This window comes from Ischnura elegans, chromosome 1 (genome assembly GCF_921293095.1).
Source record: "Ischnura elegans chromosome 1, ioIscEleg1.1, whole genome shotgun sequence".
NCBI classification, from domain to species: domain Eukaryota; kingdom Metazoa; phylum Arthropoda; class Insecta; order Odonata; family Coenagrionidae; genus Ischnura; species Ischnura elegans.
Genome location: NC_060246.1, coordinates 163,332,445 through 163,476,623, shown reverse-complemented (window position 1 = coordinate 163,476,623; position 144,179 = coordinate 163,332,445). Strand labels below are relative to the sequence as shown.

Here is a 144,179-nt window from a genome sequence, read left to right as displayed (position 1 = left end):
AGAAGAGCAACTGAATTAATTAGGAATTTAGAATTGGAAAACCTGACCAATCGAAAAGAAAAATTTGGATTAAATATTCTGTGGAAATTTCAGAAGGAATACTTTTTGCCTGATGTTCAAGATATTTTGAGAGAACCAAATTATTATGATAGAAATTATAACAAAGGTAAGGATTAGTGAAATAGACTTCGGAACGGATAGATTTATCTCGTTTCTTCCGTGTACAATTAGGGACCATAATACCAGAGATAGTATAAATCAAGGACAGCTTGACTTGGAATGGGTAAAATGGGCCCCGCATGTGTAGTTAATAACTTATTATATTTCAAATACTATCTTCATGAATTTTTGGCGTGTAATAACTCATTCAGGAATCTCTTACTCTGCTAAATGTTCGTTTTCTCTTACTAATAAGTAGTTTTATTTGCATGGTACCATATTCGTGTCCTTAGCACCATCCTATTTTCTGTTCTGAGTTGGGAAAATCACCATAAAATGTAACTGGCCAAAGTTTAATTAAGATGAGATTAAATTAAACTTTGGCCAGTTACATATTATGGTGATTTTCCCAACTCAGAACAGGAAATAGGATGGTGCTAAGGACACGAATATGGTGGAGCACGAAACGCGGCGATAACCCGGAAAATGGAGAAATCCACAAATTCTGTACGCCACGGAAGACTCCGGGACAAAGTCACTTGTTTGTAAAAGTCACTTGTTTGAAAAGTCACTTGTTTGAAAGAGTATAAGTAACCAATACGACCCCCTTCCCCTCGTTATCAGCCACAGTTTTTCGGCGAACCCCCTCCTCGTATTTGACACTCTTGATACATGTATAAAACACGATGCCGCCGAGATTTGTGCCATCGTGGACGTTGTCTCGACGAATATGCGAGAATGCACGAGTGCCCTCTCGTCTGTGAGGGTGCGTTTTGAAATTCTGGCGGCCGATCCACTCAACCCCACTTTTGTTTTAATGTCTGGACCTATTCATTGCACCCTTGATCTACTACCCTGGTACTTTCCATTCTTAGATACCATTTGATTTCCTGATATGTCGGTTGGACAAGCGTCGGGCCCAATTTCGAAGTGATCGATTTATACATTCACCATAATTTAAGGAATAAAACTAGCTGCAGTTATTTTTTTGAGTCAGTTAATAAAAAAATTGAATGAACGAAAGTTAAAATTTAACTTTTAGAATAATTAACAATGATAAATAACTATATATTTAACGATTTATATAAATCGTTAATTTTCTTAACATTTTCCCAAACTATAGTTGGCGTATCGGAAAAAATTTCTGTGGCGAGAGTGAAGGCATGGGCGAAGCTCAAAGTTCTATGTTGGGGTAGGGGGACAGCAATTCTGCCGGGGATTTAGGAGCTATGGATCACCCCCCCCCCCAGTAAACAGGGGGTATTTCATAGCCCCTAAGCTTCCCTGGAAAACTTGTGTAAATTACCCTCAGAAAACAACCGCTTAAGCCTAAAATTTATTTAAACTTTTGATGTTTTTGTTTTCATTGCACGTGAATTTACAGGTTTTGCACTTTTTTTGGACAAATTACTATTTAAGCTTGGCTCCCTTTGTCCCCCCCCCCAAAAACTCCTCTCATGAGTGGAGGCACAATCGCTGAGTATGGGAATATTTCTCTTCTCTTATTAATTTTCAATTGTTCGATGGCGTGCACAGACTTCATCATTCGAAAAAGACTCCCCCTCACCCAATCAAAAAAAAATTCCAATATTCCCAATCCGCATGACACACACAATGGCCGAAATTTCCTAACCCCAATCACTCCCAATAGAATTGCGATGAGGAAAAAAACACCGTGGGAACCACGGCAACCGACGACGGTCACAACCCCTCACCCAAATAAACAAGACTCGTAGGACAACAATCAAAAGGAAATCTCAAAAAATGAATCCAATCACACGGTACAAAATACAATATGGCGTGAATTGCGTGAATTCCCCTTCATCGGAGATGCTAAAAATTATTTTCCAAACGATTTCCAACCGCAAAATACCGCATGTATTTCCACACAGAGATTGACATTTCAAAATTCCTAAACCATCATAAAAACATAACACAACATGGAGAGTATGAACCACGAATATTACAATAACGGAGGATCTAGCACGCACACAGTCCCTTTAATTGGTTTACAAAAGTCGCCACCTGCGTCTCTGACGGTGGGGCGATCCGAATTGCACGGAGAAGTAAGCTATAACAAGGGCTGTAAAATAAAATGTATGTTCTTCATAATATTAATTATTAAATTTAGATATCCAACGCAATTTCTCCGGATTGCAATAATTAAATCGTAGAAATTAAGAATTAACGTATCACTACACACTCGCCGCTGCCTTGCGGACATTTCTGAAAGCTGATCAAATTGAGTCGAAAAAGGAGAAAAAAATCGAGTTTGAACGGGAGGGACCTTTCCTCTATTCGGTGTCCTTGGTGTGAACTTTAATTATACAAAGGCCAGCAAAAAGTACCGGGAAAACTGGAGGATGTTCCCAAACACAAGTCAAGGAATTTGCCTAAGGAACTGACGATGAGAAAAGTCGAATGATGATCAATGGAAATTTCTTCACAACATGCCACCAATTTGGCTCCCGATCGAAAAATCACCTGCGTCGAGAGGAACAGATCAAAAAAGGACATCCTCTAACAAAGATTCAGTACCGTAGTCGGGAAAGTTACCCAAAAAAATAACTGATTACATTTTCAGCGTATCCCAGTAAAAAGTAAAAATTTAAAGCTAGAAGTTCCTTCTCTGAAAAAGTAACCGATTTAAGATGATGTTTAAAAAAATAACTCTTACGTTTAAAGTAACTTTTCAGTTACTTTAAAAACAAATCAAATTAACCGTAGAAATATATTCATTTCTTCAATGTTAAATCTATATTTTTCTGTAAATAAAATTAAACGGCAACTTAAAGAATAACTTAGTTAATTTTGAGTTATGAAAAAACATTCTCATTTGAAAATTGATATGGTACATCCCTCCTCTCCTTACAGAAAAACGAAGTCCCACACCAATAAACATCCTCACACATTGAGCTGATGAAGGAATTCCAGTAAAACGATATAAAGGCATACCTAATAAAATGGCTTTAGAGTTTGTCAACATTGCTACAATCGTGAAAATATCTGAGAGTGACGTCACAGTGCTGCGAATTATAAATTCAAATTCTAAATAAAATCCAGCTGATCAAGCCTTCGCAAAAAGTATTTAAAACATTCGCTTAAGATTGAGACACTTGGTTGAACTTTAATATATTAATTAAATGCATTAAAGTTTTTCCAAATCATCATCATCACTTGATACCAATCCTAGGATTGGTTTGACGCAGCTCTCCACTCAATTCTCCCATCAGCTAATCTTTTCACACCAACGCATTTCTTATCTTTCACATCCTTCTTTACTTGTTCCATATATTTTGTTCGAGGTCTTCCTTTTCCGTTCCTGCCTTCCACTTGTCCCTCGACGATTGTCTTCATCAGGCCATCATGTCTGAGGATGTGGCCTATAAGTATTTTGCAAATCATATTCACTTTAATATGATTTGCAAAAACTGACATGTAGTCACTTGTAGTCATGTAGACAATTGGGAAAATATTATAACGTTCTGCTGCCCTCGGATTATGCAACAACCGTTAGGATGCGGAATAGGTACTCTGTCGAAGGAAATATTGCCGACAAACAATCGATCTCATAACTCTTTTCCCCTTCATCCAACTGTACCACGGCTCCAGAATTCGATATCCGCTCTAACGTATACGTGTTTAGTAAGGGGCTATGAACGCATGTAACATAATAATTAACAATGTGAATGAATTTAAGGTAATCAGTTTTGTTTTTTGTATATATCACTTCACTTTGTAAATTCTGCTTGTTTTTTTTCTTTTCTCAGAGATTTTTTTGCCTGTAATTACTGGTTTATGTTCACATGTTAACATCTGGTGATTACTTTTATGAATTAAGTTTTAAAAAATTATGAGCAACCTTCAATTGGTTTTTTTTCACTAAAAACTCTGCAGAATGTATTTAGCTGAAAATCTGGCCAAGTGACAAAATATCCCAGAATTTAAAAATATAAATGATTGTAAGAACAAATTTGTTCCATTTCTCCCACAAATAAACTGTTGAGCCGTGCTTGCGGGCTCACGGTCGACCTGCCCGGCCGCGGAAGAGTCATACCAGGACGTGACTGGACGACGCCTGCTGTGGATGAGCCGCGCATGATGGCTCGAGGTGGGCCTGGCCGGGCGGGCGGTGTCAAACAAGCTCGTGCCTGGACGAGGACAGTAGAGCCAGCTTCCTCCCCACCCCACCTACTCAACCGGCAATTTGGGGGGCTTATATAAAGCCTTCCCGGGGGACGAGAGACGACTGTTTTCCGGATCTTGGATTGTGCCGGTCGTTGCAGCGCGGCCCTGCTGTCGCCCAGTCATCCCTACCGCCCGGTGTGAACCTATCCTTAACCTTCCCCCCGCTTTCGTACCAACTACATCACCACTACCACGGCCAACTTATCCTTTCGTTGTATTTACGATATTAAATACTCGCCGGAGGGTGGCGAATCTTTTTTTCTGGTTTAACCCTTGTAGTTTCCTTTTTTTAACCTTTTTCCCTGTTATATTTCCGTGAGGTGACAACCCCCTTTACACTGTTAATGCCCTTTTGTGTTACAGTTAAACATTTTCGCACCAAATTCCTCTTCTCTATTAAAACTGTCTTTGGAGTTGGAAAATAATCGACCCATAGTTGACAAATTAAGTATAACCAAATTCAGTCGCATTGGTCCCTATCAAGGTATTACTTGCCCGGTGCGTTTCTCCGTTGGCTGAGTAGCAATTGACGTTCCTCAGCCGTTACAGACGGAATGGAGGAATAGGCGAATCGTATGTGCATATATTAAAGCCCCATTGGGACGGAAAGTCACGTTTGCATAACACAGCCTTCACGGATTTAACGATCACTTCCGTCTCTCGATATCTCACACATACACGGGATTTTATTCGCGAAAGCAAATGTGAACTCGGGAATTATCATTGCTCGGAAATTCAAATGAAATACAAATGGACTGATTGCACCTAGCTTCCTAATGAGAGACACGGTATATATACCTCAAGGTTATGAAGCGTGCCCCAAATATTTGCCGTGAGTAATCATCCAATCATATTGGCTGAGCAGCACGCGCGAAAGGGTGGGGTTAATTTTCCTCACTCGTACCGCAACCACTTCCTACTTAATATTCTACTTAAATCTACTTAAATTTCCACCCTATGACTTAATTTCCTCACCTAAACAACAGAATTTCACTCCTAGTGGTCGCCGAAGGAATTACTCTCGTGTCATCCCTTCGGCAGATTGAGGCAAAGGATTCCGCAAAGGTCTTCTGTTAGACCCGATACCATTTACAATCTTTGTCAACGATGTATCTACATAATACACTGCTAGTACCGCTAGGGTATTTGGCAGGGGGTGATCAATCACCAGCATGCAGCATGCAAGGCAATCCCCTCATGCACACCACTCGGTCGAAAATTTTACCACAAATTATACGTTCGCATTCATGCAAAGCCAAAGCTTGTCAAGAAACATAATAAAAGATACTATGTCGTATGTTCCACAGAATTTAACTCAACCGACCTTTATTACTTTTCAAAGGTATTTCGACATAGTGTACTGTTGAAACCTGGGTAAGTTATGTAAACTTCTGTCGAACATACAACAGTGTATTTTTATTATGTTTTCTGTCACCAAGTTCCACCAAACATCGCCATCCAGCCTTAAGTTAAAAATTGCCAACGCAACGATTAGTAATAGTAATAATAATACGTCCTCATTGGGCGAGATTGGGACTAGAAAGTTCCATCTATCATCTAACCCCTCGTCAAACATTAAATTTATGCAGCCAGATACATTGTCAAGTTGCTCGTGAAATTACATGCAGAGAAAGTACATAAAGAGACATAGAAGTTCCATTTTCAATCAACAAATAAAATTATAAGTTAACAAAGTTACCATTGACCAAGCGTAAAAAGATGTTAGTGATCGTGGGAAAAACCTAAGGATATTGACTGTCGCCCTTATTGGAAAAAACCCGCTGCAGAAAAACGCCCACACAAGAAGGGGGGCGTGAAAAACCTGCGAAAACCTACTGAGAGGATCCACGGAGTAGGGCCATGGAGCATATCAATGCAAGGTTAGAAGAATGAAAAAATATAAACAAGCAATGTTACATCCTAGGAAATGACGCCATCAATTTTATTAATCGAGACCCCATTACCATCCTTAATAGAACGAGGAAAATATGGCATTTTAAGTATTCCCCGTTTTACAGTCCATTTTCCTTCATTTTCTTCTTGTGTAAACGTCGACCATAGAACGACGATAAATGAAGGACATGTTTCACGTCGACTGAGAAAAACTCTTTCCCGAATTTACTGAGTAAATTTAACTTCTACATTGCTTTACGCTCCCGCAAATATTCCTAACAGTACACCTCACTACACGTGCATGCTGACGGCACTGCAACGGAAGCTGCATTACTTAAAGGGAGACACTTGCATAAATAAACTCAGAAAAAACTTAAAACTTACATGGACAAAAAATGGAAGATGCACGCGGCAAAAAGGAAGTACACGTTTTCACTTTTTTCGACGCAATAACACCACAATTGACACCACGCATTAGCAAACAAAAGATACCGAGAACAACTTCCCACAAATTCCTCGGCGTGATTCTCAACAGCAAATTATCGATCGAACCGCATTCAAAATTACGGTCTTTGCGAAACAATGGCCGTCGAACAATCAATCTCACATCTCTCTCTTTATAGCTCTCTCTCGCACCCCACTTTCCCACAGATCCAGAATCAGGTCTTCGATAAGAGCATCGCATCGTTCGCCCGATTGCGAATGTACGCATGCGAAATTCACCCGAACAATCGAAGCATCTGCACACAAAAAACCTGGGATCTTTATAAAAAAAAAAAAAAAAAAAAACATCCGTCTCATCCTCCGTCTCACTTAGCCATTAAGATTATCCGATGTCTGGAAATCTAACAACCTCTAATTCCTGAATGACGTCATATCCAATCTGGTTCAGAATTTTAAGTCCAGGATGAACACTTTTAATACGGACATAAGGGATTACGAACAAATTATCCAAACAGCATACACACTTCGTCACCAAATCACTCTTCCAGCAGTCTGTAACACGTTTCAACCTCCTTTTAATCCAAGGTTTGTTGAACTTAATCACGGCCAAAATGGAAAAAATACAGTGATTGAATACTCCATCATTCTAGAAAGTATGTTTGGTGTAAAACATTGATATTGAAAATAAAAGAATGAAAAACAGGCTAAATGAAAGTGAAATAAAAATGCCATCAAAAACTTTTTTTTACTAATGCTAAGTTAATTGTGGCATAAATTTCAAAATTAAATTTCACAGCACAAAAATACAAATAAATGCGCAAAAACTCAACGCTAAGTAAAGTGGCTGGTAGGAGTGAGATACTGGGTCCACCGGTTCATACATTCCGGTGATTCCCGTGATGCTTCCATTGATATATGAATGGGTTGGAAACAAAGGGGTACAAGTGATTTCTCTTTTCTCTACAGAGTTAGGTACAGAAATTAGGCATAGAAAACAAAAGAGATCGATTAGATACTAAGCAGTGCATTTAATTTTCCACTCGATGTCAGCACAGAACAGAGACTCACTCGTTTCCCTTGGCAACCAGGTTTTTGTGTATTTATTCCAACAATTAACTTTACCTAACTCCGTTGAGAAAAAAATAACTTGTACCACTTTGCTTCAAAACCACTCAAATATAATTCACTTTGGTACAATAGGGTAGTTTCCTTCATCGAAGAAAACGAAAGGAATTGATTGCGATTCGTTACCCACCATTTGTGTATTCATAATATACAAATTATTTGGTTTTAGAAATGCCAGTTTAGAAGAATGGCAATGGTCAATTTTATCCTCATTTGAAAAAGGCCTGATTGGTGCCCATGCGATGCCACTCCACGTGACGCCACAGGGACCTATTTTCTATACGACTAGATAGGAGTTTTACATCGTCTGAGATTACTAATGCATGCATGAGGCACAGAGCTCAGGGAGACATGTCTTAATAATCACCTATTAAAATTGCCTATGACCGGAAAGTTTTCTTCGTTTGATTGGGTATTAATAATCCTTATTTAAGCCAAGCGCTATCCGCTAGCATCCTGCGTCGTATCAGCGCTCAAAGCCTCGCCAAAGGTGACCTCACACGGCGACAGCGAGAACCAGAATGACGTCACGCGGGATTTTCCCAGCAGTTTCCGGGGTTTTCGCGGGTTTTTCCCAGCATTAATACTTAGCCGTCGCGTTTTCGCACGCTTGAAAATTTTCACTTTTCATTTAATCGCGAAAAATAGATATCGTAACTTAAAAATCTAAAAGCGTGAAATAAGTACTCCAGGAGTAATAATCTTTTGATTTAGGCAATAAAAAAATAATAGGAAACCACCTTATTGAAACTATCCGTTTAGCAATGGTGAACTTAGGAGTAGATAAATGCAACCGATTCAGGCGTGATGTAGCCTTGGCGAAGTACAACAGAAGAAGAAAACTAGCTCGCGCGGTTAGCACCAGAGGGCGCGGCGCATCAGAGAAGTGCCGCCTGCTCCTATACATGCCTTTTAATGGACCGGTTATGCAGTACGCCGCACAATCTGTACTCCCGTATCATAAAGCCCTAGTAAAGTACGCCTCATTCGAGAGACGCGTCCTACGTCGAATCCTCCTGTTGCATTGACGCAGCGAGGGGGGATAAACCCCCCTCCCCCATAGCTCAGAGAAATTTTTGAGTTTAATCCATTTTACTTAATTCGGTTGATATTACTAACAGAATAGTGTAAGGATTAATAAAATATTCCTCAGAAAGCCGTAAAACTCACCATTTTGAACCATTTATCTTTACAATTCCGCAATTTATTAATCTCGCACCTACCGCTTATCCTGGTGGGTATTCCATACCCCCCACACACTCCAGTATTAGTTGCACCCAAACCCCCCACCCCAACCTAATTCCTAGCTGCGCCCATGTTCTGTTGCACCCTCGCACTAAAGGAAAGCACGTGCATAACATCACTAATGTGTAGCCTCTCCTTCACAGACTATGCCGGCTTCGGAGTAACGCTGCAGGGGGGATAGCAGAGCACAACCCACGGCTTTTCGAGGACTTCATGCTTTTTGGGAAAGCATGAAGTCCTTCACCATTCCAACATTCAACTACGAACGTCGCCATCAATTAACCAAGTGATCCCCGTCCCCACGATGCTGACCATCACCCCTGCAGGACTCCCTCTAAAATGGAGGAGCAAAAATAGCAAGACCAATGGGAACAATCCTGTGAACCCCCTCCCCAACCCAGCGAAGACGTCCAAAGTGATCTCCCCCCGAAGCCAACATTGATAGCAGTGAAGCGAAGTAGAGGAGAAACTATATATTTATTTATTCACCTATTACTTTATAAATTTATTTATTTACTTCCCTGTTATTGTTTAGCCGTAGTATATCTTTGGAATGTTGATATTTTATGTATTTTATTGTACCGTAGTGACCTGAAGGTGGTTTTGCGAGTTTCCGCCGTCCATACGCTGAATGCCGGGCCAATACCACTCCCGTACCAGTGTTCAACCCCACTAATGCTGAAGAGGAGTTAGCGTTAACAGCTCTACGAGAACTAATCGATTATTGATATTCTGTTATTTAGTTAAAATTGTGGTATATTCCATACATTTTTGTATATTCTCGAGGAAATAAACATTGTTGAACTGAGCTGCGTGATGTAGATGAAGCTCGACATATTTACATTAAAGGTAGTTGCACTATTCCACAATTATTTAATGCACTCGACGCGTTTCGGCTCACAGAGCCATCTTCTGGTATAATAAATTGTAGTACAATTGTAGTACAGCACAGTTACTACGCCGTCGTGCTACCAGTTTGACAAATGGTCTCCAATATGGTCCCAGCAGCTGCAGAGTTTCTTTGTCGTCAAGCCGTTAGCAAAAGTCCACTCCAGTTATTTTGATCGAAACAATGGTTTCATAGGTGGGAAAAAGTACAGACACAAAAAATAGCCAATAAAAATAAATAAAATTAAAAAATTCTGAAACATAAAAGAGGCTGTTGTCCATTTTGTGAATAAATAATAATCTAGACAGATAAAATATTATTCTAAAACTACTTAAAATCCTGCCAAAACACAGTACCACGATAATAAATCAAAATATGATTTTTAAAATGTATTTTATCATGCAATTTTAATTATGCAATAGACCACTATTATTTTCTCACATGCCAGCGATTTGTTAAAGAATCTTTTTTCGTATTAGTTCTTATTTTGATGCCTTTGTCATGATAACACGATGAGAGTGGTTAAACTGGATGTAGATTTATTAATCCTTGTTAAAAATGTGCCGCTGACATCGCCGCTGGAACACACACTAACTCTTTCGGTGGCTTAGAAAAGTAGACAATGCTGTCGCCAGATGTCGGTAATTCTCCCTCGTTACAGTGTCCATGGTATTTGAGTGTACTGTTTAGAGTATAAGTCTTGTAATTTAGTGGCAAGCAGCACCGGCCCCCGTTTCAACCTTCTTCTTACAGTGGAAAGGTAACAATGGTCCCTTCACTTGTCTTCAGCCAATCCCCTTTCCCCTAAACTTCGCCTGCGTAGCGGGAGCATTTGTCGACACAACATCTAGGTGTGAAGCCGCCCGAAGCAATTCTGTTCATTTAAGAGCGGCTCTCCATGAACGAGTAAGTCATCTAGAGCCCTAATGACGTCACCGACTTACGAATAGTGGGACACGACTTTCGCGTCTTCTTATTTTGAGGATAATTGCGATGGAATGACCGTAACACCGTAACTTTATTTACGTCGCAACTTAAATTTACCTTCAACCAACAGATTTCTTAATGAATGGCGTTATCCTATGAATTAAGAACACCCTATTGGATTATAAGTTGTAGGCATAGTAATCTAACTTTAAGAAAGTTTTTTTTAACTCAGCAAGTTTATGCCGCGACTGCTTATAACACGCACGGCCCAGTCAGATAGTAGAATATTCTTTAAAATCTACAATCACCTCTTAGGTGTCCGCGTTAAGAATATTTCCCTCAATCGTTTTAGAGCCTATTCCTTCGCCGTACCTATTCAGCACATATATCCACCACCGTTCCGGTACGATAAGCGACGCAAAACGCCTTTCCGCGAGGAATGCTCAAATTGGAGGCCGTTCTTAGCGGACACCGATGACAGAGACGTCTCCGTAATGAGTCGCGGAGAGAAAACAAAAGACATAAGAAGAAGGCCACCAGTCGGAAGGCGCTAATTCCACAACAAATAGCATTTAGGCCGACCAGAAGAAAGCTACACGTAAGAAGGAACGCAACCGGAAGTGTCTTCAGAAAAATCCCAATTAAGAACAATGTTCGCGCCGCAAAAGTAGGGTGAACGCCTCTTAAAAACCGTGGAACCATTACGAGTCGAAACGGTCCACGAAAATTCGTGTCGAACCTTCGGGAAAAGAATGCACACAATTTCTCCTAGCAACGTTGTGACGACATCTAACTCGGTTACAGGCAAACCCCCGCACAAGAATCGGAAATGCAACTAATAATTCAGTCGTTACCAAAGGAAATTGATTGCTTATCGTCAAGTTTTCCATAATTACAATGACAAAATATGAGAGTAAACTGGATATATAAATCCTCCAAATATCTGAGAGTAAACTGGATTTCATTAAAAGAAAACTAAGAAAGTGCGATGACAAAGTGAGAGAAATTAGCTATTCTCCCTCGTTAGACCACGTTTGGAATGCGTTGCCATTGTTTGGGATCCTCATGAAAAAAGCTTAAAAACAGAGTTAGAACGCGTGCAAAGAAGAGCTGGAAGGTACGCGAAAGGTCGTCATGACAGTCATCTTAGTTTTACTGACCTTTTAGATCAACTCGGATGGGAATCTCTGTCAGACCGTAGATTGAAAAATAGACTAAAACTACTATGTAAATTAAAGAGTTTATTTTCTGATGAAGTTAGCCATATCTTACGAACCCCAACATGCCATGGTATATCAGATCATAAAATCAAATGAGAGAGATAGACTGCAGAACAGATATATGTACTCAAAATGGCGTTTATTCCGCCACCGATAAGAGACTATAACGGCAGGGTTAGGACTTAGAAATAGGTTAGTTGCCGGCAGTGTAGCTTACTAACTTAAGTATTTCCGAATGCATGTCGCTAAATTTTCCTTATATTTCTAACAGCATATCTTGCATATTCTAGCCCTCATGAGTATTTGGTAAGTTTTGCCTTTGCATGAATATGGAAAAATAATTTGGTATTATGCGTAACATTTTTATGACAGTGTGGCGTGCATGTGGGAATTCTCTTGCATGCTGCACCATGGTGATTGATCACCCCCTGCCATACACCCTAGATTTGGCTCCCAGCGTATATTATAGATGTTCATTGTACATTAACAACTTAGGAAGAAAACTTCTGAGAACATAAGCGCTTGAGGTTAAGAAGAAGCAATGGAATTGCATCAATTGCATATGGTAGTCAGGTATGGGCAATAACAAGAGCAGAGAAGTCAAGATTCGAAGCCTTCGAAACGTAAAGTTACCGAGGGATGATGAAGAATGATCGATTAGATGAATATCGTGTGTCATATGGAAGTTTTGAGAAGAGCAGGAGAGGAGAGAAGTCTTCCTGCGAATAAGGCGGAACAACTTCAGCGGCGACCATTTCAAGAGAGACGCGATGGTCTGATGAAAATTATTGTAAAGGAAGAACGTCAGAGGTCAGAGAATTAGATTAGGTGACGTAGCATGTAAAACAGAAGAATTATGAAAGTGCTGAAAGATTAGCTGATGGGAGGGGAGAGCTGCGTCAAATCACTCTGTGGATTACTGATGACTGTTGGCGATGATGTATAAACAAACTATTCAATGATTTTCGTTTAGATGTCACACTATCGCCAAATAATATTTCCAAATCAATCTTTCCCGAAAAGAATCTTTCAGCTTTGCAGGAAAATATCATCACCAACATGCTAAAATTTTAACCAAAAGATTTTTCAATTTAGTTAACGACAATTTTCATTAAATCTCGCCTATGGACATTGGCGGAAGGACATTATTCGAACGTGAATAAATACAGTTAAAAAACCATTCAATCATATTTAACACGTTGACCACGTCATCCTGCAAGGGCTGGTCTACAATGGCAAATTATCTACATCTACATCTACATAATACCCCGCAAGCCGCCTAAAAGGCGTGTGGCAGGGGGTGTTAGGACACCAGCCCTTTACAGCTAAAAAAAAAAAAAAATTTAGTGCTCAAACGAAGTTGGGACTAGCGTTTATTAAAGTCCTTTATGGTTCGGGGGAAAAACGAATTCGCATATCTATCCGTTCGGCAAAACATCTCTCTTAATTTATCACTTCTATCGGACCTGGAAATATAGTGTGGCTCTAATATTATGTTCTCTGTATCGCTCTTAAAGATATCCATTCTCATTTGTTCAAGCAATCTAAGCCTAGCGCGCAGCCTCCGAGTCTCCAACGGCTCCCAGCCTAATTCGCTTAACATCTGGGTAACACTGTCTGTACGCCCGTAGCAGTTTTTGACGAAACGCGCAGCCTTCCTTTGAATTTTATTCAGTTCGCGGATTAAGTCTTTCTGCACCGGATCCCATATGCTCGCTGCATATTCAAGTTGCGGTCGGACGAGAGCGAAATAGCACCTTTCCTTTACTTTCTCATCCGAAAATCTTCCCACAATACGCTTGACGAATCCTAATTTCTTCAGGGCTGTGCCGCAAATATTCTTTATATGTATTCCCCACGTGAGGTTCGAGGTTATCGTAGCTCCCAGGTACTTCACTTCGTCTGTTGCCTTTACATTAATGCCATCCACTGCATAAACGTGGTTAGAGTTGGACGAATTCCGCAAGAAATGTACCGCCATGCATTTGCTCAGATTAAGTTTGAGTCCCCACTCTTGGCTCCACAAATGAACGTTGTTTAAGTCAGATGATAGAATTTCATAGTCAGAGTGATCACTAATTTCGCGATAGATGACAGCGTCGTCAGCTAATAAACGTATTTTACTGCTAATGCGGGAGCAGAGATCATTAATGTATATAATGAACAACAGGGGGCCGATTACGCTTCCTTGTGGAACACCTGATGTAACGTTTACAACATCGGAGCTAATTCCGTCAAGAACAACTTTTTGTTTACGATCTCTGAGAAAGTCGCGTATCCAGTTTAAAACTGTTTCGTTTAATCCGCATGACTGTAATTTGTATAAAAATTTGTTGTGAGGTACAGTGTCGAAAGCTTTCTTAAAATCTAGAAACAGTGCGTCAACTTGTCTTTTCGATTCACCAGATTTTATAACGTCGTGAAGAAAGAGCGCGAGCTGTGTTTCACATGATCTACCTTTTCGGAATCCGTGCTGACAGTCATGGAGGAAGTTACGTCTGTCCAAGAAAGTCATGATATTGCTAACGACGATATGCTCAAGTATCTTGCCTATAATCGATGTTAGAATTATGAGGCATTAGACAAAAGGCAGAAGGCTCAAGAAATTGCCAGTCTCCAAAAAGGAGACGTAAGAAAAAATTCAAAACAAAGCTGCAGAATGACATAGCTGAGTTGCCTGGCACTCGATATTCGTGGTTCTATCGCGTTTTCTCTCTTGATACTGACGTTTATAGAGCTACATTTTGTAAAATGCATCCTTCCACACTCTCAATGCGCTTTTTATACGCTTTTATCCACGCCGAGAGACTTAATACGAATATCGTCGTTGTAAAATTCTCAGAATGTTCATATTTGTCTTTATTGCTACGTGTTAATTAGGCACGAACCACTACATTCATTAATTAAACATGCAATATTACACTCATTGAAGAGAAAAACATATTCACTATTCATTCGGATATTTGTTTATTTTCTCGATTTACGCCATGCCTTTCCCGTAGTTTTCAGTTACTGGACACACGGTAGCGGTCAACTGAATTACCCACCCACCTCCCACTTCCAGTTTGGCGAGAAGCTGCACTCACAGCAGTCGTGCTGAAGACACGATCTGATGGGCTATCCGTAATCCGCAAGACATAACATTGACCATCGTACTTGCGGCTTCTACGTCATTGTAGAACACCACTTAAGCCACGACATAATGACATAATGAATAACAGTGAAATATTCCCCTCATAAAAGCCCAGACCTTGTTTCAATCGTAAAAAAGATTTTAAAGGGCTTTGGATAGTTCATTTGGCTGTAATTAGATATTATTATTATTTTATTGATACTGGATACTTCCGATACGTATTTGATATTTTTCGAACTAACCAATCCAGTTCGTGTTACTTCGCTTTAAGTTGATGAGAACCAGAATCAGCTCTTCTCAATTGCTCTACTTCGAAGTGACGCCTAATCGGTCTAGTTAAGATGTTGTGAAGGGGGCCTTTGGCTTCGCGTTCGCTTGAAAGCACTTCTCCGTCTCCGGAGTCCTTGTACGGAATGTGTTACGACACCCTTACCTGAGTGTTAAGCTGTGAAACTAATTACGGTATCTCCGTGAAAATATGAAAGGGTCTTCGAAATTCCATAGGCCGTCGAGCTAATGACGCGCTCTGGTTGGCTATATGTACGCCGCAAGGCACACTTATGAATACTGACCATTTTTTACGGCTTAATTTCCATTGACGAATAGTATTTTTGCTCCCTGATTGGTACAAGTCCTAAGAATTTGAAATTTACGGAATCGTGGTCTCCGTCCAGCTTATTTTTGTCGATTGGGCCCAGAGCAATCAAAGGTCTAGAGGCGATGGGAGTCAGCATGCAGGGAACAACCACATGCCACAAGCGAAAACTTTCATTAATGCCACTGAGGCAACCTCACCCGTGTTTTTCATTGTAAGTCATATTCCATGTCAGATCGAGCACAACTATTCGAAATTTCTCCAATTTTTACGAAACTTGGTACGTCGAACATGTCATTCTTTGCGTATCGATGTTTGAGCTTTAATAATATAGCTTGAACAGTTGCCTTATCTCGTTAAGAATATTTAGCCAATATATGCACCAGAGTTTGTCATTTTTAGAGAAAAAGATGAATTTTTAATGCGAATGCCATGGACAATGATCTTTGCTGAGAACTGATAAATTATGCTCATGCTTAGATTTTTGTTTGGGCTCATCTCATTTGCGGATGTATCAAGTTTCGTGAAAAATCGGCGAGCTATAAAACATGGAGTTACTCACACGATATATCAACAGAGATTAAATGACAATACTTGGAGCGAACCAGTGTTACTATTTCCCAAAAAATGCTATTTCAAATTGTTTATGGTGCCTTTGATTGAAATGTCTACATAGAAATGTAAGTTGTGTATCATCAGCAACAATCTAATATTGAATCTGATTTTTTCAGATCTCAGATATGAGAGTTGTGCTAGATATTCCAATAGTGTTAGTGCGAAAGTCACTCCTACCTGTTCATCATTTACTGCCCCAAGATTGCAGTAAAATTTTTCTCTTTGAAATTCAGATTCAACATGAATGAGGCTTTTGAGAAGGTATGGAATGACACCGTAATTCGAAAAAATGAATTGGACTAGGCGAAAGGAGAGTGAAATTGTGTTTAGGGCCATTTAGAATCGTAAATCAATGTCATGAATATTTTATATCAGGGATGGATCCAGGATTTCTTTCTGGGGGGGCACATGCAAGGCTGTATCCAGGATTTTATTCTGAGTGTGAGAGTGCACAAGGATACCTCATAATACAAAATGAATGGAATCATAATAATAAAACGTCTTTATTGGGCGAGATTGGGGCTAGAAAGTCCCATCTTGCATCTAACCCCTCGTCAAACGTGAAATTTATGCAGTTAAATACTAAATGAAGTTGCTCATGAAATTTAATGCAGAGAAATTACGTAAAAAGAAATAGAAGTTCCATTTTCAGCATAATGATTTCAATCAACAAATAAGATTATAAGTTAACAAAGTTACCATTGATCAAGTGTAAAAAGATGTTAGTGAAGGTGGGAAAAACCGTAGGATATTGACTGTCGCCCTTATTGGAAAAAAACCCACTGCAGGAAAACGCCCACATAAGAAGGGGGGCGTGAAAAACCTGCGAAAACCTACTGAGAGAGCTAATGTAAACTTGGGTATCTACAAATACAATAAATTACATGGAAATGTCACCCAGTACCTATAAAGAAAAAGAAAATTAGATGATAATGGGACCGTATTAAAAATCTTGCATATTTTTAAGGGTCAGGGGGGGGGGCACGTGCCCCCCCTATATCCGCCTATGTTTTATATCTATTCAGTATGCGAGCCCCAGTAAGCAGCCCTCAATTCGAAAGCCTTGGCAATTGTAGCACCTGGTTACGACGATTATCATTCCATCTCCTGCTTCACAACAACTCTGCAAAAATAAAATCAATCATATTTTTTCCTTCCGTCTGAAAGTGCTTCTGATCAGGGGCGGATACATATGGGGGGCGCCCCCCCCCCCCTTTGCGGGGCTGCCGGCTTTGCCGGACATTACAGAACCACAATTGTAAATTTTGCATATCTTAAGATAGCATTGTCTTGTATATTCATTTCATCAGTTAAAAAAAACTATCTCAAATTTTGCATGTAACTTGATATTTTTATTACGATAAAAATATAGGTAGCTCTAAATATCTTTTGCGCCTCCCCTTGAGTTTTTTCTGTATCCGTTACTACTTCTGATTCACCAATCAAAGGGTAGTTCAACGTATGGCGTCCATAATCACAGCACCTCCTAACGGCGATTTTCTAAGGTCACTTTGCAGCCTTTAAAAGAATTGGCGACGAGGATTTGGAACCGATTAATTTTCTCACCAGTCACAACCGTAAGTATCTACAAAATTGCCTTTTCCATAAACTTATACAACCAGTCATTTTCCTTAGTGGCTGAGAAAAACAACTTCTCATTGAGTGTAATTCCTCTGTCTCGCTGAGGTCATGAATAATTTTGATGCAGTAAAAAAATGAATAATATATTATTTATATGGTTCCGTTCGAGGACTAAAACATTGGGGATATTTCGAATCTAGAATTTTTATGCGAGGTCAACTTCAGCTTCTCACGTCCTCTGTTACCATGAAAGAGTCATATAATGTGAATAGGGACAGTATAGACCTATCAATTCGGAGCGCCATGAATTTCTGAGGGGGGATGCATTCTCACTGTTGTAAAAATGGATAACAGCCGTCAGTTTCCATAGAAGCTAGAATTATTAGCACAGTTTCTCCAACTGCCTAATCATCTCATCGTTTAAAATTGCCATATAAAAAATAACCATGTGCTACAATTGCCAAGGCCTAAATTATAGTGATCGAATACCGGGCCATTAACTTGAATTTACGAGAGAAATGAAGTTATTAACTGAACAACATAGGCTCCCTTCGGCGGTTGATTGACAGCTTTCTCAGCTTTTCATTGTAGCATAGAGGAGAATTTGCTTGTGCGAGGTGTTTCCATAAAATTTATTGCATTGTGTTAAATGTGGTTTCACAAGGTCGCCATGAAAATATCCAGGTCATTTTTGGCATACTTAAGCTTTATTCTACCATTTGATATGCGCTGCATTCGTGTTTTTAACATTGATATGTCCTGCTATTGCCCAGCCATTGGTTCTCCACATCGTGACGTTAACTCGCGCCCTTAACTCCAAGGTTAAATCAAATAGTCTAAATTGATAATTCTTTCGGAATTCGAAAGAGAACTGAGAATCGTTAGTTATCAAAGAACATACTTCTTCTTCTTCCTCTTGATGCTGTACACTATACAGTGCGTTGGCTTCTCAGGCATCGCTCTCTTTCCCGTAATATAAATAGGTCCCCACAATCTCCAATCGCTGTCAAGTCTTTGATGTTTTGTGCCCATGAACAATTTCTTCTTCCTTTCTTGGTCGCTTTCCTTCAACTCTCCCTTCCAAGATCGGAACGAGGATTAGGTACTTTTTCCCTCGCAGAATGTGGCCAAGATTGTGTGTGATTTTCCTCTTCACAATTAACTTCCTTTCAGAGTGAACAAGGCCTGCTCTTCGCGGATTCTCAGTGTTTGAAACTCTCTCCATACATTAAATTTTGAGAAGCTGTCTTATGTACAACAATTCAGTAGCCTCCAGTCTTCTCATTGATGTTTTCTCAATCTTTTAAGTTTCCTCTACATGCAGTAAGACGGATATTACGCAGCACTGCACCACTTTTATTCTGAGAGCCAGGGGAGTGTCTTTATTGATCAATATATAATTTAGCTGCCGGAATGTTGTTTTATCAATGCCGCATCGAATTTTAATTTCTTTTTTGCTATCGAGGTATGAATTTATCTTTTAGCCAACATATTTGAATCCTGAAACTTATTTAATTTCATTCTGATCAACATGAAGTCTTTTATTTGATTCGTTGCCCTGCTTACGCACATCCATTTCGTTTTCGCGATGTCGATCTGGATTCCGAATCCGGATTCCCTCCTCTATGAATATTGTCTAGTATTTTCTGGAGATTGTTTCAATAAAGATAGATTTCAAGATTTATACGATAGATAACGATACGCATTATTCGTCGTGCATCTGTTAGCTCTTACACATCATGCATATCAGGGGCGGATCCAGGATTTCTTTCTGGGGGGGGCACAAGCAAGGCCGTATCCAGGATTTTGTTCTGGGGGGGGGGGGGCACAAGGATACCTCATTATACAAATCGAACGAAATGACAATGAGACCGTATTAAAAATCTTGCATATTTTTTAAGGGTCTGGGGGGGGCACTTGCCCCCGTGCCCCCCTTGATCCGACAATGATGCATATTATGAACGACATTCGCATTCCCATCCCGTTTATCGAAAAATAATAAGAGAAATTAGAAGAAGCATATGACGATGAAATAACTTGTCTGAGGGGCATATAAGAAAAAAATTAACGCGTAGCGGACGACATCTATCATCCTTCCGAAGAGTTAGCAGCAAATTGCAAAAACACGCTCATGAATTGCGTTGAGCTGTTCCTCAGCTGCCCCCTTGGTCTAATGCTAAATACTCACTTTCATGATTAACATGCATGTTAATTATCATCCCGAATGTCTTCATCCATTCTTAATGGCTTGAGTTTCCGAAATACCGGACAATATATGCATCACATTTCAGTCCGGCCGCGCGGTGGTGAAATTCACGCTTTCAATTCCCACAGGAAGAAATGACCGGGAAATTCGCCTTTGCAATCAGGGAATACAGTGCACTGGACAATGGCCCAGAATTCCAAAGGTCTGAGATTCGATACCCCGTGCTAGAGAAATTCACCCCACGGCAATCGAGGAAAAACAACACCGAAACTAATGATTGCGGCACTGACAACGTAAAAAAATCGAGATAGTTAACAATCGACAATCGTTAATTTCTCCGTTAATTCGAAAGCTTTTTTCGCAAAAATGAAGGCCGCCTCAGCTCAATGCAGTGATCCCTTCGCTTTATTTATCGACGATTTATTATCAGCAAACCGGCCTTTCTATTGCAGCGGAATCATTATTATCAATTCGATAAATGTTGGTTGTCTACATGATTTTTTTGGACATGTTTTGGGATTTTTTGGTTACGCATGAGTGACTTACTACGCTGACTTTTCGTTTTTTCATCGCTGACAAGTGGTTATGTTTTCAGTCAGGCATGCTCGTGTCCTTATCACTCTCCCAATCTCTGGTCTAACCAGGAGTCGTTGTTCTGTGTGCTTGGCCTGTGTCCGCCGGACGAACGCGTTTCCGATTAAGGCTAGGATAAGTGCTGCATGTATGAGGTGGAGTCACCGCGCGCCACAATCACACTGGTGGTGGCTTGTACCGAGCCTCGTACATGTAGATGCCGCAATTTCATGCGGAATAACAAGCGTCAATCTCCTCTGTATTCTAATGAGAGCAATTTAGAGTGGGAATTGCCGATATCTCGGAATTTCACCAGTTCCTTTTTTTCTCCAGGAACGGCGCTGTAAATCGGTGGAGACGCGCGTTCACACGCTGCTCTTTTGGAGCCGCGCTCGTTGCGACCTTGGTCGGTGGTGGGGACGTTGCGTATAACGCACCGTGTAGTTGCGTAAACGGGGCGCAACGCCTGGTCTGCTACACACAATGGGACGGCATCAGCCGTAGGGGAGCACAAAATTCCATTCCACAATCACGCATTAATTGATGCGCCGCAGCCGTGTTTCAGCTGTCCCTGTGAATCAGTTCACCCTAACCAGCCAGTTGACAGTGGATTTATATTGTGCGCAGGTGTTTATGTTGAGGGGGTAGTCTTCTGTTTGTGTGAGCAGGAACTTAAACTAATATTTGAGGTGAATTAAGAATACTTTGAATTGATTACGCTGAAGAATAATTTTGAATACATATAATAATAGGTTTGGGTTACATAGAAATATATGTTAGAATAGATAGAAGATATTACGTTATTTTTATTATGGTTTTTTTAATGTTTTCTACTTTTAAAGGTTATTATTATTATTATTATTATTAATTTTTGTCTCTTTTTTATTATTCATTTCTTTGAGTGATTGTTTTTTTATTTTATTATTATTAATTTTTTCAAATATCGTGTATCATTATTATTTTTTTAATTTTTATTGTTGTTTTTTATTTTTTTGTAATTTTGTTTTTATTATATATATATTTTTATTGTTTTTTACATATTATTTGACATTAAACATTTATGATACCTTTCCACAATCGACATAAGTCGTGATAAATACGGTCAACTTCATCCTCATAGCTTACTTGTAGCCAATCAGAGCGCGTCTCGAGAACGACTGCAGTTTCGCCAAACGGGAAGCGAGTGGTAAGTATTTCACAGTGGTATGACCAAGAAATAAAAAGTACGGGAAAGGCATGGCGATTGTGTATCGTAAATAAAAAATATCGTAGTAAATATTATGTTTATGCTTCACTGAGGGATATATTGCATATTCTTCTCAAGAATTCAATAGTTTGATGTTGATAAGCACCTATTAATAAAGAATAAATATCAGCATTCTGAGTAGTTAGCACCGAAAATACTTGTATCAAGTCGCTTAATGTGGTTCTAAAAAAATTGAGTAATTAAGTAAATAGTTATACTGAGATCATCAAACAATCACATTGAGAGCGTAGAGGAATGCATTTTGCAAACAGTAGCATAGTAGTAATAACAGTAGCTAACAACAAAATTCAGTATCAAGCCACGAAATGCCATAAATACACGAATCTGGAGTGCCACGCAACTCAACCATTTCCGTCTGCTGCTTGATTTTGAAATAATTCTTACGTCTCCTTTTGGAGGCTGGCAATTTCTTGAGTCTTCCGCCTTTGCCTTACTCCTTATGTCTGCTTATATCCCATCCTAGACCAGCTCCTACCGGACAACGCAATCAGTATTCAATCAGATATTGTTTGATTGTTTTTTTACGTCTTTATTCATGTAAAAATAATTTCTTTCCTAGGAAATCCTTACGTAAGATTTGAAACGCTGGCAATCAAATCGCTCGATGTGGGTGAAAATATTGAAAAAATTATGAACATGCATTGAAATCTCCGTCCAAAGACAGCTCGGACCTAGGGGCAGAATGCGATTACCCGGCAGAAGGATATGCATTACTATTAGGATCGAACCTCCAGTACACGCATACCTCGTTGGGAAACTCTTCTCTTAAGGTCAGGAACTCCATCGTCATGGATTTTCTGACCCATATCTTAAAAATGGCGATATTTCCCCTTTAAAAATGCATTTACGAATAGTCCGGAGAAAGAGAAGAGCGGAAATTGAGAAAAAAGGACAGCTATTAGCAATTGGGTGATTGAACAACGAAAGGGTGTCCCGGAAGTGCTAAACACAATACTTTTTAGCACCTCGTCCAAACGCGAGTGGCACCCTCACGAGCCAGCGGGTGACAATGATTGGTAAGCAGTAGTGAGCGGATAACTCGCAGAGGGCGGATAAACCAATTAGAGGCTGTTCCCTTCAAGGGACACGGGATAGTAATGACAAATAAACTCCCTGTCCCAGCACTACTTTCAAGAGAAAAAAATCATTTTGAAGTTTCATTGATTGCCTACAATTCTTAAAGTATAAAATACTTGCACGGTCAAACAAATCGTAAAAATGATGTATTCTTTGGGTCAACTCCGACTTACATGTGCTTCGCTACGATGGAGGCTGCTAGCACGTAGCAGAGTACCCTGCTAGCGGGTAGCGCTTGGCTTAAATAAGGATTATTAATACCTTACCAAACGAAGGAAACTTTCCAACCTTAGCCAGTTTTTATAGGTGATTATTAAGGCATGTTTCCCTGGGCTCTGTGCCTCATGCATACATTGGTAATCACAGACGATGTAAAACTCCTATCCACTCGTATAGAAACTAGGTCCCTGTGACGTCACGTGGAGTGGCATCGCATGGGCGCCATTCTGGCCTTTTTCAAATGAGGTTAAAATTGACCATTGCCTTTCGTCTAAACTTGGATTTCTAAAACCAAATAATTTGTATATTATGAATACACTAATGGTGGGTAACGTAACGCAATCAATTCCTTTCGTTTTCTTTGATGAAGGAAACCACCCTATTGCTGATGGAATGGCAACACACAGATTATCATCAGTCCTCCCTCATTCCTCAGACTAGTTGTACGAAAACAAAAGAGCACTTAATGGCCTCATTCCCATTGACAGGAATGGGAAATCCCGACGTCCTATCAGTGTCCCGACCAACTTTACATTTGCAATCCCCCTGACTTGCACCTGATTCCCACTCCAAGTTTTTTTAATTTCCCTGACTTCATATCAATGGCAAAGCAGTCATATTTAAGTATTTAGGGATACAGCAGTCAGGAAATCAGGAAGATAATTGCATCGGCAATGGAGGCGTTCATGAACAGGAAGTAGGTTCTGAGAGGTTCGCTCTGTAAGAGTTTAAAGACAAGGTTAGTGAAGAGTTTGATCTGGAGTGTAGCTCTCTACGGTGCGGAAACGTGGACACTACGGAAGGAGAACGAGAGGAGATTGGAGGCATTCGGGATACGGGTATGGCGAAGAATAGGGAAGGTGACGTGGACGGAGAGGAGGAGGAACGACGAAGTGCTGGACATGGTGGATGAGGAGAGGCAGCTTTTAGATAAGATACGGAGGAGACAGAAGGTATGGATTGAGGGAGTACTTGTGGAGTAGACAGAGATGTACAAATAAGTGCTGGACATGGTGGGTGATGAGAGCCAGCTTTTATATGAGATACGGAGGAGACAGAATGTATGGATGGAGAGAGTACTTAGCGGGGAGGGTATGCTGAAAATGGTGTTAGAGGGAAGAATGTTAGGTAAACGAGGGAGAGGAAGGAAGAAAATAGGATTTTTAGATAGATTGAAAGAGAGTAGGCTTTATAGTGAATTAAAGAAGGCAGTGCTGGAAGGAAAGGGAGGCTCCCAGACAATTTCCTTAGTACTTCATGGAAATCTATCTAAATCGGCAGAAAACTTTAATAATAATCAACACATATTCCCACGTTTTCTTTTACATGTACATATTGAGCTTTTTGCTGAGCCAAGTTCTTCACATATGTAAATTATGTTAATTGCTGCAAGGGTGATGTCCAGAGCATAATAAATACATATTATATTCCACCGATTGGATTATATACGTCATCTGACCGTTATTCCTCCGAAGCATACTTAACGGTGGCTCTTTTATGAGAACTCATCAGGGAAATCACCGCACCCCATCATTATATAATGTCCCTCCATTCACTCTCCGCAGTAATGCCTAATTAATCACCGGCCGGAATCCGCCGAAAGTCATCCAACCAAATGTGAAAGTGCAGTTACGTACATGCAGCATTATGACACCGAAGGCGAAGTCCACCCGATCGACATACTCGTCGTTTCCTCGCATTTAAGTCTGATCACCACTTTTCCCAAAAAAAATCTCCACGTTCTCTTCGATGGAAATCTCGCATTTAACACTTCACTCTCTTTCATAGTTCTAATCCATGTAATTTCAGATTCTCATAATTTCAAGCTCTATTAAGAACATTTTCAGGGAAAATTTCGAAGGCTTTTGGCAGTTTCGTACTAATTAATTCCAGAATAAAATAAAAGAACTTTGTTTTATTCCACACTTTATTTTAATAGCACGACCCGGTAGGCTGTCCCAAAAAAACACTTTTTTGGAAATTCCAAAATCGTCACTCGGATTTCGATGACCCTCGGGTATACAAGGATAGGCAAAAAAAGATTTTCGAAAAAGTTTAAATAATTAGGTAGCGAGGGGCGCCTAAATACCAACACCCTTAGTTCATCATATGATTTCCCAAAAAATGTCAAATTAAGGGTAATCAGGGTAAGTTGTGGCCCTTTGGGCTAAAATTTCGTCGGTTTTTGCGTATCTTTCACCGTTTAGGCTTTGCGGCCCGCGCAGCCTGGCGCCAAGAGTGGCGCTAAGCGATGCGGCTCGCGCGACGCGGCGCAACTGACGGCTGAGGCGGTCCCCCTCCCCTCCCACACCCCTCCTCCTCACCTGCCGTCGCCCGCCATGTTCGCATGCTTCAGTGACTCTGTCTCTCTCTCAAATTCAGATTTTGAACTCCTTTCGTAGACCAAATCATGTCGGCACGTATGGTAATAATCAATCTTATCCTTATTTTGGAAAATCGTTATAAATTTGTTAGCCTACTGAGAAAATTATTCAACAAAACCAGGTTTCAGTTGAACAAGCTCTTTCCTCGTACCCCCATTTAGCATTTACCGAAGTTGGGAAGCAATCTGCAGTAAATATTGCTTTTGTTCTTCGTCGTTTGAGATACTGCTATTTAATTCTATGATTGGGGCCACCCCCTCTCGGCCACATCATTCACCACCTTGAACTGTTTGATGTGATGTCGAGCTGTTTGGTAGCTTTCTGTTGTTTCCCAATTCTTAGGATATTTGTTGAGAAATTCATGCGATAGCTCACGAATAAAACATTCATTGAACTTGATGAAACAAAAAATGATAAATCTTACCTGTGCACGTTTCTAGTCACGGGCAATTTTTTCAGAGATTGAACGAAATCATTTTCACGTTCATGCATTCGTTTCATCATTTTTATTTTGATGTGAAACGGCTTGATTGTCAAACGATTAATGAGAATAGTTCCTGGCTTAGCTTTTTTAGTTTGTTCCAAAGTTCGATCTGCTTCTTACGACCTTGGATCACATTCCACCTTTCTATGGCTGGTATCCGAGCTCTACCGTAAATCACGAGAGCAGTATGTACCCGTTAAATAGCACTGACGCTTATGGTGTGCTTCAACTTTCTCATTTGGAATAATAAAACTGATAGTAGATCACGCAATTTTGGTATGTGCTTGGTGTACGAAATTCAGATTTCTCTTTTATCCCGAGGGCGAAGATATAGCGGGCTCTTCTGATCACCTTCTTGGCTCCATGTCTACAGCTCAAACACAAACCACTATGTTCCTAGTATGCATACGCTTTTACACACTTAGACGCAAATTGGAAATGCAAGCGTTTAGAACGTATTGCAGAGCAAGAGTAAAGCCCACTGAATAACAGCACGATTCAGTAGACACGAAGCTGCCCCACAATGAACTGACTTCGCAATTCACAATGAAGGTCCGAAAGAGAACGGGGCGTAAGAATGTAATACCATGCCAATTACAGCAGTGGTATTAGCTTCTGTCCTTTCGCAGAAAAATGATTTTATAGCTTGGACATCAGAACTTTCAAAACCCTGTCTGGCGGGGCAGGAAGGTTATAAACTATGGAGGGTCAATGAGAGAACCCTTAATAGTTGCTGCTAACCCTAGCGCCTCAGTAAATTCCATGATTCATATCTACCAGAGGTCCGTGTTGTTACATTGAATTCGCAAAAGGTGAGGAAATGCGCCGTGAGGACCAAAAGCATAATCTGTTGCAGTTTGTATCTCAGTCTCGAAAAATGGCAGGACAAATAACGGAGAAAGAGCTTCTGGACATGAGTAGGATTGGATAAGTGAGGAGGATAGGGTGCGGAGGGAGACGGTCTCAGCCGTGGTGGTCCTAATAACAGAATTCAATATCAGTATCTCAAACGACGAAGAACAAAAGCAATATTTACTGCAGATTGCTTCCCAACTTCGGTAAATGCTAAATGGGGGTACGAGGAAAGAGCTTGTTCAACTGAAACCTGGTTTTGTTGAATAATTTTCTCAGTAGGCTAACAAATTTATAACGATTTTCCAAAATAAGGATAAGATTGATTATTACCATACGTGCCGACATGATTTGGTCTACGAAAGGAGTTCAAAATCTGAATTTGAGAGAGAGACAGAGTCACTGAAGCATGCGAACATGGCGGGCGACGGCAGGTGAGGAGGAGGGGTGTGGGAGGGGAGGGGGACCGCCTCAGCCGTCAGTTGCGCCGCGTCGCGCGAGCCGCATCGCTTAGCGCCACTCTTGGCGCCAGGCTGCGCGGGCCGCAAAGCCTAAACGGTGAAAGATACGCAAAAACCGACGAAATTTTAGCCCAAAGGGCCACAACTTACCCTGATTACCCTTAATTTGACATTTTTTGGGAAATCATATGATGAACTAAGGGTGTTGGTATTTAGGCGCCCCTCGCTACCTAATTATTTAAACTTTTTCGAAAATCTTTTTTTGCCTATCCTTGTATACCCGAGGGTCATCGAAATCCGAGTGACGATTTTGGAATTTCCAAAAAAGTGTTTTTTTGGGACAGCCTAACGACCCGGATTTCAGCAGCTCATGCTATCATCAGGTCAACATCACCTGATGATAGCATAAGATGCTGAAACGCGGGTCGTGCTATTAAAATAAAGTATGGAATAAAACAAAGTTCTTTTATTTTATTCTATAATGAAGCAATTCCACAAAGTAACGCCTGAGACCGTGTCTTATATAACTTATTCCGTATAAATAAACCGTCGAAGGAATTATTACAATCAAGAAAACACACTCATAATTTATGAACTACATTTATTGTATGGTATTTGGAGGAGGCGACCGACAGCTGAAGTCATTTGCGCCATTATGGAAGGGTATGGAAGGAAGGGTGGAGAGAAACCCGGCGTCGGCATTAGCCTGCACTTAACGGAAGGCGCCGAGGGGACCATGGCTTAAACGTCCCATCCGACGGACGGAGCACATATCGTCAGCCATGGTTAACAGTATGACAAAGGGTACGAATCCCTTGCTATGACATAAAAATACTTGCATAATATGATCTTTAGGTGAATCAACAAAAAAAGAGTTAACAATCGTGTCTAACATGACTTACAGTTTGACAGAAAGTTCCAATCTGTCCCTCATGCTAAAATACATTTTCAAAATATGAGTTTCAGGTGATATCAAAGACAATCTCCCCTGACATAGTTAACAATATGACATAAAAGTACCAATCCCCCACTACATATTACTTTTGAAAGAAGATTTTTAGGTAAATCCAAAGAGTTAAATACACCAAAGGATGAAGTTCGCCATGAAAAAATAAATATCTTTTCATGGCGAACTTCATCCCTTGGTGCATTTAATTTTGCACCCGTGCGCGTGATTGCGTACAAAGTCACTTGTTCCTGCAGTGCTTTGAAAGCCAAAGAGAATGAACAATCTTTTCAGGCACAGTTAACTCTATGAATTGACTTTACTTTTGTTTTATTTTACCTGGCTCGGGTGAGACCACAATCCGACCCTCTCTTTCCCCGTGCCAGGGCTCTTTTACATAGGTATTTCAGTTCATTCTTACAGTGCAAAATATGATATCAGTATGCATTATTTTCTTCTTTTAGTACATTTGGTTCAGCTTCTTGGACATTCAATGGTCATTGGATGTCGGGCTGGTCAAGAGAGTATGAAAAGAGAGTAACAAACCCTCTATGAAACTAAGCAATAAACACAAAAATGATTTTGCAGTCTGGTATAGTTAAGTGTACAACAAGAGTGTACTGTACTTGAAGTGCCCTCCCCATATTAATCAAAAGTCTCTGCCTCCGCTGGGATTTGAACCAAGGCCAACGGGGTAGGAAACTAACAAACTAGTCTCCTCAACTAACCCGTTTCCGAACCGTATCCACACTTTCAAGTTTGCCGCTTATACAAGTGACAACACGGTTAACTGTCTCTGAAGCAATAAATTGAGCGTCGCCCCATGTTGAGTGAAGCGGTCGTTTAATGAGTCGAAGGAGCGATACATTTTCCCAGGAGAGAGAGAGAGAGAGGAGAGAGACACGGAAGGAAAAGTCCGTCAGAACGCGAGAGGGCCTCTCTCCTACCTCGGGTGGTTTTTCTTTCCTGTAAGCGTCCACAAAGGGATATCGTCTCCGAAGAAAATCCTCACCCAAAGAAAATTCAATTCAGTAAAACGCCGCGGCACGGAAGGGTCAACACTTTATTACAACATATTCGAATGTAATCTTCTCTCTTGATTGACTACACTCACAAACAGAAGATTTCGCAAATGGAAGTAAGCGAATTTATAGGAAGTTATTCATCCTGGCATCGATGATGCAGATTTCATAACGGGTGGACGGCGCTTTTCAGTGTCGATCAAACGTCACACATTCACGCTGACAAATACGAAAAAGGAACGATTCCTTCCTCCAGCCTATGTCAAAATTGGGATGTTAGTGCTGTTGATAATGAGACGCTGATGCCAAACACGCTCTCCTATTAGTAGGAAGAGTTAAAGAACTCCCGAAGGGGTCCAAGGGTTTTTGTTCAGACATTACCACGCCGTAGTCTGCCATCGTCTTCAGCGTGAGTGGAGCGGCTTGAAAATTCTCCAATTAATGCGGGTAGTGATGGAAAAATCGATTTCGATTAGCATATAAAATAAATTTTTAAATACCAATGATCGAGATCGATCCCCGATCTTCGATTTTCGATTAGTACTCGATTCTTCAAACTTCGATCTCGACCATTTCGTTTGATGTCAGCAGCGTCACTACCGGTCTATGATATTAAAGTCATCCGTCCCATGTGATAGACTTTTCTCCAAGGCCGGTAAAACTGGAAAGCACGCCCTCCATCAATAAGAAAGAACTTCAATCAGGTGATATTTTAAAAATCTCAGTGAAGCTGAATGGCTCCAAGCGGTGGTCCCAAAACTTTAATGAGTGTGCATATGTAAACTTTTACTAATTATCATTCAAGCAGGTACTCTATTTAGATTTTTTAAATATTTTTCTACCCCTCATAAGTCTATTTTTAGTGCTTTTCGAATGCATTATGACAGTGTTTTGTACGAACTGTCTTTTTTTATCAGCCGATTTTTCGATTAATCGACCTTTTGGTTCAAATTTCGATTTTTGTTGAAATTCCGAGTTTTTCATTTCGATTAAAAAATCCATTGCTCGGAAAAATATAAATTTCCATCACTGGTCGAGTGGATGGATGGTAAGGTGGGCTGTGATAGGTCCGTTTTCTCTCTTCCGCGAGTTTATTGAGCGTTTCTTTTGCACTAGGCGCTCAACCCAGCGTGTCTCCCGCATCTCGTCATCTTTCACTTCCCGATCCTAATGGTTTTATCACTTTGCATGGAACGAATGCCAGTCTCTAAGCGTCCGAAGTCAAGGCTACTGCCCTCGCCCACCGCAGACCGCATTCTGAATCGAATAACATGGCGTGCCCTTGCAGGCGTTTTTCTCTCGTAAATTAATACGTCCACTCTCTCCCCGAACGCATTCGTTTAGGATTCGGTTTACTCGATATGTTTCCACTATTTTTCAATCCCATTTCGTCCTCTAATGATAAAAAGATGGTATTATTTTTCATCACAGGTTATGTCTCTTTTTAAACCTGCGAATTTCCTAGCTGCTACATCACCAGGAATAAAAAGAGGAATCTATTCCTTCCTCCATCTTATGTCAAAATTGGGATGTTAGTGCAGCTGATAATGAGACGCTGATGCCAAACACGCTCTCCTATTAGTAGGAAGAGTTTTAGGGCTCCGAAACGGGCCCAATGGCTATGAGGTTGAAACTTCACATGAGTTTTCTCAAATAAATTTTGTACAACTTTCCAGATTATTTCTCTCCTATGCCTTCACGTTAATAATATATTTCAGGCCAAAGTTTTAAAAAATTCGCGAAAAACGAACACCCTCGATTTTTTCTGAAAATAGCCAACTTTATCCACATGTTTCATGATTTCATTATTTTACAAACTGTTACCATATGTTTGTAAAACTTCTTTTTCTTCCATTTGGAGGGTTTTCAAAGACTTTGTTTCATCATTAAATTTAAATATGTAACAAAATGGCGAAGCCTGTTTTCAGCCAATTTTTTAAATAAACGTAGAGAAAAAGTAGATACTTCCGCCGACTTCCGCCAAGTGACTTACACCACGTCGTTCTATGAAGCTTCCAAATTGTAAATCTAAGTAAAATCCTGCACCAACTTGCAACCCCAAATTATAAATCGTTTTTTCGAGCGTGCGGTCGACTCCGGTTCTGGCCGGCGGCGGCGGAGAGTACGGCGACGCGGCAAGCGTGTGGATGCGATATGACCACATTCACTTTTATATCTGGACAATAGATATAATAGTGATATAAAATAATCACCAAAAAGTAAAATTGATAAATACTGCCACGAATGACACTTGTTATGCAATCGCTAGGCACTGCAAGAGGTACACTGAAAGGCTTTCTTTGATTGCATTACATATACTATCGTACTACGGAGAATGGACTTAAATCGTGTCCTTAACGTAGGGAAACGGACTCTTTTATTGACAAACAAACTCTCTTTCTAGGCAAGAGCCGTCCATGATCCATAGCCTCCACTTCCCAGCCTGAACTGCCTACGATTCGGCTGAAATCAGTCTTTGGACCCGGTGGGAAACCAGAGAAACCTTCAGACTGTTCTCGATTAACTGAGAGAACCAATGCTATCAATTGAAACGTTAATCTATTATCATGAGCCATGGTCCTTAAGTCCTTTCGATAAATTTTTCATACAGAAATATATTATTTTTGGCCCTTTACGCAGTACATACGCCCCCGATTCTTCGTCAGCCATGCCTATAGCCAACGCTACGAGCTGGAACACGAGCTATCATTGGAAGCATTTTGAGATTAAGCGATGAGCCAACGCAGGTTACAGCCCCTCTAACTATCCAAATGTTTAAACGAACCGCAGTTAACAGAGCGCATTTGAAAGCCTAAATTAATCCCACCATCATTATACACGTTCCTTCCTAGCGATAGCTCCAGCGATCGCAAAAATGAGTCTTTCACGCAACAACTTTCAGCGATGGCTCCAGGGATGGAAATCCGTCCGTCAGAACCTTCGACCGCTAACAGCGATTGTAAATGCTTGGCTATTAATGGAATGACAGTTGTAAATACGGAAAGTGACGGATTAAGCGATGGACGGTGAGAATGACCGTGTGAGTCAGAATACCGGGTGTTTATAAATGAATATCGGAGTTTTAACGCTGTATAATGTTAATTACATTATGCTTACAGTCATAAGTTATGCGTCAAATGAAAGAGAAACTCAAGCAGTTTTGTTTTTTAGCAACAATGCACATGTGCGTAAATGTTTCCGCCGCGATCCGCTAGAGAGCGGTAGTAGCAAAGATGGCGACTAGTGAATAGAAAGCGTTTTGTGTTTTACAGTTTGCAAAGACCGAATCTGTGCAACGTGCGTTCCGCATTAAATTCGGTTTTGATCCTCCAAGTGACAATAACATCCGTAGATAGTATCATCAGTTTGAAGATACAGGCTGCCTTTGTAAAGGGAAGAGCACGGGACGACCAAGAGTTAGCGATGAGACTGTTGAGCGAATCAGAGAGTCGTTCACTCGTAGCCCAAAGAAATAAGTCCGGAAGGCTAGTCGTTAATAAGAAATTCCTGTGCCGACTACTTGGAAAGTTTTAAGGAAGCGCTTACAACTGTGTCCTTACCGGTTACAGTTATTACAGACTAAAGCCTACAGACCACGGATTACCTGCCAAATTCACCATGGAAATGTGGTTTCATGATGGTGATGATTTTCTGGATCATGTTGTCTTCAGTGATGACTCGGCCTTTCACCTCAGTAGACATGTAAACACGCATAATGAGCGTATTTGGAGTTAATATGCAACACACGTTGCACAGTAACTACAGATTCAGTCTTTGCAAACCGTAAAGCACAAAACGCTTTTTGGTCACTAGTCGCCATATTTACTACTACCGCTTTCTAGCGGATCGCGACGGAAACATTTCACGCACATGTGCATTGTTGCTAAAATACAAAACTGCTTGAGTTTCTATTTCATTTGCTATATAATTTATCACTGTAAGTATAATGTAATAACTATTAAAACCCCGATATTCGTTTAAAAACACCCGATATAATGGGTCGAGCGAACACTCTTTCGATCCCTGAAAATCTATCACTGGAGCTGCTCTCACCTAAAAGGGACGAATAAAAGTGATGGTGTTATTCAGCCCTAAGGAATTTTCGTTTGGCGACACTGAGACTACTTGAACTCCTAAATCACCCGCAGCAGCATAAATACCGGAATAATCTTGGCACGAGGTGACGTTCGTGTCGTGTACAGTTACTTCATGCACTGCGATTGACCTTTTCAGAGTGAAGTGAAGGAGAATTTGAAACCAAAGCTGCCAGTGCATGCGTGCAATACACTCCAATCCATAGTTAAGAGTAAATCCAAGCATTGCGTTCACAGTACCTACTATGCAAAGCACGAAACTAAAAATTTTCGCTAAAGCTATTCTCGGCGTTAAACGAATGACATCTCAATGAATACATGGAAATTTAAGAAATTATAATTGAGTTAATTGCATGGTGGGAAAAAATCAAAGAAGATGAAATATTTTACAACAAATACTTAAAATAAGTACTTACTCGTATATCGTATAGATAAATCAGGTGAAACAGATATTGGATTAATGACACCTCTAGCAACGATCAAATAAATAGTTCTTTACGACGAAAAACAATCTTTACCATTCAGCCGTTATTTTTTTTAATTTTCCACAGGAACACGTATAAGTGGTCGCCTGCATTTTATGAGTTGTTGACGTCATAATTGATGTGGCTCATTCAGTCGTTCAGGGGAGCCGTATGATGTGAGCCGCTACTCTCTCCGTCATTCCCTCGTAATTATAAAGTAAGAAACACCAAAAGTTGGCTCAAAACTTTTCATGAGTTGGTGACGCATTAGAGATGTGGATCACTCGGTCGTTCTGAGGAGAAACTTTCATTGAGGGAATGAATCGATCACAAGAGTAAAAACACGACGAACCACGCGATGGCCCCGCACAAGGCCGAGGACGATGCACGAGGAATAGCGGTGATGCGCTGGGTGTGAGTTGGTGACGTCACCAACTATGTGGGTACGTCATATATTCCCCGAAAAGCCCTCCGATATTTCGTCGGGATTACCGCTATAGGTGAGCGACGGGTTCGAAAAACGTAAAAATATGCGTCTCTCTACTATTGAAACTTCATCAGTATCGACAGTAAAGGTAAATTCGTAAGTGATTCAGGCCATCGCCCATCTGAAAACATTGCATTTTGAGGAGGCGACCGACAGCTTAGGTCATTTGCGCCACGAGGAAACGGTGTGGAAGGAAAGGTGGAGAGAAACCCGGCGTCGGCACTAGCCTGCTCTTAGCAAAAGACGACAAGGAGACCACGGCTTAAACGTCCCATCCGACGGACGGAGTGTTGCGCTTGAAATGTCCTCCACACAACATTCATGCAAGGATCGGGAAACCAAAGAAAAAATTCTGACCCCGCCGGAATTTGAACCCGAGGCCACGGGCTGGGGAGACAATACTCTAGCCACCACAAACACACACGCCCTATCTCTCAAAGCAGAAATTGCTCTGGAAGTAAAGATGCGAAGGAATTGGAAGTAAGGTGGAGAGAACACTAAATCATAAGTGCGGTTTGTTCCGATGCATCTAAATTAAGCGGAAGTTAGCGTCAAACCACCAACTTGGTTGATATGAAACGTTATATTCAGCTCAGTGAAATCAAAACATGACTTTCACCCCGATATCCTTTATTTATATTACATGTGCCATGCCTTCCCCGCAGTTTTCATTGCTAGGATTGCTACTACGGCTGTGGTCAATCGAGTTACTTACCGCTCACTTCCGGTTTGGTTAGACGCTGCACTGACTGAAGTCTTGTTCAACACGCTCTGATTGGCTGTGCGACAGCAGAAAGGATGGAATAATTACTATATTTCTTGCTGTTAATGGCCGATTTTTTTAATAACAATGAATTACCCGCTAAGTGCACTTGGCGTAACATTCCAGTACCCAGTGGCGTAACTATAAATATGCTTTGGGGGGGATGTATGGGATTGGTGGGGTGACCCCCCCAGGTAACGGGGAGTCCGGCTTACCCCCGAGAAAATTTGTGAAAAATGGCATGCATGAAAATACATTTTACATCATTTTGGAGCTTAAAATTAGTATATTACTCCAGTTACTAGACAATAATTTTAAACATTTTTTTTATTTCTCTGAGGCTTTAGGGGGGAGATCTATCCCCCTCAACCCCCATAGTTACGCCACTGCCAGTAACCATGCATCAACAGTGGCATTCGCAGAAAAATTTATCACGGAACATGGCAAAATCAACTAAATGAATTTTTTAGAAACAGTTATTCTTTTCTCTCGCATATTTTTCGTGCAATGAGAGATATTACTAGGTGCAAATTGTGACTTGGACTATTTTGCTACAACAATGAAAACTTTTATGGACTTTGTTAAAACAACAGTAGTTAAATATACAATGGTGTAAATTTCATTGTTTTTTCTCAATTTCCTTCACGTGAGTTCGGGTGAATTTGTGTTCACATAATGTCTCCATTTTTAAAATTTGTCATTTTTTTATTGAATTATGATTAGTACTATTATGTTGTAAAGTATATATTGTCTTTTGTTTTCTCACTTATCTATGACCGTATACTCCTATGTAAAAGTGTTCATCTTGTCTTCCTTTTACATTATTGTATTGATTTACTTTTATGTATTTTGATCCCACAATGGGTTTTATTGCCGTTTAATGAACAATTTTATCATCATTATTATTAAGTCGACGGGAAAATTAGTGCGCAAATTAGTTTCGACTCCAATTACTGTAATTTTCTTTAAATACAATATTGGATACTGTACGTAATTTATATTGCGTACTATATTTTAAAATTTCTGCATGGAGGAAAGATTGAATATAATCAGGCCTAAATATTAACAAAAAGAACTGTTCTGTAAATAACAATAGGTATATTTTCGTGTCGAAACTGTTCGGATTAAGCTGGATTCCACTTCATGTCAGCGTCTCAACATCCGAATGCAAAGGAGGGAAGGGGTCTGAGGCAGAGAGAGAGAGAGAGAAAGTGGAATGTGAGTATCGTGGCAACCGCAGCAGCAGCAGCTGTCGTCTTTCGGACACGCCCACCCCGCTTACTGGGACATCGCCTGAAGACGAACGACGGCCAAGGACCACTAACTGTACAAGGAAACTTGATAGGTAGCCCGACAGTACATTGGCCTCTCTCCGAAACTCATACATAACCGATTTCCTTCCGTGATTTTTGCCCAGGTTGGTGAATGAAAAAGTTATATCGATGACCCTCGACAGGCCGTGAGAAGCGATATGTAAGGGGTGGCAGAAATAATCAAATTATGGCGATTTAGTCGAATAACAATGAAAGAGAAGCGGTATACCCACGTACCTATACTCACCAATGCAAGACGAGGCATCAATTCCACTTTCGCCTGTTCTCATACGATTCCTATGAGTAATGTGTAGCCCACCCTTATTCTAGCTGCGCCTAGCTATGATGATGTACCAATAGTGACAGTAAGAATGGAGTGCTTAAGGGGAGCCCTGCTAGGGTACAACGCACCGGGGCCGGGAACCAATTCAGAGACTTATACGCCCGATCACCCGGGAAGGGGCAGGAGAGGAAGGAAAAAGGAAAGAGGCGCCGCCGCGATAGGAGCCCGACGACGCCTCTGGGGTAGGGAAAGGGTTGGAAGGGATGGGACGGGGAAAAACACCTTAACGCTATAGAAGGGAAAAGGGTCAAACTAAGTGGCGAAACCAGGCAAAGCCATTAATGTGCCAGCGATTTTAGAGGATTATCCTATGAGGAAGAATAATCCAACGATCAAATCGCTAGATAAACTAATAGTGACATTAAGTGATGGGCTAATAGTGACATTGAGTACAGCGTAGGGTGGCCAGATTCTAGATGAGATAAAAAGCGAGGCGTATCCAATACTCTAAATATCCAATACGCTAGGTGAGATAGACTGGATATCTTTACGTGGGTATTATGCAAAATTCCTACAAATACGTTATTCGAGTGGCACGTACTTCATATTGTCACTTGGTCACTCAATTGCCAAAAGTTCCAGGGCTTCCTTTTCAGCTTCAACCCGAGAAATTACAATACTGCGAGGTGTTATCTGAACTTCGGAAAAGTACAGAGCGTCTCCCAATTGGATGTGAACACCAAGTCAGGAGAATTTGAGGAGGAACAGCTATTAGATACGGATTACAGCTGTATTATTCATGAGTGACGTTGATTTTGAACGGTTTATTGCCTTGGATAATGATTGTCATAGAATTGAATCACAGAAATCGTTTTGAATGAGTCATAATTGATCAAATGGTTCATGCCGATCATATGGTCCACGAAGAATCGTCGCATGGTGGGAACTGGAATCACACGGAAAAGAAATTGGCCCATTGTAACATTCCACATTAAGGACTATGGGCCTAATGCGTTGTTGGTTAAAAAGTAATAGCGAATAGATTAATGGCATTTTGGAAAATACAAGGATTACACGGCATTAAAGAGAGTAAAAAATAATATTTCAGGCAAATTTTGGCATAAACAATTGAAGTGGATCATTAAAAATTGAATCAATTACATTATATATATTTTTTTAGATCACGAGATGTGGGTCAATTTGACCCACATCTCGTGATCTAAAAAAAATATATATATATATAATAAGGGGTCGTGAAGCATAAAGTTTGAATCAATTACATTATATATATTTTTTTTAGATCACGAGATGTGGGTCAATTTGACCCACATCTCGTGATCTAAAAAATATATATATATATATAATAAGGGGTCGTGAAGCATAAAGTTTGAATCAATTACATTATTAAAAATTATACATCTTCATCTCGGAAATGCACTTATAAATTTAAACTCACAAATCTGCTTACTTCTGAAATTCTGGTGATCGACATTCCCTCTAGCTATGCAAAGCACATCTTCGATGGATTCATCTTATTTTGGCCGAAAGGATGGAATAATGATTCACATAACAATATGCGAATTAGAATGAAAATCTTTACAAGAAGGCAAAACAAAGTAAAGGCTAGTCTTAATAAGTAAATTCAGATATTTTTTCTCGGATCACGTAAAAATTTTTCTCCGATTACGATCACACTATGGTAGACGCAATCCCGAGAAAAAAATAAAGGAAATATGATGCAAAACAGAGTTATTAAAAAATATCTTTCCTTCTTCGTACTATACAGGATAGCAAAGGTAGACGATTGATAACATTAATGGCGTAATTCTTACATGAGCATGTAATGTGTGCGTGGGGATGCATTTGCATGTTGCAAGCTGTTGATTGATCATTCCCTGTCAGAAAACATAGAGGTGGCTCACGGGTTATTATGTGGATGCAGATAGATAATTTAGTAATGCCAGTATGCTTTTGGCATCCATTATACGTCAACAAATATTTGAACTGCCATCAAAGTAAAATATCATCAAATATATTGCATTGAATGCATTACAATTCTACATCTACATAATACCCCACAATATGCCTGGCAGGAGGCGTTAGGACACCGGCCATATACATATAAAAAGGAAGTGCCCTGAGGAAATTACGACTAGCATTTATTGAAATCCTTCATGGTTTGGGGGAAAAACGAATTCCCATCCTCATCGCTTCTGTTGGACCTGGAAATATAGTGCGGGTCTAATATTATTATGCTCTCTGTGTCGCTCTTAACGGTATCCATTCTCAATTTTTCAAGCAATCTAAGCCTGTGTCGAGGTAAATATAATTGTAAATTACAGAATTTTTATTTTCTTCTAATTTATAAATTACAGACAGCGACTATCGTTGGATTAAGCTATTATTGATGAAACAGGTGCGATGTAGAATATCTTAAAATGCATTATTTAATATTTCGAAAATACCTGAAGATGTCCGATCGCTATTTGATGTTGTAATGACTTCATCCACGACTCTTTTATCGAATTCGACTCAAAACCATCCGCTGCAGTGAATCGAGATTCTCGTCTCTTCTACTGATATAAAATGAATAATGGAAGACGGCGTTTTCACCCGTTCGTCTGGTGTGTGGAGCGCGCGTCTTTAAGCACACCTCTTTCTCCGCCGCCGCCGCTCTCATAATAACAGTTAACTCGGCCGCGAAATGTAGCGAGACACGGTGTTTTCAAACTCACCCGGCAGACGGCGAGGGGAAGGGGGAGAAGTAGGTGGAAAATACTCTATTAGCTGACCCCCCCTCCGCTGTTTTCTGAGGTGAGCAGCGGTGAGCGACGTAAGGCATGACGGGACACGCTGCAGAGAGCCACGCGACTCGATTTCAATCACAGACATCGGAATGCTCCACTGAATGACGAATGGGAAACGGCACTACTGAATGGACACTTACAAAACGGACACTAATAAAACGTACACTACATCTTGTATACCTCTAAGTGGGTGCCATGTAATGGGCACTCCTATAGGGGCACTTCTGAATGGATACTATTTACGAGCTATCGCTAATATAGGGCAATTGATGGGAATGGGCAGATAGGGCACTATAAACAGGTACACCATTGATGAGCACTATAAATGGGCACTATCGATGGTAAGTGGTGGTAAATGGGCGCTGCTTCATGGGCCCTAGTGCTCATGGGCACTAGCAGGCACTAGTCAACGGGCACCAGGTAGTTACACACCATAATTGGGTGCGAGACAACGGGAAGCCTTACCCCCGGAGTAAAAGGCGACCAACACGCATGGCGATGTTTTTTTTTTCATTTAATTTATTTTCCGCTGAGGAAGGGGGTAAGGCGGGGGGGGGGGGCAGCCCAAGGACGCCGTGCACTTTCACGACCGACAGACGCGCGCAATCGATAGCAGCGGGTTAAGTGACTATGCATTGAATCACTTCCATCAATCATAGGTTCGCATCTCGTGTTTGATGCATAGACACCCTAGATGGTCAACTGATTTCTGCTCTTGCGGAGTATTTTGGTGTGTCACTCATATTTCATCCCCCGGAAGTTGTTTACATCAGATTATCGGCAGGTCTATTCACGACTACACATTTACCTTGTTCAATGCCTATTTTTCATGTTCATGGCTTCCATTCATTTGCCTCCTTTTCACCAGAGATTTATTTCTTCATGTCTGCATTAATTTACTTACTTTCTCCGGAACACCTATTTGTCACATTTTGTTTATGGCTGTCTTTCCTTTTTTTGAACCGGTACGAATCCACTTTAGCGTGTATCTGCTGCATTCATTGAACTCTATACTATTTTAACCCATTATAACCCAATGCTGCTTCTAAGCAACATCAAAAATGTATAAATTTCAGCTCTTTTTAGGAAATGTCTAAACTACGTATATATTTTTTGGTGTAAAGTTTAATGACGGAATATTTAGCTGCCACGATAATTACGATTGAGTGCAAAATTTTCAAGTTTAACAAATAAGAAATCTTGAAATTTGATTTCTCCCAGAAACAGCTGTGGGTTAGAAAGGGTCAATAAAGAACATAATATTAAGTCAGGAAAATTCATCGATAACACATCTCTAGGGTAGTTACAACTAATTCAAAAAATATTTGTAAAAGTTTCATTATGAGATTTATTCCCATCTAAAGGAACATTGAGACAACCTGCTCGCCAAATAAGAGACTTGCAAGCGATAATCGCACGTGATTATAACTTATTATCCAACTTCGCATAGGTAGCGATTGTCTGCAGACTATACTATTGACTGAAGATATGTACTACAGGAATGAAGTTCAGCTTTGAAAAAATAACAATGTAGTACCTCGCTGATATCATAAACATAATATTTATTTCGATAATCCTATTCTGCGCAGCCTCTGTGTGATACAATGAAAGCCATTGAACGGACAACACACTCAGACGCTTTTATCACATGGGATACGAGTTTCTGAGGACATGAAGTCCACTTCCTCCCATAAATTGTAATTGCCTTCTCAAATACATCTGTTTAAAACCATTCATTCACTCAACCACGCCTTCTTCCATTCGAGATTCTTTCATTTTCGTGAGTAATATTGGCACTGGTATAGAAATTGATCGCGATGTTGAAAAAATAAAGCTTACGCAGCAGACTGTAGACCGAAGAATGACATTTACCTAATTTTCACCTGAAATGTACGCAAAAATAACATGTTTAACAATTTGCAACAAAGCGTTTATCTCAATGGGGCCATGTTTACTTCAACGAATAAAGAACGGGGGTGATAATAGTGTTGTTTAAGTAATATTTGTCTTACTATTTTTTGCCGCGAATTAGGCTGACTTAATAGTGCTGTAATAAGCTCCCCATTTAACATGTAATCCAACTTGGAGTGTACCAAGGCATGGTAAATCAAATGCAAATTTCTTACCCTATATATGCCGATAATCTAAAATTAATCCCGGAGATTTCATTTTTTGCCATTTTAATGACAGAACAATTTGCTAGGATGCGCTGAGCAGTCTAAGGTGTGATACAGTAATTTAATATCGAGATTATAACAGTAACAAACGTCGTAAAACATTCATTATGTTTTTACTTTACTTAATTCTAAGCCATTTTAGAGAAACAAGTGCGTAGGCAGGTAAGTCATGCTTCATGACATTAGCAACTCCATCCCATGTAGAAATTACATAATTTAATGTCACATCATCTGCGAAATTTTTTATCTTGCCATTTTATTAAAACTAAATAAATCATTGATGTAAATTAAGAATACAATAGGGCCTAATACAGAACCCAGAGGTACACCAGTATTGATGCATCTTAAGGCACTGAAGGAGTTCTTTACCTTCACATACCGTGAATGACTAGTTGAGCAGCTCCGAAGCCAGTCAAGAGCTGTGCCTCTCAAGCCAGTCATTTCAAAACTCTGCAGCAGTAGGCATTTAAGGTATTTCATAGTGTCCCTTCAACGATGGAAATATTCAAGGTACCATTACTAATTTCTGCTACAGCACGCAATTCAAGGAATATTGGGTAAAACGAAATGATGAGCGAAATGCACTCGAATGAGCCGGTCTCGTGCGAGCTTTTATCCAAAGTGCATCATTCACTCATTTGCAAAGCTTCGCGGTAGCAGAGTGCCCTATCAACGCTGGTAGCGTCACATCAAAATAACGAATATTATTAGTGTCCTCAAACAGGAAAAGTTTTCGAATTTTTTTTAATGAATGACTACAAATACATTCGTATTTCTCAAGATTTAAGGGTTCTCGGAGGCTCAAATACGTGGATCTAAGTGATGAATACTCGCCTGTCCCTCCTATTTCATTGAAATGCACAACTATGCTCTCAGACGTATATGTGCTGCGATGACTTCACTCTATGATTCTCTTTATGTCTGGTCTGACGCAGCGAGGACGCTCATCTGTCTCTTCCTCCAACGCAGTTGCTGCTCTCACGCACGAATTCAATCAGTTGCAATGTCCCAATTACTTTAGGTACATTGATAGTTTAAAAAAAAAACTTGGATTAAATAAGCTTTCGAAATTTCTGCTCCCAAATTCGTAAATTTCGGAGCAAAGATACGTAAAATTATCCAGTAAATAAAGACTAATATATCTTGTATGATATGTGGTGCATTGTGGCGGAAGTTATCTCATTGTTACAATAATATCTTTAAATTGTTCTTGGAACGACAAAACGCGTCGTGTGAAAATTACTTCAGTATAAATATTGTAATATCTTACTTAGCTAATGAGGACAAGGATATCGTAAGTTGCATTGACCATAAATTCAAAAAATAACCAAATTGTGAATGAGAGGAAATTGTTAACGCAATTTTAGAATTGTGAATAATAGCTCTCATACATTAAAAAGTCTCCTTAAATCGAGTAGAATTTTACAATAATTAAAGGATTACGAATTAAGAAAGAATATCATACTTACAGAATAAAACATATGGATGAATTCTGAGCTTAAAGTTTTTCCCTTGAATTCCAAAAACACTGGTGTTAATTGATGCACGTAGCTTGCTTGACATTAAGACATAAACAGTAGGATACAGTCGATATGATTATGATTTCTTTGATGAGAGAAACAAATGCTAGTGACTATATTCCCGAATTCGAATCCCATCAACGTTCCCCAAGTGTTTCACCCCGAATAAAACCTTCATTTCCCTTTCCTCGCCTTCGGATTCTCCTTCCGATCACTACATGACAGTTTCTCACGGCTTGGCCAATCAAAGGACAACTTCACCTCCAATTCAAGCTCATTTCGGAAATATAATTCATTATGCCGCAGTTCTAATGGGTTACACGGAGCACCTCACAAAGCGATAACAATATTCCTCGAGAGAAACATGGTGAAGTGGGAGCAGAGGAATTTTCTTACGGAATTTCTTGGAGTTTAGAAAGCAAATGAAATACAAGGTTTTTCTCTTTTCAAGCTCTGGTTGGTCATAAAATTAAGACCGCAGTGAACGTTACAAATATTTTATTCATGCAAAATTGAGGTAGGGGATAACTAGTCCTCTACGACACGAAATAAACGACGAATGGGTTGGGAATACTGTTTCATTATTTCAGGAAGACATCGCGATTGGGTTCACAGTTTAACACTCAGGTAAGAGTGTCGTAACACATTCCGTGCAAGGACTCCGGAGACGGAGAAGTGCTTTCAAGTGAACGCGAAGCCAAAGGACCCCTTCGCAACAACTTAACTAGACCGATTAGGCGTCACTATGGAGTTGAACAATTGAGAAGAGATGATTCTGGTTCTCATCAACTTAAAGCGGCGTAGCTCGAATTGGATTGGTTAGTTCAAAAATAGCAAATATGTCTCGGGAGTATCCAGTATCAATAAAATAATTATAATAATAATATCTAATGTCAGACATATGAACTATCCAGAGCCCTTTAAAATCTTTTTCACGATTGAAACAAGGTCTGGGCTTTCAAGAGAGGAATATTTCACCCATAGGTCTGGATAATTTTAACACATCCATTATGAGTGACGCCAATTGGGGTACACCAAATAAACAAAAAAAACTTCGTTCCTCACAATACTAAAACAAATTTGTGCCACATTGGATGTGTTGAGCCTAGATGTTGTGAACAAGGCTTGAGCGCTGTTCTGCAATGACACAAAAGTTGTAAGACATGATCCGTAAGAAAGGCGGTCAATGTTGATCCTTGCGTCTTGCGGATTACGGATAGCCCATCAGAGCGTGTCTTGAGCACGACTTCTGCCAGCGCAGCTCCTAATCAAAGATCAAACTGGAATTGGAAGATAATTCAGTTGACCACCGCTGTGTCCAAGAACTGAAAACTACTGGAAAGGCATGGAGTACATAAACGCGTATAGCGTGCATGACGTATGGCGTATAGCGAAAATAAACACATGTCCGAATGATTAGTTTGCTTACGCTTCAATGAGGGTAATATTGCGTGTTAAATTAATGAATTTAGTTTTATGATGTTAACTAGCACCTAAGACTAAAGCAAAAATATCAACACTATCAGCAGTTAATAAAGACAATATTTGTATCCAATCGCTCTACGTGGGTTAAAAAAATAAAAAATAGGTAAATTGTCATAAAGACCGTACAAAAAGTGCATTGAGAGTTTGGAATCATGCGATTAGAAAACGGAGTATCAAGAGAGAAAATGCGACAAAAAACAGCTATCTCGAGTTCCAGACAATGATATCACAATTCAACTGATTACGTACGCACCTTGATTCTGAATTCTTTTCTTACGGCTTACGTCTTATTCCTTACAGCAAATATCTGCTTTCGTCCCATTTTAGACCACTTTTTATAGTAATTTTGCGGAGTTCCGCTCCGCCTCTATCCTTCGCCAATTGGCAGGGTGTGAGCAGATATCCAAGTTGTACAGAGGCAGCTCAAGTCTAGAGGGAACAGTCGCCATTTTCGGACATTTTCTGAACTACGTCAACTTTGAAACACATTTCAAGATGCTAGGAGTTCGAAACCCAAAGCATTCACATTTTATTCGAAGCTGAAGAAAATTACTCAAGATATTAATGATAGTAAAATTAGAACAATGCGTCGAGAACTTTTTCGTGAGGTCAAAAAATGTTTAAAAACCATAAAGCCTAATATTTTGATGAGCATAAAAAATACAAAGCTTTAGGATAGAAAATGTTATCATATTAATACACAACCTTAAGCATAAATAACGATTAAATGAGAATTGACTTGCTTGGCGCAATGAAAATGAATGGTTGCTAAACATCATAAAATTAAATGAAAAATATATTAGAGGTATTGGATTTTCTTTGATTGCATTAATAAGTGGTAGGGCTACCTTTGTATCATTAAGACGATTTTAGATAATTGACAACCAGTCTTCTTGTAGATCTCCAAGCAGACGAACAATGAAACCATAGTTATTGCTTAAATTACATTCAAAAGTCACCAGGGATCTCACGGCCATGTAATTTCTCAGGGATCATGCGCTTCCCAATTTTCAAATTTTACTCATTTTTCCTTATTTTTCAACGAGTTTCTCTTTATTTTCTTTACCTTTCACGGATATACTTTCACTAGCTCACACCAAGTAAACAAATTGAGAAAATAAGGTGGAAGTCTCTCAGGCTGATATAATGTTGTAGGGTGATTCGCTGCATAATACAGAGATGCCGTGCTTTCAAGAAATTTCTACTCCAGGCAACTTTTTAAAATGAATAAATATCAGCCACCAACAATGAGGAAGGGAGGCTATTTTGGGCAGTACGGAGACCAATTCTGACATTTCACTTTGAAGATGTGTAAAAAATGGGAAATCGGGAAATAGTACGTAAATACAATTTTGGGAACAATGGGATTTTTTAAATGTGACTGCTGTTTAGGATGATCTTTCATGTACTTCTAATGCGCATATACATCGGGGAGGGGATCAGGGAGTATGTAACCACTCGCAGGCTAGCTTTGGCAATATACGATCATCGAAATCCCATCAATATCTTAAAGAAGGAATATATTATTATTTCATGACAAGCGTGTAAGTGATTTATCATTTTTATTTTTGGTGTTGCGAAAACATTCTATTTTTATGTAAGTTCGCCACGATTTCTTTTAACCTAAAAACGTATACTTTTATACCGATAATACTGAATATTTTTTAGAGTTTTTTTTTTTTTAAATCCCATTCTTTTCAGTATTCGTTATGATTTCTTTAAAACCAAAACAATATATTTTTGTATCACTGATATATTGATGATTTCTTTCAAATGTTATTCAATTGTTTCAGAGCAAAAATGTAGGTCCTTTTGTAAATTCTTTTCTTTGTTCTGACAGGTTACCTTAGAGCATTAATTGCTATTCATTCAGCAACCTCCATAGAATAGCAATTACGAAAGAAGTATTAACATAAAAATAATATAAGTCAATATTTTGAGACGTCCGAAGGCTATCCGTAAGACATGGCTCTCGATCGAGAGCCATGTCTTACGAACGCCAGCAAACTGTGGTGGATCAGATCATTAAAATAAGAAAATAATAATATCGATGGCTAAGTTCTAACAGCACGAATCTCAAAAATAGCAACTTTTCAGGAGAGCAAACGACTTTTTTTTGCTTGTAAACTGAAACTAAAAACCAAAAGTTCATAAATCTGAAAAAGAGGCATACATTTGCCAATAAAGAGTTGTTTTTTGATTGTACTTTATTTTTTTTAATGTTATTACACTTTGTTTGAAATACCTACCTCAAACCGGCCAAATTTGAGATACGTGTTGTTAGAACTTAGCCATCGATATGTTACTTTTTTATGTTCGTGTAGTGTGCATGTAGGAATCCTCTTGTGTGCTGCTTGCTGTTGACTGATCACCCCCTGCCAAATGAATACACCAAAGGATGAAGGATACCCTACCAATTACCTTAGAGGTGGTCGAAAATATTTTTTATTTATAAATCAATAATCAGAAGAAAACGAAGAGCATTCAAATTTGAGGTAAACAATTGATTACGAACTTCCTGTTCCCACTCATCCCTTTTCCCGATACAACTTATTAATCCATATCTTATGTGAAAGTAACGCAAAAAATGAAAAAAAGACCGTCTGAGCCGAATTATATGCTTTGCGATAGGAGCCAAAGAGTTAACGTAATTGAGTTAAAAATTTGCGAAAATTTTTGCTCAGTCCAAGATACATGGAATATTCTTGCAAATGCCATGTCTCAGTATTCAATAGTTTGGGTTGTGTGCAGATGGGGGTTTGAATCAATCAGTCACTCACTCATCAGTCACTCTACATAAGGGGTTATCACTCATCAGTCACTCTACATAAGGTGTTGCGAGGATTTCAATTTCGATGAATTTAGCGGTTTAACTGTTAACTGCTATTACCAAGGGTATTAAATGCATTATTTTATTTATGACTGACACTTTCCAGGCGAACATGTTAAAAATCTCTCCGGTTTTGCATCGGGTGAGGTTTCTCGTCCCTCCTTCCTATGTTTCAACGAGCGTGTTTCTAATCAAAACGTTGAAAAGAGAGATGGAAAAGTTCACCCGTTGTGAAACTCGAGATATCTCCAGCAACATTACTTTATTAGTCTAAAATCCTTCCTTTGATGTTTTAACTTTCAAAACAGGCTCTAAAATGTACTTCTAAACGGGTCGTAGACGTTAAATGCAACTTTATCTGTAAATAGTATCATTTGTTCCCTGCAGTTCTGCTGCTGATATTTTCTGAAAATCTGTTATAATACTATAGTGTGTGTCAACCGTGGAACTTCGGCGGCCGTCGCGTCGCTGGCAATTACTTGCAGCGCCATTTATACGAAGGCAGAAGACGAATGTCTGCCATAACTACCACAGTCACATTGTGCGGTTCATATCTGTCAGCCATATCAATTGCTTGGTGTGCAGAAGAATCCCACTACTGGAAGAATCCTAATCGCATTTTATGCTCTCAAAGCGCTCATGAAATTCACTCTGCAACTAGGAGACTTCAACGCTTGATGGATTGCAGTACGCTAAGGTCAAAAACTTGCATTATCGAAAAAGTAGACGATCACAGTAATTTCTCGCTCGATAATTCGGTAATGATACTCAAAACATTGTGAATAAATCGTATCACAAAATACCTTAGTGCTCGCATTATTTGCAAATTTCATATGTCAGTACCCTTATCTCTTTTTTTATCAGAAATGTTCAATCTCCTCATTTTAATTCCAAATTTGCCGCAATAAAGGAAACAGAGTTTGCGCTTCCTTGCGTATTTCCTCATGATTCCGTGAATTTTCGCACATCTTTGACCTTCAGCCAACATTCACTCCTGTTCATAGTTTCAGCATTCACGCACCAAAATATGTTTTTATAAACAGTAACAGGGTTAATGTCACATTTATTTCTATTTGGAGGTACTGACCTATTAACCTTAAATACGTTTTCATACATTTGCAGCGTATGTAAAGGGTCTATTGAAATAGGAACGACCCCCGTAATTTCGAACGAATGTAATTGCTGTTAATGCAAATTTCCGCTTAGAACTTCCCTCGACAGGTAGAGTCTTATGAGAGATAGCTGTGAGCCAATGAGATTAAGTCAGTTCCTATTACGGATTTATTTCCGAATTATGGAGGCAGAGGGTACCTTTCTTTGCAATTTTTCCGTTCAAATATCCGTGGAAAACACTTTGGAATGGTACACTATATTTCGTAATGCATACATCGTTCATCAGTGCTCAATCTATACAAGTCCATTATATAAGTCAAATGCCATTATACTTGGTTCAAACTGCATCACACGAAGGGAGTGGCAGTATTGAAGTAAGGTCGATAAGTCCTGCGAACAAAATCGCTTACAATTTCGCTGCTATCTCGTCTAATCTAATTTTCTCCGCAGCGGTACCTACCTACCTAACCCATTCAGGTGCTGTGTAGTCGCTACTCAGACACGAACATTGTTATTCAGTAAAATAATTCTGAATATAGAAAGGAAGGACAAGAAACTTGATCGGCGAATCATGATGTTTTCAATTTTCAGCACCCCTCCCACACGTTTGAAAGTCATTCTGCGAAGGTCGAGAGTCTGACCAAGGGGTCTCAGAGATTCTCAGCCTTATTCCGATTCGTTCAGGCACCGTGATATTTCAGTGGGTGGAGTGATCTCGAAAAGAATCGATTTCTGATCCTAATGGTCGCGCAAATCAAAATACGAAAGAATCGATCCTCGACACAATCGCCTCCTTCGAAACCCCGTGACTACAGAGTGGGGCCAATATGCGAGTCGACTGTGTCACCGCAGAAACGTTCCCTCAGGTGTCCAAGCACTCTTGGCGAATGGCACTGCTTTGCAGGCGAATGGTTGCTATCCATCTAGCCCCAAACATTAGCATTTTCGTGTACGCAATGCTCAAATAGTAAAAAAATTAGTGCCGTCATTAGCATCTGGAACTGATACCAAAATATATACCACAAAAAATTTCACAGACCATGATCCTTGCAATGAAAACAATGACGGTCTCTTACATAACTTCGTCGATAAGTTTTCCACCTAAGATGCGCGCGTCATGATAGTGAATTTCACACAATGAAGCACCCCGAATGATATCAGCAGTGACCGGAAACTCAAGTCCAGTGTACCAACAGTACAGCTTCCATAGTACAGCTTCCACAGCAATTAGTTTCCAAAAATGAGCTTTGAGTGAACGAATATGAGAGTAATATCAATTACGCAATTCTAACGGCAGAAAATTGTTGAAATGGAAAGTTATTGGAAGAAAATGTCCCAATCGAGTGATTTGGATTTCTGTGATTGTTTAACAAAAAATATAAAAGAATAATACCAATTTTTTGCTCTGCGTCGAGTGCGTCATGGGAATCCCACGCATTGAGCAAGTAGTTTCCGCCGGACGCAGTATTTAAGACAAAAGCCGACAATCTCGCCAGGACAATCGCCGAGTTCCCAAGAGAATTTTTCCAGAAGGCCCAAAAGTCCTAAAGTATTCCCGGATAGTCGCCTCATCAAGGGCCGGTTTCGCCAACGCCGATCAACGCTTGATCTTGGATCACCCGTACAATTAATCTCAAATCACACTGACTGAGTTTCCCCAGCGACAATCAGCGGTAATCGGGGATCAACATCCTTGATCATGGATTTTCTTCGATCAAGCCATGATCAACCAAGATGGCCGACGTATTGCCATCATCTGACGAGGAGTTGGACATAATTATAGATTATTTCAACTTACGTGCACACCACAGGTCCCTGGAAGTAAACGCGTATGATATATACGAAGGATAAGGAGTTTAAAAATGAAATTTAGATTATCCAAACCTGCCGTTGATTTCGTCCAAGAGCGTATTCGTAACAGGATGGACAAAAGAAACAGAAGGAATAATCCATATCAACCCTTGAAACAACTTTTAATAGCTCCGAGATTCTACGCAACGGAGAGCCTTCAGTTAAATTGAGTGGCTTGAACACACGGTATTTAAATTTAGCGGGTTTTCAACATGAGAGTAACGAATATCGTAACACTAAGATTGACGTTGTTTTTGAAGAGAACGAGATGTTGTTGGAAGGTAATCCTACTATTGGTGTTGATTCGTTAATGATTTTGTATTTAATTCATGCGTTTACAGTCGCGGGGTCATCCGGTACTCCGAATATGGTATGGAATTTGGAGGAGGCGACCGACAGCTGAGGTCATTTGCGCCATGAGGAAAGGGTATGGAAGAAAGGGTGGAGAGAAACCCGGCGTCGGCATTAGCCTGATCTTAACGAAAGGCGCCGAGGGGACCACGGCTTAACGTCCCATCCGACGGACGGAGTGTTGCGCTTGAAATGTCCTCCACACAACACTCAAGCAGGGATCGGGCAGTCTCTGAAAATTCTCTGCCACTGCCGGGATTTGAACCCGAGCCCGCCGGGTGGGAAGCCAACACTCTAGCCACCACACCAACCCGATCCTCGTTGCTACGAATTTGAAGAGACAACACGTGTGGCAGCAGCCGAAACATCCCGAACGAAAAACGGTCTCGTGAAAAAAAGAAGACTGTGGTGAGCCGAAAACTCGCGCCAGCAGGGTCACCGTCACCATCTGCCATCGCTCACATTTGACGCTATGGATTCCTTCCGATAAAACGATAGTTAAGTCAAAATATCCTCTTTGATCATACAAACCACGTATTCCTAAATTCTGTTAGGATAAACGTCGCGTACTTACATGAAGCACTCCACAGAAATCGGGACAACACTCACAATTACTAAATAACAAATGCACCAATTGAACTATTATTTTAATTGAGATCATAAAGACTAAACTCCAATCAAATTTACAATTAAATTTCCCTTGCCATACATTTTTTTCGATTCCGGTATTGCCATACGACTTCCAAGTTACACGAATGAATCTGAAAGTGTAATCTTTATTATCAAATTAATTTTTCACTGGAAGTTAAGATGAAAGTCCTTTCTTTCTCCACAACTGCTATAGTAGTAGTATCAAATAATTTATGCATTGATTACACTACCTTAAAAAAATGTTTTGATGAGCAAAAGAGAAAAAAGCATGCTCACGAGTTCCGAAAGGAAGAGCCTTTGTCCTGTACGTAAAGAGCATAGAAATTCCTGTTTGTAAACAGAAAAATTTGGCGTTTTTCATAATCTGGGTCATTTTTATATACCTATTACGAGTACGCCACGTTAGGAATAAGAATTTGCTGAATTTCAGATTTTTTTAAACATGTGTACTATAAATCCAAGTACAAGTGTATAGAAATTTATTACCGTACGAGAGAAAATAAATTACGTAAGTGAAAATATATGTTCAAACGTCCCGTGCGTAGCGAGAGAGTGACCCATAAAAAATAGACAACGTAAGAAATGTGCCTCTGCAGCGGAGATTCCAGGTTTGGCGCGGCAGCCGCGAGAGGGCGAAATTGTAGCGGCGTTTGCCAAAGCCCACGCATAACTGGAATCCATAAACGCCAATCAATCAATTACCAGAGTTGAGGTAATCCAAGAATCAACACGTACAAGAATAGGATCAACTGATGAGCGTCGGCATGCATTAGCACGGCAATGAGTGTAAGAGTCGCGATCTCATTTTCAGCAGACTCGACGTCGCGTTCACATTAGTTTATTGGTGTCCCACACGATATCGGAATTTGTATTATTATCCGTGAAAATTGACTATTGCCACGTGGCACATTAAGATTAGCGGGTAAAAAATGAGAAACGACGTGTAACGTTAGGTATGGGACCCATTATAAACATAAACGTGGATGCATACGTATACATACTCCTCATGTGTTTAAATATATGGTAAACGGAAAAAACGGAAATCAGAGGGTAAAAATGCCACCTAACTGGTCCCACGATCGGAGACCATGCAGGTATTCATCATATCGTCACATTTATTTCTCATAAAATCACTGTATGCTAAACGTAAGGGTCTAAACAACTCTCCGGGGAAGTATTTCAATTGAATTATATCCCCGTTAACGAATGAGAACTTTTTGACGTCAGTATTTTGTGATCTCTGATTCACCCTCCACTCCGATCTCGATATGGAGACGTCATCTCCCTTTCGACCTTACGGCACGACGCGGGCGAATATTTTGGTGCGGCACGCATTCTGCATCCGGATGCGGCACGCATGACCAACACCCTAAACAGTCTATAATATGGTGGGATTCGTCGTCTCTAGCTTACCCTGTCATGAGTCTGATCCGCGGGCTATAGACGGCCACACGGATTGAGGGAACACCAGCAATTAGGTGCTGGTAATCGCAATTTGTTGAAAGAATAGATGAACGGGTAGGAATATCGGATAGATGGGAGGGAAGGATAAGTTAGCTGGAAAAAATTGAAATCTTCCCCCTGCAGCCATTCTCTAACAATAAAAAAAATCTCGAAAATTGCCACCCACAAAACATGAGTTCGTGGCGTCATCAGATATTTAGTTCATGTACTCCTTCTGAGATAACTTTTCCTTGAGCTCACAACAGTATAAAAATCAACGACCCACCGCACGAGTCCAGGGCTGCCGACTAATAAATACTATTGGGGGTGCCCATACTGGGGTCTTGCCCCGGGCAATTTAATAAATAGTGAGTTTTAAAGTTTTTTAAGCATTTTACAAGAGCCATATGATCAACTATAGAACCCTGATAACTCGATATCTGGACACTCCGGGGAAAATCGACAAGCCTGGCACATCTTTTCCTCACGCCCATAACGAATTTTTTGGGGGGGCTCGGGCCCCCTCAGGCACCATGGTGTCGGCGCCACTGCATGAGTCCATTGCGAGAGAGGGAGGTGGAGCTGAGAAAGGGTAGCAGCCCTCTTGGAATGAGTTCGTGACGTTATCAACTTCAAAAAAGGATGTAGGATTCTCTTTGGATGTCCCACATTTAGTATTTTCCGGCCGTTTAATTCGGACGTAGTCTAAGGCCTTCCTTAAACGTTAGGTTATTTCTTTTCCATTCTTTTTCCTATGTTCAGGGATATAATTGCTTCTCTTCTCTCCATGTTTTTGCTGACTACAGATTGGTCTTCGATCAAGAAATGTTCTGCTCTTCGTTCTATTCATGAGTAGATGATTCTCTTCAGTATTATTGCATGTAAGTTATAACGTAAATAATATAACTTCTCCCAACTATTCCTGCATTTATTTAACATTAACAAAGCGAAAGCTGATGCCCGGTTTTCATGAGTGCGTGACGTCAGAAGAGTCGCTAATTTTGGCAAGGTTTGAATACTGTTACATCACCATCGAAGCAACGATCTCTTGAGCGCACGATTCTAGAGTCCACTCGGTGGAATGAATGGCCTTTAGCCTATTACACACACTGCGAAAAAGTTCACGCCGGTTCATAGAAAAGAAATCAACCATACATTATACGTACGGAGCACTAAGCGTGAGATTATGACACCCATACGTCAGTGAGAAAATTGCCCATAAGTCATAAGCCATACCCGGCGTTCATAGAAGAGATTGGAGATAAAGATGGTGAATAAAGGGCGACAATTACCGTTAGGATCGGTCGATTTTGAATCAACGGGGAAATAGGGTGGTTTCCTATTATTGTTTCATTGCCTATATCGAAAGATTATTACTCCTAAAGTACGTATTTCACGCTTTCAGATTTTTAAATGATGATATCTATTTTTCGCGATTAAATCAAAAGTGAACATTTTCAAGCGCGCGAATACGCGACGGATAAGTATGAATGCTAAGAAAACCCCGTGTGACGTCATTCTGGTTCCCGCTGCCGCAAGTGAGGTGACCTTGGGGCGAGGCTTTGAGCGCTGATACGACGCAGGTAGAGCTTGGCTTAAATAAGGATAATTGATACCCTATCAAACGAAGGAAACTTTCCGACCATCGGCAGTTTTATTACGTGATTATTAAGAGATGTTTCCCTGAGCTCTGTGCCTCATGCATGCATTAGTAATCTCAGACGATGTAAAACTCCTATCTACTCGTATAGAAACTAGGTCCCTGTGACGTCACGTGGAGTGGATTCGCATGGGCGCCAATCTGGCCTTTTTCAAATGAGGATAAAATTGACCTTTGCCATTCGTCTAAACCGGTATTTCTAAAACCAAATAATTTGTATATTATGATTACACTAATGCCGGATGGCGAATCGCAATCATGGCTTTCGTTTTCTCTGATGAAGGAAACTGCCCTATTAGCGTTAAACTTTGAAACGCGCAGTGTCGTAGTCATTTGTTTCATGCGCAACCGTGGTTTTTTAGTTCTTTGAATCGTGGAAAAAGATACTTTAGAATGTAATTCAGGTAACGTGGATCACACATGGATTCGGGAAGTAAATTTATCGGGAGAAATAAATCGATGCGGCAAAGAAACAGTGCAGCTCAATGGCAAAACTTCACATGCGGCAGTTATAGTTCCGCAAAAGAATGAAAGATGGAGTGCAATAAACTCAATTTCATTCTACCAAGCTGTGAAATTACTTTTTTCGTTAATTCTAATTCATATTTATCGCTATTTCTATTCTCTATGGTTGACGATTTTTCGCCGCGAATATCTCTCGGTATAAGCGATCAACGGACAAACGGAGAGAACGTCTCTTCATTCAACAAACTATGAAAATGACAGTCGGAAATACATACAACGAAGTCGCCGAGCGATTGGGAATTATTGCGAGGATATGAAGTCAAGTATATACATTTATAGGGAGTCGATGTATTGGCTCGACTATTATTATTTGAGAACTAGCAGGAACATGCGGAGCCAAATACCTTACATTTTCTTTTGAGTCCTGAGAGTGATTTTATCTTTAGTTACGTTCGAAAAACATCTAAAAATACCAAAATTCCAAGTCTTAAAGGACGATGCGGCACGTTTTTCCGGTATCTGATTGAAAAAACATTTCTCACGATTTATTTTACAAATTTCTCACGATTTACTAACCAAACGGAACAAATCTTGGGGAGGGGCGTCCCAAAATAAATTCGAAAACTTTAAAAAATAAAGACCACCCTAACCTGATATGCACCCTGACACGACAGAAACCTTTCGTGGTGGTTGCTCTTAAAGCAGTCCCGTTGTCCTACCAAATAAAGAGCTCTTTCCATCATAAATAATTATATTGTCATTACCACTTTTTCATCAAATATGCTGAAAATGCGCTCTCATTGAGTGGAGTTGTGAAAGAGGTCCATTCGGGGTGATTGGGTACATAAGATTCGGGTGAGGAGGCGGAAGCGAAAGTGAAAGGGAGAGATAGAGAGAGAGAGTGTGTGGCCTTAAGAGGCAAAGTGGGCGTCGGCGGCGGCCTCCAGGGGGGATGGGGGTGGGGGGCGTCTGTGGAATGGGGTGGGGGTCGGAGGGGAGGGTGGGCACCCTCTTTTTCCAGGCACACATTTATTCCCACGGCGGCGGGCACTCTCACTCCAAAGGCGGTCGCAGGAACACACACACGCACCGCGGCAGACCGACAAGGAACAACAGGACAAGTCCCCCGACAAAAACACAGAAGCGGAGGAGTCCAGCCAGCGAGAGAAGGAACTGCAGTCCAGCCAAGAAAGAAAGGAGGCCTTCCAGCGAACTTAGAAGCGACCGAGGTGAGTCTTTGAGTGTGGAATTCGCTCACAGTGTTTTACTGCTCCGTCGCGTGCGCATTCAAATGGGGCAGCGGCGGAGTCCCATTCGAACGCCCTCGCGGTGCCTGGCGTGTGTGTCTTCCTCCGTCTCCGAGACGTGCTGGCCGAAACATCCGCATTTCTATCGTCATCTGTCTGAAAATAGTGGAACTGTGTTCGATTATGTCCTAATGGGAATACTATGAACATTTTCGTATTCTACGTCACTTGGGGTGATAATATTTGGTTGGAGCCGTAAAGTTCTCTATCACAGTTACGAAGCAATCGCAACCGATGGCTCATTAAGAGTTTTATGTGATTTTATCCAAAAAAAATTAACTCGTCCATTAAAAAAAAACTCGTCCATCGGAATGTGTTTTTGTGGACCATTTGCTTCGTTATTTCTGTGTTTAAAAGTACAATAATGCATTGATGTTTTGAAAGAAGGAGAAGTGTCTCAGTATAATTAGCCGTGTGAATGTACACAGTTGTTTATGTTGCTCGAAGTATGCCTAAAGAATACTGTAGGGAAGCAACGAAATAATTCATTGTTTTCCGGTAATGGTTGCTTAAAATTTCGTCTAAAATAACACTTATGATTTCTCGATTGCATAACTATTTGAGATGGAATTAAATTGGCACATAAAATGAGGAGTGCGGGTGGATGTTGGGGTGGAACTTTATCCAATTATGAGAGCTATGAGAAGCGATTGCAAATTCCCCATTCCAAGCGCCTCGACACGCCTTCTCTTCGCGCATATGGTCCCGGCCTTCACATCCCCAGAATTCCCCGCGGCTCCTCCGACTGACGTGCCGCACCCGGCGCCTAAACGCACTCGAAGGGGTGCAGTGGGGTGGGTGGGTGCAGCGTCTTTCGAATGCGCTTTGTCACGGCGAGAAGCGAGCCACGCCCAGGTCGCTCTTTTTGCGTGCGCTTATGTAAACGGGACGCAGTGAAAGGCAACGAGGCAGGACAAGGCCTCCCCACACTCAGAATCAGATCAGCATTCAGCCATTGTATTCATCCGTCCCCCCGAAGTAAGTGATTCTCCCGAATAATTGGACACCGCCTTCACTCCATATAAGATTCCTTCACGTAAAAGTAACATGACGAAAGAATTACGTTTGTATGGTCCACATAATTTCTTTACTTTGACAACTAATGTCATTTTCAAGACTTGTGTAACGTCGCAATCAAAATGACATGAGTTGCCGTAAACTAGGTCAAACAATGATTAAATTGGGTGAGCTAATACAGTTGGAACGAGACTCCTAGGGCGGGCTCGCAAGGATACACTCGTGGGGCAGGGCATATTCGCGCGAGCTTTTCACCTCTGCACCGCAGAAGGGGGAGGACAGGAAGGAAAAAGGAAGGAGGCGCCGCCGCGATAGGAGCCCGACGACGCCTCCTGGGACGGGATAGGGAAGGAAGGGATGGGACGAGGAATCCCGCACCGTCACAAAGGCGGGCGGGTCCTACCACTAGCGAAACCAGGCATCAGCCACTGCTATTCTAACGACTTTGGAGGATTATCCTATGAGGAAGAATAATCCAACGATCAAATCGTTAGATGGGTGAACTTATACAAACGTTTTTCCGCGATTACTTTACCAGTTACGCGATTCCACAAAATATCGCCACCTACTCTTAGGTTGTGCAATATTTCAATCCGGCCACTCGCCGGCGCGTCTTGGAAAGGCAAAAGTCCGTGGTTCCATTGCCAGTCTAAGGTAATTTTTTTCTCATGGCAATTCGCGTGCCCTCTTCCTGAGTTCTTCATGGAGAAGGAGTTCTTGTCCCTTTGGACGTAATGTAATCTGGTTTCAAAAATGTCCGCAGAGCGGCGATAAACGCAGACCGATCCATTAACCCGAAACGAAGTAATTCCACTCGCGAGGAATAGCACCGACGAAGTTATTGATTCCATATATTACGTCATTAAGAATTGAAATTCCGTTTAACAGCCTGAATTATATCTTATTTCCTCATGTAATTCGGATCGCTCCGCTGTCGGGGACACGAGTGGCCACTTCTGTAAACACATTGGAATTCGCTGTGAATGACGACTACACATTCAGTGGTCGATCTTCTTCCCTTATTGCAACGCGCGTGCATTTAAGTGTTTTTCATTCTTAGTGAATCGCTCACTTATCGTCGAATGACGACACGCGTGAGTCGGTGGACAATAGCTTCGTGAACAACGGTCAAAACTCAGAACGCTGGACTCCTCTCAAATCGCACATCAGCCATTCTTCCAGCAATTTACGTAATTATTCGGTTTCACATACTTTACTTTGCATCCATAGCAAATATTTGACATGTTGAACAAACAAGTAAGAGTGAAATCCACGAAAGAATAAGGAGTGGATAAGCACGGCCATCTTCATATTTGCCCGAAGTAAAACACTCAATGATCACACTCGGAGCTACTGTCTGTAAGAAAAAAAGCTATATACCCGAGTTTGAGGAGCTCTAGCCTCTAAACAAAGCCACCAATTTCACTGCAAAAAAAGCATACGAAAGAGAATTTATTTCTACGTTGTATCATGTACCTTAAAAAAATCTTCGGCTGAATAGTATTTCCTGTACTTAATTTTTTTCTCAAAAAAGTACCCGTTTTTTTGCGCATAAATCACGTTGGCCAAATTTGAGCGCTTGGCATTCCCGTAGTTTTCGTTCCCACAACTTGCAATTTTGATATAAAAAATCCACATCTATTATTTTTAGCAGTTTGCCGAAAACAAATTATTTATTCCACAAAAATTAACTGAGTTGTTGTAAACAACGCAAACCTCTGCTAACTTCGAAACCAGTGGGTCAATTGAAAATTGAATGGTACTGTTGTCTTCCGTAGATTGTTAGTAATGCATATACGTAGATGATACACGTTATATGTCAGCAATATATTCAATATATTTTGATATATATTTTTGTTTTGAGCTCTGGTTGTCGCCTTTTCCCTGCCTGGCGAGGCAGGCCAAAACACCACAGAGTGGAGTCGCCAGAATACCGGAAATATCGATTTTTTCGCATAAATACTGCCCATTACAAAAATGATGTGGAAGTGACTGAAAATGAGACCTAAAGCATTTAAAACCTCAACATTTGCCCCTGACCAGACCTCAATGATCATCTATGGACAAGGGGGTTGAAATATCTAAAAATACATCATTTTTTACCCATCCATACCAAGAATATTATGACAAATTATGTTCTTTTCCTTCGATCGGTAATTGTGTTCATTTGGTCGCATCTGCGACCGTTTAGCCTCGAATTGATGGATTGGAGCTCGTGGGTGGGGGGCCCTAAGGAACGTGGACGCACTAGGGGTGGGGGCGTCGAGGCGCTGGTGGGGGGGGGTGGAATGGGGGACAGGCCGCCCACCCCCACATCCCTCACCGGCCCTCCGCTGACGAAGCAAAGTGTCTTCCGGCGAGGATTTAACCAATACTACGCGATATATAAACCATTTCACGAGAAAGACAAGTTTTCTGGGTTTCATTTTGAGAAAGTTCCAAGACTTTTTTTTTAATGGCCCAGGATTCTACAAAAAAATGACCGAGGCCTCTCGCTCTGCTATGGAGATAAATTCGGAAAAAAGCAGATCACAGCATCCCGATTCGCGATCGAAGCCACAAACAGGCTCGTTTTAATCGTTTGCGGTTTCATTCGGTTCGGTAGACCTTCGATTCTTTTCCGGTGGCCGTCGAATTAACGTCTTCACTCGCAAGTGGTTCATATCAGGTTGCCATTAGCCACGATAGGGTTCGATACTTATTTTGTTATTGTATTTGCGGGCTTATTGTAATTTTCCAGTTACAAGACAACAAAATACTTGCAATTCATTGTTATCTACAGCACTGTATCCATTGTGTACCAGTTTATTTGCAAATGAAACCAAGTGATGCGCATCAAGTCCCAGGAAAATGTTTTAATGACTTTTTTACACTGTGCATTTAGAAATCCTCGGAAGAGTTTTCAGTGATGAATCAAACGGAAAACTTTTTGTTTCGACCTTTGGGTACAAATGGGTGTACACCAAAGACAACGGACGAAAGTGAACCTTACCTACACGTGTGATCGCCTTACTGCACTGTGTGCCCTAGACACGAATTCGCGCCTTTTTAGAAATCGTGTGAAACCGATTCGTGTGGTGAGTGTGTTTGGTGATGTCTGTTGGGTTCCAAGTATGCATGCCGTGCACGCCGGTTCACACTCATCGGATGACGTCGGAAAAGACTCGAATGCCGAGCCGAATGGAACCGAATGTGTTCGAATTCACATTACGATTGTCCTAGCGATCGTCCTAACGATAGTTGGCCGAACTAGCCGAGAGAATGCATGTCCTGACAATAGTTACCGTAGTTCCGAACGCTGCCACTTTACGATGGTCAGGCGCTGGGAGACCGGAAAAGGAAGCGACAAGAGAAGGACGAAAAGCTCTTAAAGCTCCCATCGCTCTATTTTTCATGGATTTGTCCAATCAAGGATAAATATGGGCGGAAGAAAAATTATTCGTTAAATATACATTGAACACAGTAATATCTTGACCCACCATACGTCAACAGCTTTGCTAACCGTCACTTTAGATGTCAGCACAGGTTATAACCATCGTCGTGTGAATGCACGATAGTTCCGACGATTGCTGGAGCAATCGCAATCTGAACGAGGCAGAAGTGAGCGTAAGAAATCCTCATCAATTCGCCTCCTTTGGACGGAATCTTCCTCTCCTCCGTAAAGGGCACTTTCAACGCGCCTTCATCGCATTCCTCCCTTCATTTTCTGCCTCTCCCTCTCTCTCACAGTACCACTCTTTTAGATTACAACGGGCCCTCAAAACACATCATTTTCCATTCTATTAAGAACTTGAAAAGTAAAGGGTAAAAGTAACAATTTTCCCCCTGTGGATCCGTCGTCAAATTCTCGAGGTATTCGCGGCGACAGACAATTATCCCTATCGCAGGTAAGTTGATGACGTCACGCATTCATGCAAACCTGGTACCATCCGGTTTTCACCTACTCCTCGGCCTCGTGCATCCGTCATTGGCGTGGTTCATTGTCGTTCACACTTTACCGAGTGATTCATCATTTCGACGGACGGATCTCCATGAACGAGTGAATGAACGAGAACCCTAATGACGTCACCAACTCATGAAAAGTGGGCGGCAACCTTCACGTTTTCTTATTTTAAACCGACGAGAGCTGAATGGGGAAGGCCATCGTTCCTTATCCGTCCCTTCGATCGCTTCGGCCTTATTTCTTCTTCTTAATTGCCATTTGGGTTCTGAGTGAACACGTGCCTTTCCTTCTATGTATCAATATTTTGCTATTTCCAGTGCGTGTGCAAATGTCACAGCCAAGCTCCAGTTATCTCTCTTATCCTCCCATTCTCATTCGTACTTCCTCATCCAATCAGACCTCTTCACTTTTGAGCATCACTTTCCACAACCACGCCTCAATTTCCAACATATTCTTCTCTTATTCCCATTTAACTGTCCTCGTTTCACGGTTGTAATACACATCACACCCCATGCATTTAGCAAACCTTCTCCTCACTTCTGTAAAAATACAATTAGATTTCCTTTCACCTTCTTAAATGCTCTTTACACATACACCCCTCCTGCGTCTCACTTCCGGGGTCTCCAAATTTCGGTCTCTTCGCCGCCCCAAATAATGCAATCATTTCACTTCGTCACCAGTTTTCCCTTCACGGTTATATTACTTCATTCCTTCTGAATCTCTTCGTGAACTGGAATATTCCGGATCATCTTTGTTAAAAAATTTAATCGTAGGGAAAGCAAAATTTCTCAGAATCTCTCATGCAAAGTGACGTGTTCTTAAGGCCGTTTCACACGGGGCACGTACTTGCACAATCTGATGTGTGTACGAAGGCGCAGTCAAAATTGCTTCGTGTAAAGCGGTGAATTGCTAGAACGCATGCGGGATTGCGTATACGTAAGATGGTAATTCACAGTTCTAATTCCGTTCATGCATTCGCGCAATTCGACGCCATTTCCGAAATTAATGCACTTCTAACCTGCGCAATTCCGTGCCCTGTGTAAAACGGCTTTTACATACTGACTGAGTCACCCACTCACAGCCCAAAACACAGAACACATTGCGGACGGGTATAGAGTTTACTCGTGTTTTCCACATTCCGCCTTTGTATGTCACCTTTACGTATTAATACATCGTAACTACTTTGTCCAAGCACTTATATTAGTAGAAAATGCAATAAACTCGATTGCCTTTGTGTTTTCGTTATTTATTGAGTACTTAAATTAATTACGTTTGACTGCAAAAAACGAGCTTTTCGGGAATGTAGGTGGCCACAGATTAAGCTCGATAAAAAGTCCGGAGAGATGTGTGGAGATTATTCCTCGTGGAATTCCTCGTAATCTAATCAGATTCACTTTTGTTTAATGTATAGAATGCATGTTTACACAAGTTTGCTACGTTCTACTTGCACAGCTGACATCGAACCAAAATCGTTATATTTTCATTTATAAATAAATAATCGGCAGAAAACGAAATGCACTGAAAAAAATGGAGGAATTACAGCTAATTACAAAATTCCTTTTCCCACGCAACGATACTTACAAATTATTAACCAGTATCGTAAGTTTAAGTCATGTACAAAAGCAAATGAGAAGTGCCTGAGCCGAATTCGATTAATTTTCCATTGGGGGTCAATAATTATTTTTACGATATTTTATTGAATTATTATTACTGAATGCATTATTTTATTAATGAATGATGCTTTCCGGCGAACGATATTGGTGAAAATCTCTCAGGTTTCACATCGGGTGATGGTTCTCCCCATCCCTCCCTCCGACGCTTCGATGAGCGCGTCTCTAGCCAAAACGTTGAAAGGTAAGCTCACCAACCCCTTTTATAGCCCCAGATGCATCATTCACCGACATAATTTCATTAGTCTAAAATCCTTAAATGGTGTTTTAACGTTAAAAACACGCTTTAAAAAGTACTCAGATACGAGTTTTAATTACGAAGCTTAATGCAACTTTAAATGTTAATATTAGCATGTATCCCCTGTAATGCGTCTGTGAAACATGGAGACTTCGACGCCCGTCGCTTCTTCTTCATCTTCAGTATTTTTGGCTCCGCATTGATGGGTGAGTGATTCACTCAGTCAGCAAGAACACTTTATTTTCATGAAGCTACTGTCCTCTCCTATTCTTTTTAGGACTTCCTCATTACTAACTCTATCGATTTCATTTGATTCCCATCATTCTTCTGTAACACCATATTTCTCTGCTGCTGTCATTGTCCATGCCTCACTTCCGTAGAAAAGCATACTCCAGATGTAATTTCTGATAAACTTTTTTCTTTTATTTTATCTTTTAACATCCCCCCATCAGAATATCAATGCTAATAGGTGCCAACAATTAAAATCCAAGGCCCTGCATAAACCTTGCGGGATACAACGTACATTTTCTATTGCAACGTTTTTGGGCTGCTAATATTTGGTAAGTGCCGTAAATTACTACACAATAATTATCATAGTTATCAAACAATCGCTACTGATAGCTCGTTGAGTTTCTTATGTGATTTTATCCCACATATTAGCACGTCGTTCACAGAAACTGCACGAGCGTAATGTTTTAATAATTTATAGTAATAATAAATTTAAATAATGTGGGCGAAACCCATTTAAAACCGCCCGTGGCCTCGATGCTTCGGCAAGTCTTGAACCCACGACCTTCGCACGCGTGGACCGAGGCCCGCAAATGATGGCACTCGATGGGCCTATATTTAGACACATTTTAGAGCTTCCGCAACGATATGAATTTGAGCTACTAGGCCTCCCATTCCGAAGTGGTCTCAAGGTCCATCGCATCGCATCAGATGGACGCATTTTGATTGGCCGGCGCGGAAAAAGAGTTCCGATCGAGGCGGATGGCCAGACGACCAGAGAAAGTGGTCTTCCCAAGCCCCTATCGCATCGGGAGGAGGGAGAAAGAGAAAACTCAGGCGAAGGTCGTCCGCCGTCGCCAAAGGTCGGGAGTGGTTACAGTTACAGCCGCGCCCCCCACTCGTTCTAACGAGAAGAAGAAGCACCGCTTCTTACGGAGGGAGGATCACTCACTCTCCCCTCTCTCATACGAAGATGTGCACACCGGAACATCCGAATTTCGGCTGTCATCTGTTTTAAATTAGTAGGCCTCTACTTGTGCATATCGTTATGGGAGTACGATGAAAATTTTCTTCTTTGACGTTATTTGGGATGTTAGTTTTTTATTATCTATCGTAAATGTCTTCATAGCAATTAAATATTTATCAAGCAATCGCTACTGACGTACCATAGTGCCGTAAATGGCTTCATAACGATTAAATTTTTATCAAGCAATGCTACTGACGGTTTACGAAGCGTTTTATACCATTTTATCCAAAACATCCAATGTTTTAAACGAGTAAGATAAGTTGCATATGAAATTAGCCATGTGACTGCATCTAATTGTTTGCGTTTCTCGAATTTTGTCATACGAATACTATCGGCGGACCTCTTTCTTGTTTTCCGGAGAAAATTTCCTGAATTTCCTTCTCGATTAAAGTAATGCTTTCCCTAAGCAAAAAAAAATATTTTAAACGACATTGAATTGGCACATGACATGAGGCGTGCGACTAAATATAAATGTAAAACAGAAACGGTTAAAAATAAAAAAAGGAAATGTGACGGGTTTTAAGAGATTGAGAAGAGAGATGCTGAGAGAATATTTTCCAAAATGGGCGGATGGAATACTACTTTGGATGAAATTTGGGATTCTTTTATTTAATTACACAGTGGTTTAAAAGGGAGAGTGTGAAATTGGGTTAATTGGGTGAATGTTCATTTGTTAGTTGTTTTATATTAGGATCAATGTATTTCATGGATTGTTTGAAATTGGTTTATTAGGACAATGTTAAATTCTTAGTAGTATGATGTAAGAATTAATGTATTATTTTTTACCATAAGTGTGTCTTTTCTGCTTCTAAACTTTGTATTAGTTAGGTACATTTGTTGTTCATGTGGTATACACCTAATGCTGCCACCAGGCAATAAGTCTACTTTCAGCAATGTGTAATAATAATAATAAACGTTATTGAACTCTGCCATTAAAGTGAATACCATTTCCCGCGCTTCACCTTCGTAAATGACAAAGTGGGGGATGTGATCGTCACCCTGCCGGTTGCGCACTCCATTGCTCCGTCCTTCATTTTCATTTGCTTACGCCCTGCGTTTGCCCCGCTTTTACCCTCATCTCGTCCTCCTTCCAAAGCGTCCTCTCTTCCGCGAAGCAACACATCCAGATTCATCCAGATCCCACGCCCTTTTCATATTGGGCTCCATCAGCATCTCCATCTTCCAAAAATACAACTTCTTTTATCAACCCACACCAGCTCAATCGGGTTTTTTCACTTCATTCCGCCTGATGAATCTACATAGAGGCGTGGCTATTTTCTCAACGCCCTAAAAGCCAGGACCTCGGCGACTGGTATTCGACTTCTCCCCTGTGGACGATGAAACCGGTCGACGAAAGCGATCTGACCAGGGACTGAGGGTGACATCGCCGAGGCCATCGATTATTTCGGATGTAGAGGTCCTCTGGAAGAACGTCTTCGCCGCCTTTTTCACCATCTACTCCAGGGGTGACAATAATAGGGTAGTTTCCTTCATCAAGGAAAACGAAATGCATTGATTGCAATCCCTTACCCACCATTCGTAATATACAAATTGTTTGGTTTTAGAAATCCCAGTTTAGACGAATGGCAATGGTCAATTTTAACCTCATTTGAAAAAGTCCAGATTGGCGCCCATGCGATGCCACTCCCCATGACGTCACAGGGACCTAGTTTATATACGAGTAAATAGGAGTTTTACATTTTCTGAGATTACCAATGCATGCATGAGGTACAGAGCTCAGGGAAACATGCCTTAATAATAAATGCCTGAATAAAAAAAGAACACCTATTAAAATAACCTAAGTTCGGAAAGTTTCCTTCGTTTGATACGGTAATAATAATCCTTATTGAAGCCGAGCGCTACCTGCTAGCAGGGTACTCTGCTACCTGCTAGCATCCTGCATCGTATCAGCGCTCAAAGCCTCGCACCAAGGTCACATCACACGGCGACAGTGGGAACCAGAAATACGTCACACGGGGTTTTCCCAGCATTCATACTTAGCCGTCTCGTTTTCGCGCGCTTGAAAATTTTCACTTTTCGTTTAATAGCGAAAAATAGATTTCGTCATTTAAAAATATAAAAGCGTGAAATGCGTACTCCGGAGTAATAATCTTTCGATTTAGGCAATAAAAAATAATAGGAAACCACCCTATATTGTAGTGCGTCTGTGATAGCCAGTTTTAGGTAGGTGGTCACCAGCCTCAGGATCCTCTAGTCCAGTTTTATTCTTTGTCCGATAGCCCGGACCACATTGGTTATTTGTAGGTTATCTTGGGTTGCAGGACTTGCCTCACAATCCTCAGCTTCAGATGTCGTGGAATAATAGCAGATCTGAGGATGAGACGGAGTAGCTGGCATCCGTTATTCTCCTCCTACTGATCTATTCAACGCTTGCCTAGAAATAGGGCCCAATGTAGTGCAATTAAGCCGAAATATATTTTGGAATGGAATTTATATAATTAAAAATATCGTGGTAAAACATTCCTTGGGCTCCACTGAGCCAAATACTACTCATCACATTAACGAATGTAGCATCTTCAAGTTCACTACTACCGAATAATAAAGAAAAGTATCAAAATTCCGGGATGGTATTCAGCGACGAGTCACTCGATTTCCTTAAAAACTACGAATAAAATAGGTGAAGAAAGAGAGCTCATAAGAAATGAATTGAGAGGTATTGGAGAATAAATTACGAAAAATAGCCCAACGACTTTATGCATCGCACGAAAACATGCGATAAATAGGGAAGTCTCAAATATGAGACATGATAAATGGAACTGAGCTATTTCCGTCAGCACTTTGAATGTATATATGTATGACTCATGGCCATTAATATGATAATCAAGAGGATACTCCATTCGGACAACACCTGCGTCGTCACCGACCGCGCATTTGAATGTGTTTACTAAAGTCGCCACTCGAGTCGCTGACATGCAGAGCGACCCAAATGTCATGTAAAAATAAGCTATAATTGGGGTTGCGGAATGACATTCACATTCGTGATGAGGTGATCTATCAAATTCATAACTTTTCCGCAATATTCCTCACGATTCAAGTGCCAAGATGTTATTAATGCTGGATAGGAATATAAGTATATGCGGATCACTTTCCATTCAGCGCCACGCTGCGGGCATTTTTGGAAACCGATGACAATGCGCCCGAAGATGTTACGAAAATTAATCTATAGGACGGGACGGACAAGTGGCTCCTCTCTGTATTCCTTCTCCACTAAATCTTAGGTCTCCTCCCAGGGATTAGGGAGAAGATTAGACTTTCTTGACCCAATATCGCCCAATAATGGCGAATAATCATTATTGTTGCGCTATAGCAATTCCTCGCGAGCCATTGTAGAGCAGATATAATAAATAAACAACCCACGCGCAACAATGGCACGTGACTTCACAGTCTCATCCTCTCAATAAGCAGCAGCAGTACGAACTATAAAGCCCTTCGGTTACGACCTCCTGCAGAATGCGGTGGAGTCGAGGTAGGCCTGCACAGCGGGCGATGGGAAAGGCGCCCAGCGGCGCGTGAAAGGCAAAGACAACTATTGCTTCAAATGGGTAAAGGGAAGAGCGGCCTTGAGGCGACGGCCACGCCCCTCGCGGCGGCGGGCGGAAACGCCACTCCCCAAGGGCGTCCCGACGCTCAAGAAGACGCCGTCAAATGTGTAGCGTGCACAAATAGCAGCTAGGGAAATTGATTGGAGGCTTTTTTGCAGAAATTTCTCTCTGACGAAAGGCGTAATGGTCGTTTTATACGGGGCACGGAATTGCGCAGGTTAGAGTTGCATTTAATTCTAAAATGGCGTGGAATTGCGCGAATGCATGAACGAAATTAGAACGGGCCTATTTTGCCATCTCGCATCCACGCATTCTCGCATGTGTTCTAGCAATTCACCGCTTTACACGACGCAATTTTGATTGCGCCTTCGCACGTACGTCAGATTGCGCAATTCCGTGAACCGTGTAAAACGGCCTTAAGAATGATCGCTTATGTTACCTAGAAGCGGACAAAAGATAAACAACAAATGAAGACAAATCTCAGCATAGAATATCCATATAATTAATCATAGCATAATTTAACGGTAGCTATGCAAAACCCGTTTTAACGAAAATACCATGCTGTCCAGAAACTAAATATAAACCAACTTAACGTAATAGATGATATAACGATTGAAAGTAGACGCTATAAGAATAAATATTAACTATTTCTTTTACAAAATTTCCTCTGATGCCTAACGCTTTATCTAAACCCCAACCTATTTAAACGGCCAACAGTATGGTCCAATTTCAAAGGGAGAGTCAATTCCATAAATCTATTTCTACTGAGGGCGTGGTTCGTCTTGATTCCATATATGCATTAGCAAAGTGGAATCATTAGGAATCGATGGATAAGGATACGTTCCAAATGGCGAATGCCAATTCAATTACGAAAGCAAAGAACATAAGTATAGATGGATTTTTTTCGATTTCTTTCTATAGTGGATTATTTTTTATAAGTCAAAATTAATTTTTTTATAAGAAAGGAGGTGAATTTATGTCACCTCTTTCATTAAAAACTTCCTGGGACTGTTATGTATCGATAACAGCGGCGGAATATTGTTTAGGAGCAACTACCTCAACTTGCAAACAAGGCCTAAATGACACATTTTGGAATTGTCGCGATATTAATAGATTCGATTTCCGCTCGTTTCGAGTGTGTCCACCTGAGCGGTGCCACCGATCGCCCCATCGGGTCATGACCCGCACTTAAATTCGCCAAAAAAGACGATGATTCACGTTCTAGCAAAGCGTTGAATTTATCACAAACACACTTCTTTGCATTGTCGAAATGCTCTTTATTTACGGATAAAATGTTTTGCCAATGGCATAGAATAATAAATATACATGCTTATAGGTAAATATGTGGAGCATTCATATCCCAGCGTCTCGGGTGGTAATGATTAATCACAGGTGAAGGCTTCGGCGACTGGATATTTATGCAATATTCACACGCCCTTAGTTTAATCCGTGGTGACCTCTACCTTAACCTATCCCAAGCAACCTATCACGTTGAGCCACTGATTGAGTGAAAGGTGAACATAGCGATTCCAAGGACAGAAGAATCAAAAAGAGAAGGCGATGATGTCGGAGGAGGTAGCCATGGTTCGAGGAGATGCCGCTCCGCAAATGCGGGGAGCCACCGTGTGGCGATTGCACAAATTGTAAAAGGACACGCGCCGAAAAGCAAGAATGTCCGAAGCGCAACTGTTTCCATGACGACACCCGCCTCGGGACGATTTCACTTTCAACGGAGCGAAAACATTCTCAAATGGCGAACGCAATGCGTGCGATTCCCGACGATCCAAAGATAGCTAACTGACCAACACCACTGCCCACTAATTGGAAGCCCCCACCCGAGGAAGCCACGTCTATGTTCCGGTTTGATTGAGGCACATATCAATCTGTTTTTATAATAAATGTCCTTAGCGCACGCTATCATTCCAGAGATATGCATTTACAATCAATACGCAGTGTTATCAGTCTCGAGGATTAGCGCTGAAAAGTTACAAATACGACAGTCTTTTTCATCGCGAGCATTAATGTCCTTCAAGGCGGTTCAACCGAGAAATATAAATTGAATGCAACTTCCTTGAGAATTTCAGAATATGACCTTCGTAACGTATTTTATCGCCCGATGTCATTTTCTAAAAAAACAGGGATTTTCACGCCATTTTAAAAATTGAATATCACCAGAATCCTATGGACACATTATTCTGTTAACTCTTGAAATGGGTAGAACAAAACTCGATTACAATCGAAATAAAAATGCCGTATTGACAAAAAAAATAGTTAAAGAACATCAAAGGTTACGATATTGCGTAAATAACTACTGATCACAAAACTTGTATTTAACATCTTTTTTACAACGAAAATAGGAGAAATGGCGCTTTTTCTAAAAAGTGGCGTTGCAGTGCAATTTCATATTGGCAACCATGTCTCAACAGGGAACGTTGCTTTCCAGCAGACAGCTGTCTGCAAGACTTTCTGCTGAATCGGTTGAGCGTGATATTGTGTATTTCTTCTCGTGCAGACACTTTAAGCCGTGAATGATAGAACGTCAAACATTGTAGTCGTGTAGTGTACCGTATCAACATCCATGGCTGACATAAGTCACGAAATGTAATATAAAAGCCACAAACTTCAATGGCAGCGACAAATACCTTTATTTTTCATGACTTGTGAGAGAGCCATAGTCGAAAATCTATTATCAACAGCAGAATAGAACCAAGTGCGTACCCAGGATCAAAACTTTGGGGTTGGGAGGCAAGCCCTGGTTGTTCAAGTTGTAGGTAAGATTTAAGCATGGAAAAGATGAATGAAACCATTATTTTAAGGAAACTCTAGCAGCTCTTCATTAGTTTTCTAAATTATTTGCTTGAAAAAATATTATTTTCCTTGAAGAAATTTGCGATTTTTGCCTCTAGGGTGGTGGTGGGGGGGGGGGGGCAGTTGCCCCTTCCTGCCCCTCGCTGGGTACGCCCACGAATACAACAAAGTACAAAAATTGCGCGTGAAGCATGAACCAAAACCCGAGTGAACTATCGTTACCAGTGGCGTAACTATGGGGGGAGGGGATGTATCCCCCCCCCCCAAAGACTCAGAGAATTGAAAAAATTCATTTAAATTTCTTGTCTGGATTTGATATATATCTATACTTACTGCGTCTGCTTAAAGTTAAATTTTAAGTGCCAAAATGATATAAAATGCATTTTCAGGTATGTTATTTTTCAAAAATTTTCCTTGAATCCCAGTTTCCTAGGGGGGTTGCCCCCACTAATCCCCCATGTCCCCCCCCCCCCGAAACATATTCCTAATTACGCCACTGATTGTTCCCAAAAGTTTGTGATTGAATTAATGCGAGGAATTTCAGTTAAAGAACCACGGGAGCACCGATCCGAGAGTCACACCTCTCTCTCTCTGGCTCCAACAATGGCTATCTGTGTCTTCCCAATCCACATATATTCCAAATTCAAGGCAACCGTTTTTCGCAGGCAGCTAATTGACGCCGAAGAACAAGCGACTGACGCCACGCACGTGATGAAATTCTTAAGACAAATGAATGTGCGTCTCAGCTTCGAGTCTTAAATGAGCGCGGAATAGTTTTACGCGTTTTTTTTTATTTCTTAGATGTCCGCGTGAGCATTGATGACTTCATTCTCCGTACCTTCACATGCATCCAGATGTTTTTTTTCGCGCTGTACTTTCTCTAATTATGCGTGAGCACTCATGCGATGTATTATTTTCAATCAGCACAATTAAGAGAGGTGTCGAAATTGTAAATTCAAGATGCATTTTATCAACTCACCCACATAAATTATCATTCTACCGTAATTACTTTAATTTAAAAATTGAAGCATTCGAAATATAGTAGCATACAGCAGCGAGATCATTTGGCCGTTAAAGATTCAGCCTGTCGGTGAACACCTTCAATGACGGTTGGATAAAGTGGTGTGTGGTACCGCAGGGACCCCGTTATTAAACAAATATTGCGGTCTTTGTGTACATCGGGTGATTGGGTCAACATCGATAAAATTTCTTTGTTTTAGTGAGAATGATAAAAGATTTCGTCAATCTTTTTTGATGCATTCATTAAACTGCAGAGGAAATCAACTTGGCATACTTTTGCTACCTTTACATGACTGCTTTTAAATTGCAATTAACACTCTCCCGGATCGATGTTGCATCTTCAAATATATAAGTCGTAATCGAACAAAATGGAATCCACAAATCTCAAAATTGGTTTTTATTCTTAATCAGCGTCATTGTGCAACTAGTGGGGCATTTCATTCGAAAGTCATCGAAAGAAAACGGAAATAGTGCTTCGTGGAGGCGATTTACGATAACACAAAATATGAGCTACATGACCTTATAGAAAATTTTGTAATTTACAGTAAATTTCATTTTATAAAGGGTTAGTTAGAATATCTTCTACGGTAAATACCCACTCGTCAGAATCCATAAGTTACGACAGCAGCGTAAGCCTCAGAAGATAACCATTATTTGAAGATTATAACTGCGTACTTCCCGTCTAAGTATTATGCATTATACCGTGTTGACTATTTTATAATGCACATAATTAATTATGTAGGATGTACTTCAGTTTGTAGTTATATTTGCCTCTTACTAACATCGGGGCCGTATGATCGGGGCAGTATATCACAGACCTTGAGCTTATGTTGACCACTGTAATCAATATAATGCTTTAAATTAAATATTTAAATAGGGTCAATTTATTACTGTAATTATACTTATGCATCAATAGGGTGGTTTCCTATTATTTTTTATTGCCTAAATCGAAAGATTATTACTCCTGGAGTACGTATTTCACGCTTTTAGATTTTTAAATGACGATATCTATTTTTCGCGATTAAATCAAAAGTGAAATTTTTCAAGCGCGCGAAAACGCGACGCGTAAGTAGGAATGATGGTAAAAAGTCCGTGCGACGCATTTCTGGTTCCCCCTCCCGCCTTGTGAGGTGACCTTGATCGAGGCTCTGAGCGCTGATAGGACGCAGGATGCTAGCGGGTAGCTGAGTACCTTGCTGGCTGGTAGCGCTTGGCTTAAAAAAGGTTTATTAATACCTTATCAAACGAAGAAAACTTTCCGACCTTAGCCAGTTTTAATAGGTGATTATTAAGACATGTTTCCCTGAGCTCTGTGCCTCATGCATGCATTGGTAACCTCATAGACGATGTATAACTCCTATCCTCTCGTGTAGAAACTAGGTCCCTGTGACGTCACGTGGAGTGGAATCGCATGGGCGCCAATCTGGCCTTTTTCAAATGAGGATCAAATTTGACCCTTGCCATTCGTCTAAACCGGTATTTCAAAAACCAAATAATTTGTGTATTATGAATACACTAATGGTGGGTAACGAATCGCAATCAATGCCTTCGTTTTCTTTGATGAAGGAAACTACCCTATTCTACAGAACAATGACAGTTTTAGTTTTCCGACCCGGGGAAGACGAAAGCGAAGAACGATAAAACCGGGCGGCAGATGAATTTGAGAAATTCTTCGCGAAATTTGCTCTATTTCATTGAGCATATAAATTTTAGAGTACAGCTCAAAAAGCTAGCATAAAAAGGTTCTTCGCATTATTGATTGGAGGCTAAATTTAAACATTCCCACGAACTTTTCCATATATGTTTCCATATATTTTTTAAAACGGCGAAAATAAATATCTTAAAAAAATAGAGCCAACTTCTGTAATAAATCAAGGATGAACAATCCTCTTTTTAAATCTTCTCCATTCTTCATTTATAGTACATTTCTCGCCAATCAATTACCTGAGGAGAGGTTAAAAGTAAAGACTACTTCATTCTTGGAAAACTTGGAAACTACGAGCGTTCCAATTATATTTGAAAAAAAATATGTAACCAGAACACTGTATTTGTCGGAAGAATCCTGTGAATAAACAGCTGAGAACATTTAATAGAAATATTTCGGTGTGATTACTAAAAAAAATTAATAGATAAAGAAATGGATGTTATACATTTGGACACGAATGTCATATGACCGAATTTATTCATACATATAGAGACACGAGGTCATATTTATTGATCGATATAACATCCAATACAATGAGTAGAAATTTTAGTCGACGAAGATTTGAAAATAATTAGGCGCAGGGACACGTATATACAACTACTGCCGCTTCTCTTGCTTATTCCTCTCAGTGAATATGTTTACGTAGATAGAGTCATAATTTTAATACATTTTGTCGTTTTAAAAAATTGAGCATTAACTTGTTCTTGAGACATCTGTATCGACTGCATATAAGTTACGAAAGCACCTTTTGCAAATTGAAAAAAGAGGATTATTGCTTCGGATTCGAACTCAGCGAGAATATCACCGCAATTACCGCGAACGGAGTCTCGTCTTCGTGAAATGGTGTGTCTAAACATGAGTTCAGAGAGAGGAAAAACTTCTCCACAGAGCCCGAAGGAAAACACGCCGACGGCTCAACGTGAGCGTGAACGTGATTTTCCTCGGTGCATTCCGACCGCAATGGCTTTTGCCCCCGCTGCTGGAGTTTGACTCCAATTTCACTGGTCCGGTCGAAATCCGGTCCGTTCTTGATGCCGTGAGGGGAAAGGATGCAGGTCTCTTCATGTACCAACCTTCCAAGTTTTCTCCTACCCATCAGTAAAACGGGACACGTAGGTGTCTACTAGTGATGGGTCGATCATGAACGATTCGATCAAGAAGATCGAATCACTAGGTGAATCAAATGACTCATGATTCATTTCGTTAAACAAGTCGATCATCAATCACTCCGACTTCCGGTTTCATATCAATCATCCCGATTTCCGTTTTATTTCAAAATTTGGAACGATCGATGCTTGATATATGTTCGTCAGGGCAGAAATAGTTGTGAGAAAATTAAATATGTACTAATTTATAAATAACTGATTACTTGTGTAATCTTTTGCTTATATGTTTTCCAGCAGCAATTAGTATTAATAACACCACTACACGTAAAAGGAAAATATTAAGATGACTCTTGTTTGCAGCAGGGTAATATATTTTCACTTGGACACGCCCTTGGTTCTTCTGATTACTATACATAAATGCCTGTCAGAAATCCTCAAAAAATCAACTGTGATGCATCGAAAACTTTCTGCCACAATTTCTCCGGAGAAGCAATGAAGCATTAAAGGCAGAGATAATAACGTCAACATGCGCTGACTATATTTTATAAATTTACCTCTGCATTATTTTCCTTGGTATAAAATTATACATATCAGAGTATGCTGACTATCTGTTATTTGGAAATCACAATCAAAATAGTATATGAAATGATAATACGGATAGCGTTACCAATGATCTCTTCGCAAATGTGGCAGTATTTATTCGATTATTCAAAGTGATTTATTACATCCATTGATTGAGTCGTTCAATCTTGATTCCTTTGAGTCTTTTCGATTATAATGATTGAATCATTAATGTGACTCAAGTCAAAGTGATTGAATCACTAAAATGATCAACTCTGCCCATCACTAGTGTCTACATATTGTTGAAAACGATGGTACACACACAAGCACACGGGAGATAGTCATCCACGGATGGATCCGACACTCCAGGAGAAATCAGCTCTGGGAAGAGCTAAACGAGGGAACTCAATCTTGCGCCGTTCGGATATTTATTTATCCGATTGGGGTTCCGACGACTCTCCCGCCTTCTCTAGATGTTTTAAAATTTAAATCGGGATCTGTAGGAGGAGAAAGAGTCGTTGTCGGAGCCCCAAAGACATAAATCCAATTGGTGCGAGCGTGGACACGAGGTTCCCGAGCCCCGCTTTCCATCCGCTGGACCACCTCCTGTTTCCTTCTGTTTCACTCCACGTTTTCTAGCCTCCGTCACAAACCATTCTTATCGTACATCGGCGACGTGGAGCTCTTCCATCGAGGGCCAAAGTTCTTTTGCAATGCGTGCAAACCCTTCAGTGCTTTTACTGGAATTTTCCCAATTCATTCAACCAGTGAGTTGAGCATTGACTAACACAGAATTTGGGAAACAATAGCATCGCATAAACCACGAATTCAATGTTTAAAAAATGCCTTACGGTAGAAACTTCTGTCACTCAAATTTGTTGGGGAAAAAATGGATTTTTTCCAAGCCAATTGGTTGTCCTGACGTCAGACTTCACCAGTCTATTACATTTCAGTGCGCGGAGAGGGAAAACATAGATAATGGACGTCTGGAGAATCTTCTCCCCATACTATTAACGGATAGATCAATAGGATCTAAGCCTATTGTCACTTACAATTAGTTAATCTAGCGATTTGATCGTTGGATTATTCTTCCTCATAGGATAATCCTCTAAAATCACATGCACAGTAATGGCTTTGCCTGGTTTCGCTAGCTAGTGGGCCCTTTTCGTTTCTATGGTGTTTTTCCCTTCCAACCCTTTCCCTAACCCAGGAGGCGTCGTCGGGCTATCGCGGCGGCGCCTCTTTCCTTTTTCGTTCCCATCCAACCCCCTCCCCGAGTGAACGGGCGTATCAGCAGGATGGCTGGGTCCCTGCCTCGGTGCTTTGTACCCTCGCACGGCTCCCCTGGGCCCTCATTACTTCTTGTCACTTATTGTTAGTTAGCACTGCCCCATCAGCCCTCGTCAGTCCCCTCAGTGATCGCAGGAGCAGTAGTCATGGTTATGCACCAACAGCACCTCAGGGACGTTGTCACGTAATCAACTAGGAAGTGTCTCACTAATATGTCGACTGCGTGGGCAATGGGCGAGCCACGCCCGCTCCATTTGACCGGCGTCACCAATCCCACGACCCCATTCGACCCTCAAGAGGAAGCGAATTCCTTCCTCTCCATTCACATTTCTCACTCATGTAAGACCACTAACGAATGGATACGCATTATAAATATAAAGTATGCACCACGTATCGGTCATATTGCAACGCACACTTTCATAACCGCTCCCGCGGATGCATCCGAGACAAAGTGTGAAAGAGGTCAGTTTTTTTGTAACCGCACCAGCACGTTTCGCACGGAGCGAGGGTATCAAGTGAATTTGCGATCAAAAAGAGCCCGAAAGTAAATGTGTTCCCCCAAAGCAGCCCTTCCTCAGCATGGCAGGCCGCCTTTCACTTTCGCAGGCAGAGCCAAGGACCAGGTCGGACGGACGGTCGCAAAAAAAAGAACGAAAAGAACAGAGTCAAACCGGCCTCGGCTGCTTTTTTGCGTCTCCCCACGCGCGCTCAGACTGAGAGGGAATTGTGTGGGGGAATTAGGGTCAAGTGATCTCACATAACAGCCTTTTGCTCTCCGGAGAGAGCAAGCACATATTTCGATACACGCGGAAGAGGATGCGAGGGCCAGGAGTGAAAAGTCAAAATCCCCAGGCGATTTCTAAATGCCCATTCATTCGCATCAAATTACATAATTCACAAACAGCAGTGGCGCCAATTAATAATGAAGCATCCAAACAGAACATAAAAGCGGTCAGATTGCACTAGCAGTGTAAAAATCGACACTTAAGAACCCTACAAGGTACTATATAATTAGATGGGATGTAGTTTGGGAGGTGAAATTGCGTCAAGCGATGACTAAAATGGGTGAGAATTATGAACGCGCTCTATAGAGTCGCGATATCCCGTGAAATTTTCCCATATCAATTTGCGGTGCGCCGATCCCAGTGCCTCTGGTGGTGAGCGAGGATAACTACAGCAAACCCCATCTATCGTAAGATAATTTTGGCTATTTCAAGTCCAAATTTTGAGCCTTCCCAAAGTTAATTTTTTGCTGGTTATGGTTTAACGATACAACATGGTTTTCTTCTTTTAATTTTGATCACAAATTTTTCAACAACCGCAGGAGGATTAATCGGTGAGGCTACATATTTCACGATATTGAGCCATGTCCCGAAAGTATTTGCTTAAAAATGAAGTTTAAAAAAAATATGTTCATGAAATGTTGATTATTATAGTAAATAATTAACAATTAACACGCTAAATCAAAGCATAATATTGTAGTAGTACACGCCCGTCGCTTGGAGCGTCGATAACCATCTATTTCATAAAAAGGGTAGCACTTGTAGCAAGGGGCGCAGCTAGGAATTAAGGCTGGGGGGGGGGGGGTTAAGTTCAACTAATACCGCGGTGTGTGGGGGTATGGTATACCCACCAGGATAAGCGGTGGGAGCGAGATTAATAAATTGCGGAATTTTAAGATAAATGGTTCAAAACGGTGAGTTTTACGGCTTTCCGAGGGATATTTTATTAATCCTTTCACTATTCTCTTAGTAATATCAATCCAATGAAATAAAATGGATTAAAATTAAAAATTAATTAACTCTAGGGGGGTTTTTATCCCCCAACCTCCACCCCTCGCTGCGCCACTGCTTGTAACGACTGTATGGACGGTGGTGTGAATTTAGATGTGAGTAGAGGCGATATAAAGGTGAGCGCTTGGCGCCTGGAAAAAGAGAAAGATAATAGAATAGGGTAAACAATTCCAGCGGCTGGATAGATCGGTATCGAACAGAGTCCAGGGCAATCAATTGTCCTACTCGAGGTGTAGTGAGGTAGTTTCAAGTCCATTGCATGTCTGAAAAGTTCTGGAGGATAAATGTGGTAAGAGAAGGCAGCACAGCAACTTTTACATGCATAAGAATGTCCATTTTTTGCCATTTGCCGATGTTGCTTAAGCGATAAAATTAGCACTTTCTGTTCAACAATCACGTGGCGAAGCTTCCCAACGCGCAAAAAATTGGGAAAAATACTGTTTTGAAACAAAAATACAATTTGAAAACGCACCACATTTTCTACACTAATTTTCTTCGTGTGGTTTTTAATGCTTTCAAATCAGATAATGTTATACGTCTGAATACGTCAAAGCTAGAATAACAAAAGCAATTCGGCCAATTTTAAGACATTTTCAATGCCCTTTAATTTCAATAAACAATTTCAGATTTATATGAAATTTAAACCTTCAAATCATTATATACGAAGACTACGCTTAGTGGACAAGCTGTAAGCAGTAAAAGTGACTTATGTCCTTCACATAAAAGTGACACTCAAGCAGATTTCGATAGAACTCGACAGCTCAGGAGTGTTAGGTAATAAACGCACGGACGTGAAATTCCCCCGCCGCGATGCCCATTGAGTGAGTGGACATACATGATCTCGCAATATTTCACGCTCCACATTAGCGTTCGATCGTTCATGAGCGCCTTATATAAGTGATCTAGATCTTTTTTGTGATCGATTCGTGAACGGGATCACTATGGCGAACGACACAATCTTTTTGGCCGTTCGCGACCACTTACTCCTTTCACGTGAAACTACAAAGATAGTGTTTTCCCACGAAAAAGCTTCCCAGCTAACATTAATAAAGCCATAAAAAGATCAAAGATTATAAAAAGTTTTTTTATTTTCTTATGAAGCCCTAAGATTCCGCATAATTCGGCACTTTTAATAATAATGATACCGGTATTGAACTATTATACTCTTACATCGGCCGTGATTGACATAGGTAGTGTTCTTCTATGGACTCACTCACGTGAACGGTGATTGACATCACTTAGACGACCAATTAGGCCCGTCACTTCTCACCACACATTCCGAAGGAGACATGCACATCGCACAGATTGATATACACGTAATTACATGTACCGAAACTGCCTTCATTTATAGTTGGCTCCCCTACGAGTTTATTTATAGAGCATTAAATCTATCTTCTATATTATTTTTTCTGTATGGATACCTTTTTCTCAACTTATATGCAACCAAACTCATACTATATATGAACTACATATGAGGTACCAAAATGCACAGAATTCATCAGAGAACATGCGACGGCATATCTTACTTCCTAAATATTCCTATTGTTTCCTAAAATTGGTTTTTAAATAATAAAAAAAAACAAAAAAAAACAAAAACCGTTAAAAATCCCTCACGTTAACGGCGCACAAACTGATACATTTGTTCATTTGCAACAATATCTCGCATTCTTTAAATAACTTTTATCAAAATGCGGCTGATTCCACATTCAAGTCTCCTGTTGATACGTAAGTATGAGTCATCATGTGCGTTTAACAGAGGATAGTGTAATTACTTCCAATGTTGTGTTTAAAGAGGTCCTCTGACCTCAATTTTTACATGAACATTCCAATTAAATTTGTACATAAGACCCTGCCTTTTTTTCTGCATTTTAAAATTAGAATCGCGCCTATCCCTCTGTGGACCTGCATTGATAAGAGCGGGGGAAGCCCGCTGGGAGCGGGCGCAGCACGCTCGTCAATGTTTTAACTTTGGAATATTTCCTTAACGTCTTATCAGCTAATTTGCTCTACTGTGGTCTGAACTCTTGCCAAGCATCTGAAACGAGCCAAAAAGAGAAGGATATCCTATTTTTGACAATTTTTGGGACAGATTATGACGTCATTTGTGTACCATACACAAGACTAGAACACAATGATGCCTATAACTCCCATAAAAACGTATACTATATTTATATTTCGTTAAAAAAACGTCATATCCACATTTTTCCTTTGGCGGCGCAATCAGACATACTTCATATGGTGGAATTTTTATTTAATTCCGCTATGAATTCCTCCTCGTCCTCAATGCTCAACATAACACAAACCGAAAATTGAAGGGTCAAAAACTTTTTCCGGAAATAAGATATTTTTTTAAATATTAAGACCTCCCGAATTCGACAATGATAATTCAAACACCGTGGCGACGCAATTTTCTCTCGAACCTTGAGCACACGGAAATAGCCCATTCGAGGAAGAGCAGGGACTGCCATCTGCACGATGGCTGAGCACGGGATTAGCGACACTCGTAAAGGTTTGTCACCTCATTCCCAGTACGTATCCATTCACTGCGTGCATTTTTCTTTACTTTGATGTTTTGAACCTCTATTAAACTTCGTTATACATCGTATACCAACACTTGCAATATTAATCGGTTATGCCAACATTGGCTTATACATTTTGTATTGCAACTGAACGCGATACGTTTTTTTTCAGCGCTATTTCCGAATTTAGGAGGCAGAAATTCACAGTGATCGCCAAATTTTACGAAATAGTAAATTTTTCATCTTAGCATTCTGATACGATACCATCTATCAGGCGTTGAAGTCTCCGAGTTGCACATACAGTGAAATGCATGAGCGCTTGGGGAGCAAAGAATGCAAGTAGGATGTTCAATCACGCGGAGGAATTGATATGGAAGACAACCCTCAGCCGCATAATGTGACTAAAATAGTTTCGGCGAACATTTCGTCCCGTGCCCTTGTACAAACAAACGGTGCTGAAAGAGAATGACAGCAACGGGCGTCGAAGTCTCCACGTTTAAAATCCTCTATTGCACACATGCCAATACTTAAATTTAACGTTGAAAATAACCTTCGAAAGCCGTGCTATCGCTTTTTTTGTCGTCTTTCGAAATTTAAATGCAAAATCAAAGATTAGCTGCTTCGAAATATTTTCATTCAGTGGGCATGCAGTTGAATTTGACAACTTCATCAATTATGACATTTTATTTTAAATAAATAAATAAATATTCAGTCCAAAATTCACCATAACGCGACACAGGGTCTTCAAAGCCTAGCGATGGCTATCTTTTAGAAACCAAATATGAAGAAAATAGCCCTCTCTTCAATTAATATGTCATCAATACCTCTAGCTCATAGACGAAACATCCAAAATGGCCTAAATGAATTTCGCCTCTTAATACTGATGTGCACTTGCGGAAATAACAGTGTTGCTTGAATTTCGTCCATAATATTTTTGTGCTACATAATTCTGGGACAACTTCGGATCGTACACTATATTGTAATGTAACGCCTGTTAAAAGATGAGTTCCGATCATAGACCGAGACGCTATTTAAAATATATTCAACGTGCAATTTATGAAAAGTCAAGTCGTGTTATAATAACTGGCGTTGCACGTGAGCTACCTACCTGGCGCTGTAAGCTAAGGCTAGTACATGAAATAATTAGTGGACAATTAAATTAAGCACTTAACGAAACAGCATACTAATGGCTCCATTCCAAAATAAATTAACGCGCACTGGATCCCATTCACCTTAAGAAGTAACACCACGCACACACGGTATTGAAATTCAGTTCACTTGTTTCTCGGCTGCCCCAATGTCTTCTACAGAGCTTATTTCTCCCTCCCGTGATTGATGCAATTTTTCATCCCGGGGCGTCTTCGCTCCAAGATTGTGCCAATAATTAATTGCGTCCACCCGATTGACCGAATAAACCAGTGCATGTCAGCCCAAGCCAAAATGAAAGTTGAGATCGCTATAAGTTTTCGGAGGGGAAGCAAAGAGACGAGGACCGAAACTTTCTACAAATTTTTTAACATCTGGTCGGCATTCCCTTCGAATTTGTGTGGGGTTCAATTCGTTAAGTGGGGACGAATGAGCGAAGAGAATGAACGGGGTCGACAAGAGGAGCGGGGCCTCATTCTGGATCTCGAGGACCTATCGACAATACATGCGAAGGCAATCGAATTGCGCCGAAACAGCGAGCAGAGACACAGGATTTTCAAAACGGAACCGGCTTGCAGCCAACAGGAAGTGAACTCATGAGGAAGGATAAGCGGGGAAAGTTAGTATACATATAAGTCCATCAGTGAATCTGAGAGAAGCAAGTATACAAAAAAAAGTTTTAAGTCCTCGTAAATGTCCTGCAAATTCTAAAAAGTACATCACGAGGGGAAAGTTAAACCGTTATGCGGCAGCCAGTTGGGTGAAAAACGTCGCGCTTCTATGTAAACAGGTGGAAGTGATTTGTTTGCGTTGAGGGAGGATCACGCGTGGCATTGGCCACGGAAGTGTGAAGCCATGATGCGTCATAAATATGATCGACATTAAAGTTAAACAGCTACTAATAAATGTCTTCCACCGATCGTATTGTCGGAAGCCTAAGGAGCCTAACAACAGGAGGCGAGACTTAAATGCACAGACTACGAGCCGGAAAGTGGACAAAAACCAAACGAGAACTGACCAATCAAGATCACATCTTCATAATGCTAGCGTCTTTTTTTACTCCGAAACTCAGGAATACCATCTATCGGGAGATCCGTCTCAACGACCATTACCATTGAGCACCACGCCCCACAAGTCTGTTTCGCGAAGTCACTAAAAAGTAGTGGCGCCGACTCCATGGGGCCTGAGGGGGCCCGAGCCCCCTCAAAAATTCGTTATGGGTGTGAGGAAAAAATGTGTCAGGCTTGTCGATTTTTTCCGGAGTGTCCAGATATCGAGATTCGAGTTATCAGGGTTCTACAGTTGATCATATGACTCTTCTAAAATGCTTTTAAAAAACTTAAAACACACTACTTATAACATTTCCCGGGGAAAGATCCCCGGTTTGCCCCCCCCCCAATATTGTTTTGTAAGTCGGCATCCCTGCTAAGAAGTCTGTTTGGGAAGACTGGGAATAGGGTAGGAAGCGAACGGAGTGTTCGAGGTGCTCGTTAAAATACATACTACCTAAAAAGAAAATTAAATTAAAATTTATTTAAAAAGGTAGTAATCGATAGTACTCCTCGTGGCGGGAAGGTCAAACCTCAATATCCGAAGGAACCTCCCCAAGCAAAAATACCAACGGACCTGCGCAGAAAATATAGAAACACTACAATTTTATTTTTGCATTGTGTTTACACTAAATTTTTCACAACCCATTACTCAGTCCGGCGCCGGAGTAAACAATCACGATAGTAAGTTAACTGGAATGAACAGTTGAATACAATATCAGAATTTCACGAAAAAATTTTTTCAAGTTTTTTTCAGCTCGAACGAACAAACGTTTTTTTTTTCAAACGTTTAAAACGTTTCGTTTTTCTCGAGGTTCCCTCTCCATTCAAGCGGAATGCTTTCTCTATTTACTCAGAACTTAGATGCTAAATTCTGTTTTCACATCCGGAGTTAATACTCTCGCTAAAGAAAGGCGCCAACATTTTAACAGTCTAATAAAGTCTCTGTCGTCCAACATTGACCCTTCCGTTGATTTTGTCCTAACTGTTTCTAGCATCGTACCGTGAAACTTCTCCTAACGACCACACTAAATACCAGTAGCGTCTTGGCAAAATTAGCAGTGCCGGAACGCACTTCCCTTAACTTTTTTTAGAAGTGAAATATTACTGTGTTATTTTATTACAAGTTAATATTTAAATTTTATAAAAGTGTTATTTGCTTATCATGTCTTCGTTAACCAGTGCCGGAACGGCGTTCCGGCACCATGACACCGCTGCTAACTACGTGGCCAAACCCTTAAATACCAGTATTTTACGGAATTTTCTTAGGTGCCCATAAGGTTAACAGTTAGATTTTTTCCTCTCATTTTGGACTCATTTAATTAATGATTAAATAATTCTTGGTGTATAGGTCAAATGAAAATAAGGTTAATGCTTCAGAAACCACCCCTCACCTCGAAGGAAATTAATTCCCCCTGCTCAGCCAATGAAAACGCTCAGAAAAACGACTGAATCACAAGTTGTCTTCAGACATTTCCGAGAGTCATCATCCACGGGTGCGAAAATTGTATGCTCTTCAGGACAGTTTCTTTCTTCAAATTTAAAGTATAGGGATAGAAAAATTAAGACATATTAAAGTCTATGATGATCACACGTGCATCGGCTACTTTTTGTATTGCATGTTCGCAAAATGTGTCATCAGCACTTGCCTGTAGTTTTCGAAATTCGTTTTCAGGGCAATCGATATAATTCTGTATCGGAGCGTGAAAATATCGAATGAAATTAAGTACTAAAAATAATAGACATTTTCTGGCGGATAGGTAAACTATTTAAACAAACTTGACTCCTACTACATTTTAAGATTCATGAAGATATTCACCCATTTTCTAGAATTCCCATCCAGTATTTATTTAACTATTTATTTTCAAACGACTGACTGCGTCAAAATGGAAGCTCTATGTCGACACATTTCACCTTCAATCACGCACCCGAATAAATTCCTCCAACTTTTTTCCACACGCGATTCTCTGAGAAACACACAAGTGTAACAAGGCGTTCTCTTATTTTAAAAAATCGCCATTTTTATCACAAATTCTCATAAATTTAACGAATGTCCCTCAGCGAAACGCAGCAGAGAGCGATTTGTTTTGGTTTATGTTTCGTTGACAGCCGCAACAATGTGCCACTGTACTCCTTAGGGCTTCGGTCGTACGCTCCCGTTTTTTAGTTAGCCCAGAATAAGCACTTGAGTAGGTACGCCGTATATCGATGGCTAAGTTCTAACAACACGTATCTCAAAATTAGGCCGATTTGACACTGGTATCTTTAAAAAAGTGTAATAACGTTAAAAAAATAAAATACAATAAAAAAACAACTCTTTTTTGGCAAATGTTTTTTGCTCAGTTTTATAAATGTTTGGTTCTTAATTTTAGCGTACAATTAGAAAAAAATAATCGTTTTTTTTTTGCTCTCCTGAAAAGTTGCTATTTTTAAGATAACATGTTGTTAGAACTTAGTAGGGATGGCCGGATCGGATACCTCGGATCCAAACATCCGCGGATATTGCCCTTCATCGGATACATCGGATCCAAACTCGCGGAAGACATCGGATCTGGATCCGAAATTTTAAATAACAGCTTCAGGGAATGCAACGCCCCATAAGGGTGGAAAGAGTTCCGATTCTCTCTTCGAATGCGCCGTCGCATGCGATTCTTGTCCTACTCATGAACCGTTTTGTTTGAAAGCTCTCGCAGAGGTTACGTAGGAGAATTTCAGCCGTGGAAAATAAAAAAGGCAAAATACGACTGGCACATAGTGTGACTCTTCCCAAGAGATTGAACAATCATCTGGGGAACCTCATCGTCAGGAATTTGAAAATGCATTTGGATCCGAAAATATCCGATCCGAAAGATCCGGCTCCGAAAATCAAGGATCCGATCCGAATCCGAAAAAATCCTGGATCCGTTCATCCCTAGACTTAGCCATCGATATATGTGTACTTGGATGGTATAGTTGGATTGGAATTCGGGCGCATCGATGCGAGGCCATCAACAGACCACTCGCAAGGGACTGACTTGACTCCGCTTTCATCTCGAGTGACCGACATGCGTTTGCCAAGTGTTTCTCTGGGCGCTCCTCTTTGACCTCTAGCACGTATTGGCCGACACATACTAAGAGCTTTCACTTCGAATCATCATTCAGTTGGAAGGGTTTTACGCGGACACACTGCCCTCTCTCTCTCTATCTCTCTGGCAAATCGCGTCAGCGCACCTTGCACTCCGAACCAATGCTGCGGGTCGATTTCTTCCGTGGTGGAAATTTCACGGTGCCATTGACACCAATTCTTGCTTCGCTTCCACTCACCCCTCAGCGGTCAGCCAACTGCTTGCGTTCGCATCGAATGGAACGTCGATTCAACGCTGACTCCAAAGGCCGAATTCCATTCCAAGTACATACATCACCTTATTAGAGAACACCAAGTGCTATCATTTCTCTAATTCTGTGAGCACCTGCACTCCACTCAACGGTTGAATGAAATGGGCGGAATCCTGGAAAATCTCTCGTGGGTTGGCACATAATGCAAAAGAACTGCGGCCCTCACTGGAAGATCTTTACGCCACTGAGGGCGGTCATGAATAGTAAAAATTGAAGGATGAGAGACTCCGCACATCGTCGTAATACCTACGCTGAAGCCGACCACGGCGCCACCAGATAACGTGAAGCTACTAACAGACGAATTCTATTTAAATTATCGGAGTTTCTTAATATTTTCACTTGCAACAGAAGATATATATGGACAACGATGACGAATATTATGACTATGTCACATGGAAAATAATTTTAATAGCATGTGGTATGATAATGCGGAGGACATACTATTTAGATAATCCCTCAAATGCCTTTTGGAATCATTAAGTCGTACAGCAGTGAAAAGAGTACGACAAGCTGTAAGACCCACATTGTCGCTGTCATTTCCTCTGTCTAGGATTATAAATGCAAGGCTAGGATTGTATGATCGTATCGCACTTAAGTTAAAGTGCCGTAAACTTACTTTAACTGGTAAAAATCAATGACTTTGACATGAAATAGACAATTACAGAAAAATTATGCCTCTATATATGATGGATGCGTGAAAATATCACTAACGAAGATAACGTGGAACCATTCGATGAGCGAATGGATAGTTTGAGGCGTGACTTCGTAAAATTGCGTCATGTCGCATCAAAAAACCTTGTCGATTTCACATGAATCATTTTAATGGTCGACCAGTTTGTTCGTTGCGAGAAATTATCAGGGTTGATGCGGCATGCGACGAGCGTCGAATACCACGAGATAAGTACTTAAATTAGCCTTGAACAAACTTTTAGCCTTCACTCCGGAAACTTTGTCTTTTTTCTTTGCAGCTCCATAACCAGTGGAGCATCCAGATAAAAATAACAAGGCCTTTCACCCATTTCCAACAAGATATTACTAAATTCCTCTGACAACTACAAATATCAGCGATAAGCCGCCATACACTAGGACTATCTCCAGTGGCGCCGACTCCATGGGGCCTTAGGGGGCCCGAGCCCCCCCAAAAATTCATTACAGATGTGAGGAAAAAATGTGTCAGTTTTTTCGATTTTCCCCGGAGTGTCCAGATATCGAGATCCGAGTGATCAGGGTTCTAATGTTGATCATATAACTCTTCTAAAATGCTTAACAAACTTAAAATTCACTACTTGTAAAATTTACCGGGGCAAGGTCCCCGGTTTGGGCCCCCCCAATATTTTGTGTAAGTCGGCACCCCTGACTATCCCGTGCGTAGGATGGTATTACGGAGCAATACCATCCTACGTACAGGTTCAAAAACAAGGGAGACTAAAAATAACGAAAGCTCAAGGAGGTCGGAGGGGCTGGTGGTGCCCAAGAGATGTGGAACTGGGGAACCTCGTGCCCACACTCGCAAGGTACGGAGTTTTATCTTTCGGGCTCCCAAACCCAGAGACGGCTATCGATCCCTCTCCATGTCACCTTTACGTTAGATTGATAATACGAAGCCGCGGACGATGTGACAGACGTCTCGGACAGGGTAGAACTCATCGACGATTGGTAATGGAAAGATTTGTTTGCGAGCCCACACGGATGCGATTTTTTTCTTCACATTTTTGCCACTCTTCAATATATTTGTGAGTATTGATGATTTTATTCTCCGCACTTGCACATTTTTCATCCTTAACTTTCTAGAATAATTGGTGAATACCCTGAAGTTACATTCTTGTAATCAGCATCATTTACGCAGGTACGATAAATTTATTGGCCATATAGTTTTAAGTCACTGACCAATATGAAAGTTTATTCAAACGATACCACTACATTATTTTTAACAGATTTCAGACTGAAGCTGATAATCTTTTGCATCTTTTTTTGGCCTTGACAAAAGGACCATCTTTCTTTTGGTGAAATATCGATTTATCGCATATTTCATTTCGTGAGCTATTATCACCTCATACGAACAGGTTTATGTTCATTAGCTATACATAATGAGAAAAGGAGAAAGTAGTCGATGTTGTTACATCCGTCGCTGCCGAGATATGACATAGAGAACAATGGTTTAGTCATCGTAAACCGTAAACTTCACTAAATTTTCCGTTTTTTTACATTAGTTTGCATAACAGGTGAAGCAAAAAACAGATCTACACCTCCAGGTCAGATTTTTTTTATCAAAAATTAATTTTGCTGCAAATTATTTCCGCTCTGAATCTAAAGGCCTGGTTACACGGTAAATTAACACCCACAGGTTAATGTCTAAATGTATGAACGCCAAAATGCACCGTGTAACCACCCAACTTGTGCGAATGCGAATGAGCAGAAAATAGAACCTGTTCTAATTTGGTTCATGCATTCGTACATGTTCCGTTCCGGTCCACCAAAATCATTCACGCACACGTGCATTAGCTTGTACGTGTTAATGCACCGTGTAATCAGGCCTTAACACCAGTAATGATCGATACTGGTACTTCGCCAGTTTTTTTCGTGAAGAGAAGCTGTTGATTGATCATTGAATATTGCATTACAAAATCGTTTCTGTTGAAGGTGTCTCGCATGGGCATGTAAAAAGGTTTTGAATTTTTTATTTATTTAAATGAAATACCTAACTAAACCTGAGTGATTTTCTTTTTATGATTTCGTGTTAATTAAGTGAGCGATTTTCTTCTGTTATTCACAGATGGTTCGGCTGCTAATATTGGTGTCCGCAGTGGCGGTCGCTTCGGCCCTCGTGCCCGCCGCCTTCCCGACGTTCTTCGACCAGCCGGCCCTGCCCTTCGGCCCCCCCTTGCGTGGACCCCTGCAGGGACCCTTGCAGGAGGTCCTCAGCTACAATCAGCTGGATTACGCGCTGCCGCATGGCGCCAGATTCGACGCCGGCGCCTACGACCCCTCGCGCAACGTGTTCACGGGTCTGGAGCTGACGCGCGACCGCATCTTCCTGGCCGTGCCGCGCCTCTACCCGGGCGTGCCCTCCGTGCTGAACGTGGTACCGCGCAACTCGCACACGCCCAACCCACCGCTGGTGCCGTACCCGGGATGGGAATGGCAGTCCCCTGACGGACTAGGTGAGACACATTTCAACGGAACGAGATTTCAGAGTCATTATCCTCAGCCAGGGGTGGCAGGGGCGGATCCAGGATTTCTTTCTGGGAGGGGCACAAGCAAGGCCGTATCCATGATTTTGTTCAGGGGGGGCACAAGGATACCTCGTTATACAAAACGAACGAAATGATAATGGGACCGTATTGAAAATCTAGCATATTTTTAAGGGTCTGGGGGGGGCACGTGCCCCCGTGCCCCCCCCCCCCCCTGGATCCGCCTATGAGGGGTGGCGTGGGGTGATAGGGCCCCCTCCTTCGCGGAGGATTCGGGAAAAGGCAATTGCAAGCAAAGGAAATAGATTGTGAAGCTATTACGGCCTTTTTAAAATGGATAAACTTAATAAAAATATCACTTTCGTGAGAAAAAAATTCTTTGAAAAGCGAGAATTATAAGCGAGGTTTATAAAATTTTAAAAATGCATTGCCCTTCTAATGATAACTTCAAACGATAAATTATACGATGTAATATCTGTTTAGTGAATTTGTTCTTTGAAATTGCACTGAAATCTAGAAAAAAAGAGCTTTAAATAACCACTTCGAATAACCCTCTACAAAAAAACGCATCAGGTTCTCTTTTACCTTAAGACAAGTTTATTTTACTTATTTTTATACTAACTTTTTACACTGACTATTTTGTAAATAAAGCAACTAATGACAACGTAGGAATCTAAATCGAAAGAAAACTTTGGTTCAAGAAATCCGAGTCTTTTTTATAAATTCTTTCATATATGCTTCAGGATAGACGCGAGCGTTGTGGGCTAAGCTCAGGGCGAGTCGAATCAAATGTCGTGAATCAAATGACGTGAACCGAATCCTCACAACGAATCAATACTCCCAGCTCTAACAAGCTGTCACTTGTTGTGTTATGCTGGATGGGATTGCGATCGCGCTTATTCGCAAAGATACCGGGAAAAGTCGTAATATTAAGGATTGTTATGACCTGGTTGCAATTTGGTTTTCTGAACGGAGTAATCACGACTGAAATTCCACCGGAAACCATAAGATTTTCAGCGGCGCAGTCGCAATTTACTATTCTAGACGGCCATTGGGCAATAAATTGCGACAGGCCGGGCCGCATAATCACTTGCCCTATCTCGGAACCGAGTAATCGGTTCTACGACTCGTAATAACGTGCGCATAGCGACGGTCATTTTTCTTTCAAAAAATTAGTATTACCCAAATGACAAACTTGAAGACTGAAATAATGGCTGCTTTGTTTATTTAACTTCAAACTCACACACGTTCTCGCCGTAAAAATTAGTATTTCCAACTTTAAATGAAAAAAACGCTACAATATACGTGATCAGCTGTTCATTTGCTAAGTCGACTAAATATACAAATACATACTGCAAGTATAAATTATTTTCCACACAAAGAATCGCAAAAACCTTCTACAAAACTGAAATTTCATGGATATGATTCACGAGTAATCGACGCACAGTTTGCTTGCCTGAAAACAAAGAATTACTTCGGATAATAATGAATATCCGCTCTCTCATGTTCTGCAGACACACTGTAATGCAATATCTATCATATCATCTATGCAAATTGTTGCCTCTAATCAAAATAGTTTTCCGCACAACTGTAATAAGATTCAATTCATCGCAACAGTTAAAAGTTTATGTATTACAATTTTCAGCGGCCATACTAAACTTATCTTATACGAGTTCATTCATAAGAAGGTAAGACGACAGTACATTCCACACGATTCTCTAGGGTCAGATTCGCATGTCTCAGAAAAGTAGCAATAATATAACTACAATTTTTACCAAGTGCAAGACACAATTTGGACGTAAACATTAGTTGACTTAACGATTCTTTTCCACGCGTTTCAACATACTCAGATGTATGAAATTGCAATTTTAATGAAAACATGTGTGTTCAGCTTAATGAATAACGGAAACATAAACAGAATTACTACGAAAAAACACAGAAAAACTACAAATCTGAAATCATAACTCGCACAAGTCCTTGACTTTGCCAACAGCTATTACAGAAAAGGTAAACAATACTTAACTATTGCTGTTGTGGTACAAGTGGGTCGAGATGATTGGTGATAGAATTATATCCACATTATATGCATATTAACGGTGCTATAAATGTTTTGAAAGATAAATTATACGATGTAACATTGGCGAGAAGGAAAATTACATCGAGGGAAGGAAGCTTCTCTACAAACGTAACGTAAACTAACTTCTCATTGACCGCAAAAACTGTTCGTCAAAGATTCCATGCCGGAAAAGGTGGAGCTTCCAAATAGCACACGCTATAATTAGCCCGATTGTCTTTTTTCCCGCGTTATATATTGCCCGGCTCCGTTCAGAACACAAAACCGCGATATAATGAGGTGTGGAATCATTAGCCACTGACGATAAGATTCGTTCAGGAGAGCAGCCTTGGTCGTTTAACAGCCTGCCTTTGATGCCGTCTGGACGAGGTCCCGTTCGATACAAAGATGGCAACTTTTGTGGAGACACATCCATAGTGATTCGTGATTGTGTCAACACCACCTAATCTCCCTCGCTTTCTCGATATAACAAGATTTTTGTCAAAATATCAATTTGATATCAATATTTGTGTTGACAAGCAAATTCGCATATTTACCCCCACACAGCAGAGGAATATCCTATGAATTTGCTTAGAATATTCTCGAAGGCATACTGGAATATTCATAGAATACTCTCAATGTTCTCAGAATATCGCAAGAATCAACGGAAAAGTAATGCTTATATTGCTCACCTTATTTTCCTAATTTTTTCTTAATCTTAAAACCCATATAATTTATTATCCTACAGGAAAGTATAGTCATTTCGAAATTAAGAAAAGCCATAGTTTTTAGTTTGCAACACACTGACGGACAGCTGAATCATGAGGTTCTAAATCTGCGGAACAAGAGCGTCGGGTATGAATAACTTAGGAGATGTAAAATATCGTACACCTGATATCGATAAATATTCTGTTGGTTTGTGTACGCTGCACTGCCTCATACGATTTTCTGAATGCATATTGTATATAACTAATAACTTCAGGCTTTACTTTGTGAAACCTCTCCACATTGGAAGTAAGGAAATAAAACTTTGTAAGGTTCAATGTTATTTAATTATGGGCACGACCCGGGTTTCGTAACTTGGTTACATCGTCAGGTCATCGTCAACCTGACGATTTAACCAAGTTACGAAACCTGGGTCGTGCCCATAATTAAATAACAGTGAGCCCTACAAAGTTTTATGTCCTTACTTCCAACATATTGTATATGTCGTATCGATTGGAATTTAAACAGTGTTATTTGATAATTAAAGCTTTAATTTATTTTAGTTAGGAAAGGAATGCCAAGAAATTTTTCAGCAAAAATTAGTAATATAAATTAAAATAACTATTTTGAAAAAGATGTTCGGGGATTTATTCAAAAACGTACTTACAGGCAAGTGGAAGTTTGAAATCTCTACGCTCCGCAAACAAATTCAAGTCACTTTCACAAATTCTGCGCACTCAAGAGAACTTAACTTTCCTACACCACAGTCAAAGTAGAACTGAGGGTATGACACACGTTTTAAAAAAGCTAGAAGTTCCGATGAATTGTCTACCTAAACTACCCTATCTTCATCGTATCTGCTTCAACAACTTTCTAGTACTTACTGTAGGTGCCGAACATGAGATTGTCACGCGATCCATAATTTTCGTCCATAAAATTTAGATTGTTTAGTTGCCATCAGATGTTATGCCCTAGCTTCATGATTAGTAGCTATGTTAAGTCACTGAACACTGTATTATCAGCCATATTTATGAACATTATTCTCTTCTTCTCAAGAAGAAAACATTTTATGGATATAAAGTAGAACTGAAGGTAAGATACACATTTTAAAAAAGCTAGAAGTTCCCGTGGAAATACCCCCGTTAAGACGGTCAAAGGCTCCACTCCGCGGTGTCATAAAACGACCGTTTTCGAAGTAGAATCCTGAGGGTCAGGGATCGGAGAGTGAAGAAGGTATAAGGGTCTCAGCTGGTATCTTTCTGCTAGGTCTTTTTGTATGAGTCCCAGGAAAACAACTCACTTTTTCGAGGTTTGAACGCTTTTAATAGAAGTATGGTCTTCGATCGTATCCAAAGAATACGAAATCAACTTCGATGAAACGTGCAATTACATCGCATGAAAAACCTCCACTGTCTACACCATAGACCATTTGAGAATCGGTGTCTTGAAGAAAAACATAAAAACGGTGAATGGTGAGCGTTAAAACCCATACAGCTTCAATGACCTTACCGCGTCGCGGCTAATCCAACTCCCGACGCGCGGAGACGAACCCTGCCGCGCGGTCGAAAAATCAATGTCATTTCCGGCGACGCAAACTTATTTCAAAGAAAACTGCATAGAAACCTTAAGAAATCTTCAACAAATGCTCTCATATAAGTTACTCCGCGCGATCTTGCCGAAAACCTATTTGAAACTCTACCTAAATGTAAAACTTTGTCGAAAAACAGTATCCGCCATTTTGTTACTGTACGGTAAGAATTTCTGGACGGTATTCTTTAAGATTACGGAAAATTAAAGAAAAAACACCATGCCAACAGATTATGTGGTTTTTTATTTCGCAAGAATCCACCCATAACTTCACCATCCACTTACTTAAGAAGATTTTAAGAGAAAATTGAAGACAGGCGTTTTTATGGAAATTTGCTCACGTTTGAGCCTCTGTATCTCAGTAACGGGTAGGATCTATGTCAAATGAAGTACATATCCATAAATTTCAATCCTTTCTGAGTATACCTGCGAAGTTTCAAGTTTATAACTCAAAAAAAGCCATTTTGGAATTTTGTCCGGCTTTTTCCGATTTCCGCCCACTGTGCGGCGCCTCTTTCCTTTTTCCTTCCTCTCCAGCCCCTCCCCGGGTGTCCTGGCGTATAAGCCTCGCGCTTGGTTCCGGGCCCCGGTGCGTTGTACCCTTAGTAGGGTTCGCCTTGAACCCTCAGAATTCTTGCTAACATCAACCTAAGTTAACTCTGATTGAATTATTAATGCACGCTATCGACTGATTGGACTAGAAAGTACATTTATTTTATGCCGGTTTTCCTCCTTTGTAGATATTACGATGATTTGTAAACACTTTAACCTTCACAAATATCGGAGATTTGGACCACAAACGCAGGGACGCAGCTAGGAATTAAGGCTAGGGAGGGGGGGGGGTTTAGGCGCAACTAATACTTACGGGTGAGGGGGTATTGCATACCCGCCAGGGTAAGCAGGAGTTGCGGGGGCCCTCCTCCAGAAAAAAATTAAGAATAATGGTTCAAAATGGCGTGTTTTATGGCTTTCTGAGGGATGTTTGATTGATCCTAAAACTAATCTATAAGTAATACTGACCCAAATAAGTAAAATGGATTAAACTTAAAAATTTCTCTGAGCTCTGGGGGGGGGGGGGGGTTTATCCCCCAAAACAACCCCCTCGCTGCGCCACTGCGCAAACGATAATAATTTGTGCCTTTGTCGAGGACAATTATGAGTCTAAGGTTTTCAATCATACGCGCATAGTTCGAGAAATTACAAGTACTACATACTTCTTAGCAGGCGAACTCCTCGCTTAAAGATTTCTGATTGAAAGTTTTACATTCCAATTCGGGTGACTACAGCCCTGAAGATCAACCCCTTGTCTATTGGTTGGTTGTTGTTTTGTAAAACTTGTTAGACTACCCTTCCGTCATCTTAACTTTCGACTTTGAAGGAAGTGCCTCTTTTCCTTCAGCTCGCCGAGGAGGGACACTTAAGTGTGCCGAAATACGCATTAGAACCGTCCCCTCGTTGCCTTCTGAGCACCGACTGCGCTCTCCTTATAGAGCTATTGCAACTGTAATTTCTCCCCAAGTGTTGGAGCCATTTGCGGTGTGTAACTGTTTTCCGATAGCTTGCGAGGGCGTGAGTGCGTACATCAACAACTAGGCATCCTTGGCAGGGTCACTCCCGCTATTCGAAGGATTCCAGATTGTCGATGAGGAAGCCTTAAGGTCGTTTACGCGGGGCACGGAATTGCGCAGGTTAGAACCGCATTAATTTCTACAATGGCGAGGAATTGCGCGAATGCATGAACGAAATTAGAACAGGGGCTACTTTTGCCTTATCACGTCCACGCATTCTCGCATATGTTCTAGCGAGTCTCGCTTTACACGACGAAATTTTGACTGCGCCTTCGTACACACGTCAGATTGTGCAAGTACGTGCCCCGTGTAAAACGGGCTTTTGGATTGGCTCCCTTCAGTCTCCACAACGGTTCTTGCTTGGTTGCAAGTATGCGTGAGTGTGGTTTTCCCAGTTGAGGCGCTGGGGTTTGGTCCCTGCAGTTAAACTCTCCCCTTCCCGCACACCAACGCAGTGATTTGATTCATTTTTGCGAGGTGGACAAACTTTGAGAGACACTAACCGGCTATTTGAGTTTTTCATTTCATAGTGCCATGAATATCGATCAAACATAGAAGTGTAAATAATTATATAATTTTTTATCAATTATTTTAATTCTTAATTTATGTCATGGCTTAAAGCTGGTTTATTTAAATTATCGGAAATAAATATAAATTAGAATTAACGAAAAATTAGTTTCGGGGCGTTTAAATACAAAAATAGCGTGGACAAGACGCCATCCATCAATTCTTCTTCGGATTTATAGCAGCTAACTGCCGCACATATGGTATCGAAATTGACTTTTAATTGTTTCTTAGCCACATCTTTCCTGGAATTCACTTCTCAAAAACCTTTTGCATCCACGTAATTTTTCATATAGAGGCTTCTCTTCCTACGATTCACGGTTAAAATATAAAAAAATGGTCGCGTGTAAGCGCATAAAAAAATTAATACGATATAGCGCATCCCAAAGTTATATGCCAATGTTCCCGATCATTCAAATTCGATCGAAATTCACAGTAATTTTCCAGTCAATTACACAAGGTCTAATGTTTTCACGAACGCATTAACGTATGACCCATTGGCATATTGGTACTGGGTATATCACGCCAAGTTCTCTATGTGTGTATGATTTATTACTGCTTATATAAAACGGCCTATCTATCTCTTTCCACGCATTCTGTATAGGCTCCAACTGCTCCGGCCTGGTGTCCGTGTACCGCATGCGCGCCGACCGATGCAATCGCCTCTGGGTCCTCGACAGCGGCCTCACCAACTCCCTCGCTGGCTTCGTGCCCGTCTGCACGCCTAAGCTCATCGCCTTCGACTTGGCCACCGACAGACCGGTCCGCACCGTCGTCTTCCCCCGGGCCGCCCTCCGGCCCTCATCGCTGCTCACCAACCTCGCCATCGACGACGCCGGGCCCCACGCCGACCCCAACTGCGACCGCCTCGTCTTCTACATGAGCGACACGGCCGTCGCGGGCATCGTCGTCTACGACTCGGGACGCGACGTCGTCCGCCGCGTCTCCGACCTCGCCATGTACCCCGACCCCGACTTCGGATCGTACACCATCGCCGGCGAGACGTTCGCCCTCATGGACGGGATCATCGGGCTGGCCCTCTCCCCCGACAACAGGCAGCTCTACTTCCAGCCGCTCGCCACCGACAAGCTCTTCTCCGTGGAGACGGCCGCCCTTCGCGACTTCAGCGCGGGCGAGGGTCAGCAGCTGCCGGTCACGCTCGTGGGGCGCAAGTCGTCCGCTGGCGCCGGGCTGGCCGTGGACAGGCGCACGGGCCGCGTGTACTTTGCCCCGGTGGAGCAGAACGCGGTGGCGTTCTACGACCCCGCGAGCGGCGCGCAGGGCGTGGTGGCTAGCGACGAGGCGCGGCTGCAGTTCGCCGCGGAGCTGCGCGTGGACGACGCCGGCGACGGCGCCCTCTGGCTGCTCTCCACGCGCTTCCAGAAGTACTTCCTGAACACGGTGAACTCGCGGGAGGTCAACCTGCGCCTCATCCGCATCCCGCTGCACCCCGAACACGTCATCCACGCCCGATCCACCACCAACGCCACCATCGGACACTGAAATGAACGCACTCGTTCGCGAGGTGCGGTCACCAAGAGAGAGTATATGGGGAAGGAGGGCTACACCTCAGGCCAACACAATCACCATCACGAGACCGAAATGTTGGCCTCTGAAATATTATTGTAAATAGATTTTATCGAAACGCTGATACCTCTTCGTGGGTGCTAAAATTGTTGATGCAAATAAAATTCTTCGATCGAAATAAACAAGATGCAAAAAGGAATGGGACAACAACACAGAAAGACAGGAGAGATTGGGGATTGGGATTTCAGTCCCAGGCGCAGAAGACGGAAATCGTTCCCGCTTATATTTACTCCGAGGATTGTAGGCGATTAAAATGAAAGAAAACCACCACCGCTGATGCCACGGAAGAATGAGTCCATACGGTTACTCTCACATGAAACACTGATTTTGTAAATTATCACCCATGTAAATATACCTCTTTTCATACATATTTCGCTTTTCAATTCTTCTTATCAGTAAGCTCACAAGAAAAATCACAATCATCCAAAAGTCAGGTGAACAATTGTAAATGTTTGTAATAAAGTAATAAATTTATGGTCATCAATTCATAAACTGGACTTTTCTTGCATTTGAAATTTCTCGCTCACTGCAGAAAATGCCAGGGCAAATTTGATATTTCCAGTGAAAATAAAATTCCCTGAGATTTCCCAGTCTTCCTGGTTTTCCAGAGCACTGGAAACGATGAATATCCAATTATAATTCCTAAATACAATCATAAAACAGAACTAGGTACATCTACTTGGGTCATGGGAGACCCCATGGCAGTCGGAAGTGTATCTGGATTTATCTCTGGGGGGCTCAGACCCCTGGTAAAATTGTATTGTGTATATACACGTATCCAAATGACGTGTCTGACATCTGCCAGAAATAAATCAAAGCTTTGTAAAGGTGATCTCAAGAATCATGTCTTGCAAAGATTTGTAAATTCTTGTTGCATCGTAAAGATTTCAATTAATGTAATCAATATTTTATGTGAAGGCTTCCAAGACATATGCTCTGATATATCAGCTATGAGTGAAATAAATATTTATCAACCAAAGATAGATGTAAACAGTGGCAGTGCACTTTCAAGGACCATCCCGGAGAGTCAACATATACTGGAAGCACCTATTCAATGCTCTCAAGTAATGCTTCAAAAGATATGGCAATGAAGCTGACATCCTTCGCAGACGAGATTGGCAATTTAACCTGATTAATGTTTCCTAAAACTAATCGCCTCTCTTCGCCTCTAACAAAGGACCCTCACAAGGTGCACTCCACACATTTCAATGAAATTCCGTAGATGGTAGACTTTTGGTCATAAGAGCCCAAATATTAAATTTTCTGTGTCACAATTCCTATGGGGCACAGGAGATATTAGCATCCTGAGCTGTGCACTCATCATCCATTTTTCTCCATGAGGCACCAGCCTTACGGGCCCTGTAGCAACGTGGCTGGTGGCAAGGCTAGGCAGCCACCCAGGGATGGCTGGCTGGTGTGCAAGTAACCAACACTCGACCAAAATCATTGAAAATGTGCACTTTGGAGAGAACACAGCAGCCATGCAAGGCATCAGCCCCACTAACAGAAAACAAAGCTATTAAATGGTGAATAAACCCATTTTTATCAATGGCAAACATACAAAAACTCAGAAAATTTCTTCCATAAGAAAACTGTGTGCTGGCATCTTTTACCAGAAAGACCAAAAAATATTTAGCAAGCATCTTCAAAGACAATATAAGACTACTTCCAAAACAGTGGATTATGTCAAATTACGTACATTATTTGTAAGAAAAAAATTCAAGCAAACAGGAAAGAAATCTAATAGGAAAGTTAGAATACAAGTTTAAAATCCAATGTTAGCCGCCTACGTATTTGAACTAAATCAATTTAGAACAGAAATCTCCCACACATGGAGAAAGAGTGGACCAGAGAGGCATGGGAGACAATGGACTCTTGCTGTAACTGAAAATGCTGCTAATTTGTGACATTTGAACCGTTCTTCATTACGTGGTTCCAATAATGCCACTGCTTGACAGTATTAAATCTTCTCCTTTCACCCGATTTGCTTACATTCCCAGTGATGTCCCCGATTGCATTATGTACTTGGTGGCAAGATCTTGTCACATAAAGTCATTCATGTGAAATTCATGAAGACAGCTTTCATGAAATCAAGAAGCATTTCCAACAATGTAAATTGGAATTAAGTACTCACTTCAGTATTTTGTATGTACACAAGAATTCCTTTTCTTCTTCCCATCAATGAGAAGTTTCGACCTTTCCTCCTCAGAGGAAATGGTTGCATCATATGTGTGATACACAATTCATTTACATATTTCATGAGTAAATTCATGGCTAATGTTGACCGAACATTGTAACCTAAACAAGAGAGAGAGGTTCACGGCCTCTCTGTGAAGAGCAAGCTTTCCGTTCTTGTGCGGTGCCCAATGCCACGCAAAGCCCTTTGCCCTTCCACTTTGCGTGGATTCTTACAACCATAAGCAGATTTAGGGGAGGGGCACAAGCCCCTCCCCCCCACAGATGCTCAAGGAATAGATAAGATTTTTAATATGGTCATCACTGTGTTCGTTTTGTTTTATGTTTTACTGACCCTCAATAATTTAATTTCATAGAAACATAAAGAGAATATTTAGTAGAGTAATTGCTGTATGTTGTTTTTAATTTCAAATATGAAAAGACCATTTGCCTGTCAAACTCTTGTGACCCCTCCCTCCCTCTTCCCCCCAAAAAATCCTGGATCCACCCTTGGTTACAGCCACAGCTTCAAACAACTCTCCAGTCAAGATAGACCCCCTGACGTTGAAGCCTTGCACTATCCTTGGAGTGCCTCTATTTCATACTCTCTTCCTTATCATCTTGCATGGTTGTTCAGAGTGGCTTCCCAGCAAGTATCATAACTGCAATCAAAATTTATCCATAAATTTACCAAGATTTTGACTCGTAGACCACAAAGACCAATTTCCCACACCTGGCAGTTTCATCCCAAATATGTATTATACCACTAATGTGCAGAAGCAGAATTGTCAACATATTGTTTAAGCTTGAAAAGGTCAAATGTCCACGTTTATTTATAAAAATTCAACAATAACAAAAATGGTACACACTGATAAAAATGGCACACAACAATGGTGCCTGGCCTGCATTGCATTCCTTTGCAATTGATAATACTATTACCTTCCCTAGCAAGACATAGGCTGTCACGTCCTCTTGCTTTTGGCCTCGGGCACTCCCCACGCTCCCTCACGCAGTGGAAAGTGCTCCGAGGAGGGGGACGGGATGAGGCAGCACGCAAGCCCATAGAGGAGAAGCAGGAAGAGAACCATCGCCTCCTGGATGACAAAGTGCGAGAGAGAGGTGCCAATGTCTAGCCAGCTACCCGTGTTGCGCACCCAGTGCAGGAAATGCACGCCACACACGTCGCTGAGCGCCAGCACCATCAGGAACAGCCTCTGCGTCCCCACCTCCTCACCCCTCCTCCTCCTCCACAGCGCCAAATCGCCACCTTGGTGCTTCACCTACAAGTGATGGAAATCCCATTGAGATTGATGATCTCCATTGAAGCTCCGACTTCCTCCATTTTGGAGGAAAATACCATATTTGTCTGAATATAGTCCCCCCTTTTTTCCCAAAAATGCCAATGGTAAAAGTACAGAGGGGACTATATTCAGACGCATTTTTTTAATTTTTCCCAAAACTGAAGCCTCGAAATTAGGGGGGGAGGGGACTATTCAGAGGGAGACTATATTCAGAGGGAGACTATATTCAGAGGGGGACTATATTCGGAGAAATACCATAAGAGGACTTCATAGTTTTCTAACTATACAAAATTTTGCACTGAATGTGTCATCAATACAATAACAGCATGTTGTCAAAATCGTTTTCCTCGAAACTAATGCCACTTTGCACAGAACACTGCATAAGAACCTTGTTAAACCAATGCAGTGAAACGCAAACTCTTTTCTTGGTTTTTGAAAGTTTGTTGTGGGCAGACGTCATGACAACTGACTCACATTCATTTTACAACACTTTCATTGAATTCAGTCGCAATGACAGTATCAAAAAGCAAAATTTTTGTGGTGGCATAGCTTTTGCCACACAACAAGGCATAACATCCAGTCAGCAAGAGCTGAAAAGGGCCTTGCACGAAAATCTAAACTTTTCAAGTTTAAACATTACATTTTATTCAATCAAATCAGGTTTTAGAAAATTACTGCTTCATAATCAAGATAATATTTCTACTGAAATGCTGAAGTTACTGCTTTTTACAAACACAATACCAAATAAAAACCACAAAGGCAAGCCTGGAATGGAGAATGGAATTTATTTCACAAGTCGATACAAGTGGCAAACAATGTAGCATAGAAAAACATCTCCTAAAAACTCAGCATAGCTCATGAATGAAAGTTGTTAGCAATAAGAGTAAATTGAATGCGATGATATGCCAGGGGACAATTGAAGCAGCCAAATAAGGATTTCTTGAATCATTGCAAGGTGATGGTGGGGACTCACTTTGCGTACGAGAGTGACGGCTCTGAGGGCGCAAGCAACCACAAGGAACGGGATGCACGTCTTGCTGAGAATGAGCGCCCCCATGACGTGGGGAGAGAACACAGAGAGGAAGCGACGCACCCAAGCCGGATCAAAGGAGTTGACGCTCGCCACATTGCCAGTGCCGAAGAACGACGTCACGATGAGGAACACCTGCACGTGAGGTTAAGGAATGAAATCAGACAAAAATGGCACAGCCAATACTTTTGGCTTACCAGGTCAGACGCAGAATAAAGGCAACCACGTAAAAGGAAAATGCTCATCGTCTGGAAGAGGCCCACTCACTCAAGAGTTTCAACCCAAATGTTGGTTTCGATAACTGAGGAAGTTGCAAGGTTTTTTGACAGCCACTTCAACCTGCACATTATACACTTAACAAACATCGTTCCATAAATAACGTCAGAATATATTCCCCCCCCCTTATTTTGAGCTGATGTGTATCAAAGAAACAGCATAATTTGAAACACAGCTTCTACATGAGCCATTTTGGAAGATGGGTGCATCTTAACGGCCGTTGGGTTCCGATTTTGTTCTGTTTGCTACGTGTTCTGGGAGGCATTGGAGTTCATTGAGTCATCTGAGTTTTTACTGTGGTTTAGTGCTGTAACTCAACTAATTTTCATTTTTTTATAAGTATTCTTCAGGCGTTTCAACCAAGATATAAATATTAATTACTATTACCACCAACTGATTTGCCAGTATGGATGAGGATAAGTTCCTGATGAGTCAGATAATCTGCCTGCAGTTGACATCATGTGATATGATGGAGTACTTTATGAACTGTGACAATAACATGTCGGCCGAAATTGGAAATTTTTATGCATTACACTAAGTAATTTCTATTATTTCACTTATTAATTTATATTATATCTACACACATGGGTGTGCATATGATTACATTTGATTTATGAAAATTAACAAACCCCCAGAGTTCTACGCAATGTGCCCTCATTCTTCCTCATCCTGGTTTACAGCCACAATAAATGCGACTATATTGTTTGCCAACCAGCCATTCGTTAGCATTTCCCATGAGTCTACAGAAAATTCATGGATATAAATTTACATTCCGTAGAATTATGCTTTCCTAATGTCACTAAATAACATTCATTGGCATAAGGCAGAAACACTTTGCGAGTTGATTACAGCGGTGGGACATTATTTTTGAGCAGCTACCAATTGGAGGTCAGCTTTGCCATGCCAATGCAGCTTCATCCAGGCACATTGTTCATTGTATCACCTGCGATGAGAAAAGGATACAAAAGTGTACGATATTCTGACGTTGTCCCACGCCACGCTGCTTGGCCCTTGCGCAAAGGAGTGCTCCACGGTGAGCCAGGCGTGGGCGCACATTGCCAGCACCAGCAGGAAGAACCCCTCATGGCGCACTGAGAGCAGCAGGTAAGGCACGGCAAGAGACGCAAACACGCTCGTCAGGCGCAGAGTCATCTGCCGCACAGGCGTGTGTTCCTCGAACTGCGTGTGCCGCCCAATCAAAATCCATGCCAACGACAACACTGCCAAAGAGAGAACAGCAACATGTTGTATCGCACTGAGAAATAACACTACAGCGCATCACAAAACTCACTTTTTTCTTTGACCAGTGATAAGCACATCGAGTCAGCTGCTTATGCTGCACTGTTAGAGCATTCTGCGTGCAGCGTGGAGGTTTGGTCAACACCTGAATATCACTTTTAAGAGTGATGCTGATGTTTTAGTAAATTAATAACTCTCCTCAAGGCTCCCTCTAAAACTCAAAAGGCTGAACCTTAATTTGGGTGAACAGAATACCATTCCTGTTACTTTCCTTGTTGAATTAATACCTGTGTGCAGGATGAAGAATGGTAAAGGATATATGTTTTTTTTATTTTTTTTTTAAGTTTTTAAAGTATACTGGGACTAGCCACGGTGATAACTTATACGCAAGTCACCCGCAATGCACAATCATGCGAAAGATCCACAGAGAAAAAATCATCCGCCTTGACCGGGATTCGAACCCAGATCCCCCGATTTCCGGTTGAGTGCTTTAGCCAGTTAAGTTACTGAGGCGTCATTCTTCCCTGTGGATATTTTTGGACACTACCGGACTAGGTGTTACTTGACTGCTGAGCATATGATGCCACAAGCAGTCAGTTTGGACGGCTTCTCAGTCAGTCAGTATATGATGCCACAAGCAGTCCAAACTGACTGGTTGTGGCATCATATGCTCAGCAGTCAAGTAACACCTAGTCCGGTAGTGTCCAAAAATATCCACAGGGAAGAATGACGCCTCAGTAACTTAACTGGCTAAAGCACTCGACTGGAAATTGGGGGATCAGGGTTTGAATCCCGGTCAAGGCGGATGATTTTTTTCTCTGTGGATCTTTCGCATGAAAAGGATATATGTACGTATTGGTAGTGATGGCAGCATGACAGTACGGGAGAAAGTGATCTTTGGATTCAGGAGGACTTTGGTTCTATTGTTTAAAAAAAGTACATCAATGCTTAACATAATGAACTAATGAGCGATTTCTTATTGCTCAAAGATATCCAACCTATTCCCTTTGGTCAAAATGGCGCGAAACAAGGACAACATGAAATGACGCAAATGGGCAGAGACATGGGAGGAGGAGTGACACAAGACAACCAACGCACCAGAGAGGACCCAAGAGAGTGCCTGGCACGCAAGGGGCAGTCCTTGGTTCTCCACAAAGCTCTGGTCTGCTCGCGCAATGCTCCAAGCAGCCAGGGGCAGCGCAACGCCAGCCCGAATGCAAAGGGACCACTGCATGGAGCCAGCAGCCAGTAGTGCCACCAATACTGCCACGCCCGCAAACAGGAGGCAAGCCGACACGCTGTGCGAGACACAATCATAAAATTAATGGAGTGCAGTACACTGCTGTTGCTACTAAAACAGTTGCAGGAACAATAACAATCATGGATACTATCATGGCCTATCATAGATAGGGTGAAGAGGCTAACAGAAACAGAGAGTTATATGCATTTATTCATTCATTATCCCACAAAATTCATAATTTAGGGGGTGAGGACATGATCTGAAGATTCCAGCATGACACCCTAGAATAAAGAAATGCCCAATGTCAGATCACGTACACATACCTAAAGCATTAGAGGCCTTCTAACAGAAATACTGGAATGAACGCATTTTGAATACTTTGAAGGGGGAAGAGGGAAAATCATCAGGGTCATCAAGAAAATCCTGCCAGCAATTTTTACACAAAATGCCTTGGAAGCAGTGGATGCGGGAGACGTTGAAAATATTTCCATCATTTTGTCACTTTGGTCGGTGATGGAAAAATCGATTTCGATTAAAATCAAAAATCCAGTTTGGATGGTCAAAGATCGAGGAAATCAAGATCCAGCCATGATCTACGAGGTTCGATTCAAACTCAATTTTTCAACTTTGATCTTGATCAATTTTGTTTCATTTCCATCATGTAGCAAGCAGTCACCTACACCACTTCTGCACACTGACTAGAGGGGGAAGCGGAAGTGACAAACCGTGTCATAAGTGTCATCGATAGGAAAATCAACCCGAATCCTCTGAAAGCCTGGGAGGAGATAAAGGGTGTATCGTTTCGCTATCAGAGTGCTGAGTGTGATAACGTTATCTGTTCCGTGTGAAAGACTTTTCTTGAAGGCCAGTAGAATTCAGTAAGCAAGCCCTTGTTCATCAAGAAAGCATCTCAATCAGTTTTTCTTACTTAAAAATGTTAGTAAAGCCACACAGTTCCAACCCAAACTTTAATGTGCGATAATTTGTAAATTTTTACTTCTAATACTTCAAGCAAGTGTTCTTAGTAGATTTTTTTAATACCACTCAAACGTGTATTTTGAGTCTTTTTCGAATGAATAACAAACATGCTTTTGTACGAACTATTCTTTTAAAAAAGAATCCTTAATATCTAAGATTACTTAATCATTTGGTTCTAAGTTTGATTTTAGTTGAAGAGTTGACCTTTTCATTTCTGTTAAAAATCGATTGCTTAAAAAATCTGTTTTGGCCAACATTTTTCCATCACCACTTGACTATGCACACACCCATAAAGTGTTTGGGTGGTCTGTCAAAGTTCAGGTTAGAAGACTTGTCCAAATTATTACAAATTAAAATGCATAATATTATTCGAAGAAGAAACAACCTTGAAAACTAATATTTCAATGATAAAAATATTTTTTAAGGTAGAATAGAGTAATAGAATTGGCCTCGAAATTTTTAGGGCCAGCTATACAAATTAGGGGCAATACATTAGATCACATCCAGTCCCCTTCTGACCGAATACATATGCACACAGTTCACATCCAGCCACATATAACAATAATTTGGTAATTTTTCAATTATACAATTTTCCATTTACTTAGCCAGAAGCATTGGCAACATGCATGAGTCCATTTGACATGTGTTGGACTACATTTTAGGTAGTTACAGGGTCAGAATCCAATGCAATGCATTGCCATGCATACATTTAAAATAAATATATTAAAAAAATACATAACATTTATAAATGCACATGATAGAAAAGGATCAAGTTTCCAGGGTTTTCCATGAAGAGGAGAAAAAAATTAATGCACTTTCCATCTCACATGGCACTCTTTCCTAATGTATCTACATATGTACTTCCATTCGGGAGAAGATCCAGGATTTCTTTCAGGGGGGGGATCCAGAATTTCACAAGCAAGGCCGTATCCAGGATTTTGTTCTGGGTGGGGGCACAAGGATACCTCGTAATACAAAACGAACGCAAAGACAATGGGACTGTATAAAAAATCTTACATATTTTTTAAGGGTCAGGGGGGGGCACGTGCCCCACCCCCCCTAGATTTGCCTATGCTTCCATCCAATTGCATCTGAAAATTATTCTGTACTTACTTTCATAGTTTAGGAACATTTTGTGCATCTCCATAGGCAAAACTTTTCCATACACGCCAATTTGAAAGGGAATATTTTTCTTTAGGCAACACATTATGCATGAGAGATCTGAACTGGTTTGAAAGCGCTCCACTCACACGAGGGCGGTGTCTCCTTCCTTGCCGACAACAGGCATGAACGGGAATATGGCCAGCAGGGCACACGAGAGCACCCAGTAAAGGGCCGCACCACGTGCCTTGGCTGTCGTGCGCAAAAGTGGCTGCAAGGCCAGCACGCCCATACCGAGGGAAAGCAGCCAGCGGTGGAAGAACGACAGCACCTGCAAGCAATGCAACACACAACTCCTGAAAAGTTGGGATCTCCAGACTCACCACCCAAGTGGATTGAATCAAACAAACCTTTTTGTACAGAGCACTCCATTTAGAAGCAAAAGCTACTATGTACTAAGTATTTCAATGAATTGCATCATCATCAGGTTAATGAGTTCCGTCACAGCTGAGTATGAGGCCACATGCCACAGCCGAGGTAGTGGAGGAAATATGGGTGCAGTGTTGGGAAAGCAACGATGGGAAATGAGGGAATAAATGATAACTTCCATGCTGTAAGGTGGATAAAACAGCTACTCAGCTCTGCTGGAACTCATTATTGATTTGATCTAATGATGAGGCTAAGTGTTGAAACAAGTAATGGCTAATGAGTAATCTCGTGTTTTTACATAATTCATCTTAAAGATGTACTGCCATGTCTAACTGAAACAGTTGAACTTATTAAGAAACAGCATCCTGAAGAGTAATGACAGGATAGCTGTGGTGAAGAAGAGCGACTATTACAAGTGGCTATCCAAGTGGGGCAGGTTTGAATGGCTTTAATTCACCACAAAACAGAGGAGTAGATCAGACTTCTATGAGTACAAAAGAGGAGGAGGTGAAGGAATTCTTATTACTATTTCAGGTGATTGGAAAACAGTCATTGGCGAAGGCCAAAAGTGAAAAAAGCAACAGAAAAATAGCACTTCAAAACATACGTAAAAGAGGAGAATGGCTACAGTATTTCCACACAGAACTAAACTTAATGTAAATCCTAATCAATAAACCACATCCAAATAAGATTCATGAAAATAATGATACGAGACAAAACATTTAAACAGAGTAAATTTTAGGGGAGCAGAGATTTAAGAGCCTGGTGTGGGACTGCAAAGACTACCCCGGAGCAGATAACAAAGGTATGTATGTAATCATTACCTTCTGATAATGATATTCCATCTAAAATTCGAAAAACTGAAGAGAAGTGCAAAAAAAACACAAGGCAAGTAGAAAAACTGAAGCCATCTCCACTCATCTGTAATGTCCAAAGGATGCTCTAAGGAGGATGAGCTGGTCAGCAGCGATTCTATTCCCATTTTGACTGAGGGAGACTTAAATGGTTGTTCAGTGATGATTCACAAAATTTGCACAATGAAAGACACAAGACTAGTGATTCCTCACCAGAATTTCCACTCCACCCAGGTACAGAGCCACAAAGCAGCATGATGAAAGCACACTCGGAAAATGCATTTGGGCGCACCTCCAGCCAATGCGACGCCTTGCTGCCCTCAACAAAACCCACCACAACGATATGGGCAGCACACAGTACACATAGTACTGAAGGGGACACGCAAACACTGAAAGGGAATCAAAATAGCCACATGTGTAATCAATCACAGGTGGAATGATGAGGCGCCTAGATCCAATATCAAAATGCATACTTAAAAAAGAACTCAAACTGAAATGGAAAAGAAAATAACAGATAACTTCAGGCTTAATTGTATGAAACCTTTCCATATTGGAATTTAAAAGGATAAAACTTTGTAAGGTTCACTGAAAATATTTTACAATAAGCATGACCTGGGTTTCACAACTTGATGTAACTAAGTCATTCGACTCAGGTCAGCCCAAAAAAAATTATTTTCAGGGAACTTTACAAAATTCAATAGCTTTGAATTCCAACGAGGAAGAGAAAGAGATGATTTACATGAAGAAAACGAATCTTCAAAATCCAGCCGTTCTCATACATGATTAAATTTTTTTTTAAGTGAGCATTGTCACCCTCATTTCTTGATCTGATGATGTCATGAGAGTTGATATTCATTAACACATTCAGGGTGACCCCCCTCATTGAGGGAGAGTATATCTCGCAGTGTGGCGAGTCAAACAGGAAGTAAAACGCACCGACGCTGATCAACGCGGTCAACCAGGCGAGGCCGGTCAATGCGGCGAGGCTGGCGCATCGAACCCAAAGCAGTATATCCAGCGTATATAAGACCAGCGGAGAAGCCACCGCGAGAGGCAGAAATAGAAGAGAGGTGCCAGCAGAATGCTGTGCTAGAGAGAACTGTGCCACCTCAAGTGTAAACCGATTTTTGTACCGATTCCTTCCCTCAATAGCCAATTTTTAACTGAATAAAATGAGTCAATTAGCCGAAACTCTTTACTAAACCATCAACTTATGAAAAGTTCAAGATTTAAATAGCATGTCAGGTACCTATATAATGCATCATTTTCTTTCTAATGGTTAGCAGATGACTGATTTTTTTTCATTTGTTTTTCCAGATATCATTGCCTCAATATCCAATTAATAATTGATGAAAATTAAAGTAAATACTATTTTTAAAGAAATTGGTTGACTGATGCCACACTCAGACACGGGAAAGAAGTCAGCAGCATGCCATGACATGAAGCATAGGTACATACACAACCAAATTTTGGATACGCTCCACTTTTGCTCCATCACACAACTTTTTACCACATCTAATGATTTCATTATTGGAATAGATAACTGAAATAAATTGAAAAGGTATTAAGCATCATTAACAATGAATATATTTTTATTTTATAACTGAGAGATAACAACTCAACAACAAATTTCACAGGAAAATGCATGCCTAGTATTCCGACCGTCTTTGCTAAATATGTAACCCATAACTATACCACATTTTATCTTATTTGGAAACAGCATGATTCAAGAAAGAGACAATATTGCTTCACAAAATCAAATCAAGAAAAATACTAATATAAATGATAAACACGGAAGGAAACACAGAAGAATCACTGTCTACTAATACATAGTTCACATCAGTTCTTGAGAAAATTATAGCTCTAACCATGGAATTTTTCCACTTAAGCAACATTAACTATAAAAAAATAAGTAAAAACAAATTACAACAGAGAAATATCAATTGTAAATTAATCAAATAATGCACATCTCAATTCACACATGCTTTGATAGAAGTGTAAACTTTGCCCAGTCAGTGAATTTGACTTTCATTCGTGGCAATACACGAGTGAGGAATGAAGAGGTTGACGAGAGTGCAACGAGAAGAATGGCGAGGATCGACTCACCCGACAAATAGAGGGACACCAAGGCGGAGAGGGTCAGAGCAGGGACGTCCACCCACGCCTCAAAGGCATGCCCGCTTTCGACGCCCTTCTTCTCTTCGCTCGTGGAGGTGAGCAACAATAGGAGGAGGATCCACCCGACAAATGCAAGGGAGATGGCCCAGAGGAGAAGCGTCTTGTGGTAGCGGTGGTGGTAGTCCACTCCCAAAGAGGCCAGCGCAAACAGCTCGTCACTCTTGGCAATCTGCTGGGACACGACCCATTCGAGATCACATAATAACAATAATTACATTTTAATACAACGGGACACATAGTATAATGAAATAATGATTTATCCTTCAATACCCTCATTTTAACCTTTGCTGCAATCTATTCGCATCTGGAAGGGAATCCAGGTGGCAGCACTAAATTAGGTGTTCACTCTTATGATGAAGTCTCGAGCAGCGGGGACGAAACTGTTGGAATTTTAATTTGTGACGCGGGTAAACCCAAAAATAAGGATCTTAATTAATCATGGAGTTTATATAGGTAAACCTTATACAGTGGAACCTCGTTAAAGCGAGTACGAGCTATAGCGAGACCCCCGCTATTACGAGAGATAGCCGATGCACCGTCAATTGATCCTACAATAAGCATGTTAAAATTTCGTTTTTACGAGGCCCTTTTGGTGTTGGCTCTCGCCATAGCGAGGGTTTCACCGCCGGAAAAACTTACACCAAGACTCCTTAATCTCTGTAATTGCTAGCGATCTGTTAGAAATGAAGTTAATGGAGTGCTCAGTCTCAAATTTATGTGGTAAACTGTCGTTCGATAAATAAGTAGTTAATTTTGGTGAAAATATTGTGGCATTAGCATTCGCGAATGCTTGATCTTCTTTTGTTCCTCGGGCGGCAGAAAGCAGTCGTGAGCATACCCGCATGTCCATGAGTTGCATGAATAGAAAGCATTTGATGGAACACAACATGGCCAAAAAAACACCAAACACGTCCAAGCGAGAAAATAAAAATAAAGGAGTAATATGAGGTATATTGGCTATTATTTGCTCCACCTCCGGTGAAGCGACAATTCGCTATAGCGAGTGTTTATTGGTGCACCGTGGGGTGTCGTTTTATCGAGGTTCCACTGTAAATAGCAGATAGGGGTTGCGGCTACAAACTATGCAACTAAGAGTGAACTTGACCAACTAAAATACACCTAATCAGAATGTCTAAAGCAAAAAATATATTCCACAGAAAACGAGACATTTTTTGAGCAATGAAAAGAATAATTCCACGACCAAGAGTTCCACTATCATGGGTACACATGGAGAATAAACTTGAGAGGTCACTGGGAGAGGTGAGTTGCCATAAATTTACTATCGAATCACAATGGACTGAGCACACCAGCTGAGAGAGCGAGTTTCGAAATGAGAGGGGAATGATTTCACTTGCCGCTCTGTCATACTCGTGCGCATCAATGAACTCCGAGATGGCCGTCACCCAGGCACCTTCGGCATGTGGCGGGAGTGGTGCAAACGGCTGGTACAAGGCCCACGCAACGCCCTGAGGCGACTCCATGGCCGCCCTACGGTGAGCGTGCTGCTCCAGCATCTGGCGCGCATTCGTGAACGCTGCCTGCGCCATCTGCCTTGGGTCCAGGTCAAGGTAGGGGCGGAGCAGCGACCCCTGCGGAGATAGAAAGAGTACGATGCAATGCACTTCAATTCATGAGCCATTGCTATGCTCACCAGATAACCTTGATCAATTGCCTCACCAGTGTTTTAGCATCAGCAGGAAATGCAGAATCCTCTAAGAGGAAGGGAATAACTCACTAATTTCATTTTATTATCGATGGTGATATATGAAGTTTGAAAAATAAAGAAACCCATTTGTAGGTCGCCAAGACACTCTCGTCGTCGTCACCTGGAGATTCATCAGGAAAATTGCACAGAAAAACTCATGTCGGCAACAATCACACTTCATTCTTGCTTCATTTGAATACTCACGTCGACTGCCCAGCGTACTGTCGTCTCCCTCTGGTAAGCGTTTTTTTGTTATTCGCTCGGGTGGATAGCAGGATCACATTCTTAAAAAAGATGTCTCACCTTACGTGGCCGTGCAAGCACTTCCTGTCAGGGTTGGGTGGTGAGGGATCGTGGGAACCGAAAGGAAAGGAGTTATCGCTGAGTTTGGATGGGAAAGGAAATGAGGCAAGGAAGATGACAGCCACCACTTACACATTCTTCATTCGGTCAACAATTTCTCAAGAGTCCCTACTAATAAGGGTGCATAATCACGGCTCGGACAATATTCATCACAAGCCTGACCAAGCAGATCAAAAATACTAATCAGCAGCAATGATTACATTCTTTTGGGTAAATTAATTCTTGATGGAACATGAGTACATCCAATTAAATGGCTACTTTAATGTCCGAGGGCAAAAGAAAACATATTTGAGGATTTAATACCAATTACAATAAGATATGCCCAAGCCCTCCGGCACAAATGAAAGTCTAAATAGTAAAGACACCATTATTCATTATGATTAATGTCAATTTGCCACAAGGTTTATCAATTAACCACCACACACTGCAAAATTCCACACTGAGTTTCTCAATTCTCAGCTGCTATTTTAATCTGATTGCAGTAATCAAAAACTAAGATTGAAGGTGAAAAAGAATGGAGATTACTTTAAATCACCTACATCGAAGGGTGAATTCTTCCACAAAAGGAAATCATTTGGCATAAGCTGGGGTTTGAACATGGATCTTCTGATTGCCAGTCAGGAGCTACCACTTGCATCAGTATTTCACAGCAAATTTTGCCCCAGGTGTAAATAACTTTGCATTCATGTTAGTACAAAGCCACCCGTTCGATGCAAAGCAATAGGGTGGTTTCCTATTATTTCTTTACTGCCTAAATCGAAAGATTATTTCTCATGGAAAACGCATTTCACGCCATAAGATTTTTAAATGACGATATCTATATTTCGTGATTTAATGAAAAGGGAAAATTTGCAAGCGCACGAAAACGCGACGGCTAAGTATGAATGCTGGGAAAACTCCGTGTGACATCGTTCTGGTTCCTGCTGTCGCCGTGTGAGGTGACCTTTTGGCGAGGATATATGCTGGCTGCTAGCAGGTAGCGCTTGGCTTAAATAAGAATTATTATTAACCTATCAAACGAAGGAAACTTTCCGACCATCGGCAGTTTTAATACGTGATTATTAAGACATGTTTCCCTGAGCTCTGTACCTCATGCATGCATTGGTAATCTCAGACCATGTAAAACTCATATCTACTCGCATAGAAACTAGGTACCTGTGACGTCGTGTGGAGTGGCATCGCATGGACGCCAATATGGCCTTTTTCAAATGCTGTTAAAATTGACTATTGGCATTCATTTAAACTGGGATTTCTAAAACCAAGCAGTCTGTATATTATGAATACACTAAGTGGGTAATGAATCGCAATCAATGCCTTTCGTTTTATTAGATGAAGGAAACTCCCCTACTCCATCCAATGTGGGGACAACAACCTCTTCTAATGAGCACATGGGGATGAGGCATCGTGGGATGCAATGGGCACAGCTGGGAGAGGCATTAGCAGATGCTAAGCAAGTGCATTTCTACTTGGAAGAATCTTTGATTGGTGACTTACGACCGAGTTGACGGGGATTGGCACCCCAATAAGCGTTGCCATCGTTGGAGCGATGTCGGCCTGCCAAGCATCATGGCGACACACACCGACAGGCAAATCCCATCCACTGTCATCCACTTTGGGCAGGTCGTGGCGCTGAGAGGCGACACAAGCGGTGCTCTCTGAGGGGATGGGAGAGGGAACGCCAGCGCCCCACGCCAACAGTGGAGTCTGCGTCTCCGATGAGTCCCCTGCACCATGGGAGCCTGCAACAACGCAAGACATGCCCAAGTGCATATATGTACATCCAATGTAAATAGCCTCCCTCATTCACCAATTTTATTTTCTTGTAGAGTTTAAAAAATAGTACATGCATACCCATATTTTTCTCTTTTTTGATATGAAACCTACTTTTTCAGCTTATCACATCGAAAATTCATTGGCATTATCCTCGGTTAACCTTAATTTTGGGTCAGAGAAGATGTGTGTTCAGAAAATACTGTGAGAACTAAATTTTTGCATTCACACAAGTAACTTGCGAGTTCGATTGTCATTGTCATGCCCCTAAAGTATGTCAAAAGCTACTAAGGTTAGACATGTTTTTATGAGCTCAATGATTTTCGGCTCATGCTTAGTTGTTTGTTCATGAATTTTGATAAGTGTTTTGAGGAACTGAAGAAGCACTGGCATAACACTAATTGTAAGCATAATATAATATCTAGTGTGGACCATTTTGAAGGCGACAACATTTATGTAGATGAATAAATGATTATTATTCTCATAAAAGTAAAATTCCTATTACTTTGTGAACAAACCTCATACACCTCCACACACTCTGGCAAACAGATATGAGCAACAGCATGAATGAATTACCAAGAAAAAATCCATGGATTAATCTTCCATTTCTCTAGGGATAGCTAGTATCGTTTTGCTAGTGGTAGTCAGCATCACCTCAATGAAGCATCGGGATGCTACCATCCCAAACCGTTAACATTGACGATGGAGCCATCGGGCCAGTGCCTCCTCCTTTCATTTCTCCTCCTCCTCTTCTCCCCCTCTCATGGAATTTAAATTCTCAGACTTGGTTCCCATCCCTCACAAGTGTATCACCACAATCCCACCCTTTGCACCTGACTCTACTGAACGAATGAGTGTGTCCCATCATCACATCAATCAATTATTATCTATTCATCTACATCTACATACTACCCCGCAAGCAGCCTAAAAGGCATGTGGCAGGGGGTGTTAGGATACCAGCCATTTGCACATACAAGGAAATGCTCCAATGAAATTACAAACAGCATTTATTAAAGTCCTTTGTGGTTCGGGTAAAAGGAATTCGCACATCTATCCGTTCGGCAAAATATCTCTCTTGATTTATCGCTTCTGTCAGACCTGGAAATATAGTGGGGCTCTAATAATATATTCTCTGTGTCGCTCTTAAAGATATCCATTCTCAATTGTTCAAGCAATCTATGCCTAGCACAGAGCCTCTGAGTCTCCAGTGGCTCCCAGCTTAATTCGCTTAACATCTGGGTAACGCTGCTTGTATGCCCGTAGCAGTTTTTGATGAACCGCACAGCCTTTCTTTGTATTTTATTCAGTTTGCGGATTAAGTCTTTCTGCACCGGATCCCATAACTAATTCAGAGAAGAAGCAAGAGTTTTCATGTAGGCAACTCAAAAGGGAGGTCCACAAAGCATATACTTAGCTTCTGTTTATTGCTGCTGGAGAACCTGAACTTCAAATGATGCAATCCCTGTCGTTATATATGTAATTGCTTTCAAATTCTGCCTGAACTTCCCCAAAATTTTAAACTCTCTCCCTTGCATGGAAAAAATTTGGTCTTCAAAATAGATCACTTCTATGCCCATTGCCCACCCCTTTCCTTGGATAAAATAAACGTAAATTATATGGAGTAACAGTAATCAACATATGTTTCATAGTGACTTGCAAAAGGAAATGAAAAATTTTCCTTGATCCTACTGCTCAGTTTCAACTGGCAATCCCTTGATTACTCATTTCAGGGGTGATTAACCACAATAACCTACTTCACCATCCCACTGCTGTACTTATTACACTGACAATCGCACCCCAAGAATTTAAATATCTATTTCAAAAGTTACTTCAAAGAATAAAATTAATTGCACAAAACTTATTTCACTTCAAAAATAATAATCATCATCACCATAAAAAAGGACCAGGGAAGCACTATGAAGGTACATACACATATGCAATTAAAGGACGTTAATTCTTGCTAAACATGGAATGGATACACACCCCAGTCGGTCATTCCGTGGTCAGAAGTGAGCAGATACGCCGTCTGCCCGTCATTGCCAAAGAAGTCTTCCACGAGATGCGCCACTCTGCTCACTCCTTCATCAATCAGCCTCACGTTATTCTCATATTCCCTGCCATCAAGTAACAGAAGAGAACATCATTCAGGGCTGCTAATACAAGAATCCCAAACTCAAATTCCCCGACCCCAAACCAAAGTCTTCATTTCCCCATTGACTTTTTCCTCTTCAGAAGATAACATTTAACATTTGTGCTCTGTTCTCCCAATAACGATCAACTTCACCACTCATTCAAGTTAGTTCAGGAGCAAAACATAAAAAAAAGAGAATTACTGTATATGCCTGAATATAGTCCCCCCTTTTGTTCCAAAAATGTCCATTGTAAAAGTAAAGGGGGGGACTATATTCAAACGCATTTTTTAAACTTTTCCCGAAACTGAAGCCTCAAAATTAGGGGGGGGGGGGGACTATATTCAGAGGGGGACTACATTCGGAGAAATATGGTATGGTGATGTTGAGAAATAAATTTCATTTTAGGCTCTTAAACAGGCAATATCTGCTTATGGATAGGTGATACATAGACGAACTTTACATGTATTTCTAATGGAAATGATTCAGGGCCCTGCGGAATAATGAAAAATAATTTACATCCTATTCTGAGATCTACTCGATATAACACAAAATTTCTTAGGAATCGGTCCAGCTGTTTCGGAGTAGTTTGGCTACAAAAACAATGACAAGAGAATTTTATATATTAGATAAAATTGGTATCCTGAGTGGAAGAAAAAATAGGCTTTTTACGATAATGTCCTCAGCTTAGTCATCATGCAAATCCTTTTTCATTTGTAATCACATTTGTTTCAATTTGATGAATAAAAAGTTTCTTCCATGCAATGAGAGCTCTCATCAATTTGATCGCATAGTTGGCAGCGGACAACAGTCTGCTAATTTCATAAATGGGTGGCACCTGAGCACCAACACAACAACAAATGGAATGCCCTCCAATATACACTGTCTATGACGATATCTAAGTCACGGTGAAGGTTGGTTAGGATAGGTGAGAGTAGAGCTCGCCCCAGTACACGCTGCAGGTATTTCACACATTCCCTCACATGGGCCACCTCCCACTTTTGCTTGGGTGAGTCCTAAGGCTTCACTCAGGATTTGAAGCCTGTGATCCCTTGATCATCAACTAAGAGCTCTACCATGCCACTAGGCTACCGTGCTCCCCCTATATGCTGTCGATAAGTTCAAATTCGATCCATGGCTCAAAGCAAGAAACTCTTCATGGGAAAGGGTGGAGGGAGGCAGTGGCGCAGCGAGGGGGGGGTTTTGGGGGATAAAACTCCCCCAGAGCTTATATAAATTTTTAAGTTAAATCTATTTTACTTAATTGGATTAATATTGCTTATAGAATAGTGTGAGGTTTAATAAAATATCCCTCAGAAGGCTGTAAAAATCACCATTTTGAACCGTTTATCTTAATTTTTTCCGGTGGAGGGCCTCCGCACTTCCCGCTTACCCTTGCGGGCATGCAATGTCCCAAGCCCCCCAGTAATAGTTGCGCCTGAAACCCCCCCTAGCCTTAATTCCTAGCTGTGCCCCTGGAGGGAGGAGTAAGCATGGGACAAATGCAAGTGTGGGACAAAGAAGCCACAGAAGGCACTTTTCAATTCAGTGGTCGCTCTTCCCTTGCCCTCAGTGAGTGGAGAATGGAACCTTACCACGAGTGGGGCTTGAAGGTGTGTCCTGCAGTGTCTGAGGCCAGCAAGTGGAAGAAGAAAACGACACCGTCACCGTGCATACGGTGCCAGAGGCGGGAGTCACCATCGCTGCGCAGCCGCAGGCGCGCCACAAACGCCTCGAACCTCTGAAACACCCACTCGTCCAGCCACGATGTGCTCTTGTTGGTCCCAGAGAAGTCCTGGTCCTCCGGACGGTACATCTCCGTCAACATGCGCTCCCCACATGCTACAACACAGAAACACAAAAGGACTCTTTCAGATACGTGCCTCAGGATGCGCAAAATTAACGCAAGGCACAGGCACCCCAAGGTGAAAGGCAAAAGTCATGACTCCAACCAGATATCCAAGTTGAAAGACTGACCAAGTGATGCCATTGAAATAAGAGAGCGACTACTGTATGACTTGGTCATGACATGACTTAAGGGACCACACAGTTATTAACACTATATCACAGCAACACCATAAAAGGGTTATTTAACCTCTTCCCTACGCAGGGCGTGATTTCACGGCCTGAATTTTCTGATGCTAAAGAAGGAAGGCCGGATTATCACGGCTTGACGTTTTCGAAGCAAAAGGCCAAAGGCCGTGTTTTCACGATTTCGCGGTCAAGCATGCCAAGTGGGTCCCAACCGCCATTAGGGTCTCTCGGCGTGAGAGGTCCGACCCTTTCCTATTGTCCGCGTGGGGATTATCTCGGCCCATCCCGGCACTTAGTGACCCACTCGAGGAAGGTGCTCATGGTCACTTATTTGTTTATAAGTTAAAATAACTAAAAACGTTCATGTTGCATTTATTGAAAATCAATGCGAGGAATTACATTCTGTATGTTCTGCTGATTGGTTCCAAATTTTAAACGGAATTCTAGTGTTCATATTAACGGAGTTGATCATCACCTAGAACAATTTTTGGAGACGCTACGGTTAGATGTTTAATTGTTATTTTTATAACTCACTAGCAAGTTTGTAGGAGCGATATTGTAATGATTTACATCTAAAAATATACGTTATTTTGTTAGCTACATTCTAGATGTACATTTGCGGTGAAATTCGATAGAATATTCAATTTAACTTCTATGAAAAAAAGCCCTCGTAATGTAATAAAATATGATTCTCTCAGTTCTTTGTCGTGAGCCAAAATTACAGCGACTATTTTTAATAACCTCTTACCAACATTTGAATACAAAATAAACGAATTTCGCTATAAATACTGATTAATGCATATTCTAAAAATTCGTAAATTTAATGTACGATAATGTATGATAAGGAATGTTTTACGTAGACACATGTTGTGAGAAGCATTCCATACCATTGCAAGAAAGACAACTGCTCTACCCAGGTATTTACTCTCATATCTTGGATCTCTGGTCAGGTTGCACCTCACAGAGTTAGTTCGGGACACATTAGCGCATTAATGTTTTCTTGGTAAAACTTATTATCCTCCAACTGGAAGACCCAAGAGTATATTGGTGTAAGTATTCTCCTACTGAAGTATGTACGTGGAAGGTGTTAACCTCACTCTTCTCGGAATAGCTCATTTTCTTTTCAAAACTTTCTGGGCGTGTATTCAAATTTAGCCGTTAACTATCTGTACGCATTCCGCTACCTATACCAGGGATGGTTTCTCTGGAACCCTGCTGTGCGATGCAGCCCATACCATGAATGAAAGAGAACTGCACCACCCAGGTAATTACTCTCATATCTTGCTTCTCTGGTCAGGATCCAGGTGGTCTGCTTTGTGCCCCTCACGGGCTTATTTCGGGACACATTAGCGCATTAATGTTTTCTAGGGAAAACTTATCATCCTCCAACTGGAAGACCCAAGAGTATATTGGTGTAAGTATTCTCCTACGGAAATATGTACGTGGAAGATGATAACCTCACTCTTCTCGGAAAAGCTCATTTTCTTTTCAAAATTTTCTTGGCGTGTATTCAAATTTAACCGTAAATGTTCTGTATGCATTCCCCTTCCTCCTCCTGCAAGGATTTTTTTTTCATTTTTTTCATATATTTATACAAGCAAATTTGCTTTAAAATAATATTTAGCCATTTCAAACAACAAATTTGTATGATTCAAGTAGTTTTATGAGAATTTTTCGGGAAAATATTCTTCTAAAAAAATTCTAAATGTATCATTCTCATGTTTTCAGGGAACTGTAGAGCAGACGCAAATGAGGAGTGTGGATTTTGGCATCATAGATCTAAATTATGTTAATATCATAAATCGTAAATACCTAGAAGTAGGCTAGGTACATTGAAAGATTTCATTCCCTTTAAAGTATTTGTTGGTCTATGTTATAATGCCGTTTTGCTGAAAACCCCAAAAATAACCGTAGAACGTCGTTTAAAAGTTCTACAGGCATTGCAAAATGAAAGGAATACATTGATGAACTGACATTTAATGCAACAGTAACAATTTAAAAAAATTAAAATTGCACTGGTAACAATTAACTGACCGCAAAAGTACGCCGGGATGGGCTGATCTCGGGGAAAAGGGTCGAGGATTATCCCCAATAGGAAAGGTCATTAAGGGGAGGAAGCGACTACCTGGTCAGTCCCGAGCCGAAAAAAAACTCCGTACGGGGCGAAAAAGAAAATCTCAAACCCTTCGTAGAACCAAAAGCAACTTCCCGCGAAGAAGCTCGGCGCGAAAAGGTTAACTAATAAATCAATAACTCAGGAGAAATAAAAAATTAGGATTTTTTGCTATTATGTGCTAGGAAACTCCAAATCTGTTTTTTTTTACAGCAACCTGCCGAAGGTAAAGAAAACTAGAAATGATATTTTTCAAATTTAAAGGAAATTATTGCAAAGGAATCAGTTTTTCACATTAAAAATCAAAATTATTGGAAATTTATGGAATGATTACTGCACAAATATTTCCATTGAAACCTAATTTTTGATTCTTGTTTATTTATATCTTCTATTTATGAAAATAAACATTTAAGTTTACTTAATTTTCTAACAATAAATTGATTATATTCAAGAAACAAGACTGGAGACCTCTTCTGAAAACTTATACCTAACATCACAATCAAAATTATTGAAGTTATTTTGCAAAATTCGTGAAAAATTGCAAAAAAATTAATCAAACAAAGCCTCAGACTAGGGTCATGGATTCGAGATCTGGGCACCATCATATATTTTTGGAAATGGCATTCCGTACCAAACTTAGAACCACCATCGAAATCGTGTAACAATGAATTGTGTTCTTTAAATAGACGTGAAAGTGAGGACAGATATATACATATACAGTAAACTCTCGATTATACGAAGCAGGATTTTACGAAGTTTTCGATTATACGAAGTGATAGTGCGGTCCCGGCGAAAAGCCTATGGTAAATACATGGTGCTATTCGATTATACGAAGTTTCGATTATACGAAATGTTTCGAATTTACGAACCTCGGATCGGTCCCCAGGAGCAAAAGGCATTCGTTTTTACGAACTATGGCGAAATATTTGTCAACAAAACTAGTTACGCCGGCGTAAGTAGCTAAAAAAATTCAGCGCTTCCAACTGTGGTTCATCAAAAGTGTGAAATCGTAAATGATAGTGCAACTTTGGAGAGAAAGGGTTCACCTAAAACCTCACGGTGGGAATTTAGGGGAAGTAGGACTTAATTAAAATATCGCGACTGATATAATGCCCCTATTTACTATTTACTTCGTAGTTTAACATGTCAGGAAGGTCGAGCGGGGTACTTCGTACACTCCTAATTAACCCTTTGCACTGCTGTGAACGTACCTGGTACGTTCGCAAGGCAGGCTGCTGTAAACGTACTTCGAAGACTACTTGACTACTTTTCGCCGAAGCACTTCGAAGGGTCCCTAATCCGGGACCCTTTCCTCGACGAGCTCACCCTCGCTGGTCCCTCTCTTCGACCCTCCGAGCCTTTCTACCCAAAAGTGACCGCTCTGACTGCATTTTGAAAATCTATCAATCAATGCCATCATCAAAAATAATTGTTTGCATCGCACTCCTGCCTATCAGGCATTCAAGTACGTCTCTGAACCGTGTTTCTGCGATGAGGAATAACGACTTTGTTAACTTTGCTAAAATGGCCAAGTTAATAAAATTGTCATTTTTCGTCGCAGAAACACGGTTCAAAGACGTACTTGATTTCCTCCACTACAATCGCAAATTGATGGAAATCGGCCGGATTCCCTTTTATAGCGCATCATGAGGATGTTCTCGAGGTTGGTAATAGATACCACTAGCCTACTAGTAATTCTACTGCTATAATATCACGGCTATGGTTGATTCGTTACGTTATACATTCAGGAAGCAGCAGCGGATAAAATCGCGGAGGAGATTAGAGGCTTAAAAGATGATTTTGAAAAATTCTTGGAAAAAGCAGGAAGAGCACAGCGCGCAACATCAAACGATTATATTGCCCTTGACGATGATCTCCGGGCTTGCGACAATGGGACGCCGGTACATGCGTCGGAAGAAGCAGTGGCCGGGACTAGTCATAATAGCAGTGACGACGAAGATGAAAGTGAAGTAATTTCACCAAATAAAAAAGAAGTACCCGCTGCCCTCCAAACATTAAGATATATTGATCTGGCTAACGAGTTAGGTCCCCAATTTCATTCCCATTTATGCAAGTGAGAAACCATGGTGGAAGCGCGATGGAGAAGGGCAAAAAGGAAAAAAATAATTGATATTTAAGTAGTATCTTTTCGTGTATATAATAGCCTTCCTGAATAAACAACTTAAATATCTTAAGTATTGGGCTCTATTAACCACCAACTTATTTTTCAGTCTACTCGTAATGAAGACGCACTTCTAACCGTGAACTTTCTTCTCGCGCGTCTCCCCCTTTTCCCATGCCGAGAGATCTTTTTTTCCAAAGTCTTTGTTTACTTCCTCCCGCGACCTTCTGCTGATCTTGCTGACACCCATCTTACGCATCCCAACCCCCTCGCTCCCCAGCATTTCCCATTCACTCCCTCCCCCCTAAGGTGACAGAGGTCGAGTGCGTCGCAAAAAATACGGCCCCCAAACGTAGACTGAGGCAGAGCTGAAGGCCATTTCCCCACCCTTCTTTCTCCTGCCCCCTTCACCTGTGTTCACCACTCCTTTGTGCTGACCACACTTCTTTCCTCAGGCAATCCCCATCCCACTCTTATTCACCCCACCCACTGGGAACGTTCCCCGATTGTGGAGAAGGGCATGGTTCATCTTTACCTGCAACGGGGGTAAGTTATTAACAGGAGAGAGGCTGAAGAAGTATCTTCCACTATCAGGGAAATGGTGCCGCGCTTATAATTCTCTCTCTTCTTCTCTGCTGACGTTTCAATTGAAATTATTTTCTTTGCTCTTTCCTCACTATATTTATTTACGATTATTGCGCGACTATTTTTAGTGCTAAAGCTAAGAAAATCTTTTCTCTACGTCAACGATTCTTTGCATAACTTTCAATACGGAGGAGAAAGGGACACGAAAAGTAAATGAGGTGAATGTACAGGTTTTTGCGTGTCATTTTTGGGAATTCACGCAAGTGAACCAATACTTCACACACGTTGAGAAATGATGAAACATCTCTTGTAGAAAAACAATCAATGCGGATAATAACGTTTCCCTCTTTATTTCTCCGATAATGGAAGATGTTTCTCCTGTCGTTTTCCGGTTGGAACCTTGCTCCTGTCGGCATAAAAGAAGAGAGAGAAATACTATATGAACATAGCACTTCACACCCGGTATGAAGAATTTGGTCCGGATGAAGAATAAAGTCTTTCGTAGCAACGTCTGCGAAGATGATGGAGCACAGTATCCGGACGGAGAGCTCAAACAGAATTTACTTCAAATATTTGCCAGAAGATAATCATATCCTACGAAATTTAGAATCGTAACTGAATCTCAACAAAAATAACCAATGGAAAAGATGGCACATTCAACTGAATATACAGAGTAACTCGAAATATTAACTTACGAAGGTTATTTTGGAAACGGGTGGAGGCCCTCGTTTTTCTTTTTTTTTCTCGTCACTGAGCGATAGAGGGCGACATAAATGGCGGTTAGGCCCATAGAGGTTACTATGGTTAGGCCGGCTGCCGCTAACATTCCGTGGGTGCTGGAAACAAATATCTATCTTACGCGAACTTAATAGTTGTTATTCGCTCCTAACCACAAATTTAGAACATTAAATTCTTATAATAAACTTTGCAATTCATTATTTGATTACGTTTTCTAAACTGGTCGGGAATTTCTTAAGCGATCGTTGATGTTGAAGTATGACCAAGATGTGGGAATTTTATGGTGGTATAATTATTTAACGATTTTTCACATACCTTACTCGATAACAAAAACCCTTTTCTATGAATTATACCGAGAATAACCACCGAAAACAATTAAATAAGACCACTAAAGACAAAAAACGGCGGAAGAAACAAAAGCGAACATTTTTTCGTGACTTATGAAAAAGGTTTGAATTTACGAAACTCGATTTTACGAAGTGCCGATTTTCCGGTCCCACTGACTTCGTAAAATCAAGAGTTTACTGTACTCAGATAAACTGAATAAAATAGTGCCTCTTTTTCCCATGTAAGAGAAAATGCATTAAAAATCATTTTGGTCTTGGCAATTGAATAATGGGCACCTATTCCTTGAGTGAATTTAAGGTATGGACTTTAAAATTAATATACATAAAAATCACAATAATACAATGAATCATTGTCACAAAAGATGCCCCACTTGGCAAGGTCTAAGAGGTTTAAGATTATCAGAGGGTCTTAATATACATACAGCCCATGCAATGTGGAAATATAGAAAATCTCAAAAAAAAGAACCTCTTGGTAACTAAAAAAAAAAATGTAAAGCTTTAACAGGGAAATAAAAATATTTTCAAAATGATTAAATCATTTGCAAACAATGGATTACAAATAATTTCTCTTTCAGATGACTGGTATGAATAGCTAATAGGTTAAATTACCATTCCTACACCATTTATAAAAATCATACATAGAAATGGTCCCAGATGTGACCCCTCGGGACACCAGATACAGCTTTGAAGGAAAAAAAACAAGAAGAAATGCAGTGGAGAATGAAAAACAAAAGGCTATGATTAACAAATCAGAGAAGAGTTGGAAAAACATCTGAGGTGGTCTACAGGCTGCATCATTTAATGTGACATATTGGTAGTAAAATGAATTAATAAACAAATACATTACATACCTTTGGAAAACATAGGTAAAATGTCAGGGCTTCCCCATGCCAGTGTCAGCGTACTGCGATTGAAGAGTGAGTCAAATTCCACCGGATTTTCCTTCCATCCCTAAGCAGAATGCAAAATAGGTGCTTTGTTAATGAAGTGGACATTCAAGATTACACCATCGAGATACAGCCATTGTACCCATTTTTCCTACAAGGACTTATTTCCCACTAAGTCATGAAAGATCATATTTATGCATTTAAACAGGTGAAAAGGGGAAAAATGATCAATACCTTCAAGAGAGACCCTTTGTTTCAAAACTAAGTTAGAGATTAATTACCTAAATTATAAGCACACCATTCACTTCTAACATATTGATTGAAGCTGGCAGCAGAGAAATTTGTGATTAGAAATGCAAGCTTTCTTAGGCAAATAGCAAGGACATACAAAACTTTGACATTTTTGTAAGACATATAATCAGATACTTCTGCGACACTTATTATTTGTGAATAGGGCAAAATTTACCTCTGAAGAATATAATCTGCACAAGCAATTTTCGTCAAAAACTGCTTAGGGCGTACAGACAGCATTACCCAGATGTTAAGCGAATTAGGCCAGGAACCACTAGACTCAGAGGCTGCGCGCTAGGCTTAGATTGCTTGAACAATTGAGAATGGATATCTTTAAGAGTGACTCAGAGAACATTATCTTATTATCATTATATATTATTATCCCATAAAATTCTAGGTCCTATACAGAAGTGGTACATTAAGAGAGATAATTTGCTGAACGGATAGATATGGGAATTCCTTTTTCCCGAACTATAAAGGACTTTAATAAATAAAATCAACTGATTTGGGCGTTACTTGGTGGAATGATAAAATGTTCATGGTGAAACAAAACTCAGTACTATTCCACAAACTTTTATTTTAACAGTCAACACATTTTTTAAAAGAGGGTGATGAGAGTTGAACAGTTAACTTTTCAGGTTATCCATAAAGATATCAGCCAGGATAGGCGAGAGAGGAGAGCCCGTAGAAAGGCTGTGGTTTTGAATTGAAAATAATTTTGGTCCATGCACACTGATAATTGTTTTTTGAAGTCACTCAATAGGTCGTCATTGACGGATGATTTTCTGAGCCAATCTAGAATTAGACCTATAGCTTCTTTGGCAGGACCGGAGGTAAAAAGGTTGGAAACATCAAATGATACCAGTTTTCCATTTGGTGGGGGGGGGGGATTGCTGAAAGACTTTTTGCTAGCTCAGAGGAATTTTCAATGCTGTGCGTAGGCCTGAACCCCGAGAGGATCCGTATGAGTGTATTTAACTTTGAAGAAAGGAGGTGGGAGGGAGCAGAAAAATGGGAAACCTTTGGGCGTATGGGCACGTTATACTTGTGGGTTTTTGGTAAGCCGTACATTTTCGGTGGCAATGGATTCATTTGAATAAGACGTCTCCTTTCCCGAGGTGAGAGTAAGGAGGTGCAGCTGTTCACAGTGGATTTAAGTTTATTTTGAAAAATGGGGGTAGGATCTTTGTACAGCAGTTTGAAGTCGTTTGTCGAGATAAAGTCATAGCACTTCGTTAGGTAATCACTTTTGTTGAGGATGACGATACTAGAACCTTTGTCGGCTTTGGTGAAGATGAGATCGTGGTTTGTGGCCACTTTTATTTTAACAAGAAAGAGACCCTTTGACTGTTAAAATAAAAGTTTGTGGAATAGTACTGAGTTTTGTTGTAGCATGGACTTTAATAAATGCTAGTCATAATTTTGTTTGAGCATTTGCTTTTTGTATGTGTACAGCATGTATGTCCAAACGCCTCCTGCCACACGCCCCTTTTTAGGTGGCTAGCAGGGTAGTATGTAGATGAATGACAGTGCCAATGTTAGAAAAGTCATGAATCAGCAAAACCTTTCACAATTAAATAAAATTAAAGAGAACAATATAATTAAAAAGCACAATTTAAATGAATTTCTATGCAAACTAATAGGCATTGCAAGTACATTGAAATGATATTAGCACAGGAAATCCATATTAATGATCACCTTCATAATATATTCTCATGTATTAGTCAACTTTCATTGCTCAGCCATCGCGAAGAGTACACTTCTAAGGCATTTCTTTGCCGTAGTAACCCCAACCTTCATTGGGCCCCTTCCTTGGTGGCCATGGCTCTTCCTGCCAAGAGGAGCCCAGCACACTTGTTGACAGCTTTAACGCGAGTATGGGCTACTGTGAGCATGAGGTGAAAATTTATTGGGGAAAGAATGAAAAACACTTGGCTGCTCAAGTGCCACAAACACCAATTGCCATACTATTAACCCTTTATAACCCAATGTTGCTTCTAAGCAACGTCAAAAATGTTCAAACTTTCAGCTATATTTAGGAGATATCTAAACTATAAACTATTTTGTAGTGTATATTGTAATGACAAAATATTTAGCTGCCAGGATAATTATCATTGAGCGTAAAATTTTCAATTTTTCAAAATGGAAAATCTTGAAATTTGATTTCTCCCAGAAACAGCTAAAGGGTTAGAAACGGTTAAATGAGCGCAGACACAAAACAATTCCACTCACACAGGAAATAACTTTCTCATTTGTATTATTTTTCCGAGCGTGCGTTGGCAACTATAAGTACCTACACCAAGTATATTGCTCTCACTTTGGTGATTGCTGAAGGGTCTTCATACAATCCGGCGATGAGGGCGACGTGACCTGGCCGAGACTCAGTGGGAACTCGAGTGTGTGAAACTCCCCACGTGCCACGCTCCTCCATGATGTTCCTGGAAATCCCAATAATATCACACACAGCCCTATTGGCACACAGATACAAGTCTAATTGGAAAATTTACGTTCATTTAAACACTATGCTTGTTAAAAGCAATTGCCCACATAGCAACGAACCTCTTAGAGATGTCTCACTATGGTCTCGAATATCGCATATGTCTAGGAGATGTAATCGTGAGACGTTCAGGAATTTCTTTTTTTCAAACGTATTCAAACGCCATCAATGCCTTCCATATATATTTTTCGGTGCAATTCTGCAGTTTTGATTATTAAAATCGCGAAATTTAATATGGGTTTCTCATTTTCAAAGGGTCATCCATCACAAAATTTGTCGCCAAAAATGATCGAGAAAAGTAGGCCATAACTGTATAATTCGCATTTAATTATTTTTTGCCTTAATTTAAGGCATACCACAGTACTAAGTCTCATGAGAAATCTCAGAGACCATTTTTGTGGACAAAGTGACATCTCAGAGAAGTCTCAGAGATGTCTCTGAAGCTCTCAGAATGTCTCTGAGACGTAACATGTAATATTCGAGACGTCTCAGAGACGTATTTCTGCTATGTGAGTGCACATTCTCCCAAAATTCCTTCATTTACTACCCAGCAGAAAAAAACATATACTACAACACTGCTACAGGGTGGAAGGCAGAAAAAAGCCAAAATCAGATTCTAGACATGTTTCTATGGAGTGGTTTAAGCTATTTTTCATCCTTTACCAACCATTGTATCTGCCCATTATTTTTGTTCTGACGGTGAGCATGAATTCATGTTTACCTTAGGCCCAAGTTGGAATAGATATTTCAACATAGGTATTGATATGAATTAAATAAGTCGCCGTCTACAAGAAAAATTACCTTAGCACAGGTGCGATGGTTTTGTTAGCTGCAAGACGGTAAAACGTGTCGGCTCTCATCCCATCCGCTACAAATAATACAAGCCGCTTCGCAGGAGGAGGAAAAACATTTTTCTGAGCAGTTATTCCATGGACTATGGAAGTTGTGAAGTGTATATCGAACACGGACGCCAAGAACACCAAATGAAGAACTACAGCAAACCATATTATTTTCATTTTTACTGAGAATGAGTAAGAGGAGTACTTAACAAAGAATCCCCACATCAGCTATTCATTAATAGTAGAAGAACCCGACCGAGTGATCTCCAGCTGACTTAATCGTCAATTTTCATCTTCAAGCACAATACATTATTCACAAATGCCTGGATCCAACACATGACCACAAATTAGAAAACTGTAACGGATGATTTTCACCTTTCAGATGATTCACGAAAGACCGGCAGAAGGACGTAGACAGCAAAGTACAGCGTACGCGAATGTACTATGTTCATAAACAATTGATAAGGATAAGCATACGAGTAAATATTATATGCGTACGACAATGCAATATTTGAGGTTTGATCGGCTACACCGTAACTGTTAACCCCTCTCCATCAAGAAACATAATCGCCCACAGCACTGAATATTATCTATATTTATCTTCTTCCACACGCCCATCGGTCTCCTCTGTATCTCGCGCAAGTTTTGATCACGTTTGTCACTTAATAAACAAATGACTGCAGGTTTCCGAAATTAAACAATTGACTCGTATTAATAATTTACAATTACAAAATTTTGTTTCTAATTTTCTCTGTAAGTTCCGGGCCTAAGCAAATGTCGAATGAAATTTGCTAATAATATTTGAATGAGATAGGAGGTTATACGCACCATATGCGAATTTCAGAAGATCTAGGCTAGTGGTAGGACGTACGTGATTTTTGTCAAAGGCAATGATTTATCACCTCCAAATCGTGCGCGAGTCGCAAGGAGCTGAATAAGTAATTAGCGTCTTTTTCATCGGTCAACAATCCTCAGATTGATTTCATACAACTCTCCACTTACAATTAGTTATCGTATGGCCTTACCTTTCTCACTTGCCTGCATAGTTCATTTATTTTAAATCCTCCAATATCCATTCCGATTGTTTTGTTCGAGGTCCCCCTTCATCGTTGTTGACATTCACTAGCCCCTAATGGAAATACAGCTTACATACATGAATGTAGGGGACAGTCATAATAGCCAAGTAAAGCATTGCAAGAGTTGCATAACCACAACGACCATATTTTTCTCAACATTACCCATATCGGTTATACGGTTTCGTCCAAGATAAGCCCAGGCTCTCACGCTTCTTCCAGGCATACATTTTGTCAAGTGCTGTGAATTTGAAATACCTTGAAGTACACCTTGAGATGCAACTAAGTTTCCATTCCAGCATGGTACAATGCAGTTTGCCTCATAGGGCTCCAAGGTTAATGGTTCTAACAGTGGAGCCGTACTCAATTTTCATAGCACAGCACTGCACAATGGATGGAGGAGGCAAACAGCATTGAGAAAGAAGAAGAGATGGAGGATCAGCAAAGAGCAGTCTTGCACTAGAGGGTAAATGACTTACCCAGAGAACTTCATGACAAACTTTAAGTGATTAATGTGGCAAGAGCCTAATGCATGACCATATTATGGCATTCACAACCAGTAGCGGATACAGAAAAAACTCGAGGGGGGGCCACAAAAGATATCTTGAGTTACCTTTACTTTTATCCTGTTAAAAAATAAGTCACGTGCAGAGTTTAAGTAAAAATTTTAATTAAATTTATGACACACACATATAAGACAATGCCTATCTTATGATATAAAAAAGTTATAATTGTGGTTCTGCATGTTTGGCAATGCAGGTGGGCCCACAAGGGGGGGGGGGGAGCGCGCACCCCCCATCTGTATCCACCACTGTTCACAACAGCATTGCACTGGCATTGGTGAGTGTATTCATGCGTGCATAATTAACGGGGGCAGCTATTCAACAAGGGAGCTGGCCAAGTACATGGGAGTAGGAACACCTCATTAAGGCGACTGTCCTCCTTTGCCGTGGTCTCCTTCAACAGAGACTAAGGGCATATCCATGCTTGACTCTTTTTGTGCACAGAGTCAAACACAATCCAACATAAGAGGAGTGGTAACGCATGTTGGATGTCACACTGCATCCTCAGCTTGTACATAATCGAACGATACCTAATCAAAGATGCTACAAAATTTTTAGCACACATTGATTTGTCTTGTTTTCAAAACCCTCATTGGAAACAAATTTCACCAAATACTCCAATTTCAAATTAAGGGTAGGGTATAAATTGCATTAATTCATTTCCAATGGAGGTTAGCTAAAAAGAGAGGGTCTCAACAAAATCAAACATTTACATGTACATGTTTCTTACAGGAATTCACAACAAAATGTAAATGATTTCAATAATTAGGTAGAAATCATGAAAGAAAAGAAAGTAGCAATGTTCATCTCCATAAACTTTTATTGGAATCTCTCAGAAGTATAGGAAAGTCAAAAAGCACGGCGTCATCACAAATGCCTATATCAATAGTAAATACACCTGGTTTTGTGAAATGGGACACATTCCAATTTGTCTGCATGCTCTCTCCTGTAATTCCAGAGGAAGTGATCAACTTGCGTTGCATTTGAAATTCCATTAAACCCATGGTCACCCTTGAAATGCTCACGGACCGCAGCCGTGATCCTCTCGACAGCTTCAATGGTACAACCTCGGATCTCCACTTCCTCGGCACTGCCGTTGGGGAGCACCTCATCTGAAACGTCATCACAACACCATTTACACCACATTGTACACATAAATATTCAACTTACTTACAATTTGTATTGCGGCATTTTATATTTGCCCAGGTCATACAATGTAATTTTCTGGGGCTCATCATCTCATGCTTCCTCTGGGAGAATGAGGAGATGAGCTCCAAAAACGTGCAAGATGAATCACGGCAAGATAGGCTAATGATGCTCCCTTAAAGCCTATGTTTAAAGTACTCGACATTCTCCCACTGCCCTGTGTCTATTTATAATTAATGTTGATGTTTCACATCACAATCTGGACATGTTCATACCTAATTTTGATGCTCACAATTAAAACTTGATATAGGAATAATTTAGATCATCTTTCAATTAGGACTACCAGATCAAAGTTAAGCCCATGTGACTTGAGCCTCAGAATCTACTATACATAGGCGCAGCAAGGGGGGGTTTTGGGGGATGAAACCCCCCCCCCCCCAGCACTCAGAGAAATTTTTAAGTTTAATCCATTTTACTTAATTGGATTGATATTACTAATAGAAAAGTGTAGGGAATAATAGATTGTCCCTCAGAAAGCCGTAAAACTCACCATTTTGAACCATTTATCTAAAATTTCTGCAATTTATTAATCTTGTACCTACCACTTATCTTAGTGGGTATTCCATACCCCCACACACCCCGGTATTAGTTGCACCTAAACCCACCCCAGCCTTAATTCCTAGCTGCGCCCCTGCAGCTATAAACTTCCTACTGAGTCATTAGAGAGCTAATCACACTGTTGTGTTATTTAAAAGAAATATAAAAATTCTACTTCAGGATGAGAATTATATTTAATTCTGTGAATGAATTTTCCATCTCAGAATTCATATTCATTTCTTTGTGTCCATACAATTATTAATACTATATTGTATTTTTTCATGACATTTCTTTCATCTTTGTAAAATTTTGGAGTAAAATCTTAAGACTACCTTATGTATTATTATTATTGAACGACTTGAAGAATATATTTAGTGATGGATCCTGACAGTAATTTTTGCCTCGGCCCATGCATAGATTCTCACATTCCAGCACAACAGTTACGGCAGCTATAATGCAGGTCGACCACGCAGTGGTGCAGGAGGTATTCAAAGGAGACGACATCTTAAAAGAGGAAAGAGCTGAGGTAGACGACTCTTGCTTTTCCCACACAACCCATTTGTCGAGTTACAGTGGAGACAGCCTTCAGATTGAGGTGACGGACAGTAAAGACCATTGTGAGCTGTTTATGGGGTATGTAAAAATAAACAAAACAATAAAAAAGGATTGCAGACTGGAAAACAGCCATTATTATGTATTCTCAGCGGTAGTCTCACTAAGGGAGAAAAATGGTGCACTTCTCAAGAATATCACGCTAGCCACAGTGATCACATCAACAATCACGCACTTGCTTCTCCAGCTTTGTTCCAAGAAAAATGTATAATCTTCCACTTATAATCTTATATGTATCATCTAGTTTAGCCTGACCAATTAAATAAGAATACTTACCCTTCCTCAGTCTCTCCATGAGTTCGTCTGAATACTGCAGGGCATTGAAGTGCACTAGGACCTGAGGGACTCGATAGTCGGCAAACACAGTAAGCTCATCAATGTCGGAGAATTCGCCGAGGCCTTTCCCGTCATACAGCAGCCAAATGTCTCCCACGAGGATCTGCGCCCTCTTGTAAAATGACACTGCAACAGAAGAGGTCCATCAGCGACACCACGGCATTCCTCCGTCCATTTCAATGTACCCTACAATTTCATCCCACGAATTCTTTTGATGTGCTAAAATACCACAATGCCATCAAGGCATTTCCATTCAAAATCATGCACGATCCTATTGTTAAATGCAGGGGATATTTCTGAAAAGAATAGTTTGAGATGTGTACAGGCAAATGACCTGAGGCAACGACCTGTTGTTGTTGCTTTCCATTTTGAAAGGTTGCTCATTATTATGCCCGCCCTCCCTCTTTTACACTTTGGTGACATCTAACTCCAGGTTGACTAACTGAGATGTACAGATAGTACCACCAATGATGAGAAAGGTGTTGTTTGTTCGCAGGTTTCCGTGGTGTTGAATGGATGAAATCAGCATTTTCTGGCTCCATCTGCACGTGTTGACAAAGATTCACGACAGTTTCGAAACCTTGTTGTTAGAGATTCACAACACAAACAATTGTGAATCTTTGTCTACATTCACAGATAGAGTGGAAAAATGCTGAATTCACGAGTAAGATGTTTTTCAATGAGGTTGACAACTCCCAGTACTCATCTTATTTCTACATGCCCTAATTCAGTTTTGAGTGTTCAATCACCACTAATGACTGAGATTTAAAGAAGACTGCACCAAATACAGAAATGTAGAATAGAAATCAAAGACAAAAAAACAAAAACAAAGTGATCTCCGTTAAGATAAAAAACATTCCAGGTAGTCAGAGAAAAGTAGGCAAGAACTATTTATGCATTAGTTAACCCCTTCTGATCCCTCAAAATAATTAAGACGTACTTAACATTCAAGAAAAAAAATGAAGTTTTTATGCTTTACAGGACAAATGAATCATCAAGAAATGCTTCATGGAACTGCTCCATTTCAGAGTATGACCAAATGAATAGTTTGACCTACAGCTAAGATAGGATTCTCCAGTGATTCGCTTCATGAATATGTAACCCCTTTCTGTACATTCTCACCCCATAAACATAAACCGCAATATATGTATTCATTCATGGCTATAAGTGCACGTCCCCCACTTCCTACGCAAAAATTAATCAATATCTGGCAAGAGAAAACTGGAAAGTGTTCATTTATTTGTCAGATATGTGATGCATATGAAGCCATAAAGCAAGTTAACCCATTATGACCCAATGTTGCTTCTAATCAACATCAAAAATTTTTTAAATTTCTGCTCTATTTAGGATGTATCTAAACCACGCATTATTTTGTGGTGCACATGGTAATGATGGAATATTTAGCTGCCACGATAATTACGATTGAGTGCAAAATTTTCAAGTTTTCAGAGTGAAACTTTTTGTTAATTTGATGTCTCCAGAAAGGAGCTCTGGGCTATAAGGGGTTAAAATCAATAAACAATAATAGAATCTTCTCCATTACCCCTAAGGAATACTCCACAATTCCAATGATTAAAACAGTATGGCCTATGAGAACAGCTACTTACATTTTGTGGAATCACCGAAAAATCAAAGAAAATTGCAGAAAAGCACAAAAGGTGAGGTGGAAATTGAATTCAATGACTTCGATCAAAATGGAATTTGGAATAGTCTTGATTGCATTGCATCATGATCACACTCACACGCGACTAACCATCTAAACATGGTTCGATTATATATAAAGTTAGCTCAGGGCAAAACAACAAACCAAACTCTTTGCATCACCCACCTGTGCGGCCGCTATATGTCGCCTCGTCCCGGAAAGATGGGAACTCACGCACAATCAGCTTGACGAGAGCTTGTGCACTCCGGTTCGCCTCTTTGATGCACGCCCTGAATGTGCCCCCATACTTCTTGATGAGGGTGGCTCCGGCTTGTCTCAGGGCTGCCACCCTCTCTGGCAACAATGGCACCGGACCACTTCCCTCCTCTGGCCGCAGCATTTTGCCCAGCTGCTCCTCTGTTATCACCGAGTAGAACTTGGGGTCTGTGACAGGAATGTTCTCCTATTTCAAAACATGCGGTGGCACAATGGAGCATAAAACAGCAATAATAATAATTTTTTTACCATAATATCAAAAAGCAATGTGTACACTAATTTAGATACCTATGTACAGTAAGTCAATAAAAAATTGCTGTGGAACAAAAAAATTAGATACACCAGCAATTATTCAAAAACTAAATAGATAAAATACTGGTTAAATTTACAGATGCATACATGTATGGATAAATGAAGTGAAAATTCATTAACAGAGTTAGATAATTTGGAGAGAGATACATGTACCTAGACTTTTTCTTACTGTAGAGGAATTTTTCACATGCATTGGGAGTTAGCTGTCAAAATTGGTTGGGTAGTAGTAGAGCTCGATAATAAAAGCACAATTGTGAAATTTTAAAAGTCAAGAAGGCATTTGAGCAAAGATATTAGCTTCCAAAGTTCTGTGCTCTCCACCCATTTTATGCCAACGGGCCCCTCACAAGGTGGCTTGTCTCGAGAGCACAGGGGATGGCCACCAAGCCGGCCGAGACCTTCCTGCTCTGACAGATGAGATTATGGAGGTGAGGATCTTCAGAGCAACAACAAATATTTATCAAACATAGCTGTTTAGCTATTCCAATAATGATTTCTTTCTTTGGTTCTTCAAAGAGTTCCTCAGTTCAAATCATGCATAGCATCATCTGTAATGCACAAACGTACATCTACCACTTTCAAGTGGTAGACAAACGCGTTTGCTTCCTATATTATTATAATCAACGGTTTTGCCATCTTTATCCTACTGAATCTACATTTGAAGATTTTCACCAAAGCTCTCTCGCATATGGCCAAAAAGAAATGGGTATTCTTCTTGCAGTAACTAGATACAGGCTCATTTATCTTGTCTCTAAATTCACACACAGAACAAACATTAACAATTAAGCAAAGACTACACATTACAATAACCTATAATTCACTGCTCAATGATAACTAAAAGCCAAGATACATACAAACAATATATGTATGATTAAAGGAACTTTTTCGGCGTATGGTCTTGGAATGATAAGATCCATATCCACACAAATTTTGTTCAAAATCTGAGTCCATAAGGGTAAATTGGTCATTATATACATATCAGAGGCGGATCCAGGATTTCTTTCTGGGGGGGGGGGGGGGCACAAGCAAGGCCGTATCCAGGATTTTGTTTTGTGGGGGCACAAGGATACCTCGTAATAAATGAACGCAATGATAATGGGACCGTATTAAAATCTTCCATATTTATTACAGGTAGGGTCTGGGGGGGCATGTGCCCTCATGCCCCCCTAGCCGATATTACATATCAATCTAAGGATGTTTAATCAGAGGCAAAAGTCTACCCACACAAATTTTGACCAAAATCTGATACCCTGAGGGTTCATTGCTCATTGAATTACCTTTACATAAAAGAGGATCTGCATGCTAGTAACCAAATAGTTTGAACTTGCCACAAATGTTAACTGCAGAGTACATAGATAATTAAATTACCTGCCGGCCCTTCATCAGAGCGGCACAGAGCGCATAGTAACCAGTGTAGCTCCTGCCATTCCAGCTCACATTCCACTTGGGCTGATCCTTATCTGGCCAAAAGCAAAAATTCATCACGTCCGTGACGAAGAGGAAATCGGCAGCATCCTCGTCTGTTGCTTTGGGCAGGAGGTTGTCGGGCCCAGCAGATGAGTTCAATTCAAGTTTCTGCTTTGATGTGAATGCAATGACCTGGTTCCAGAGAGAAATCACTCAAATGAATTGTAATTACACAACTAGGTGGTCTGCATGGCAGTGGTGGATACATACACAAGAGGGTGCGCACACCCCCCCTTTTTGGGGCCGTCCGCATAGCCGAACATTGCAGAACCATAATTGTACATGTTTCATATCATAAGATGGCATTTTCTTGTACATGAGTATAATGAGTTAGAATAACACTTTCTTAAACTTTGCATGTGCCTTGATTATTTTTTTATTATGATAAAAGTAAAGGTAGCTCAAGATGTCTTTTGCATCTCCCCCCCATTGAATTTTTTCTGCATCCACCACTGCTGCATGGGCTCTACAATTTCAATTAAGTACGCCCACCTCCTTGGTCACGTCTTTGATTCCTTCTTGATTGACTGTCACACTCTTGGCATGAGTCGACACAAACTTCCCAGTCTCCCTCGGCCCCAAAACGTCCATCCTAATCGCTGAAGCTGAAAAATAAGACATGGCAATCAATTTTTTCTCATATGTACTAGCTAAATAACAGATATGCTGTGATGCGGTGTATTATCTCATTGTATATATAATTAAGGTATTTTTATATTATGTAATTATTGGACATGGGCAATTTTCTTGGCGTGCCTTATAACAATGCACATTGATGTAATTGATCTCTTGGCAAATAAAATGAATGAATGCTGTTGTGAAAGCTAATTTGGCATTCAAATTCAGAAGGTTCTAAGACCATAAGACTGGATCTAAGGTAACATTAATGTGGGCATAAACACCCTATGGATATGGAACATAGACAGCCTATCAGAAAAGAATGGAACCTTAGGACATGGTGCTGCCAAGGGGTTCTTATGATCAAATGGGAGGATAATGAGGAGGCACAGCAAAGAACAGGAGAAGAAGTGGAAGAGCAGAGCACCGTACGCAAGAGGTTGACTCACAGATGGAACTAAGGCAGCAATTGAGTGAGATACAAAGTGGAGGTAATCATTAAAGGAAAAGTCCACCAAATTAAAGAAATTTGTGACAGACAAAAGAAACAAGGAAGAAGAACATGACGAAAGTGACTTTGGAAAGGAAGAATTTGAGGGCTGCAGCACATACGAACCTATATCCTAGGATATCAGTTGTGCAATGAATGACCGAATTTTAACCAAGGTCTCACCTCACTTTAACTAAGGCCCAATGAAAATCTGTAGGATGAGATTTCTCTCAAAGTGAAGGTAAGATACAAGAAAATCATGACTGGAAATATAGGAAGTGTTGGTCACATCAAATACTACACAGTTACATAGTTGCAAACCATTTATTACCAAAAGAGTAAAGAATGAGGTGCATAACACCACCAGTGGGAGTGAGATACATAGGTTTCTCGGACATTGGTGGCCATCATATCCAAGCGTTAATTGGGAAAGGTCCTCATTTTCAGAGCAGCCAAGTGAGAAGTTCCTTCTGACTAATAATGGACACGTGGCTTGATACGTGAATAGTGGTGTTGCAAGTCAGAATCAATGCAATGGGAGCTCATGGATGGTGGTGTCTGGGTAACTGCACTGCTCTGAATGGCCTTTACATAGTTACCACACCTAGTGTCCCAGAGGTTCTGATGAGTTAATCCGCAGAACTTGCAAAAGGCATTGCATATCAATATGCAAATTATGTGTTGGTGTATGCAATGTATGATAATATGTATCCCCTGCATAACACACTAATTAAGAAAGATGTTCATATGAATATGAAACCTATGAACTTGAGTGGGACTTGAAAGACACCTCTTCTACTTCCATTTTAGAAATTTTCACTCTCTCATTCCATCTAATACAACAACAGCCTTCAAATGCAGAGAAAATACTATTTTGATGACAAAGATGTTTTGGAATAAGCTCTAGGAAATGTGCATTTTTTCTTGGAGGAATGAGCCATTCAAACATCTGCATGAAATAGTGAATTATTTTCTTGATGACTGCCACGCTCAAAATCTGGATGGACCACATCTAAGATTGTTAAATTTTTATTGCGATGTGAAACTTTCATATGGCTTGAGGGTTTTTCCGTCAACTTTTCATCATATTGTAAGGTCACAGGCCACACAAGCAACTTTAATCATCAATACAGCCTCCATAGAAAGTAAAATTGTAGTTACAGAAGAATACACCACCAATTAATTCAGGTAAAAATGTTGGTAATGAATAGCTATGTACCAGATATAATAACAAAACTGTTTTGTGTAATGTACAGTAAATATAAAAATTAAGTTTAATTTTAAGGCACCTTCTAAAGGCTTGTCTAGAGCTAACATAATTGCAGAAGTTCGTCATTATGGTTATTAGATGTCTAGGCTACCTTTGTTAAATAGCTAATATTTTCGAGCATTAAGGATGACCAAGGCACAGCTTGAGTCTTGAGCGATTACAATGGACGAATCAAACGTGCCATCATGATGTACTTAACACATACTTTAATCCCTCAGAAGTATAATTCATAATGACCCTTAGTATTTATCAGGCACAGCTATTCGGGCCTTTCTCTTTACTGAACAGGATCAAAGTGAACAGCTAAATTCACCTACGGAAACAGTACAGTTAACAGTGGAACAGCACGGTGAACAGTCACTGAAGTACATTCACGGTTCGACAATTGCCCTTCAAAGTTCAGCTAACTGTCACAGAACATCATAAATTTAACTCAAACCAAGTGACTACATTGAGTACACCGTGACACCCGGCCCTGCGTTCGGCTCACGATTGGCATAGTGTGGGGTGGACCTACAAGGCTTACCTACAACAGTACATTCATACACAAGAAGTACAGTCATATATGCATTAACGCGAAAACGAACCAACAACTTGCACGAATGCATGAACAGTAAATAGCACATGCTCTGATACGGTTCATGCATTAGTACATGCATCGTTCTGTCCACCTACATCGATTAAGCATTCACACATCAACTCGGGTCCGTGTATCATGTCAACTCTGTAAAGATAACAATTCCACCACTGTGAGTGCACACAGTGAGTGGCACATGGAACGCCCCGGTATATTTTCACCAAAGGACCACGAGAGTAATGACATGATACATGGCGTAAAAAGAGAGACCATAACACATTTACATCAGTAATGCTCGCCTCCACACCGCCACAATTTTCGATAGGTTAGTGGAGGTTGACTATATTGACAATGTCAATAAGCTATTCTCTTAATTCGGAAAGAGCACAAAATTCACAAGAAATATTATAATTTTCGGGTATTCATCAATACCTGCCACTTAGTTCAAAGATTATCTCCGCAACGGGTTGTTTCGGCCGTTTTAAGCATTCAAGAGATAAGGTAAACTAAAAAACAACATTCCATTGGTCTCATTCGCGACTGCGCGCGCCAAGGGGCCAAGGCGTGGAGCAGCCGATGCAGGTGGGATACTCGGAGTGCGAGCTAATTAGGGGCACTTTCAAGTTTCAACCAAAAAGAGCGTTCAATGAGAGTTACTGAAATGGGGAAGGCTATGATAAGTTGAAATAATGTTGAATTAATCGTAATCTCTATACTCGAAGAACTTCTTACGGGCCTTGATAAGTTAGGTACTGTCACGCCATCTAAGAGAAGTATTCTAAACTAAGTAGAGGAAAGGGAGGGTATATTTCCAAGAATTCAAACCTTGTTTATTTTAGCTGATTTTGGCTGTGGATGTCTCCCATGCTCCCCACCGGTCTAGGCACTCCATCTCTGCCGACGTTGTGATGAAACACTTTTTCATCGTCCTTTGGGCTGGTTGAACAGATTTTCATCAACCAGCCCGCTGAGGATCGAGAGAGAATGAGGGCTCAGGGGAGCCCTGCAACGCACCGGGGCCGGGACCCAGCAATCGTGCTGATTCGCCCGATCACCCGGGGAGGGGGAGGAAAGGAAGGAGCCGCGATAGGAGCCCGGCGGCGCCTCTGGGGTAGGGAAAGGGTTGGGGTAAAACACCTTAACGCCATTGAAGCGGAAAGGGCCCACTAACCAGAGAAACCAGACATCTGCCATTAATGTGCCAACGATTAAGAAATGGAAGCCCTAACCCCATGGGAAGCCCTAGGAACATTCACAGCCACCATTCCCTGGGAAAGAAACAAATTATTTTCACGTTTATTTTCATGGAACTCTACCATGCCCTCCTTTAATACATGCCAGAACATGGAAATTTAGTAATGAGTGGGGTCCAATAATTTGTTTTGACTTACATTGAATGAGAAATATGCCTTGGCCTTTCTGAAGCAAAGTTTTTAGGCCATGTCATATCAGGTGGAAGTTTATCACCCTGATCCTAATAAACTTGCCGCAAAAGCAGATTTCAGAGTGCTAGCTAATGTCACTGAACTCTGAATTCTTCTTCTTAAGTTTTTCTCAGATTGATGACATTCTGTTCCAAGTTCATTCATGTTTTCTTGAATATCACTGCTCCCCTAAGGGCACTTTGTAAGATGTCTAATTCAAACTCCTACGATTGGGGACCATACTAGCAGAAGGTTTTTTCTGAGCTAAAAAGGGTAATGTGCACTTACTTAACTGCATGATGGTGAATATCGCGTACAGTATGCTAGCAGGGCTTTATCTGATGTGGAAACGAGATATTCACATACCGAGAAAGAGGTTCATGCCTTAATGTTAGTGAGGGCATGCTAGCATTTCCAAATGTACTTGTAAGGAAAACGTTTTGAGTTGATGACTGATCATAAACCCTTGGAGTCTATTTTTGGATAAGGGGCTCACAGTTGTGCTAGGTTTGAATGATGGACTCTTAGCCTCCAATGCTTTACCTTTGATGTAAAATATAGGAAGGGCAAGACTAACATCGCAGACCCATTATGTAGATTACTGGTTGTGATTAAGAAACTCTCAGAAGATTTAGAGCCATTATGTTTTTCTGCCTTCAACAATGCCCCCATCTGAATTTCCGCAAGGCACTCCATTAGACAAAGAACTTAAGGGACTTATTAATTGCCAAGGTACCAATCGTTAGCAGAGGCACCAATGCCTATGCCAATCTATAGAACCTGAACTTGTGCTGCAGATGGAATTGTCTTTAGGGGTCTTATAGACTTGTGTTACCCAAAGATCTCCATTCCTGGACTTTATTCCTTGCCCACGAGGGTCACACATCTTCTAACCCTAAGAAGCGTACTCTGCAAACTAAAGTGAGGAGGAAACGTATTGATTCAGATTTTGAAAATGATTGCATCCCGGCACACCTTCCCTACTCCAGCATTGCCGTTTAGCAATCCTGTGTGTATCATTCTATAGCTTCCACTCCAAAAGTCTCCTTCTTGGGGCAACTTCATTTCAATGATGCCTAATACATCGAGGTTCATTCTTCGCATCTCCACCTTCAAGTTCTCTAGCTTACCGCAGGTACGAAGTGATCTGACGTTCCATGTTCCTATCCGTAACATTCTATCTCGTTTGACCGATGTACCCTCTCGAGTAGTCCCAGCACGGAGATCCAAATGGGGGACTAGTTCAGTTGTAAGCTGTAGTTAAGTTGTAGTTAAGCTTACTGCAGGTACAAAGTGATCTTATGTTCCACGTTCCTATCCTTAACATTCTATCGCCTTAGACCAATGTACCCTCTCGAGTAGTCCCCGCCCAGAGATCCGAATGGGGGACTAGTTTACCTCCGGAATATTTTACCCGAGAGAATTCCATCATGTCATTATATAAATTGAGTGGAGTAACTGCAACTCCTCGGGATGATAATGTGGTGGTTTCCCCTTGCCTTCCACATCGCAGTACTACAGCCATTAAAGTAAATGTTACCACACCCATGGTGAAATGTGTGTCGCTGTACCGACCAGTATGGTCTCCACCTTCGCACATATGAAGAAGAGCTGCTGCCCTCTCCCCCGGGAGATGAGAGGCATACTAATTTTTTGCAGCTCCCAGCCGACAAGTCGCAGCATCTTCACAGGCTTCGGTATCATTTTAATGGTCTACCTTACCCAAGGATAGTACTCAGCCGTGAGTACCCGAGTTCAAGTACCTATGAAATCATAAATAGTTTAAATTATTTATCTCACCAGACATTTGGCAATAATTATCATTCAAACTCTTATGACATCCATTGGTTAAGTTGGAGAAGAATCACCTTGACCAAACTCCTTCATCATAAGAACCCATTTCACATACTTTCAATGTTAATTTTTTCATGAAACTGAAAATGTACGTACGTCCTTAGAAAATTTATTATTCACAATTGATGCAATTACGTACTTTTTTCGTAGTAAAAGTATAACATGTGAAGTTAACGAATGGATTTGTTTTTTTCATTAATAACACATGCCAATTAAGGAAGTTCCCTGTATAAATAGTTAAGGTGAAGTAAATCTAATGCCTCCCCTGTAATTTTCTTGATAACACTGCAGAATAAGAAATGGAAACTTGTAATTAGAAAACATCGATTGTACAAATGAATTGAATTTGATGGAGAAATTAAAATTGTTCCTCAGATTGCAAATTAGAGATTTTTTTGGTTGTGGACAAATTGGAAACTTGACTTGATCACAAACGATCAACAATCTCCAAGGACCAACGATCTTAGATGGCGAACAACTGATGCCAGCTTTCGATTGCTAACAACCTACAGCTGTTTTCTATCGTACATGTCCAATGGATGTTTTCAATTTAAAACAGACTGAGTTTGAGGCGCTCACCGGAGAGGTTGCCATCAGAGGAACACCCCACCAATCATCAACTACTAACTTTGGTAGCAAATGGCCAATAGGCGACTTCAATCACAATAGGGTAGTTTCCTTCATCAAAGAAAACGAAAGGCATTGGTTGCGAATCCTTACCCATTATTAGTGTATTCGTAATATACAAATTATTTGGTATTAGAAATCCCAGTTTAAACGAATGGCAATGGTCAATTCATACCGCATTTGAAAAAGTCC

At 40.7% G+C, this 144,179-nt stretch overlaps 3 protein-coding genes across 8 annotated transcripts; 1 reads left to right on the top strand and 2 right to left on the bottom strand.

The window, feature by feature from the left end:
• The first annotated feature begins 56,308 nt into the window (after nt 1–56,308).
• On the top strand, nt 56,309–98,374 carry LOC124172997 (protein yellow-like). The gene is made up of 3 exons (XM_046552534.1): nt 56,309–56,491; nt 89,401–89,788; nt 96,900–98,374. The coding sequence occupies exons 2-3, from the start codon at nt 89,401–89,403 to the stop codon at nt 97,796–97,798; spliced, it is 1,287 nt and encodes a 428-aa protein (XP_046408490.1). The 5' UTR covers nt 56,309–56,491; the 3' UTR covers nt 97,799–98,374.
• Nucleotides 98,375–100,534: 2,160 nt separating this feature from the next.
• Nucleotides 100,535–129,766, bottom strand: LOC124172970 (GPI ethanolamine phosphate transferase 1). 4 transcript variants are annotated; one of them, XM_046552502.1, is made up of 15 exons: nt 129,066–129,766; nt 128,085–128,205; nt 125,441–125,540; nt 118,246–118,492; nt 116,505–116,635; nt 114,246–114,490; nt 112,039–112,272; nt 110,612–110,852; nt 108,719–108,894; nt 107,372–107,553; nt 105,002–105,201; nt 103,628–103,884; nt 102,332–102,523; nt 100,997–101,337; nt 100,535–100,719 (listed from the first exon to the last, which is right to left on the bottom strand). In XM_046552502.1, exons 1-14 carry the CDS (start codon nt 129,326–129,328, stop codon nt 101,020–101,022), a joined length of 2,907 nt encoding a protein of 968 aa, XP_046408458.1. In that variant the 5' UTR covers nt 129,329–129,766; the 3' UTR covers nt 100,535–100,719; nt 100,997–101,019. The 4 variants fall into 4 exon arrangements, with proteins under 4 accessions (XP_046408458.1, XP_046408479.1, XP_046408466.1 ...); XM_046552523.1 differs by lacking the exon at nt 100,535–100,719 and having other exon boundaries at nt 100,862–101,337; nt 129,066–129,255; nt 129,479–129,766; XM_046552510.1 differs by lacking the exon at nt 100,535–100,719 and having other exon boundaries at nt 100,862–101,337; nt 129,066–129,458; nt 129,602–129,766.
• A 1,775-nt stretch (nt 129,767–131,541) lies between these two features.
• On the bottom strand, nt 131,542–140,841 carry LOC124172955 (queuosine salvage protein). 3 transcript variants are annotated; one of them, XM_046552493.1, is made up of 6 exons: nt 140,815–140,841; nt 137,620–137,732; nt 137,029–137,259; nt 135,259–135,535; nt 133,371–133,556; nt 131,542–131,851 (listed from the first exon to the last, which is right to left on the bottom strand). In XM_046552493.1, exons 2-6 carry the CDS (start codon nt 137,716–137,718, stop codon nt 131,622–131,624), a joined length of 1,023 nt encoding a protein of 340 aa, XP_046408449.1. In that variant the 5' UTR covers nt 137,719–137,732; nt 140,815–140,841; the 3' UTR covers nt 131,542–131,621. The 3 variants fall into 3 exon arrangements, with proteins under 3 accessions (XP_046408449.1, XP_046408439.1, XP_046408443.1); XM_046552483.1 differs by lacking the exon at nt 140,815–140,841 and adding an exon at nt 140,538–140,808; XM_046552487.1 differs by lacking the exon at nt 140,815–140,841 and adding an exon at nt 140,515–140,807.
• Between the last annotated feature and the right edge of the window lie 3,338 nt (nt 140,842–144,179).

Bases quoted from the DNA above. Each gene is read 5' to 3' on its own strand.
- LOC124172955 (XM_046552483.1), bottom strand. From the start codon at position 140,571: ATGCTTAAAACGGCCGAAACAACCCGTTGCGGAG. The intron at 135,536-137,028 runs GTAATTTAATTA...GTTTTGAAATAG, and splicing joins CTCTGATGAAGGGCCGGCAG to GAGAACATTCCTGTCACAGA. The intron at 131,852-133,370 runs GTAAGTATTCTT...ATGACGTTTCAG, and splicing joins CATGGAGAGACTGAGGAAGG to ATGAGGTGCTCCCCAACGGC.
- LOC124172997 (XM_046552534.1), top strand. From the start codon at position 89,401: ATGGTTCGGCTGCTAATATTGGTGTCCGCAGTGGCGGTCGCTTCGGCC. The intron at 89,789-96,899 runs GTGAGACACATT...CATTCTGTATAG, and splicing joins GCAGTCCCCTGACGGACTAG to GCTCCAACTGCTCCGGCCTG.
- LOC124172970 (XM_046552502.1), bottom strand. From the start codon at position 129,328: ATGTGGGGATTCTTTGTTAAGTACTCCTCTTACTCATTCTCAGTAAAA. The intron at 112,273-114,245 runs GTAAGTCACCAA...CTATCTCCGCAG, and splicing joins CAATCCCCGTCAACTCGGTC to GGGTCGCTGCTCCGCCCCTA. The intron at 107,554-108,718 runs GTGAGGAATCAC...CATTGCTTGCAG, and splicing joins TGGGTGGAGTGGAAATTCTG to GTGCTGTCGTTCTTCCACCG.